At 43.1% G+C, this 130,000-nt stretch overlaps 15 protein-coding genes, 2 long non-coding RNA genes, 1 pseudogene and 1 gene segment (V, D, J or C); 17 read left to right on the top strand and 2 right to left on the bottom strand.

Annotated features, from left to right (window-relative positions):
• Nucleotides 1–1,681, top strand: part of LOC137792608 (uncharacterized) — a 1,756-nt gene extending 75 nt beyond the window's left edge. The window contains exons 2-5 of the mRNA XM_068588348.1: nt 87–758; nt 1,047–1,175; nt 1,422–1,465; nt 1,559–1,681. Coding sequence (XP_068444449.1) covers nt 87–758; nt 1,047–1,175; nt 1,422–1,465; nt 1,559–1,681 — 968 coding nt within the window. The remainder of the gene's footprint in view (nt 1–86; nt 759–1,046; nt 1,176–1,421; nt 1,466–1,558) is intronic.
• A 1,865-nt stretch (nt 1,682–3,546) lies between these two features.
• On the top strand, nt 3,547–4,989 carry LOC137792298 (uncharacterized). The gene is made up of 5 exons (XM_068587918.1): nt 3,547–3,604; nt 3,717–4,418; nt 4,495–4,614; nt 4,699–4,742; nt 4,870–4,989. Exons 1-5 carry the CDS (start codon nt 3,547–3,549, stop codon nt 4,987–4,989), a joined length of 1,044 nt encoding a protein of 347 aa, XP_068444019.1.
• Nucleotides 4,990–12,711: 7,722 nt separating this feature from the next.
• Nucleotides 12,712–13,964, top strand: LOC137792607 (uncharacterized). The gene is made up of 4 exons (XM_068588347.1): nt 12,712–13,396; nt 13,470–13,589; nt 13,674–13,717; nt 13,845–13,964. The coding sequence occupies exons 1-4, from the start codon at nt 12,712–12,714 to the stop codon at nt 13,962–13,964; spliced, it is 969 nt and encodes a 322-aa protein (XP_068444448.1).
• A 2,840-nt stretch (nt 13,965–16,804) lies between these two features.
• Nucleotides 16,805–18,269, bottom strand: LOC137792208 (immunoglobulin kappa light chain-like). The gene is made up of 5 exons (XM_068587762.1): nt 18,214–18,269; nt 17,373–18,080; nt 17,180–17,299; nt 17,052–17,095; nt 16,805–16,924 (listed from the first exon to the last, which is right to left on the bottom strand). Exons 1-5 carry the CDS (start codon nt 18,266–18,268, stop codon nt 16,805–16,807), a joined length of 1,047 nt encoding a protein of 348 aa, XP_068443863.1. The 5' UTR covers nt 18,269.
• Nucleotides 18,270–24,234: 5,965 nt separating this feature from the next.
• On the top strand, nt 24,235–25,762 carry LOC137792260 (uncharacterized). Its single transcript, XM_068587855.1, has 5 exons — nt 24,235–24,292; nt 24,391–25,065; nt 25,139–25,258; nt 25,343–25,386; nt 25,514–25,762. Exons 1-5 carry the CDS (start codon nt 24,238–24,240, stop codon nt 25,631–25,633), a joined length of 1,014 nt encoding a protein of 337 aa, XP_068443956.1. The 5' UTR covers nt 24,235–24,237; the 3' UTR covers nt 25,634–25,762.
• Nucleotides 25,763–27,669: 1,907 nt separating this feature from the next.
• LOC137792204 (uncharacterized) lies at nt 27,670–29,727 on the top strand. Its single transcript, XM_068587756.1, has 5 exons — nt 27,670–27,724; nt 27,823–28,497; nt 28,681–28,803; nt 29,452–29,495; nt 29,611–29,727. Exons 1-5 carry the CDS (start codon nt 27,670–27,672, stop codon nt 29,725–29,727), a joined length of 1,014 nt encoding a protein of 337 aa, XP_068443857.1.
• Nucleotides 29,728–34,449: 4,722 nt separating this feature from the next.
• LOC137792606 (immunoglobulin kappa light chain-like) lies at nt 34,450–36,197 on the bottom strand. The gene is made up of 3 exons (XM_068588346.1): nt 35,525–36,197; nt 34,947–35,083; nt 34,450–34,608 (listed from the first exon to the last, which is right to left on the bottom strand). Exons 1-3 carry the CDS (start codon nt 36,195–36,197, stop codon nt 34,450–34,452), a joined length of 969 nt encoding a protein of 322 aa, XP_068444447.1.
• Nucleotides 36,198–40,029: 3,832 nt separating this feature from the next.
• Nucleotides 40,030–41,768, top strand: LOC137792605 (uncharacterized). The gene is made up of 3 exons (XM_068588344.1): nt 40,030–40,693; nt 41,135–41,271; nt 41,610–41,768. The coding sequence occupies exons 1-3, from the start codon at nt 40,099–40,101 to the stop codon at nt 41,766–41,768; spliced, it is 891 nt and encodes a 296-aa protein (XP_068444445.1). The 5' UTR covers nt 40,030–40,098.
• Nucleotides 41,769–48,179: 6,411 nt separating this feature from the next.
• LOC137792424 (uncharacterized) lies at nt 48,180–50,089 on the top strand. Its single transcript, XM_068588092.1, has 6 exons — nt 48,180–48,225; nt 48,377–48,718; nt 48,826–48,872; nt 48,951–49,059; nt 49,148–49,182; nt 49,828–50,089. Exons 1-6 carry the CDS (start codon nt 48,180–48,182, stop codon nt 49,948–49,950), a joined length of 702 nt encoding a protein of 233 aa, XP_068444193.1. The 3' UTR covers nt 49,951–50,089.
• A 4,242-nt stretch (nt 50,090–54,331) lies between these two features.
• LOC137792433 (uncharacterized) lies at nt 54,332–56,332 on the top strand. Its single transcript, XM_068588103.1, has 5 exons — nt 54,332–54,595; nt 54,747–55,088; nt 55,331–55,441; nt 55,530–55,564; nt 56,210–56,332. The coding sequence occupies exons 1-5, from the start codon at nt 54,550–54,552 to the stop codon at nt 56,330–56,332; spliced, it is 657 nt and encodes a 218-aa protein (XP_068444204.1). The 5' UTR covers nt 54,332–54,549.
• A 5,042-nt stretch (nt 56,333–61,374) lies between these two features.
• Nucleotides 61,375–63,266, top strand: LOC137792336 (uncharacterized). The gene is made up of 5 exons (XM_068587975.1): nt 61,375–61,420; nt 61,572–61,913; nt 62,156–62,266; nt 62,355–62,389; nt 63,035–63,266. The coding sequence occupies exons 1-5, from the start codon at nt 61,375–61,377 to the stop codon at nt 63,155–63,157; spliced, it is 657 nt and encodes a 218-aa protein (XP_068444076.1). The 3' UTR covers nt 63,158–63,266.
• A 3,424-nt stretch (nt 63,267–66,690) lies between these two features.
• LOC137792337 (Ig lambda-1 chain V region S43-like) lies at nt 66,691–67,747 on the top strand. The segment is given in 5 exon segments: nt 66,691–66,736; nt 66,888–67,229; nt 67,338–67,384; nt 67,463–67,556; nt 67,704–67,747. Coding segments are annotated over 5 exon segments (573 nt in total).
• An 8,643-nt stretch (nt 67,748–76,390) lies between these two features.
• LOC137792448 (uncharacterized) lies at nt 76,391–78,102 on the top strand. The gene is made up of 6 exons (XM_068588128.1): nt 76,391–76,436; nt 76,588–76,929; nt 77,038–77,084; nt 77,163–77,271; nt 77,360–77,394; nt 77,980–78,102. The coding sequence occupies exons 1-6, from the start codon at nt 76,391–76,393 to the stop codon at nt 78,100–78,102; spliced, it is 702 nt and encodes a 233-aa protein (XP_068444229.1).
• Nucleotides 78,103–89,484: 11,382 nt separating this feature from the next.
• LOC137792294 (uncharacterized) lies at nt 89,485–92,413 on the top strand. The gene is made up of 6 exons (XM_068587911.1): nt 89,485–89,530; nt 89,682–90,023; nt 90,143–90,189; nt 90,268–90,361; nt 90,509–90,543; nt 92,266–92,413. The coding sequence occupies exons 1-6, from the start codon at nt 89,485–89,487 to the stop codon at nt 92,365–92,367; spliced, it is 666 nt and encodes a 221-aa protein (XP_068444012.1). The 3' UTR covers nt 92,368–92,413.
• A 7,205-nt stretch (nt 92,414–99,618) lies between these two features.
• LOC137792293 (uncharacterized) lies at nt 99,619–101,390 on the top strand (annotated as a pseudogene).
• Nucleotides 101,391–106,148: 4,758 nt separating this feature from the next.
• Nucleotides 106,149–109,148, top strand: LOC137792449 (uncharacterized). Its single transcript, XM_068588129.1, has 5 exons — nt 106,149–106,274; nt 106,426–106,767; nt 106,999–107,094; nt 107,240–107,274; nt 108,998–109,148. The coding sequence occupies exons 1-5, from the start codon at nt 106,229–106,231 to the stop codon at nt 109,097–109,099; spliced, it is 621 nt and encodes a 206-aa protein (XP_068444230.1). The 5' UTR covers nt 106,149–106,228; the 3' UTR covers nt 109,100–109,148.
• Nucleotides 109,149–110,378: 1,230 nt separating this feature from the next.
• Nucleotides 110,379–111,454, top strand: LOC137792683 (uncharacterized). The gene is made up of 3 exons (XR_011078125.1): nt 110,379–110,449; nt 111,032–111,098; nt 111,191–111,454. It is a non-coding gene; the product is annotated as an uncharacterized lncRNA (long non-coding RNA).
• A 685-nt stretch (nt 111,455–112,139) lies between these two features.
• On the top strand, nt 112,140–113,361 carry LOC137792662 (uncharacterized). The gene is made up of 4 exons (XR_011078123.1): nt 112,140–112,235; nt 112,428–112,579; nt 113,125–113,160; nt 113,315–113,361. It is a non-coding gene; the product is annotated as an uncharacterized lncRNA (long non-coding RNA).
• Nucleotides 113,362–116,583: 3,222 nt separating this feature from the next.
• LOC137791968 (myosin heavy chain, clone 203-like) lies at nt 116,584–119,179 on the top strand. Of its 2 annotated transcripts, none has more exons than XM_068587195.1 (2): nt 116,584–118,869; nt 118,978–119,179. In XM_068587195.1, the coding sequence occupies exons 1-2, from the start codon at nt 116,916–116,918 to the stop codon at nt 119,055–119,057; spliced, it is 2,034 nt and encodes a 677-aa protein (XP_068443296.1). In that variant the 5' UTR covers nt 116,584–116,915; the 3' UTR covers nt 119,058–119,179. The 2 variants fall into 2 exon arrangements, with proteins under 2 accessions (XP_068443296.1, XP_068443297.1); XM_068587196.1 differs by having other exon boundaries at nt 116,587–118,761; nt 118,986–119,179.
• The last annotated feature ends 10,821 nt before the right edge of the window (nt 119,180–130,000 follow it).

Raw genomic sequence — 130,000 nt, 5'->3', positions numbered from 1 at the left:
ATGCATTCGTAGCCTCATGCTCTTATATTTCTTTGCCGCTATATCGTTGCGTTAATTATACTCTTTTTGGTGTCTTTTCTGTTCAGCGACTACTGACAGCTTGTCTGTCCGTCAAGACGGTGGTTTAGTGTCGGCTCACGCCGGCGACCGCCTGACGTTACCATGTTTCTGTGGAGGAGACGACTCGTCTATGTTTTTCTGGTACAAGCAAACTCTGGGAAAGAAACCAAAGCTCATCTCCAGCATCTACAAGTATGGTCCGTTCAGATTAAGTGATGAATTTAAAAACAACACACGCTTCACATTGGATACTAATAACAAGAGCTGTCACTTGATAATCTCCGATCTGTGCGTCTCAGACTCAGCTACGTACTTCTGCATGAGTTGCAAAAAATTTACTGTTGAATTTTTGGAGGGCGCCACTGTGAACGTGGAGGGTTCAGGGTTGAAGGTCCCACTTTTGTTCCATCAGTCTGAGAGCATCCAGCCAGGAGGCTCTGTGACTCTGAACTGTACAGTTCACACTGGGACCTGTGATGGTCCACACAGTGTTTACTGGTTCAAAGACTCTGAGGAGTCTCACCCAGGACTCATTTACACCCACGGAGGCAGGAACCACCAGTGTGAGAGGAAACCCAGCACACAAACACACACCTGTGTCTACAACCTGGCGATGAGTCTGTCTCCTGCTGAGACATACTACTGTGCTGTTGCCTCGTGTGGACACATCCTGTTTGGAAACAAGACCACTTTAGCGGGTAAGTGGTGACAAGTTATATCTACATCAATGCAGGGATAACATCCCCGTATCTATGATTAGAGTATGATTTTATCACAAAGATGCCTACTGAACGGGACAAAGTGAACTTGTCAGTGCTCTCTGGTGGACTAACTTTGTAAGAGAGAAACCATTTCTCAAGTTTCTAGACCTAGCTTGGCATCTGCCGACATCGACTCTGATTATTATGCAATAAGTTATGGGCCGATGTCTGGATCGAGCTCGACAGAGAGGCCGGTAGCGTCTCATGATGTCTGGCTCTCTGCAGGCCAGGTGGACCCCTCCGGCTCTCTGGTGCGTTTCCTGAGCGCCGCTCTGGCGTTCACCACCGTCCTGGTTGTTCTTCTGGCGTTCTCAGTGCACAAGACGAGGAAGAGGATCAGCTGCCACTGCACAGGTGAGCAGGGATGGTTTCATCCTGCAGATATTTTATTTAAACCTTTATTTAACCGGGAGAGTCCCATTCAGAGCAAACATCTCTTTTTCCAGGGAGACCTGGCCAAGACAGGCAGCAGAATAATAAAAAAAAACATAGTTATAGACAGAAAACAGAAAACAAGACAAGTCAATTTAGGAAACATTCACCTTTTGGGGAACCTGCCTCTATGCTTTTGAAATAAAGAGCTTTGTTTCTGTTTCACAGCAGAGTCTCAAAGGGTTCCAGCGTCCACCGCGACGCATGCAGAGGTGACTGTTGTCTACTTAAAATAACAGTTCAACGCTTCCACATTTAGCATCGCACCAGTTCATTGATCCCATGCATTGTGTTCATTTTCTCAGCAGAGTCACCAAGATGCAGACGACCTCCACTACGCTGCGTTAAGGGACCACAGAGCCAACGGGCCAAGCAGACAAAGAGAAGACTCACACAGTGAATGTGTGTACTCCAGCGTCAGGCAGTAGAGCCGACATGAGGCTCAAAGGCTTCAGGTCACTCAGACACATGTTCAGTTCCTTCACAGGTTCTCACATAGAAAAGCCTTCATGTGGAAGATCAAGAACAGACCACAGAGTTTCACATGAAAGTTCTCTCTTTCTGGACATTTTGAGAGTCAATGAACCCACAAATGTGAAGCTTCAGATCCTCAACCAGCTCAAAGGAAGAACAGTTTTATAGCTTCTCTCACCAGCAGAGCTGTTTTCAGCTGTGTGACATCACTGCAAAAGGGGCTTCAAGGAATTTTAAGGGTTTTAAAATGACTTTCAAGGGTTTTCTACTCATGCATTAGTCTTCTAAGGCGGTGATCAAACACAATGTACCATCAGAACACTAAATGGGCCTCTATACACTGTGTAGATATTTAATTAAAAACCAGACGTTTCCACCTAGAAAAGTCTTTTACCACGTTAACAATGTAGAGAGTCTATTTATGATTCATTTCATGTTATCTTCACTTAAAAACAAATGCGTTTCTTTGAAAAATAAGGATATTTCTTAGTGACCCCAAACTTTTGATCGGTAGATTCCTGACATCACGTGGTTGAGTGTGAGAGACGGTCCGGGCTTCAGATGGAGGATTTATTCTGACTTCAGCTCCCTGATTTGAACGTTTTCCAGACTCGTTTCCTCACCAGATGAGCCGCCATTACAAATGATCTATATACTTCTTTTTCTTTTGTAAAAACTGTGTCAATAACAAGACAAAATGTTCGATGAATAAACAGTTTTCTTTTCTTTCAACTATTTTGTGTCTTCATGTTTTTTTTTAATCCATCCTTTTCAACCGAATGTCCTGTGGAAGTTCATTGTGTGTGATATGTGAACAATCCTTTAGTCCAATCATGTGACGCATCACGACTCTGAAGCAGTGAGATCACATGATCACGTCGCTGCACTTGAGCGGCTGCACGCGTCGACCTCCGACCTCTACCTGCAAGGTGCGTGTGTGTGCCAACAAACACACCTGGGACGCCGGTGAGGGATGCTGCAGCTTGTTGGATCAGCAGGTTTCTGTGACTGCAGTCGTCACTTGAGGACGGAGAAGATGCCGGAGGCGTCAGTCCAGAATGGTTTTGCTAGTGTTGTTCAGGGGGATTTTATTCAGATCCAATGAGATCCATTTGAAGAGAATTTCCTCATTCAAAGAACATCCCAATAATGTTTAACTGCAGAAATGATTTAGTCCCAAATATATTTAAGTAGCCCGACAGCTGCATTGACGTCTGTATGGAGTCAACTACTGACTTCTAACTGATTTCTAAAGAAAGTTCATTTTAATATCGCAGCAATATTGATTGTCAGTTTTCAATTTTTTTTTCTAATTTTATTTTAAAATTGTTTATCTTAAAATAAAGTGCTATAAATTAATTGAATCGTCTTTGACCAGCAGCTTGAAATTCAGTTAGTTTGAGGTCAAGTGGTTTTTAGCAGGAAGTAAGGGTGTGAGCACCTAAACAAGGATATCTCAGCATCAAAAGACCACTTGAAGCAGATGTTTGAAGCGTAATATTGGACTATATGTATATAATTTACTTAACTTTACCTACAAACAGGTCAACTTTGTTCACAGCTAAACTCATGTCCAACTGGAGGCCCACAGAGTTATTCATGCAGATCGCGTTTGACTTGAATTGACTGTCTGGTTATGGCGCTCAAAGCGTCACATCCTCAATGCCACACATCTAGTGTGTCGCTGTGAACTGGTGTTGCCTCCTTAAATAGGACATGGAGTTCAGTGTCACCTCTTGTGGGCCAATCAAACGTCGTCTCGTCTCCGAAGAGCGGAGGAAGGGTCGACGGTCTTTTCATTGCTCACGGCAAAATGAAGATGATGACATCTCCAGCGCTGGCTCTACACCTGACATGTCTGTTCTGGGCGGAAATGGGTGAGTACAGATGTAATTTAAAAGTGGACCGTCACTCTTTGTGTGTGTGTCGTCTGTTTTATTAGCGCTGAATCCTGCAAAACTTAGTTCTCGTCTCTTTATTTCACTCCAGCTCAGACGACCAGTCCGAACGTCGCCTCATCCGATCGACAAGACAGTCATTTTGTGTCGGTGAAATCGGGGGAGAGCTTGACGCTGCCGTGTTTCTTTGAAGGCATCGTTGCTGCGAGGCTTTACTGGTACAAGCAAAAGCTGGGAGAAAAACCAGAGCTCATCGCGACCTTCTATACATACGACCAAATGAAAAAACTCTGCGGTGAATACAAGAACAATTCACGCATCACGTTGGATACTGAAAATAATCACAATCACCTGACAATCGCAGACGTGCACACTTCAGACTCGGCGACTTACTTCTGCATGAGCTGCTATCTTTACACATTAGAAATTCCAGTGAGCGTGACTGTGAACGTGGAGGGGTTGAAGGTCCCAGCTTTGGTCCGTCAGTCGGCGTCTGAGAGCATCCAGCCAGGAGGCTCTGTGACTCTGAACTGTACAGTTCACACTGGGACCTGTGATGGTCCACACAGTGTTTACTGGTTCAAAGACTCTGAGGAGTCTCACCCAGGACTCATTTACACCCACGGAGGCAGGAACCACCAGTGTGAGAGGAAACCCAGCACACAAACACACACCTGTGTCTACAACCTGCCCATGAAGAGCCTGGATCTGTCTCATGCTGGGACATACTACTGTGCTGTTGCCTCGTGTGGACACATCCTGTTTGGAGACGGGACCACGCTGGACTTTAAAGGTGAGAGACTTTTTAGTAGAGGTTGTTGCATCCCATCGGTGCTTGAAAACAACATGTTTCTGCTGTCTCTCTGCAGATGAGGACTCTCTTGTCTCGTATCTCTCGAGTGCAGCTTTGACGTTCACCAGCATCCTGAGTGTCTTACTGGCTCTCTCAGTGTGCGTGATGAACAAGGGAAACAGCTGCCAGAACACAGGTAACTTCTGCTGTTCACATCTGGCAGCTTCATTTCACTGAACGTGGCTTTTGAATGAAAGAACTTTTCCTCTTTTACAAGCAGAGTCTCAGGCAAGATGTCCAGCTCCCTCCACAGCAAATGCAAAGGTGAATAAACAGCTGTTAGATGAACTGATGAACTCCCATTCACACACTTTGCTTTATTGGACAATGCATTGTTTCCTGGGTATTGTTTAATCTAATAATAATCCACTGATATGTGATCTGTCACCAGGGTCAGCAGCAAGCAGAAATCCTGTATTATGCAGCTTTAAGTGTGCGCCTGCACAACGGATCCAGAAGACAGAAGGATCAGACCTGGAGTGAATGTGTGTACCACAGCGTGAAGCAGTAGAACTGGATGCAGCACATTTCTGCTTTTGAGGGTTTTCTCTTTTAAAGTGTGAAGGAGATTTATATCTCAGGAAATAAGTACGACTGTAGATCTTCTTCTGCAGCCAATATTAAATCTTTCTATCTTTTGCTAGTGTGCATATGTGTGATACTCATGTGCTGTGTGTGTGGTCTGAAGCAGGTTATCTGTAAACCACGTCTTCACCAGAATATTTAGAAGCTCAGATTTACGACCCTGTTAAGAAAATAAACATAATCTAAATGTTGAACACTTTGAGTTTTAAACATGTTGTGTCTTCATGTTCAACTGAGGAGCTTCTTCACATGAACAGAGAATGAGGTTAACCTCAAAGTGGTGAAACTCAATGTTCCAGCACAGGAAGGTGTGTTTTTTATTTTCTTCTTGACCTAAAAACACGAGGCTTTAGTCACTAACACAGAGAAGTTGTCTCTTCTGTCCCACAAGAGGACATTCTCTTCTCAGCATGAACTCTTCATCATGCAAACACATTGTTCCACCTTTAAACTCCAGCAGGTGAAAGCAGTTCATGTTTGCTACGTCACGTACTGGACGAGGTGCTCAAACTGAACATTTCCGACAGAAGGTGAGTACAGGTGTGAGTACAGGTGTACTCAGATGGACAATAAGGGACAAATGAAGTTTGTGTGGAACATTAAAGAACGTTAACATGTTCTAGCAGCAACCAAACACAAGAAAAAGTGTGAAAATGAACACGACACGTCCCCTTTAAATGACCATGAACTCATCTTACTAGTAAAGCTATTAGTTTTTACCTTTACATGCTAATCAATAAACGGATACGGTTTGTCAGTCATGGCTCAGCTTCCATTTTCTCCTCTCACACACTTAATCATCCAGTACACCTGTTGGTCAAACCTCATTATCTCTATTACACTCACCTGCCCACCTTACTGCGCTCACTCCCTTCAGTATGAAAGCCAGAGAGAAGCCAGATCGATCTCCCAGACCATCCAGCGCTTCCCCCCGAGTACAAGGATATGACACCTAGGCCCAACTTCTGACCGTCCTGGGAGACCAGGTCCAGCGGCTCACACACTATGCCGAGTTCAGGACCAAGGCACAGCTGGATTGAGGGAGGTCAAGCTCATAGAGGTACGTCCTGGTTCCCACCTCAGATGCCGAGGCGTCTACGAGCAGTTGCCACTAATTCTTATAAAAACTAAAGCCTTTGGATGCCTTCACTTTTACTGGTACTGTTTCAAGCTTCCTCCTCCGTGAATCGCCACCTTAACGTGGTGGAGGAGTTTGAGTGGCTCAGTGATCCTGGGAGCTATGTTGTCCGGGGCGTCAGCCCCTGGTAGGGTCTCCCAAGGCAAACAGGTTTCGGGGGAGAGCCCAGACTAAGAGCGGTTCAAAAAACCCTGATGGAAAGCAGCACTACGAGCTTAGTCACCTCGCCCGGACAAGGGAAACCGGGGCACCCTCCTGGAGCCAGACCTGGAAGGCGAGCTCGTCGGCGAGCGTCTGGTGGCCGGGCTTTCGCCCATGGGGCCCGGTCGGGCTTAGCCCGAAAGAACAACATGGTGCCGCAGCCACTCCGTGGACCCACCACCCGCGGAGAGGATCATCGGGGTCGGGTGCAATGCAGACCGGGCGGCAGACCAGGCAGAAGACCTGGGCGAGCCGATTGCCGGCAGCATGGACTAGCTCTAGGGACGTGGAACGTCACCTCGCTAGCGGGGAAAGAGCCGGAGCTGGTGCAGGAGGTGGAACGGTACCATCTAGATATAGTTGGGGTCACCTCCACGCACAGCAAGGGCTCTGGAACCAAGCTCCTGGAGAAGGGTTGGACTTTGTCCTTTTCTGGAGTTGCCCAGGGTGAGAGGCGCCGGGCGGGTGTGGGGATACTCACGAGCCCCCGGCTGAGCGCCGCTATGTTGGAGTTTTTTACAGTGAACGAGAGGGTCGCCTCCCTGCGCCTTCGGGTTGCGGGGAGTAAGGCTCTGACTGTTGTTTGTGCTTATGCACCGAACAGCAGCCCGGAGTATCCGGCCTTCTTGGAGTCGGTTGGAGGGGTCCTGGAGAGGGCGCCTCCTGCCGACTCTATAGTTCTCCTGGGAGACTTTAACGGTCACGTGGGTAATGACAGTGAAACTTGGCGGGGGGTGATTGGGAGGAACGGCTTGCCCGATCTGAACCCGAACGGTGTTCTGTTGTTGGACTTCTGTGCTAGCCACGGTTTGGCCATCACAAACACCATGTTTGAGCATAAGGTGGTTCATAAGTGTACTTGGTACCAGAACACCTTAGGCCAAAGATCAATGATCGACTTTGTAATCGTATCATCTGACCTGCGGCCGTATGTCTTGGACACTCGGGTAAAGAGAGGAGCAGAGCTGTCAACTGATCACCACCTGGTGGTGAGTTGGATCAGATGGCGAGGGAGGCGGCTGGAAAGACCTGGCAAGCCCAAACGTGTTGTGAGGGTGAACTGGGAACGTCTAGCTGAGGATCCTGTCCGGAAGGTCTTCAAGTCCCACCTCCGGAAGAACTTTTCACGCATCCTGAGGGAGGTTGGGGACATGGAATCCGAGTGGACCTTGTTCAAAGCCTCTATTGTGGAAGCTGCTGTCAGGAGTTGTGGTCGGAAGGTCGTCGGTGCCTGTCGCGGCGGTAACCCGAGAACCCGGTGGTGGACACCGGGGGTGAGGGAAGCCGTCAAGTTGAAGAAGGAGGCCTTTCGGGCCTGGTTGGCCCAGGGGTCTCCTGAAGCAGCTGATGGGTACCGGCAGGCCAAGAGGGCTGCAGCTGCGGCGGTAGCGGATGCTAAAACTCGGTCATGGGAAGAGTTAGGGGAGGCCATGGAGAAGGACTTTCGGTTGGCCTCAAAGAGGTTCTGGCAAACCATCCGGCGGATCAGAAAGGGAAAGCAGGGCCTACCCCAGGCTGTTCTCAGCGGGGGAGGGGAACTGCTGACTCGGACTGGGGACATCGTCGGACGGTGGAAAGAGCACTTTGAGGAACTCCTAAACCCGGCCAACATGTCCCCTGGGGAGGGGGCAGTGCCTGAAGACCTTGGGGTGGGTGCACCCATATCCCTGGCAGAGGTCACTAAGGTAGTTAAAGAGCTTCTTGGTGGCAAGGCGCCGGGGGTGGATGAAATCCGCCCTGAGATGCTGAAAGCGCTGGACATTGCTGGGCTGTCTTGACTGACACGCCTTTTCAGTGTCGCATGGGGGTCGGGAACAGTGCCCATGGACTGGCAGACCGGGGTGGTGGTTCCCATTTTCAAGAAGGGGGACCGGAGAGTGTGCTCGAACTATCGTGGTATCACACTACTCAGCCTCCCGGGAAAAGCTTATGCCAGGGTGCTGGAAAGGAGGCTCCGACCGCTTGTCGAACCTCGGATTCAAGAGGAGCAGTGCGGATTCCGTCCCGGTCGTGGAACAGTGGACCAGCTCTTTACCCTTGCGGGACTACTGGAGGGGTCTTGGGAGTTTGCCCAACCAGTCTACATGTGCTTTGTGGACTTGGAGAAGGCTTTCGACCGGGTCCCTCGGGGGGTTCTGTGGGGGGTGCTAAAGGAGTACGGGGTGCCGGATACGTTGGCACGGGCTATTCGGTCTCTATACGCCTGCAGTAGGAGTTGTGTCCGTATCCTCGGTATTAAGTCAGACACGTTCCCGGTGGGTGTTGGCCTCCGCCAGGGCTGCCCTTTATCACCGGTCCTGTTTGTGACCGTCATGGACAGGATTTCTAGGCGCAGCCGGGGGGCGGAGGAAATCCGGTTCGGGGGCCTCGGGATCGCCTCCCTGCTGTTTGCAGATGATGTGGTCCTGTTTGCTTCCTCGGAACGTGACCTCCAGCATTCGCTGGGGCGTTTTGCATCCGAGTGTGAAGCGGCAGGGATGAGGGTTAGCACCTCCAAATCCGAGGCCATGGTTCTCTGCCGGAATCCGGTGGATTGCTCCCTTCAGGTGGGGACAACATGCCTGCCCCAAGCGAAGGAGTTCAAGTACCTCTGGGTCTTGTTCACGAGTGAGGGTAAGGTGGAGCGAGAGATCGACAGGCGGATCGGTGCGGCTGCAGCAGTAAAACAGGCGCTGTACCGGTCCGTCTTGGTGAAGAGGGAGCTGAGTCGGAAGGTGAAGCTCTCTATTTACTGGTCGGTCTACGTTCCAACCCTCACATATGGTCACGAACTCTGGGTCGTGACCGAAAGAACGAGGTCGCGGATACAAGCGGCCGAAATGAGCTTCCTCCGTAGGGTGGCCGGGCTCAGCCTTAGAGATAGGGTAAGGAGCTCGGACATCAGGGGGGAGTTTGGAGTCGAGCCGCTGCTCCTTCGTATCGAAAGGAGTCAGCTGAGGTGGTTCGGGCATCTAATTCGGATGCCTCCTGGACGCCTCCCATTAGAGGTTTTCCAGGCACGTCCAACTGGGAAGAGGCCCCGGGGAAGACCCAGGACACGCTGGAGGGATTATATCTCCCGGCTGGCCTGGGAACGTCTCGGGGTCCCCCAGAACAAGCTGGAAAATGTTGCGGGTGAGAGGGAAGCCTGGGTCGGTCTGCTGGGTGTGCTGCCACCGCGACCCGACCCCGGATAAGCGGCGGAAAATGGATGGATGGATGTTTCAAGCTTGCAATCTCTTCCAGCCCCAATATCATCCTCCCTTTCCAGTGACACAGGACTGATCCTGACTACACCCTAAACCCTAAACCCTAACCCTTTGTCCGATCTGTCTTTTCTTTTGTTTCCTTATTTGAAATGTGCAGGTTGCATTCCTTGGCAGTGTTGACAAGTCAACCTCCTTTTACAAGTTTTGCTCATATGTCCCTTATTTAGGCAACCAAAGCAGATGCCTTTTTCCTTCAATAATTGCACCTTCACGTCCCGTGTTTGCATCTTTAACATTTCACATTCATTCAGTGAATATTTTCCTGTGTTGCAAATGCAACAGTTATCATCGCGCACAGTGACGAAACGGTTTTCAGGTTCCTGACTTCTCGCTTTATTTGCAGCTCTATGGTCGCTCATTTCAGTTGCCATTGCAAAGCTGCTACTTTTCCATTTTTGTTTGGTTTGTTTGGAATCTGTTGCTATCTTACTCTTTGGTATTGGTCTTTTGGGCATAGAATCTTGAGTGTCCCCAAAAAGGGGATCTTACAGAATGCTGGCTTGTTTCTCAATAAACGCAACAAGGTCAGGGAATCTGGCTCGCTCATGATTTTAATCCAGAAGCTCATACGCTCTAGTTCTCCACTTTTCTTGAAGCCCATACGGCAGCTTTGATAAGATGAGCTTTAAAGTAGAGACCAGATCCATTTCTCCCAATGCCTTGTAGCTCTCTCATGGCATTGCAACATCCTCCAAGGTAAAAAGCATGTGCATGCAATGCTTTTCCGTCATTAGCCCTCACATCGCTCCAGTTGAGAGCTTTCTCCATGTAGGCATTTGCAATTTTCAATCTATCTCCAAAGTGAATCTTCAGAAGTCTCAATCAGTGCGTTTACATGATGATATTAATTTGAATCTTGCTTTAGTCGGACTATGCTCTCTTTCGGGGCAACTGCTGTTATCCTACTAATCATGGCAGTGAATAAATCGAATCATTGGCCGAATGCATGTCATATCCGATACGATAGATGGCGCTGTTTTCATTACATCTAGTGGTGATACAGCCATCTCCGCTTGACCTCTTCACGCTTCATCATGGAGAGAACCCCGCTAGCTTCGGTGGTTGTCAGGGAGCTAGCGCAGAGCAAACGGGGAACTAGCAGCAGCGCTAGCTGGCTACAGCAGGGAGCTAGCGGACAGCAAACAGGGAACTAGCAGCAGCGCTAGCTGGCTACAGCAGGGAGCTAGCGCACAGCAAACGGGGAACTAGCAGCAGCGCTAGCTGGCTACAACCGGGAGCTAGCGGAGAGCAAACGGGGAACTAGCAGCAGCGCTAACTGGCTACAGCAGGGAGCTAGCGGGGAGCAAACAGGGAACTAGCAGCAGCGCTAGCTGGCTACAGCAGGGAGCTAGCGGGGACACCCACCAACGGTAGTATTAGCTTGTAACCCGACTTTTACGTTAGTTTGTTTTCTGCCGGCCGTGACAACTTATCGTCTCTTTCTACTTCCGGGTCATGTCCTGAGAGGGAGGGAGGGAGGGAAGGAGAAAGGACGAGGGATGGAGGGAAGGAGAAAGGACGATGGATGGAGGGAAGGGGCGGCGGGATCTTGAGCATGCGCATAGTCCAGTTCCTCATCCGATTCACCGTTTACATGCCGGGATGTCCGAATTATCAATCGAGTTGGATGGAGTTATCCAGGGGTGTTGATGGGATCGTAGTCGGACCGCAGTTATTCGAATAAAGGTGTTTACATGAACGGGATAATTCGATTTTAGTCCGACTAAGCCAGTAATTCGAATGCATGTAACCGCACTGAGTGCCTCACCTTAGCCTCTGTTTGATTCCATATGAAAACAGCTCCTCACTAGTTCTCTCGGTTGGCCACTGGTGTACTGTTCAACGTAGTAAAGTCTATCCTCGACATTACTCGTTTTATCTTCAATACCATGCTTAAATGCAGGCATAAATGTTTGAAAACTTAAAGGGTCACCATCAAATACTGGGATTTGTCTGGAGGGAAGTGAAGACCGATTCTGCTGTCTCACTAATAAATCTGCTATTTCGTTTTGTGTCTGGATCATAGTCAGCAGGGCCTATTGTGATTACCAGAGTCTGTTTCCTCAGAACTGTCACCTTTTGGGTGATTTGGCCTTCTGTGATCCTGCTCTGGCGGTCTTCTAGCAGTGGTTACTTTAGGTCCCTGTCGACTCAATAATCCCTGAAAAGTTGTTTTAGGAAAAGCTCCCAATTCTTTGTATTTGACAGGGTTGGATTCCAATTCATCATCACCAGTGCCATCTTGCCTATGACCGTCGAAGTATTCATTCATGCCATCTTTTCCTCGTTTTGGGATTTCACAGGCTTCATCATAACCGTCCAAAACTTTTACTGTGGCTTCAGACGCTGCTATATCCGCCTAACGAGCCTCTGAGGATCTGATTGATCTAAAGCTTCCATTGAAACCTCTTCCCATAAGAATCTATTAAATGTCTCCATTTTGGGCTCATACCAGTCCATTGTCTCATTTTCCTTTTACTTCAGCAGGTAAAAGCAGTTGGACAGCAACATGAGCATCTTTAAATTCATTGTCATCTTAAATTGTTCCACATCACTTAACACCACAAGCAAGCGATGCTTTGAGTTCATTCATTTTACATGTGCAGGCGCACAGTTTTGCTCTTCGCTTTGCGCTAAGAGTTTTTAATTCATTTTCCATTTTAGCACTCTCCTCAGTCATCGCTCGGCAGTTCTGCGCAGTTACAACTGTGGTTAGTTTGTTTCTCACATGCTCAAGGTGAGACTCTTCTCAAGGACCAACAAACTGAACATGTGTTCACCGTTTCCCAAAAAAGGACATCCATTCTGATTGGCCGACCGTCTCTGTGAAGAGTGAAGATCGTACAGAGATGCACTTCATTCGTCACAGCATTTGAAGCACGATGACGCCTCCAAACTTGCCGTTGTATAGCACATGTTTGTTCTTGATAAATATGGGTAAGTTGTGTGTATTTTTTTACTGCCTGTTTACTTTAAACTGTGTTTGCTCGTGACATGTTTTCAAGCATTTTTACATACCAGCATTAAGTTACTTTGCCTCTTCATTTCCTCCTCAGCTCCTATGGCATCTTTGATGGAATCATCTTCACATTTTCAATCGCTTGATGTCGGGGAAAGTGTGACTCTGCCGTGCGTCTGTGATAATGGAGCGATGTTATTCTTCTGGTACAAGCAAACCCTGGGACAGAAGCCAAAGCGCATGTCTTCTTACTATAATTTTGACGATAACGGCACCTTCCTCAATGAATATGAGAACAATCCACGTTTCTCACTGGATACTGGACGTGATAAAAATCACTTGAAGATTTCAGATCTGCAAATTTTAGACTCGGCCACTTACTTTTGCGTTGGGACCAATATGGTTGAAGTAAAATTTTGCGAAAGCACTACTGTGAATGTGAAGGGTTCAGGGTTGAAGGTCCCAGCTTTGGTCCATCAGTCGGCGTCTGAGGGCATCCAGCCAGGAGGCTCTGTGACTCTGAACTGTACAGTTCACACTGGGACCTGTGATGGTCCACACAGTGTTTACTGGTTCAAAGACTCTGAGGAGTCTCACCCAGGACTCATTTACACCCACGGAGGCAGGAACCACCAGTGTGAGAGGAAACCCAGCACACAAACACACACCTGTGTCTACAACCTGCCCATGAAGAGCCTGGATCTGTCTCATGCTGGGACATACTACTGTGCTGTGGCCTCGTGTGGACACATCCTGTTTGGAAACAAGACCACGCTGGACTTTAAAGGTGAGAGACTTTTTAGTAGAGGTTGTTGCATCCCATTGGTGCTTGAAAACATGTTTCTGCTGTCTCTCTGCAGATGAGGACTCTCTTGTCTCGTATCTCTCGAGTGCAGCTTTGACGTTCACCAGCATCCTGAGTGTCTTACTGGCTCTCTCAGTGTGCGTGATGAACAAGGGAAACAGCTGCCAGAACACAGGTAACTTCTGCTGTTCACATCTGGCAGCTTCATTTCACTGAACGTGGCTTTTGAATGAAAGAACTTTTCCTCTTTTACAAGCAGAGTCTCAGGCAAGATGTCCAGCTCCCTCCACAGCAAATGCAAAGGTGAATAAACAGCTGTTAGATGAACTGATGAACTCCCATTCACACACTTTGCTTTATTGGACAATGCATTGTTTCCTGGGTATTGTTTAATCTAATAATAATCCACTGATATGTGATCTGTCACCAGGGTCACCAGCAAGCAGAAATCCTGTATTATGCAGCTTTAAGTGTGCGCCTGCACAACGGATCCAGAAGACAGAAGGATCAGACCTGGAGTGAATGTGTGTACCACAGCGTGAAGCAGTAGAACTGGATGCAGCACATTTCTGCTTTTGAGGGTTTTCTCTTTTAAAGTGTGGAGGAGATTTATATCTCAGGAAATAAGTACGACTGTAGATCTTCTTCTGCAGCCAATATTAAATCTTTCTATCTTTTGCTAGTGTGCATATGTGTGATACTCATGTGTTGTGTGTGTGTGGTCTGAAGCAGGTTATCTGTAAACCACGTCTTCACCAGAATATTTAGAAGCTCAGATTTACGACCCTGTTAAGAAAATAAACATAATCTAAATGTTGAACACTTTGAGCTTGAAACATGTTGTGTCTTCATGTTCAACTGAGGAGCTTCTTCACATGAACAGAGAATGAGGTTAACCTCAAAGTGGTGAAACTCAATGTTCCAGCACAGGAAGGTGTGTTTCCTTCTCGACCTAAAAGCACGAGGCTTTGGTTCATGATCTTAAATTAGTATGCCGTGTTCTGCAAACCCGGTCAGTAGTAGCAAGCTCACATCGTGGCAGCGGCGCCTCATAGAGGCGTGTCCGGTTCTTACCGCTTCAAACTAACACTCGAACACGGCTTCCTCGAGCGCCGCGCAAATACACAGTACAGCAGCTTACAGAGCTATCACAAGTAGTCTGGCGAGTAAACTCACCCAAGTAAGGAGTGCACTCTACTGCATTAAAAATTCCCTTCAAAATAAAAGCACAAACACCCGTGACTCACTGAAAACGGGTCTGACACCAGCGCCAGCGAGACCTCTCTCGACCCAGCTGTGCCTTGGTCCTGAAATAGGCATCGCGTGTGAGCCGCTGGAGCTCGGGCGCATCCCAAGTCTCTAAATGGCATCCCCGTTTCCTTCACTAGCGTCCCTTCCTTGCGTCTTAGTCCCGCCCACCAGGGATGCACGGAGAGACGCGAGGAAACCAAGCGAGGAGAGAGGACGCGAGGAAACATGTTTTATCAGACATGAGACGTCCTTTCCTCTGAAGCGCCGCGTGAAGCGTCGCGTGAAGCGCCGCGTGAAGCGCCGCGTGAAGCGCCGCGTGAAGCGTCGCGTGAAGCGCCGCGTAAAGCGCCGTCGGTTTCTGATGACTGCAGCCGACTGAGTTGTTTTCTGGTCCGGACCGGATTTAGCGGACATTTCAATAAAGATGCACTTAAAATATTGATCCAAATGCATGTTTTCAGTTGATTTAATGGTTTTAAACTACAACTTATACAAATAAAGACACAGCTATCATCAGTGTCACAGTGGAGATGTTTTCCCTGTAGTCTGTTACCTGTTAAACAAACTGCATTGACTATTTATATACTGTGTTGTGTTCAGGGTCTTGCTTATACGTAGGATCGATTACCAGCGGAACGAGTCTTATTTATTAATTATTTACGTCGATATGTTTTGAATTTCTAATTGTGACATTATAAAATAACCATACATGTTGTAAAACGTGTTTCCTCTCTCCAGCGCTCTGATTTTAATTACATACATAATAAAAGTTCTTGAGGGAAACAACAGATGAAATCTTTGAAGAAAATAGTTTGTGGTCCTTTTGTTGTCCAGACCTACAATGAATGAACACATATTTCAACCAGATGGTGAATAAGAAAACACTAAAATATATAACGTTTACTCTGTGATCGTCTTCACTCTGGTGTGAAACTCCAGATCAGTCCGCTCAGCTGCAGCGTCCAATCAGATGACAGGAACAGTGAGGGGGCGTGTCCAGCGTTAAAACACTTCCTGGAAGTCTGCCCTCGGGGCTCCTCGATCATGACTCCTCCGATTTACCTCCTCGATCCTCCGAGCCGAATAAGAGCTTTGGGACGGCCTTCAATATGGCGGCGAAGAACCACTTCCTGTTCAGTCGAGGAGCGAGGAAACGACCATTTAGAGACTTGAGATGCAGCCCTGGTCTCCCAGGACGGTCAGAAGTTGGGCCTAGGTGTCATATCCTTGTGTCTGGGAGGTCGATCGGGCTTCTCTCTGGCTTTCATACTGAAGGGAGTGAGCGCAGTAAGGTGGGCAGGTGAGTGTAATAGAGATAATGAGGTTTGACCAACAGGTGTACTGGATGATTAAGTGTGTGAGAGGAGAAAATGGAAGCTGAGCCATGACTGACAAACCGTATCCGTTTATTGATTAGCATGTAAAGGTAAAAACTAATAGCTTTACTAGTAAGATGAGTTCATGGTCATTTAAAGGGGACGTGTCGTGCTCATTTTCACACTTTTTCTTGTGTTTGGTTGCTGCTAGAACATGTTAACGTTCTTTAATGTTCCACACAAACTTCATTTGTCCCTTATTGTCCATCTGAGTACACCTGTACTCACACCTGTACTCACACCTGTACTCACCTTCTGTCTGAAATGTTCAGTTTGAGCACCTCGTCCAGTACGTGACGTAGCAAACATGAACTGCTTTCACCTGCTGGAGTTTAAAGGTGGAACAATGTGTTTGCATGATGAAGAGTTCATGCTGAGAAGAGAATGTCCTCTTGTGGGACAGAAGAGACAACTTCTCTGTGTTAGTGACTAAAGCCTCGTGTTTTTAGGTCAAGAAGAAAATAAAAAACACACCTTCCTGTGCTGGAACATTGAGTTTCACCACTTTGAGGTTAACCTCATTCTCTGTTCATGTGAAGAAGCTCCTCAGTTGAACATGAAGACACAACATGTTTAAAACTCAAAGTGTTCAACATTTAGATTATGTTTATTTTCTTAACAGGGTCGTAAATCTGAGCTTCTAAATATTCTGGTGAAGACGTGGTTTACAGATAACCTCCTTCAGACCACACACACACAGCACATGAGTATCACACATATGCACACTAGCAAAAGATAGAAAGATTTAATATTGGCTCCAGTTCTACTGCTTCACGCTGTGGTACACACATTCACTCCAGGTCTGATCCTTCTGTCTTCTGGATCCGTTGTGCAGGCGCACACTTAAAGCTGCATAATACAGGATTTCTGCTTGCTGGTGACCCTGGTGACAGATCACATATCAGTGGATTATTATTAGATTAAACAATACCCAGGAAACAATGCATTGTCCAATAAAGCAAAGTGTGTGAATGGGAGTTCATCAGTTCATGTAACAGCTGTTTATTCACCTTTGCATTTGCTGTGGAGGGAGCTGGACATCTTGCCTGAGACTCTGCTTGTAAAAGAGGAAAAGTTCTTTCATTCAAAAGCCACATTCAGTGAAATGAAGCTGCCAGATGTGAACAGCAGAAGTTACCTGTGTTCTGGCAGCTGTTTCCCTTGTTCATCACGCACACTGAGAGAGCCAGTAAGACACTCAGGATGCTGGTGAACGTCAAAGCTGCACTCGAGAGATACGAGACAAGAGAGTCCTCATCTGCAGAGAGACAGCAGAAACATGTTGTCAAGCACCAATGGGATGCAACAACCTCTACTAAAAAGTCTCTCACCTTTAAAGTCCAGCGTGGTCCCGTCTCCAAACAGGATGTGTCCACACGAGGCCACAGCACAGTAGTATGTCCCAGCATGAGACAGATCCAGGCTCTTCATGGGCAGGTTGTAGACACAGGTGTGTGTTTGTGTGCTGGGTTTCCTCTCACACTGGTGGTTCCTGCCTCCGTGGGTGTAAATGAGTCCTGGGAGAGACTCCTCAGAGTCTTTGAACCAGTAAACACTGTGTGGACCATCACAGGTCCCAGTGTGAACTGTACAGTTCAGAGTCACAGAGCCTCCTGGCTGGATGCTCTCAGACGCCGACTGATGGACCAAAGCTGGGACCTTCAACCCTGAACCCTTTACACTGACGACAATGCCCTCGGCAAAAGTCAACACAAATGTGGTGCTACTTCCGCAGTAGTAAGTAGCGGCGTCTGAAATGTGCACATCAAAAACTGTCAAGTGATTTTTACCTTTTTCACTTTCCAGTTTGAAGCGTGAATTGTTCCTGAATTCATTGTAAAAAGTGGCTTTTGTATCATACACATAAACGGTGGCGATCAGCATTGGCTTCTCTCCCAGCATCTGCTTATACCAGTAAAGCCACGCCGGCTCATTGTTGCTGTAGAAACATCGCAAAGTAATTTTGTCTCCAACATCAGCGGATAGAAAACTTCCCTCTTGAACCACAGGAGCAGATAACTTCAGATCAGTTGCATGAGCTGAAAGTGAAATGAGAGACAAAGCAAATACACAATTGATTCAATCTAATGGGCGTCAGCATCATGATTACATTACATGGATAAAAAGATAAGCTTTTCCATGAAAAGTTGCACAAAAAAGAACACAACTCACCCATTTTACACAAGCACAACCACGTCACAACGCAGGTAATCCTCGGAGATGTCATCGTGTTGAAACTCTTGTGTTGAATGAGGAGAATCTTACTTTCTTCACTCTCCAGAGGCGAGGCTGAGTCTGATTGGCTGACCTGACGTGACAGAGCTGCACATCCTACTCTCTGAATAATCTTCTTTTTAGATTTACTAGATCAATAGTTTGGTTAGCTTTAGTAATATTGGTATTAGTTTGTCTTTGTAAGCAGTCCCTTGTTGGATATTTGAGTGGTCTTTGGCTCGATTGGCTACTAATTTCCAAACCAGCGTAAGAGTTGTGTACAAAGGAACAAAACGAGTTGTTTGCTTCCTCCACCGCAGTTTTTTGTCAATGCTTCCTGCTCTCGTCTACTTTCCAGTCGAGGCACAGTTCATCTTCAACGAGCTGATGAGCTGCACCTCGCCTCGAAAGCAGACGAGAGCGGGCGGCGGCGGCGGCAGGAGGCGCTGACAAAAAACTGCGGTCAAGTCGAACAGTTTTCAGCTGCCTTTAAAGGACACACAGGAAGTCACAGGAACAGTGACTTTCTTTCAGATCCGGTCCGTAGGCTATAGTTTACTGACCTCTTTTGGATCTGTTCATATGTGTTTGTGAGTATACATTTATGTAGAAATGTGTGTGTACCTGCATCGATTGTTCTTTTTATGTCTGCCTGTGAAGCACTTTGCTGCTTGTTTTAAATTGTTGCATAAAAAAGTTGTATTATTATCCACCACTCAACCTGAGACTAACAGCCAACAACTATCACAACCACAAACGTGGTGTTTGTTGTAAAATCTAAGAGCAATCAGCTCTCTGGTCTGGCGACAGGTCGGCGTTTCCCATCATGCATTGGGGTGTCGGGCTCTAAAAACTGCGGCCGCCTCGCTCTCGTGAGGTAATCGTGGACCACGTGTGAATGACAGCACAGGAAGTCAGGAACCAGTCAGATAACAAGTCTAACCGCCATCCAGCGGGCGATGCCAGCGATCGACTCTGTGCAGGACTCACTCACACCGAACAAGCCATTCACTCTGCAATCCAGCTTCAAAATAAAAGCTTTCTTTTTGCATTTTCAACTCAACAGAACACTGCTTGCCATAAAACCTCCGAAGACGAGGTGGTGACTGACTGAAGCGAAGATGTACGCGGGAGATTCATTTTATATCGTCTCAGTTCTACCAAATAGAGAGAAAGGAAGGATTTTCCAGAACACCTATTGGGTTACTTACACTCCCACCAAGTTATGCATGTTTCATATTACATTACATGACCTATGAATCATTTTCACATCAAGATAGACAATGTCTCTTTACAGTTGTGTGCTTAAGAAGCCTCTAACAACACAATTACTTCTGCACCAGTTGATGCATTACGTTGAGTTTTCTGAGGCACTCGCCCTTCTGGTTCAGTCTCTTATCTCCCACAGATATTTTCACCCTCCTTACAAGTCTATCTTTACCACTGACAGTCTGTAAAACCCTTGCTAGTCGACATCCACCTTTGGGCAACAGTTCATTCATGTCCATCACTACATCATCCACAGGTTCCTCCTGGTGCGTGCCAGCGCTGCAACATTGCAATGATGTTGTGAAGGTATTCTCGTTTTCAACGACTCCAGAACTGCTCAGCCAGAGTAGAGAAGAGTAGAGTTCGTCGTTGAGTCTTCCATGGGGAAGTGTTCGCTCCTGACAGTCTTTATCTGCCGCTCCCTCGTGCCTGCAAGACTGGAGTGGGACGGACTGCACCCCGAACAGCAATGAAGCATCGCAAGCCGTTGACGAAAGCACCTGTGGACAAGTCCTCCAACGTCTTGATGTGGATGACCCTTAAGCAGAAAGAGATAAAGAGTAACCCGTGTTGTTTCCTTCACTCTGCAGTGGCGAAAGGATCGAAGCAGTCCAGACCACAAGATGTGGAGGGTGGGGAGGACTCCACAGGTAGATCACTCGTTCTTTGGCCCTGGTGATCTCCTAAACCTGCGACAAATCACACACCGTCGAACATATGATGCAACTGCTCGGCTCGTTCCAGGAATCCAATAGCCGTTGGATCCGAGGCCTTTTCCCGGAGGCTTTGTCCTTTCATGGTCGTGGGCTATCCTCAGCCTTGTCACATGACGTTCCTTGGGGATGACAATTAGATGCTTGAGCGAGTCGGCGAGGGACGAGTGGCCGAGTGGCCGAGTCTTCCTCCCATCTTGAGGATACCGTCTGTGTTCAGAAACACATGGAGGTGGTGCGGCTTGATTTCTTTATCGTACGTTCGACTTCGCAGATCTGGGATTATGGCATGTTCAGCACTTTCCGGAAAAGGTCTACCATCATTTGATGCTCCTGAGGTTGTGTGCCTGCGTCTCCATCTTTCCCACACAGGAAGCAGAGGTAGTCGCGGTCCTTTCAGACATGGAACTGGTGAAACATTTTCTCCACATCACACACGAGAGCAATAGGAAGCTGTCTGAAACGTAGGTAAGCGTGGCCGTTGCTTAAAGGGAGGGTCAACCCCACCGACTCAGGACCTGGTGTTGACTCAGCTTGTTCGATCCCGGATGGACCAGAGCAGGTGGAGTTGCGATGGTCTGGTTGTATGATGGTCTGGGCCGGGGGGTCAGCAACCTTTCCTCTACTTCTTCCTTGGAGTCGTTGTGCTTTCTTGCCTCTTGAGTTTCCAGGGATCATAGCTGGGATGTTGTATGTGTACAGATTGTAAAGCCCAACTTACCGCGACCTGTTTCCTCGTCCAAGGGTGTTCAGGCAAAAGACCTCCCCGCGGGCCTGAGCACCCATTTATAGTGCCGGGAAATACCAACTGGAGGAAGCGGGTTGCAGGAAGTTAAGATATGTGTTGTTATGCATTAAGCGCCGTACCATAGGAAAACAATGGTTGTGCTAGCGACGGGTTTTTGAGAGTCACGTCTAGTGTAATTGGACCTTAAATGCGTTTTAATTCTGCAATTCATGGTTAAGTCAGGAAGTTTCTAGTCATTAGTTAAGTATGAGTGAAGTACCTTATCTGAAAGGAGGACTATCTGCTTTACAACACATTTATAAATCACATTGAAAGGCTAGCAGCGCCTGAAAGCTAACAAAAGTCTCAGTTATGGGAAATAGACTCATTCAAGTGATAAAGAACATTAATCTGATGGTGATGGGGCAGTGGCACGAGTGTTGAGTATGTTTCATAGTAATATGCCTTTCACTCAGCAGGTATTCTGGGATATTTTAGCACACAGTACAGTGTTATATATCCCTACTGCAGCTTATTAGTATTTACACAATACTATCAACTATGGATGCTTGGATGGAACTGCACTAAATGTGTTTAAATCATTATGTTCCTCATTTATCTCTAAATATGTCAACCTGTTTGGAAACAAGACCACGCTGGACGTTGAAGGTGAGAGACTTTTTAGTAGAGGTTGTTGCATCCCATTGGTGCTTGAAAACATGTTTCTGCTGTCTCTCTGCAGATGAGGACTCTCTTGTCTCGTATCTCTCGAGTGCAGCTTTGACGTTCACCAGCATCCTGAGTGTCTTACTGGCTCTCTCAGTGTGCGTGATGAACAAGGGAAACAGCTGCCAGAACACAGGTAACTTCTGCTGTTCACATCTGGCAGCTTCATTTCACTGAATGTGGCTTTTGAATGAAAGAACTTTTCCTCTTTTACAAGCAGAGTCTCAGGCAAGATGTCCAGCTCCCTCCACAGCCAATGCAAAGGTGAATAAACAGCTGTTAGATGAACTGATGAACTCCCATTCACACACTTTGCTTTATTGGACAATGCATTGTTTCCTGGGTATTGTTTAATCTAATAATAATCCACTGATATGTGATCTGTCACCAGGGTCACCAGCAAGCAGAAATCCTGTATTATGCAGCTTTAAGTGTGCGCCTGCACAACGGATCCAGAAGACAGAAGGATCAGACCTGGAGTGAATGTGTGTACCACAGCGTGAAGCAGTAGAACTGGAGCCATTATTAAATCTTTCTATCTTTTGCTAGTGTGCATATGTGTGATACTCATGTGCTGTGTGTGTGTGGTCTGAAGCAGGTTATCTGTAAACCACGTCTTCACCAGAATATTTAGAAGCTCAGATTTACGACCCTGTTAAAGTCCCTCAAACGCTTCTCGCTTCAAGATCAGCTTGTGTTGTGTTCATCCTCGTTGTTGTTTATAACAAATCACATGTGGGGTTTTGTTTGTCAATTTCATGCCATCAATGAAATAAAATAAACATAATCGATTGTTGAACACTTGCTCGAAACATGTTGTGTCTTCATGTTCAACTGAGGAGCTTCTTCACATGAACAGAGAATGAGGTTAACCTCAAAGTGGTGAAACTCAATGTTCCAGCACAGGAAGGTGTGTTTTTTATTTTCTTCTTGACCTAAAAACACGAGGCTTTGGTTCATGATCTTAAATCAAGAGTTGGTACTAACACAGAGAAGTTGTCTCTTCTGTCCCACAAGAGGACATTCTCTTCTCAGCATGAACTCTTCATCATGTAAACACATTGTTCCACCTTTAAACTCCAGCAGGTGTTTGCTACGTCATTACTTATATGGAAAGGCGTGTCCGTATCCCATTGCACATCAACTCTTTTTCGACAGACAATAACCACCTACAGCAGGTGGTTATTTTTGTTTTGTTGCACAATTAAGAAAGATTTATTGAATTTTGCCTGAATTTATTTTTTCTGCCTTTTTAAACGTGCGTTTCAGGTGATTGTACTGATAGATGCTCAAGATATTGGTGGCCAATCTATATTTGGTTGATGGGTAAGATCATTTAGTCAGTATTATTGTTTTAATAATGCATTTCAGCCGATAACTAATAAATAAAAGATGGCACAGAGCGGCTGAGAGAGGACTTATCATGAAGAAGGCTCTTGTTCAGTGCTTGTGCCAACACTTGTTGGGGATCTGCAGTGTGAAAGAAGACATCCAGTCAGTTCTTTGTCGGCCTTTTAGATCAGAAAACATGTGATTCAACAAGACATTCAGGTTTGACTCCACTTCCACATGCAGGTTCATTTGAATATATCTGAGTATCTCAACCCGCTGCTGGAGAACTCTGTTTGCAAAGGTGCTGCATCTTCTCCTCATGAGCCAATCAGAGCAGACTTTTCAGGAACAGGACTTTTGCTTATTGTACGAAGAGCAAAGTGAAAACCAGCGTTAAATTCCACGTATATGCAAATTTACATGGTCATTAAAGCTGATTCTATTATTTTAAAAGGTACACTGTGTGGCATTTTGTTGAAATGAAGTGTTTGTGTGGAACATTAAAGAATGTGAACACGTTCTAGTAGAAACCCAGATACAAGAACGACAAAATGTCCCCTTTAAATAACCATTAATGTGTCCAACAGTATGTAAAGGTATTAGTTTTTGTAGCATTACATGCTAATCCATAAACTAATACGGCCTCTCATTACTAAATCTACATGTTACAATAATGAAGTGAGGTTATTAGCAGTTATTTTTTTGTTCTAACGATGGTGTCGGTTCTCTAAATAGGTTATGTGCATAAATGCTATTTCTATTAAGAAGAAACAAAACATATATTTGTTTTTCTTTATGAATCATTGTTTTGCATCACATCTCCCTCTGTGTCCTGACCCTCCTCTTCCTCTCCACAGTTCACCTCGTGGAGAGAAACGGTCATGAAGAGAGGCCGGAACCAAGATTGTGATTTTGTTTGAATTCATTGTACAGGCCTCGATTAATGAAAAGATTTTCATGATTATGATTTAAAAAATGTAGCACATGTAAAGTGTTGTCTATCCCTACTGTAGCTTTAAAAAGAGAGCTGAGTCTATCATTTATCTCCAAATATGTCAACTTGCTAATTTGAGTCTGCAGGCGGCAGTGAGCATGTGATCAAGTTTCCTAAATAGGATGTAGCGTCACTTTCAGTTGGCCAATCAAACAGGCCTGTGAGTGCAAAGTGTTGAAGGGATCTACATTGTTCTCATTCAGCGCGAGAATCTGAAGGCGATGGCATCTCCAAAGTGTGTCTTCTATCTGACGTGTTTGTTCATAGGGGAAATGGGTGAGTTGTGTTTTTTTGTGACTGCTCCTCACATTATTTCTGATGTGATGATTCATGCTAACATGAAGTGTGTTTGTTCATCTCTCCTCTCGCTTCAGTTCAGACGACCCAAAACCGCTTTCTATCAGTTCAAACTGGGGAAAACGTGACGTTGCATTGCTTCTTCAAAGACCTTGTTGCACCAAGGCTTTTCTGGTATAAACAGACTCTGGGACAGAAACCAAAGCACGTCTCTACCTTATACAAGTACAACACAAATGGTTCTTTTCATGCTGAATTCAAGAATCCACGCTTCACATTGGATGCTAGAACGGATCAGAATCACTTGAGGATAACAGATCTGCAAATTTCTGACTCGGCTACGTATTACTGCTTAGGTAGCTTCACAGACAAGTTTGATTTCATGGAGGCCATTGTTGTCAGTGTAGAAGGTTCAGGGTTGAAGGTCCCAGCTTTGGTCCATCAGTCGGCGTCTGAGAGCATCCAGCCAGGAGGCTCTGTGACTCTGAACTGTACAGTTCTCACTGGGACCTGTGATGGTCCACACAGTGTTTACTGGTTCAAAGACTCTGAGGAGTCTCACCCAGGACTCATTTACACCCACGGAGGCAGGAACCACCAGTGTGAGAGGAAACCCAGCACACAAACACACACCTGTGTCTACAACCTGCCCATGAAGAGCCTGGATCTGTCTCATGCTGGGACATACTACTGTGCTGTGGCCTCGTGTGGACACATCCTGTTTGGAGACGGGACCACGCTGGACTTTAAAGGTGAGAGACTTTTTAGTAGAGGTTGTTGCATCCCATTGGTGCTTGAAAACATGTTTCTACTGTTTCTCTGCAGACGAGGACTCTCTTGTCTCGTATCTCTCGAGTGCAGCTTTGACGTTCACCAGCATCCTGAGTGTCTTACTGGCTCTCTCAGTGTGCGTGATGAACAAGGGAAACAGCTGCCAGAACACAGGTAACTTCTGCTGTTCACATCTGGCAGCTTCATTTCACTGAATGTGGCTTTTGAATGAAAGAACTTTTCCTCTTTTACAAGCAGAGTCTCAGGCAAGATGTCCAGCTCCCTCCACAGCAAATGCAAAGGTGAATAAACAGCTGTTAGATGAACTGATGAACTCCCATTCACACACTTTGCTTTATTGGACAATGCATTGTTTCCTGGGTATTGTTTAATCTAATAATAATCCACTGATATGTGATCTGTCACCAGGGTCACCAGCAAGCAGAAATCCTGTATTATGCAGCTTTAAGTGTGCGCCTGCACAACGGATCCAGAAGACAGAAGGATCAGACCTGGAGTGAATGTGTGTACCACAGCGTGAAGCAGTAGAACTGGAGCCAATATTAAATCTTTCTATCTTTTGCTAGTGTGCATATGTGTGATACTCATGTGTTGTGTGTGTGTGGTCTGAAGCAGGTTATCTGTAAACCACGTCTTCACCAGAATATTTAGAAGCTCAGATTTACGACCCTGTTAAAGTCCCTCAAACGCTTCTCGCTTCAAGATCAGCTTGTGTTGTGTTCATCCTCGTTGTTGTTTATAACAAATCACATGTGGGGTTTTGTTTGTCAATTTCATGCCATCAATGAAATAAAATAAACATAATCGATTGTTGAACACTTGCTCGAAACATGTTGTGTCTTCATGTTCAACTGAGGAGCTTCTTCACATGAACAGAGAATGAGGTTAACCTCAAAGTGGTGAAACTCAATGTTCCAGCACAGGAAGGTGTGTTTTTTATTTTCTTCTTGACCTAAAAACACGAGGCTTTGGTTCATGATCTTAAATCAAGAGTTGGTACTAACACGGAGAAGTTGTCTCTTCTGTCCCACAAGAGGACATTCTCTTCTCAGCATGAACTCTTCATCATGTAAACACATTGTTCCACCTTTAAACTCCAGCAGGTGTTTGCTACGTCATTACTTATATGGAAAGGCGTTTCCATATCCCATTGCACATCAACTCTTTTTCGACAGACAATAACCACCTACAGCAGGTGGTTATTTTTGTTTTGTTGCACAATTAAGAAAGATTTATTGAATTTTGCCTGAATTTAGTTTTTCTGCCTTTTTAAACGTGCGTTTCAGGTGATTGTACTGATAGAAGCTCAAGATATTGGTGGCCAATCTATATTTGGTTGATGGGTAAGATCATTTAGTCAGTATTATTGTTTTAATAATGCATTTCAGCCGATAACTAATAAATAAAAGATGGCACAGAGCGGCTGAGAGAGGACTTATCATGAAGAAGGCTCTTGTTCAGTGCTTGTGCCAACACTTGTTGGGGATCTGCAGTGTGAAAGAAGACATCCAGTCAGTTCTTTGTCGGCCTTTTAGATCAGAAAACATGTGATTCAACAAGACATTCAGGTTTGACTCCACTTCCACATGCAGGTTCATTTGAATATATCTGAGTATCTCAACCCGCTGCTGGAGAACTCTGTTTGCAAAGGTGCTGCATCTTCTCCTCATGAGCCAATCAGAGCAGACTTTTCAGGAACAGGACTTTTGCTTATTGTACGAAGAGCAAAGTGAAAACCAGCGTTAAATTCCACGTATATGCAAATTTACATGGTCATTGAAGCTGATTCTATTATTTTAAAAGGTACACTGTGTGGCATTTTGTTGAAATGAAGTGTTTGTGTGGAACATTAAAGAATGAACACGTTCTAGTAGAAACCCAGATACAAGAACGAGAAAATGTCCCCGTTAAATAACCATTAATGTGTCCAACAGTATGTAAAGGTATTAGTTTTTGTAGCATTACATGCTAATCCATAAACTAATACGGCCTCTCATTACTAAATCTACATGTTACAATAATGAAGTGAGGTTATTAGCAGTTATTTTTTTGTTCTAACGATGGTGTCGGTTCTCTAAATAGGTTATGTGCATAAATGCTATTTCTATTAAGAACATAAACAAAACATATATTTGTTTTTCTTTATGAATCATTGTTTTGCATCACATCTCCCTCTGTGTCCTGACCCTCCTCTTCCTCTCCACAGTTCACCTCGTGGAGAGAAACAGTCATGAAGAGAGGCCGGAACCAAGATTGTGATTTTGTTTGAATTCATTGTACAGGCCTAAATTAATGAAAAGATTTTCATGATTATGATTTAAAAAATGTAGCACATGTAAAGTGTTGTCTATCCCTACTGTAGCTTTAAAAAGAGAGCTGAGTCTATCATTTATCTCCAAATATGTCAACTTGCTAATTTGAGTCTGCAGGCGGGAGTGAGCATGTGATCAAGTTTCCTAAATAGGATGTAGCGTCACTTTCAGTTGGCCAATCAAACAGGCCTGTGAGTGCAAAGTGTTGAAGGGATCTACATTGTTCTCATTCAGCGCGAGAATCTGAAGGCGATGGCATCTCCAAAGTGTGTCTTCTATCTGACGTGTTTGTTCATAGGGGAAATGGGTGAGTTGTGTTTTTTTGTGACTGCTCCTCACATTATTTCTGATGTGATGATTCATGCTAACATGAAGTGTGTTTGTTCATCTCTCCTCTCGCTTCAGTTCAGACGACCCAAAACCGCTTTCTATCAGTTCAAACTGGGGAAAACGTGACGTTGCATTGTTTCTTCAAAGACCTTGTTGCACCAAGGCTTTTCTGGTATAAACAGACTCTGGGACAGAAACCAAAGCACGTCTCTACCTTATACAAGTACAACACAAATGGTTCTTTTCATGCTGAATTCAAGAATCCACGCTTCACATTGGATGCTAGAACGGATCAGAATCACTTGAGGATAACAGATCTGCAAATTTCTGACTCGGCTACGTATTACTGCTTAAGTAGCTTCACAGACAAGTTTGATTTCATGGAGGCCATTGTTGTCAATGTGAAGGGTTCAGGGTTGAAGGTCCCAGCTTTGGTCCATCAGTCGGCGTCTGAGAGCATCCAGCCAGGAGGCTCTGTGACTCTGAACTGTACAGTTCACACTGGGACCTGTGATGGTCCACACAGTGTTTACTGGTTCAAAGACTCTGAGGAGTCTCACCCAGGACTCATTTACACCCACGGAGGCAGGAACCACCAGTGTGAGAGGAAACCCAGCACACAAACACACACCTGTGTCTACAACCTGCCCATGAAGAGCCTGGATCTGTCTCATGCTGGGACATACTACTGTGCTGTGGCCTCGTGTGGACACATCCTGTTTGGAGACGGGACCACGCTGGACTTTAAAGGTGAGAGACTTTTTAGTAGATATTTTGTTATTTATTTCAATTCACAGTTAGTATACTACTTCCACCACACATGTAAAATATATACATACTGTCTTATTGTGTGTACTAACTGGTGTAGATGTACGTTGGTTATCATTTAAACCACTTAAACCATAATGTCTCCTGATGTCTGTCTCTCTGCAGATGAGGACTCTCTTGTCTTGGTGTATCTCTTGAGTGCAGCTTTGACGTTCACCACCATCCTCGGTGTCTTACTGGTTTTCTTACTGTGCTTGATGAACAAGGGAAACCACTGCAACTCCACAGGTACTGTAACTACTATTATGTGTTATTTAATAACCAATTAATAGCATAATACAGACAATGTGTCTTTTGATTTGTTGATATTTGACATCAGTGTAAAGCTGGGCCTGTTTGGATGAACTCAGAGCAGAAACACAAAGCTCATCTTACACAGATATGTTGTGGAGAATAGGACCAATGTTGAAATTGCTCTGTTTGCAATAATTGATAACTCCTTGGCGTCAAACAGAAACTGTAGGTTCAGCAAAGTTGTTGCCAGAGGTGCACTTTTAAACAAGTTATTTTGTCTGTGTGTTGCATTTGTGTGTTCATTTCCTTGAGGTGCTGAAGTAGATCCGCCATGTATGCGAGCGTTGCACAGCACTCATCACTTGCGAGCAGCTTTGCTCCATTGCACCTCATCATTTAAAAACACTTGTAGTTCCTCCCGCAGCTCAAAGCTAGCACTGTGCCGCGCAACAACCACCAGACTTCTGTGTGGAAGCACAACATTGCAACCAAATTATTTGCTGCAACTAGATAATATTTTTTTGGACCGATTAAATGAAATTGGAAATTTTCCTGACGACCTCACACTGGTGTGCAGTGACACTGTGGTTGAAAAACACTGCACCATATCACAGTGTCATGGTGCTTTTCTGTCTGTTTCAGAGCCTCATGGAAGATGTTCAGCCCCCTTCACAACAAATGAAGAGGTATTTATTGTGCAGATTAACTACTTAATTACCATGTAAGCAATCAGGCACAGAAATGTTTGAGGCCGCAGTTTGTATGTCAAGTACAACATTGCGGTTTATGTTTTGTTAGCAGGGTGCACAAAATGAAGAAAACATCCATTACGCGGTCGTAAGGGAAAACAAGGTCAACAGATCGAGAAGACAAAGGAGCAACAACGAGACTGAATGCACGTACTCAAGTCAGCAGTAGAAGTGTACACGCTTCTAAGTGCTTCCATCAAGCCCACGGGACAACGAGGTCATCATCATGTCTTTCTTGTGACTGTGGGTTGAAGCCGCCGCTGTTACTTTGTGGCTTTTTTTGGACTTTAGAAGTTTAAAATGTTCTGATCTGAAGATCAAACACAGTCGCCAAAGAGTTAAAGCTTTGTGTTTGTACTTGTATGTAAGAGACAACTGTATGAATGCTCACTGTTCATTAAAGAAAAAGAGGAAACAGAAAGGCAAAGTAAGCGAGAAGGTGAAGAACAATGAGTGAAAGCAATCAAAGCCTCGCCATCGTCTCATTGGCAAAACAATAACGTAAGTAAGTAGGCTAAGCAATGTTTTGGAAAAAAAGGGTCAGGAAAAAGGTTTAGGAAAAATAAATAAATAAGAGTGTTAAAACCAGATTGACAATTACAGGCCAAACATTTCAATAGAAAAAAAAGATAAAAAGTAGGTCATAGATGCGTTCAACCAAACGCTACCAGCCTTCCAGACCAACCCCTTCTCACTCCCAACGTGTCGAGTACCAACGCTTGGTCAGTTTTTTGTAAATGTAAATGATTCTGATGTTAAAATAATCCTGAACATAATGTTAAATTGTATGGAGGAATACGACCAGTTGCTTTAAGTGTGGTGTACAGTGGTAATAAATGCTAACCCGATGAATAAGCAAAACCTTCTGCCTGTGAGTTTTACTATATATACTATTTATATAATACACAAACCCTTCTGGCCTGTCGTCTACTGTATGTGTTGAGAAGAGATGAGATACATTCATAGATTGTATATATAAGAGGTGGATATAGTCACTGTGACGTCACCCAGAGATAGATGCTACTTGTTTGCTAGCTCGCTAGCTAGTAAACTAGTCACATCTAGCTAGCTGTGACTAGTTACTCATAATCAATAATATGTATGTGCCACTACTGTATGTGTTGGGAAGAGATGAGTTACATTCATAGATTGTATATATAAGAGGTGAACGTAGTCATTGTGACGTCACCCAGAAGTAGATGTGAGTTGTTTGCTAGCTCGCTAGCTAGCACACAAGTCACATCTAGCTAGCTGTGACTAGTTACTCATAATCAATAATATTTATGTGCCAGCAGATTATAAAACATACTCAACACTCGTGCCACTGACGGGCATCACCCCATAACCATCATGTTAATGTTCTTTATCACTTTTTGTTGTTATTTCCCTTTTCTGTTGAGAAGTTAAACAAGACTTTTGTGAGCTTCGAGGCACTGCTAGCCTCTCAATATCATTTATTAATGTCTTGTGAAGCAGATAGTCCTCACTTTAGATGAGGTCACACAATATACTTAACTAATACTTAACTAACGACTAGTAACTAGTTAATGTATCATGAATTACAGTGTTAAAACCTGTTATGAAGCACATATTAACCAATAGTGCGTCGTCTATAAGTCCTTAATAATTGGTTTGCAATATATATTACTTAGTTTACAAGTAATATATAAAGTATGAAACCCCAATCATAAAATACATTATAGTCAATCCTTTTAATCAAGTATAAAATTTATTTATTAATGAATTAATTGTTTACTCATGTTTTACTAAAGCTAAATATTGTGTAGTTATTATAAAGTTTTAGCTCTATTTATTTAGTGTGAAGACAAGTTCAAATAAAACATTTAAATAAAACACTATAGTAGCATATAGACTGATATTTACACATTTAAACACAATCTCACATTTGAGCCTTTTATTATGACACCAAAATTATTCAAACAGCCCGAGTGGTTGCAGAGATACACTCTTTTTAGTTCCAGCAGAGCCCTAAAAATAGGTGAGTTTAAGGACCTACATACACTTCATGTCTCCAAAAATGTAAACCAAAGAAACCCTTATTTCCTGTGGTTTCTAGGAGCCAACCTCAATGAAATAGTCCAGCGGCCAGTATCTGAGAGCATCCAGTCAGGAGGCACTGTGACGCTCAACTGCACCGTACACTCAGTGACGGGGCCCTGCGATGGAGAACACAGTGTTTACTGGTTCCGACACGGATCTCGTCAAGGCGTCCTTCAGACAGGCGAGGATCGGTGTGAACGCGTCTCCACGCCGGCGGGGCGTCCTGCGCGCCGCTGCGTCTACCATCTGCAGAAGGTGAACCTGAGCTCCTCAGACGCTGGAACCTACTTCTGCGCCGTGGCCTCCTGCGGGGAGCTGCTGTTCGGGAGAGGAAGCGAGCTGCTCGTCAACGCTGGTGAAGACCAGAGGGCTGAAGTGAGAACCTTGGTCTGGCTCTCCATCACGAGGACTGTGGTTCTCTTGCTCTTTGGGACGGTTTGTCTCCTGGTTTACGTCGGGAAGAGCCGGTGAAGTCTTCAATGCAGAGTTTGCTTTAAACACATTCGGCAAAGGATGTTTGTAACATGCTATCACAGAAAACAAAATCATTTTGTACACGTTACTTTGATGTTTCACTGTCCAATTTTCTCAATAAAAGTGACTTTGACAAAGCGACTGTTTGTAGCTGGAGATTATGCGTTAGGGCGTGTGTGCGTCTCTGCGTCTGTCCACATCATCAGACTAATATTTTTTCTGCTCATTCATATGTTTGCTCAATGACCTCTTGTGGTTGGAACGATTCACAACTTTTAAAAAAATGCATTTTATTGATTACCTATTTAATTGACTATATATTTTATTGCCGTTTTTTTATTGTCATTGACTGCTGACTCCTCTATGGAAGCCCATTTACGCCAAAAAAAAGTCATAATTATGACCAAAAAAACAGAAGTAATATATATGACTTTTTTTTGTGGTGGGAATGGGCTTCCATACTCCTCCCTACTTTTCTTATGACATTTCTTTTCTTGTTATGCTGGTAGGAGGAGAGCTAGCTAGCTGTTAGCAGCCGGTGGGAGTCCCACGGTGTGTTTAGCTAACACAGCTAACGGCTAATGCAACTAAACGCGCAGCCGCTAGCATGAGAACTGCTGCACAGATTTAAAAGAGAGCTCATTTGTTGCGTGCGACGTGCAAGTGGCAATCCAAGAATCCAGCAGTAGTGAAACTACTTTAAATCTATTGTCTTATTAACTTTCAACCTTCGTTTTTCTAACCACAGCGCAACATAACCTTTGTGTTTTTTTAACTTACAAGCAGTGTGGTTACACACAGAGAAACACACTGAACTGCTGCTTCCGAACATTTAGCCTGATCACAAAGATAAGCTCCTGTGATGAATGATCTTTGAAGCTGAGATGTTGAAATTGAACATGAAACAAGACAAAATAAAGACAGAATAATGTTCTCACTGAGTGAATTTACATAATGACATGAGGCTTTCACGCAAACCTGGTTTGAGGTCATGAAAATAAAGATGTTCTGTTATTTTATTATCTTTAGTTGGTGAATAACCAAATGCTCAATATTCTAAACACAATGTTTTGGCTACGGGCAACAGTGTTGCCACTAAAGCTACATGTGTGAGGGATGCAATGCTTTGTTTGTATGGTTGTAGTTCTCGTAACAATACAAAGAATTGTAGTTTTTCTTTATTGTCTAACTTCTAAATTCAAACAACCTCATCAGGATTGTGTGTAAAAGTCATGTTTCTGCTTTATTCCGTCATTTCGTTCATTTGTGTTGCATTTACTAATTTGTCAAACAGGACTACATGATGAGATTATCAATGACAAACTACGACTAATAATACTATTAGATTAAAAAGCTTTTATTAATCCCCAGTGGGGAAACTCATCTGTCCCCAAAGACAACAACAGACTCACAAAAAACACATTACAAAGAACAAACAGCAGAAAATGCCGTATGAAACCAGACACATGACCGACAGAGAGATTTATACGTACATCTAAATCTAAAAACCACAACTAAAGGAACAGGATGTTATTCTGCATATACTGAATAAAACTCTTTTTGTTGTTTCATTGCACATAAAACTGCATATGTACTGTATGGTCATGCAAGGCGAGGCTTTTTGTGTATTGCTTATTGCAAATGTGCACATTTAAAAGACAAATATAAAAATACATCATTTGTAGAATAAGTGAAAAATAACAAATATTCATCACGCAAAGGAGCTCAAACTGCTTGGTTAGCATAAAGTGTGTAAAGGGAATCCATTTTCATTCTCATATTTTGAGGTGAGAGGTCATGTCATCGTCTTGTTTAATACCACTATCTTCAACCTGCCCTCTTAAAGGCCGTCATGTTGAGGGAGATTGTCTGTAAAATGAGAGCAGATAGCCGGACTAACCACACAATAAAAAGACACTTCTGTCGTAGCTGTGCTGAAACAGGAAGGGGAAGAGGTTGGTAAGAAACCACAATCTTTCCCCCTACGTGTCTGTAAAACACTTTTCTGTCTCTGTTCGAGGTCCTCACAGATCCCAACAGAACAGAGGACCATCAGCACCAGCAGCAAGATGCGATATCAGTGAACAAGCAGCCACTTGGAGAGACACAGAGAAGCAGTGATGAAGAGACGTCCTGCCGTTAACCACAGAGACAAAGATATCCTCTCTGCACCGTGAACAGAAAACACATTTGACGTACGCCCGGCTTTGTGGCAGCGTGCACAACAAACAACCTGCGAATACAAGGTCCTGCGGTGGTTTGGTCCTCACTGTGAACGTGATTTCCTGGTTAGACCTGTGGAAACTTTCAGAGGAGACAACACCAGCAGCAGACCTGTGAGTGGAGCTACACAGCATCACGTCTGCGGCCTCACGCTGGAGTACACACACTCATCCAAGGTGTCCTTCCTCTGTCTTCTTGATTTGTTGCCGCCGTGATCCCTTATGGCAGCGTAATGGAGGCTCTCTGCGTCTTGACATAACTGATCAAATATAAAATACATTCTTATTAATCGCTATAAGAAACAATACAGCACGAGAGAGACGTGCAGAAACTGGGAGGCGTCATGGAGAAAATGTTCTATTAATGCTCCTGAACGAATAATTTGATAAGAAAACATATATATGTCAAGTTGTAAATGTAAATTATCTTGATAACTGCATGTTGCACATATGTTATAGCAGCAGCTGACATGTAAAGAATATGAAGACACTGCTGCGTGATTGAAATGAGTTGTACATACCGCTGTATTCTGAGGAGAAGTCTCTGGAAATGTTGCGTTACACTCTGGTTGTGAGACACAAAATGAAAGCTGTCACTGAAATGGGATTTGAAGTCGATACTCGCTGTCACCTTCACAGAGTAACAGTTACCTGCACTTTGTCTTTGCTTCATCTGACGCACGGTGAACGTCAGGAAAAGCACCAGGATGGAGGTGAAAGCCAACGCTCCACTCAAGAAATACACCAAAACCGGAGAGCACTCGTCTCCTGGAGGGAGACAGACGTCAACGTTACAGGGAGTTTAGTTTTCTTTTTTTAATGTTGATTTAAAGCATTACATTTGACCATCTCAAGAATATCTGAACAATAAATCCTGACATGCCCATTTGAACACTGACTTGGTTATTTCTAAAGATATTGCAGTTTAAATAACTGACAAATGCATTGACGATAACGCTTTCCAGGAAATGTAATCTCTCCCAGATTATATTTATTTTTCATGTATAACTAAAATGTATTGATCTAGTAATGTGAACGAATGAATCCGTGCTTTGCATAAAGGTACAATGCCGTAGTTTTATTTCCGTGCAGACCTGTGGCAGAGAGATATTCACACATGCAGCAACTTGACCTGAACTCAGAACGCTGAACCCTCTTTTATCTTCGGCTACATGTTGGATTAATACAATGACTGTAGATTTAGTTTACCTTCAAAGTTCAGCGTGGTCTTGTTTCCAAACAGGATGTGTCCACACGAGGCCACAGCACAGTAGTATGTCCCAGCATGAGACAGATCCAGGCTCTTCATGGGCAGGTTGTAGACACAGGTGTGTGTTTGTGTGCTGGGTTTCCTCTCACACTGGTGGTTCCTGCCTCCGTGGGTGTAAATGAGTCCTGGGTGAGACTCCTCAGAGTCTTTGAACCAGTAAACACTGTGTGGACCATCACAGGTCCCAGTGTGAACTGTACAGTTCAGAGTCACAGAGCCTCCTGGCTGGATGCTCTCAGACGCCGACTGATGGACCTTCAACCCTGAACCCTTCACATTCACAGTAGTGCTTTGGCAAAATTTTAAATCAAACATATTGGTCTCAATGCAGAAGTAAGTGGCCGAGTCTGAAATTTGCAGATCTGAAATCTTCAAGTGATTTTTATCACGTCCAGTATCCAGTGAGAAACGTGAATTGTTCTCATATTCATTGAGGAAGGTGCCGTTATTGCTATAACTATAGTAAGAAGACATGAGCTTTGGCTTCTGTCCCAGGGTTTGCTTGTACCAGAAGAATAACACCGCTCCAATATCACAGACGCATGGCAGAGTCACACTTTCCCCGACATCAAGCAATTGAAAATGTGAAGGTGATTCCATCAAAGATGCCATAGGAGCTGAGGAGGAAATGAAGAGGCAAAGTAACTTCATGCTAGTATGTAAAAATGCTTGAAAACATGTCACGAGCAAACACAGTTTAAAGTAAACAGGCAGTAAAAAAATAAACACAACTTACCCATATTCATCAAGAACAAACATGTGCTATACAACGGCAAGTTTGGAGGCGTCATCGTGCTTCAAATGCTGTGACGAATGAAGTGCATCTCTGTACGATCTTCACTCTTCACAGAGACGGTCGGCCAATCAGAATGGATGTCCTTTTTTGGGAAACGGTGAACACATGTTCAGTTCCCCCTACCTCGGCTTTGTTGGTCCTTGAGAAGAGTCTCACCTTCAGCATGTGTGGAACAAACTAACCACAGTTGTAACTGCGTAGAATTGATGATTTGATGCCACATCTTAAGGACTGTTGTAAGAAACTTTGAGCAACAACTGAAGGTCTTGAGGGTCACATGCAAAGAGAAGTAGACCGCCACAGTTCAATGTAGACATGTGCAGCATGTAGGACGAGAGACGCGAAAGTGCAGAGGAAAGAAGGGACGAATCATTTAAACATCGCTGACGTCAACGTCGCAGATTCAGCCACGTACTTCTGTGGAAGCACACACTCCAACATGGTGGAAATGGGACAGGGAGTCTTCCTCAGCGTCAAAGGTATCGCGCTGTTCTTTTCATTGAATGTCACTTGAGAAAAAAACAAATCATCCATTTAGTTTTCTTTCAGTCACCTCTTGTATTTTCAAAATTGTTTGAATATAGCGTTTAAACGATCGTTAATATGCATCATGCATTATATAACTCTTGATTTTTGTAGTCAAAGAAACTTTACAATCAACACTTTTTGCTGTATTTAGATGTAATAAACACCATAAGTAATGTATAAGTGAAATATATGGTTTGATACATGAGAAAATGCAAATTTTGAATTTTGGAGAAAATGCACATTTTTGGAAATTTTGGAGTTGTTCAAATAATACTTAAACTGAGAAAAAGATGTGCGTTTGGTATCTTATCAATTATCAATCGTTTTCAGTAAAATACAGAAATGTGCAACCCTAATGTTTTGACCAGGTCTTAGGACAGGAAAGAGCGAGACTACTATCCAACTTTGAGTTTGTTTTATTGTATTTATTTGGGGATGTGAGAAGAGCTTCAGATAAACCGACAAAGACAAAATAAAAAACAAAACACCTTTTGATGAAAATGCCATCAAACTCCTTACTTCCCTGCTCAATATATACAAGTGTCTGCTCTAAACTTGTTGTGGAAGTCACAAAAACGTGTGAACATCACCTCCATGGTGTCTGGGTTCATAGTAGTATCCGTAGTCCCACAACAGCCTGAATGAAGCCGCTATCAGCGCTCCTTCTTTTACTTCCGGGTGACCGGCAGCAGTTTGATTCGCTGATTGGCTGATGCAACTATTCCCTCCCTCCGTCGTCATGGGGACGCACCATGACGACGACAAATACGCGCCGCCGGACGGCTCCAGTCCCGCCTGTCATTACATCTTACCCGGATACAAAAGATATATTTTTCTGATTGGCTGTAGCCCATTTCTTTCTTTGATTGGCTGATGAGTGGCTCCTCACGGGAGGGGAGGGGGGGCTCGCGGTGAGGGCAGCGCGCGACCAGGTCATGTTTGCGCGTTGCGGCACATTAAATAACCTGGAGTTTTTTTTCAGCGTGAGGAATACGATGTGTGGCGGAAGGGCGTGATTTAAGGTCGAAATGAGTGACTGTCACGCTCAATGAGTGACACTTGAGAGCCCTGCATACATAGTTTATAAATCAGTTTTCTTTTTTCTTTTACTGGTACTTTTCAGTAATAAGGGTCCCTGTTAGGGACAAACCACTGCTTCTCTGCTGACAGGTATCAGCGGTGGATTTGCGCATGCGCGATTCATGTTCAATCCGGACGCTGAGCTTGCCGCGCGAGCCTCCCGGAAGGTAGACTGAGCGCCTGTGAAGCTTTGTGAGGGGAGCGACTCTGCGACCCTGCAGCTGAGAACAGAAACTACATGACAATACGTGCTTTCACGTCACGAGAACCTTAATACATCGCCTTCAAAGTAAAAGCCCCCCCCCCCCCCCCTTTTTTTTTTTCAAAATTAAAAACGTTTTATTTATTTATTGTAAATAGCCTCTCGCGGCCCACCTGCAGGACCCACTTTGGGAATCACTGCTATACAGCATTGGTTGCAGAACATGCTTTAAAAAAATCCCCTCGGTTCTAATAATAACTTCTTCTAACCAGAAATGTGAGCGGGTGGGTGCAACCTTTCAACTAACCGACTCTGCATTCTCTTGTTGTGACTTCTGTGGTAAATATGGCCTCATCTGCCGTGAACAGGTTTCCGTTGCTGGAAACTTCAGTCCTCGCTCAAACTCAGGAAGACTGACCCAGTCAGGACCTGTCTTAAATGCAAATATAGGAAATGCAAACTCAATAAGTGCAATCTCAAATAGTGTAATGCCTGTTGTGTATTACACCGACTCAAATAGTGTAGTGGTTTCAGACAGTGTTGCATGAGCTTTGAACTGTCAAAGAGTCAGCCTCAGTATGATTTTAAATCACCACGGAAACCACTGCAAACAACTTGCACCTTCACGCGTTTGCCAGTTCATAACCTCTATAAAGAGAAGATGTGCTGAAGCTGCACGCTGCGGGACAAGGAAGCGTTCTGGTTTCCTTTTGTAGTTTTGACCAATCACGTGAGAGCAGACTTTGGCTGAATGTAAAGAGGCGGATCGTATTCATCGTATTCATCGTATTGGCTGAAATGCAAACCTGGTAACCTATCATCATCCGACAATGATTTAGTCAGATTAGTTTATTATTGATCACCCATATTGCACACACTTATTTTTGTGCATCGCTTCAGTCCAATTATATTTTTCATTTGCCGGATTTATTTGGCTGCATGTGTTGCCGAAACAGATACGTATGAATTTATGCAAAGTGTCCTGATACAACGCTATCAAAGGGCTTTGGTTGTTTCTCATGCGTTCTCCTTCGAGTGTCCACTCGCTGTCCCCTGCAGTGCAGAGACGGTTCAGGCCACAAAACCACTCGGTTAGCATTTGGAAAAGATGGTGATTCAGTTCAAAATAAGAATAGTTTACGTATGTGGCGTCATTATCGCAACAAAAGTACGGTATAAGCGATCTCCTCTGGTGAGAGTCCGATGCTTGTTGGACCATCTAGCTCAGAGTGAATTACAGTGTTTTCTGGGATATGGGAATGAGAACAGCGATCTATGTGAACGCACTTTCGCGTCTCTCGTCCTACATGCTGCACATGTCTACATTGAACTGTGGCGGTCTACTTCTCTTTGCATGTGACCCTCAAGACCTTCAGTTGTTGCTCAAAGTTTCTTACAACAGTCCTTAAGATGTGGCATCAAATCATCAATTCTACGCAGTTACAACTGTGGTTAGTTTGTTCCACACATGCTGAAGGTGAGACTCTTCTCAAGGACCAACAAAGCCGAGGTAGGGGGAACTGAACATGTGTTCACCGTTTCCCAAAAAAGGACATCCATTCTGATTGGCCGACCGTCTCTGTGAAGAGTGAAGATCGTACAGAGATGCACTTCATTCGTCACAGCATTTGAAGCACGATGACGCCTCCAAACTTGCCGTTGTATAGCACATGTTTGTTCTTGATAAATATGGGTAAGTTGTGTTTATTTTTTTACTGCCTGTTTACTTTAAACTGTGTTTGCTCGTGACATGTTTTCAAGCATTTTTACATACTAGCATGAAGTTACTTTGCCTCTTCATTTCCTCCTCAGCTCCTATGGCATCTTTGATGGAATCATCTTCACATTTTCAATCGCTTGATGTCGGGGAAAGTGTGACTCTGCCGTGCGTCTGTGATATTGGAGCGATGTTATTCTTCTGGTACAAGCAAACCCTGGGACAGAAGCCAAAGCGCATGTCTTCTTACTATCATTTTGACGATAACGGCAACTTCCTCAATGAATATGAGAACAATCCACGTTTCTCACTGGATACTGGACGTGATAAAAATCACTTGAAGATTTCAGATCTGCAAATTTTAGACTCGGCCACTTACTTTTGCGTTGGGACCAATATGGTTGAAGTAAAATTTTGCGAAAGCACTACTGTGAATGTGAAGGGTTCAGGGTTGAAGGTCCCAGCTTTGGTCCATCAGTCGGCGTCTGAGAGCATCCAGCCAGGAGGCTCTGTGACTCTGAACTGTACAGTTCACACTGGGACCTGTGATGGTCCACACAGTGTTTACTGGTTCAAAGACTCTGAGGAGTCTCACCCAGGACTCATTTACACCCACGGAGGCAGGAACCACCAGTGTGAGAGGAAACCCAGCACACAAACACACACCTGTGTCTACAACCTGCCCATGAAGAGCCTGGATCTGTCTCATGCTGGGACATACTACTGTGCTGTTGCCTCGTGTGGACACATCCTGTTTGGAAACAAGACCACGCTGAACTTTGAAGGTAAACTAAATCTACAGTCATTGTATTAATCCAACATGTAGCCGAAGATAAAAGAGGGTTCAGCGTTCTGAGTTCAGGTCAAGTTGCTGCATGTGTGAATATCTCTCTGCCACAGGTCTGCACGGAAATAAAACTACGGCATTGTACCTTTATGCAAAGCACGGATTCATTCGTTCACATTACTAGATCAATACATTTTAGTTATACATGAAAAATAAATATAATCTGGGAGAGATTACATTTCCTGGAAAGCGTTATCGTCAATGCATTTGTCAGTTATTTAAACTGCAATATCTTTAGAAATAACCAAGTCAGTGTTCAAATGGGCATGTCAGGATTTATTGCTCAGATATTCTTGAGATGGTCAAATGTAATGCTTTAAATCAACATTAAAAAAAGAAAACTAAACTCCCTGTAACGTTGACGTCTGTCTCCCTCCAGGAGACGAGTGCTCTCCGGTTTTGGTGTATTTCTTGAGTGGAGCGTTGGCTTTCACCTCCATCCTGGTGCTTTTCCTGACGTTCACCGTGCGTCAGATGAAGCAAAGACAAAGTGCAGGTAACTGTTACTCTGTGAAGGTGACAGCGAGTATCGACTTCAAATCCCATTTCAGTGACAGCTTTCATTTTGTGTCTCACAACCAGAGTGTAACGCAACATTTCCAGAGACTTCTCCTCAGAATACAGCGGTATGTACAACTCATTTCAATCACGCAGCAGTGTCTTCATATTCTTTACATGTCAGCTGCTGCTATAACATATGTGCAACATGCAGTTATCAAGATAATTTACATTTACAACTTGACATATATATGTTTTCTTATCAAATGATTCGTTCAGGAGCATTAATAGAACATTTTCTCCATGACGCCTCCCAGTTTCTGCACGTCTCTCTCGTGCTGTATTGTTTCTTATAGCGATTAATAAGAATGTATTTTATATTTGATCAGTTATGTCAAGACGCAGAGAGCCTCCATTACGCTGCCATAAGGGATCACGGCGGCAACAAATCAAGAAGACAGAGGAAGGACACCTTGGATGAGTGTGTGTACTCCAGCGTGAGGCCGCAGACGTGATGCTGTGTAGCTCCACTCACAGGTCTGCTGCTGGTGTTGTCTCCTCTGAAAGTTTCCACAGGTCTAACCAGGAAATCACGTTCACAGTGAGGACCAAACCACCGCAGGACCTTGTATTCGCAGGTTGTTTGTTGTGCACGCTGCCACAAAGCCGGGCGTACGTCAAATGTGTTTTCTGTTCACGGTGCAGAGAGGATATCTTTGTCTCTGTGGTTAACGGCAGGACGTCTCTTCATCACTGCTTCTCTGTGTCTCTCCAAGTGGCTGCTTGTTCACTGATATCGCATCTTGCTGCTGGTGCTGATGGTCCTCTGTTCTGTTGGGATCTGTGAGGACCTCGAACAGAGACAGAAAAGTGTTTTACAGACACGTAGGGGGAAAGATTGTGGTTTCTTACCAACCTCTTCCCCTTCCTGTTTCAGCACAGCTACGACAGAAGTGTCTTTTTATTGTGTGGTTAGTCCGGCTATCTGCTCTCATTTTACAGACAATCTCCCTCAACATGACGGCCTTTAAGAGGGCAGGTTGAAGATAGTGGTATTAAACAAGATGATGACATGACCTCTCACCTCAAAATATGAGAATGAAAATGGATTCCCTTTACACACTTTATGCTAACCAAGCAGTTTGAGCTCCTTTGCGTGATGAATATTTGTTATTTTTCACTTATTCTACAAATGATGTATTTTTATATTTGTCTTTTAAATGTGCACATTTGCAATAAGCAATACACAAAAAGCCTCGCCTTGCATGACCATACAGTACATATGCAGTTTTATGTGCAATGAAACAAGAAAAAGAGTTTTATTCAGTATATGCAGAATAACATCCTGTTCCTTTAGTTGTGGTTTTTAGATTTAGATGTACGTATAAATCTCTCTGTCGGTCATGTGTCTGGTTTCATACGGCATTTTCTGCTGTTTGTTCTTTGTAATGTGTTTTTTGTGAGTCTGTTGTTGTCTTTGGGGACAGATGAGTTTCCCCACTGGGGATTAATAAAAGCTTTTTAATCTAATAGAATTATTAGTCGTAGTTTGTCATTGATAATCTCATCATGTAGTCCTGTTTGACAAATTATTAAATGCAACACAAATGAACGACATGACGGAATAAAGCAGAAACATGACTTTTACACACAATCCTGATGAGGTCGTTTGAATTTAGAAGTTAGACAATAAAGAAAAACTACAATTCTTTGTATTGTTACGAGAACTACAACCATACAAACAAAGCATTGCATCCCTCACACATGTAGCTTTAGTGGCAACACTGTTGCCCGTAGCCAAAACATTGTGTTTAGAATATTGAGCATTTGGTTATTCACCAACTAAAGGTAATAAAATAACAGAACATCTTTATTTTCATGACCTCAAACCAGGTTTGCGTGAAAGCCTCATGTCATTATGTAAATTCACTCAGTGAGAACATTATTCTGTCTTTATTTTGTCTTGTTTCATGTTCAATTTCAACATCTCAGCTTCAAAGATCATTCATCACAGGAGCTTATCTTTGTGATCAGACTAAATGTTCGGAAGCAGCAGTTCAGTGTGTTTCTCTGTGTGTAACCACACTGCTTGTAAGTCAAAAAAACACAAAGGTTATGTTGCGCTGTGGTTAGAAAAACGAAGGTTGAAAGTTAATAAGACAATAGATTTAAAGTAGTTTCACTACTGCTGGATTCTTGGATTGCCACTTGCACGTCGCACGCAACAAATGAGCTCTCTTTTAAATCTGTGCAGCAGTTCTCATGCTAGCGGCTGCGCGTTTAGTTGCATTAGCCGTTAGCTCTGTTAGCTAAACACACCGTGGGACTCCCACCGGCTGCTAACAGCTAGCTAGCTCTCCTCCTACCGGCATAACAAGAAAAGAAATGTCATAAGAAAAGTAGGGAGGAGTATGGAAGCCCATTCCCACCACAAAAAAAAGTCATATATATTACTTCTGGTTTTTTTGGTCATAATTATGACTTTTTTTTGGCGTAAATGGGCTTCCATAGAGGAGTCAGCAGTCAATGACAATAAAAAAACGCCAATAAATCATATAGTCAATAAAACGTGTGATCAATAAAATGCATTTTTTTTAAAGTTGTGAATTGTTCCAACCACAAGAGTTATTAGTCTGAGTCATATTAGTCTGATGATGTGGACAGACGCAGAGACGCACACACGCCCTAACGCATAATCTCCAGCTACAAACAGTCGCTTTGTCAAAGTCACTTTTATTGAGAAAATTGGACAGTGAAACATCAAAGTAACGTGTACAAAATGATTTTGTTTTCTGTGATAGCATGTTACAAACATCCTTTGCCGAATGTGTTTAAAGCAAACTCTGCATTGAAGACTTCACCGGCTCTTCCCGACGTAAACCAGGAGACAAACCGTCCCAAAGAGCAAGAGAACCACAGTCCTCGTGATGGAGAGCCAGACCAAGGTTCTCACTTCAGCCCTCTGGTCTTCACCAGCGTTGACGAGCAGCTCGCTTCCTCTCCCGAACAGCAGCTCCCCGCAGGAGGCCACGGCGCAGAAGTAGGTTCCAGCGTCTGAGGAGCTCAGGTTCACCTTCTGCAGATGGTAGACGCAGCGGCGCGCAGGACGCCCCGCCGGCGTGGAGACGCGTTCACACCGATCCTCGCCTGTCTGAAGGACGCCTTGACGAGATCCGTGTCGGAACCAGTAAACACTGTGTTCTCCATCGCAGGGCCCCGTCACTGAGTGTACGGTGCAGTTGAGCGTCACAGTGCCTCCTGACTGGATGCTCTCAGATACTGGCCGCTGGACTATTTCATTGAGGTTGGCTCCTAGAAACCACAGGAAATAAGGGTTTCTTTGGTTTACATTTTTGGAGACATGAAGTGTATGTAGGTCCTTAAACCCACCTATTTTTAGGGCACTGCTGGAACTAAAAAGAGTGTATCTCTGCAACCACTCGGGCTGTTTGAATAATTTTGGTGTCATAATAAAAGGCTCAAATGTGAGATTGTGTTTAAATGTGTAAATATCAGTCTTTATGCTACTGGATGAGAATAAATGAAGATGACACACAACACAAATGAAAAGGTTTCTGGTCCAACTAGAAAAAAATCACTTTCAGGATGGTTATTTGTTTGAAATAATGCAGCTGTAAAGTTCAACAATAACCCAAATCATAACACAATATGTGAACATTCAACATGTGAACATTCTCTCTGCAAAGGTTGACTTTGATAAAGTGAAGCAGAACAAAGTTAGAGAAGGTTTAGAACAAAGAAAATTCAGACGAGGACTCCAAAATTTGCATTTTCTCATGTATCAAACCATATATTTCACTTATACATTACTTATGGTGTTCAATACATCCAAATCCAGCAAAAAGTGCTGATTGGAAAGTTTCTTTGACGACAAATATCAAGAGTTATATAATGCATGATGCATATTTACGATCGTTTAAACGCAATACTCAAACAATTTTGAAAATACAAGAGGTGACTGAAAGAAAACTAAATGGATGATTTGTTTTTTTCTCAAGTGACATTCAATGAAAAGAACAGCGCGATACCTTTGACGCTGAGGAAGACTCCCTGTCCCATTTCCACCATGTTGGAGTGTGTGCTTCCACAGAAGTACGTGGCTGAATCTGCGACGTTGACGTCAGCGATGTTTAAATGATTCGTCCCTTCTTTCCTCTGCACAGAGAAACGAGGGTTCTTCTCCAGCCAGGGGAAGACTTTGGATGGTTCGTCGTACTTGTAAAAGTTGGACATGAGCTCAGGTCCACCTCCTAATGTCTGTCTGTACCAGGAGAAGTGCATTGCCACTTGGGTGTTGTAGAAACAATGAAGAGTCACATTGTCCCCGACGCTGGCGGACACGACCCCGGTGTCCTGTCTCACTGCCGCCGACAGGATCCCCACCGACAGCTGAACTAGGTCACAAACAGACAAAGGTGTTAGAAACATGAGCTCACATGAAGTGTTTTGGCTCATCTAGACACTGAAAACACACTGAAAATGATTTTTTACGAAGAGACTTACATATTCCACAGGCGATCAGATACAAGTGCATCTCAGAGGTCTCAAAAACGAAAAGGTCTGATCGAAAACAGCAGAAAGCGGCTCAGAAACAGGGTTACGTTTGATTGGTCTCTAAGAGGGTCAAACTGTGACACCTGACAACATCCGCCGAGGCGTCAGGGAAAATTAATTAACATATTAGTATTGCAACACATGGCAAATACAGTTTTAAGCTGTTTTTTCAGGGGGTGTAGCTATAGATAAGTGTATCCTGTACTTTAAAGTACTTTTATACACATTTTTATTCCATCTGTATAATTAATATTCTTCTTACTGTTTAATTTTTTATTTTGTTATTCATATTATTTGATTTTTATCATTATTTATTTCTGTAATCCTGTAATTTCCCCACTAAAGGATTAATAAAGGATTAGTTTATGAGAAATTATAACTTCTTCTGAAACCACGTTGGATGATATTGTCGATCATTTCGTCAACAATGTTCATGCAATCTTGTAAAATGTGATAGTTGATCTCAACATCTTCAGGTCGTTATATTCAGATATTGTCATCTTTGACCAGAGGGAACGTCAAAATTCCTCACAATAGCAAAGTTCCTTGTCGTAGCTTCAAATATGAATCTAATGAGCACCAAGCAGCTTCCCTCCTTCAGCAGATGGTTTGAAAACAGCCTCTTGTGTCAAACATCTGCACGTACGACTCACTGCAAGGTGAAGCTCACACATGTGAGGGAACAATAGTCAACCCAGAGCTCAGAGTGTTTACTGCAAGGACAAAGTGCCACCTCGAGGGGACAAGTTGAACTTATGTGGTGAGCTGCAGCCAACTGATTGCGCAAGAGCAGAGAGAAAGGTAGTGAGCCCATGAGCAGCGGCTTCCTCTGATCTCCTGGCGTTCTGTCTGCGGCTGCTCGTCCAACACACCGCTCGCTCGCTGGGATCTGGACTTTGATCAAGCCAACACATTGTGGCTACATCTTCAGCGCCGTACTGCTTACCCATGGTGCAACACCTTCTCTCTCCCAGCTAGTCAAATACCAACGGCTTGGTCCGTGACGCAACACTTCCAACTATGACCCTGTGGTGTCCATTTTGGATGCATCGGACTCCACTCATTAGATGCAGTGTATTTTCAAACTTCTGATGTGCTTTGACTCACTTTTTTAGGTTTGTATATTTAGGATTAGGCAGCAGAAGTATGGTTGTTACGTTACTAACATGCGTGGCATTAGTTAATTGTGTAAGTTACATAAAAAAGTAGCATTGACTTGGCGTCACAGGAGACACAGAGCGCCGTCTCCTTGGTGAAAGTCCTGTGTTTGTTCAACTCAAACATGCACCATCACATTCTCCCAAATTTTTAACTTTTTTGCAGTTGAGCCGGGCGTCTGATAACGGCACAAAAGGGTTCACATTGAAGGTAGTGAAGGTTCGTCTCATACAGTCACTAAAGTGGTTCTCGACCTATGGGGCGCGACCCTCTAGTGGGGCGTGGAGGTATTACTGGTGGGGCGCGGGGGGAGGTTGCAGATTCTTAAATTAATTATTTTTAAACTTGAGAATTATGGGAATTATTCTCTGCATTTTACCCATACCTCAATATGCAAACTATGGGAGAACAGGGATCCAGCTTGTGATCATTCCTTTGCTAAATATTAGGGGGTTTTTTGCACATATATAACTTTATTTGCATTGTTCTAACAAAGTGACATGTTATTAGTGTTGGTCTGATGGAGCAATCTGGTTTACTTGAACGGGATTTACATTTTCTTGAATTTATTAATTGAAAAAGCACCGATGAAGGAGTCACTAAAGTTGGACCATTTTGTTACCATGTTGTTGAACATTGTTCTTCCTCCAAAGTGGAAAAGGTTTGAGAACCACTGCGCTAAAGGATGCCTCAGTGAAACAGTAGCAGACGTCCAGGCCACGTGTCAGTATAGTTGATGAGTTGAGAGGGAGAACAGTTTGACCGGTGGCCCTCAGGGTGGCATGCTAGGCCCAGTGCCTTTTACACCATTAATACATAGCAGACATTCAATCATGTTATTAAATGACACAGAGTGGTAGACTGACTCTTGATGTGGAGAGGACAGAAGAGATGGCAATAGGCAGCAGCGTAATCAAATTAAATAGCCATAACTTTTAATTATAAAAAAAATGTACACAAAAAAAACAAACTTTGTGATTCTGTTTAGGCTTAGCAGGCCCTGACGGGCCAACACTGAATTCATGCCTGTTGGACGATCTCAGTGCATCAAACTGCTCAAAATAGCCTCTGATACAGAATATTTGATGATGAAAGACTTGAGCTTCCTGAACTATTCAAGACCCGCCCCTTTCAAATGAAAGCCCCTCTACAGGGATGTAGAGCGCCCTTGCTGCAGCACGGGTGAATGCACAATGGAGAGATTCAACCTAATAACCGCCTTGCTGCTCAGCAGCCTCAGTAAGTACCAATATTGAAATAGCAAATACTATTTTAACTTCAATGTTACCCAGAAACTACTTTCAAACTGGTGGTATTGATCTCATTTGTATTGTTTCGAGGTTTCATAGCTGAGAAGTAAATCTCTCGTTGTCTCTGCTGTGTGTTTCAGGCTGGATCTCTGTCTCTGTCTCTGAGTCTCAGACTCTGGAGGTCCAGCCGGGTAAAGAAGTCACTCTGACGTGCAACAACATTTCCAACAAACCAACTTACATAGAGTGGTTCAGACTGAGCAACAGGTCCGAGCTCAGCTGCATCTCCTCTATGTTCGGGTTTAAAAGCAGCGCTTCGTTCTGTGATGGATTCCAACATGGATTTGAAATGAGCGCCAACATCTCCAATGTCTTTCTTAAGATCAAGCGAGTGAATTCATCTGACTCTGGACGATATTTCTGTGGATTCTACGGAGACAAACACACAATCTTTACCAATGTAACCAATTTGATCGTTCAAGGTAAGATTGTATTTTTAAGGCTTTTCCTCATATTTACAAACAGAAGGACAAAAGACAAAAAACAATATGTGTGATATGTATCATACATCACCATGTTTTTTTGTTAGGTGATGGTGAATCCGACGGGGAAATTAATTCTGAGATTGAAAGTAAGGTTCTCCTTTTTCACTGTGCAGTCATCACAGCCAGTAATTATATTTTAAACAACTGTCTCATGATTTTTCTTGCAGAGGAACCTGATGGAACAACAAAGCTGATGAGTGTGATGCTGGCCGGTCTGTCTGTGTTCCTCACGATAGTCGTTGTTGTTCTGGCCGTTAAGATCAGGAAACTTCAGACAGGTGCAATATTTTAATACATTCATGTTGTGTTGTTCTATATACATCAGTCATAGTTAACTAATAACACTTTTGTTTTTTTGCTTTTTAGCTGTGAAAGACAAACCGCAGGCAGAAAGAAACAAGGTGAACTAAACCATTACCTTCACTAAACTCTATCTTATTGTTTTAAACACAAATGAGTCTCAAATGATTGAAAAAGTCTCAAATGATTGAGACTTTTTCTGCACGTGTTACCAGTCCTGTGTCCTGATGTCTCCCCTCCAGGCTCTTGTTTCATCCATGATGGCGTCTCATAGCGTTTTTGCGCCGCGTTTAATACACAATAAGAAAATTGAAAAATGTAAAATTGTAACTAGAAGAGCCGACGCACGGCACAAAGGAGGGGGTCGAGAGCGCTGGTGCGATAGAACAAAAATTAATTAAAAATGTTATTTCAAAGTTTTCTGAATCTGCTTTTTTGAATTATTGAATATAATTTTATGGGGGAGACATTGGTAGAGGCATTAAATGTTCAGACAATGTACAAATAATATAACTTATTATATATCGAGAGCACGTTTTGTCTTGAAGCTTTTTGTGTTGTCTCTAAAGTCATAACAACGGTCCAAATTATTATTTTGAATTAAAAACCTTTAATTTTTAAGCTAGAAAGAAGTAGCATGAGACATGTGAAGGAGCATCTAGAAGACTTTACGATGGTTTACACTCATAATAATCTCAACCTCAGATTGTGTGTGTGATTCAGCGTGTGACACTGACTCGTTACAGGATCTGGGATCAGAGGAACTGAACTACGTGGCTCTAAATTTCCAGGCGAAACCAAAGAGAAGCCGGCGGCCTCCACGCGACAGAGAGATGGAGCTGAACGTTGTGTATGCTGCCACCAGATAGACACAACTAATGCTGCATTGTTGTAATCTACTGGTCATGGGCGTAGGTTTGGTCTCAGCATTGGTAGGGACCCTCGCCATATAAAAAAACTTAGTTGATATTATGTCGAACAGGACAACTTTATTAAAAGATATGACCATTTGTGTGACCTTGAACTGATTTGAACATAATAACAGTAATACAACCTTAGGTTAAATACAAAACAGTATTCTGCACCAAATAAATACGAATAATAAAAAGTTTAAAAAAAATAAAAAATGTTTTGCGAAAATGTCAATATACAGTAGCAGAATATTGTATCTCCAAAATATACATTAAAAAAAACTTTTCCCAGTTGTGGAGTGAAAAAGGACAAAATAAATTAAAAGATGTCAAATAAATATAGTTAGCAGCACGTAATAGGCGATACATAAAGTGCTTTCCTTCTTTATGCAATTATAAGCAAGTTGTATTTTCTTTTGATATCTTATTTAAATAAACCAAAATGATATCTCCGTCTGCTGCTGCTCCCTCAACCTGCACTGCATCTTCACTGGATTCCTGAGTTTCCTGAATGCATTTCAAAATAATGCAGGTTTGCACTGTGTGAGCAGTTAGCCTGCTACTAACGTTAGCTAACAACAAGCTAGCTTCTTGATAGCTACTTACGTGGTGAATAAAACGTCAGATATCTCATTTCTTTTTTGGTGGCATTTTCTTATCTACAAAGCACAAAAGGGTCAACAATATCAATGCTGAGACCAAACAAAATACTAATATGAGACTTTATTATTTCCTGGTGTATTTTAGTAGCTTACCGTGTCAGACTACTGTCAGCTCTCTTTCTGCATTTACGACTCAAGTAACTTGTGTGTTTCTGACTCGCCACTTTCTCACTCGCTGTCTCGAGGGCGCATTGGAAAACATGGACATGGATTGAACATAATATTATACTAGGAATGAATAATCCGTTTCAAAGTTTCTATACTATGAAAGACGAGTGAGTATGCAAGTATTTTGTCCAAACTTTGGTCGTGACTAGTCCCTATGGACCCGATGCAAACCTAGGCCCTTGCTACTGGTGTGACTGTGTGGAAGGAGACACTGGCAACAAATACATTCTGAATAAATATTCTGTATTTTCTGGTGTTTCTTTCTATCTCTCAGTCAAAGTGTTGATACTTCTCTCGCTGTTGGAGGGGAAGAATAGTCAATGTGTGATGGAGGAGGAGTCAGAAAGGACTTTGTTGTTGTGGAGGGACGGACATAAACATCTTGTTTGACAGGAAGAGACAGTGCAGTGTGGTTTGATACCACTGAGGTTACAATCATGAAGTCAATGCTCTGTGGAAACCGTGAAGGGAAGCTGAGACAACCAAACCTGCTGCAGCATTCAGACTTGTGATACTTCGAAATGTGCATTAAAATATGTGTATGAAAACGGGGCTATTGTCTGCACCACAGGACGTCTTCAGCAGTGATCATGAACATCAAAATAATGAATTGAACTGACAAGCTTGATTTGGAATAAAAGCCTTTGTATTTTGTCAGAATAGAAGAATAGATCGAATGGATACAAAATAGTATGATTGAAATGTGAAAGTAATTGTAGTATTTTCTTAGACTGTATTTTTCTCAATTTGACTGCATATGCTGACCTTTAAAGATGTTAGACTCTAAACTCTATTGTAAACTGATGAAGTGAATGTGTGTATGAAAAACAAAGAGGAAGCTTTCGTATTTGTTGGTCCTCCCCGCCCCCTCCATTATTTTCCACTGCGGTGAACACTTTGTGTACCAGTGGAAGCCACAGGAAGACTGGTCTTCAGCTCTCTGCAATGAAACCACAAGAAAACAAAAGCGTTCATACTTTCTCGAAAAGATGAACACACTTTTAGAACGAGGCAGAAGCTCAATCTTTTCTTAAACCGTCCCCTTCTTTGCAGACGACACTGACATATATTCTCATGCTCATTTTGCTCGTTCACCTGTACGACATCATCAACATCCTGCTTGAGAAGAAATGCCCTGATCAGCCTCACACTTGCCAGATGACAGCGTCATCCTCATGCAGCTTCACTACTCAACAGATGCAGGTTTGTTGGGTCACCACTTCTAAGCGATAACTCAGCAGTATCTGGTGTCGACACAGAGCCTCACCTGCCATCAACAAGTAAAAAGGCTCTGCCTCATCTGCCTCTGACTGCACCCTGTTGAGCTGACAAATCTGCTACCTCTGAATCCATGTGTTCATGAACTGGCTGCTGCAACTGCAAGTCAAGGATCCCCAAAAATGCCAAGAAGATGGAGCAACAGAAGAACATTTACTCAATTAGAATAGATGTCTTTATGGAATAGCATTATAGTATAAATATATGTGTATGGAAACGAAGCCATTGTCTAGTTTGTGCACCACAAAATGATGCTGCTTCATAAGTTTCCAGTATATATCAACCCATTCAACTCTCCACTCATCACTGATGGACTCAGTAGCCTTCACGAGACATGTCAACGTCTGCTCTCAGTAGAAAGGAACAAACTGGTGTGAATGGCCCAGTGCCGGACCGTGTCTTCGGATCAATGATTCGTTCTTCTGCCGGAGACTCACATCCGGCAGAAGAACGAATCATTGACCCGAAGAGTCGGTTGGCAGAAGAACGAAACTTTGATCCAAAGACGCGTTCACAATTCGTTCATCAGATGAAGGAATCGGCACAGGCTCAGCACTGGCAGCCAGCTAAACAGTAATGATTCGTTCACTTTGACTGGGTCTTCGGTACGGATCTTTGGATCATTTTTCACATGACCTGCGATGGCTCGGAAGAGGAAACAGAAAGTATTTGTTTACCTCGCATTTTTTGTACTTTACTTACAGTGCAGCGTAATTGTTTGCCATGATAATTAAATGGTAGTGTGATAATGAATTACCTTTTTCAAATAATCCAAACTGTCACGATGCATTATTTTATTGCAGGAATTTTATGCCCTCCGCTCCCCGCTCTCTCCCCCCGGACTCTGCCTCCCTCCCCGAAATGAACGAGTGATTCGAAAAAAGATTCGTACATTTTAATGAACGAGATTCAAAGAACCGATTCGGTAAAATGATCCGGTCTTCACATCACTACTGTCAAGAAACGTTAGCTAGAGTACGTGCTAACGTATGTTAGCCAACGTCAAGTAACATTAGCTAGATTACGTAGGTTAGCACACACATTAGCCGCCACGTGCATCTCCGAGTACGTTCGTTAGCCGCATTTTTCTCAGTCGAAAAAGCGAGTGTCAGCTGAGCGCCTCGGCTGGTCCGATATACACCGTCAAGTAACGTTAGCTAGAGTATGTTAGCACGTACTCTAGCTAACGTTACTTGACATTAGCTAATGTACATTAGCACGTACTAGCAGGGACATTAGCACGTAACGTTCCGCCACTTGCGTCTCTGAGTTCAAACCAGCCACCGCTGAAGTAGAGAGACACACTGGCAGAGAAGACTGAAGTCTCAGTGAGTGGAGCCGACAGAGTAATGTCGCTGGCAAAGCAAAAGCATTTGATATTCTTGTCTAACCATTTTGATTTTTTATGTATAACCATTATCTTTTTAACCATTGAAGGAATATATGTATTGTTTGGTCTTTACAGGAACACCAAACAGAGAAAGTGGTTTTCAACCAGCTCTGAACTTAGATTTATTTTCATTTGACTTTTTACACTGAGCACTGTTTCATTGAGTTGAAATTGTTGTCAGTGATTGGAGCGCAAAATAAAAAATCTCAACCTCACGATTGAGTGAGTGACTGACACCAAACAAAGTTCTTCTTCTTTAGAACAATTTAACGCTCTTTCCCTGTCCATCCACCGTGAGATACAGAAGTGACGACTGAATCTACCGAAGAGACTTAAGGGAAGTATCTTTGGGTGAAAACTGTGCAGTGTGAGTATAATGATGAGATGGTGTCAAACAGGCAGAGAGAAGGTGTAGACGATGGACACACTCGCTATACGGGTTGAGATAAGTTACAGCCCACTGTGGGGACCTGACAGCACAGAGCTGTGAAACACCCTCAACAAAACATGCACTTTGATAACGGTCGCAAAAAAAGTGATGACTACTTCCTTAATGTGAATTTTCAGGTTAACGTTTTATCCGTCATTAATATGTTGCTAACTTTGTGAGATTTTATTGTATTTTAGCATGTGCTATATAAATTAGGTTCATTTTTTAATCCTGCCTATTTGAAACAATAGAAATAACATGACTTTATCATTCTTAGTTTGTAATTACTTAATTATATTAAGTTATACTGAAGTTATGTTTTTAAGTTATGCCTACTTATACACAAAATAGTTCCATTAAATCAAAAATTCTTAGTTAAAATTACTCAAAAAGGAAGAACATATTTCAGCAACTTGACATAATTAAGTTAATAGAACTTTTTCTATAACTTTGAGTATACACTACTTAATCTATTGAATTACTTAGGACGTTCGGGTTTACAGTGCAGATTATTTGATGATGAAATATTTGAGCTTCCTGACATGAACTATTCAAGACCCGCCCCTTTCAAATGAAAGCCCCTCTACAGGGATGTAGAGCGCCCTTGCTGCGGCACGGGTGAATGCACAATGGAGAGCTTCAACCTAATAACCGCCTTGCTGCTCAGCAGCCTCAGTAAGTACCAATATTGAAATAGCAAATACTATTTTAACTTCAATGTTACCCAGAAACTACTTTCAAACTGGTGGTATTGATCTCATTTGTATTGTTTTGAGGTTTCATAGCTGAGAAGTAAATCTCTCGTTGTCTCTGCTGTGTGTTTCAGGCTGGATCTCTGTCTCTGTCTCTGAGTCTCAGACTCTGGAGGTCCAGCCGGGTGAAGAAGTCACTCTGACATGCGACAACATTTCCAACAAACCAACTCAGATAGAGTGGTTCAGACTGAGCAACAGGTCCGAGCTCAGCTGCATCTCTTCTATGTACGGGTTTGAAAGCGACGCTTCGTTCTGTGATGGATTCCAACATGGATTTGAAATGAGCGCCAACATCTCCAATGTCTTTCTTAAGATCAAGCGAGTGGATTCATCTGACTCTGGACGATATTTCTGTGGATTCTACGGAGACAAACACACAATCTTTACCGATCTAACCAATTTGATTGTTCAAGGTAAGATTGTATTTAAACCTTTTCCTTATATTTACAGTACATCTCAAATACATTGTTAGGAAAAAGACTAAAAACAATATGTGTGATATGTATCATACATCACCATGTTTTTTTGTTAGGTGATGGTGAATCCGACGGGGAAATTAATTCTGAGATTGAAAGTAAGGTTCTCCTTTTTCACTGTGCAGTCATCACAGCCAGTAATTATATTTTAAACAACTGTCTCATGATTTTTCTTGCAGAGGAACCTGATGGAACAACAGAGCTGATGAGTGTGATGCTGGCCGGTCTGTCTGTGTTCCTCACGATAGTCGTTGTTGTTCTGGCCGTTAAGATCAGGAAACTTCAGACAGGTGCAATATTTTAATACATTCATGTTGTGTTGTTCTATATACATCAGTCATAGTTAACTAATAACACTTTTGTTTTTTTGCTTTTTAGCTGTGAAAGACAAACCGCAGGCAGAAAGAAACAAGGTGAACTAAACCATTACCTTCACTAAACTCTATCTTATTGTTTTAAACACAAATGAGTCTCAAATGATTGAAAAAGTCTCAAATGATTGAGACTTTTTCTGCACGTGTTACCAGTCCTGTGTCCTGATGTCTCCCCTCCAGGCTCTTGTTTCATCCATGATGGCGTCTCATAGCGTTTTTGCGCCGCTTTTAATACACAATAAGAAAATTGAAAAATGTAAAATTGTAAATAGAAGAGCCGACGCACGGCACAAAGGAGGGGGTCGAGAGCGCTGGTGCGATAGAACAAAAATTAATTAAAAATGTTATTTCAAAGTTTTCTGAATCTGCTTTTTTGAATTATTGAATATAATTTTATGGGGGAGACATTGGTAGAGGCATTAAATGTTCAGACAATGTACAAATAATATAACTTATTATTTATCGAGAGCACGTTTTGTCTTGAAGCTTTTTGTGTTGTCTCTAAAGTCATAACAACGTTCCAAATTATTATTTTGAATTAAAAACCTTCAATTTTTAAGCTAGAAAGAAGTAGCATGAGACATGTGAAGGAGCATCTAGAAGACTTTACGATGGTTTACACTCATAATAATCTCAACCTCAGATTGTGTGTGTGATTCAGCGTGTGACACTGACTCGTTACAGGATCTGGGATCAGAGGAACTGAACTACGTGGCTCTAAATTTCCAGGCGAAACCAAAGAGAAGCCGGCGGCCTCCACGCGACAGAGAGATGGAGCTGAACGTTGTGTATGCTGCCACCAGATAGACACAACTAATGCTGCATTGTTGTAATCTACTGGTCATGGGCGTAGGTTTGGTCTCAGCATTGGTAGGGACCCTCGCCATATGAAAAAACTTAGTTGATATTATGTCGAACAGGACAACTTTATTAAAAGATATGACCATTTGTGTGACCTTGAACTGATTTGAACATAATAACAGTAATACAACCTTAGTTTAAATACAAAACAGTATTCTGCACCAAATAAATACGAATAATAAAAAGTTAAATGAATAAAAAACATTCTGAGAAATTGTCAATATAAAGTAACATAATTTTGTATATCCAAAATATATATATTTTAAAACAATTCCCAGTTGTGGAGTGAAAAAAAGACAAAATAAATTAAAAGATGTCAAATAAATATAGTTAGCAGCACGTAATAGGCGATACATAAAGTGCTTTCCTTCTTTATGTAATTATAAGCAAGTTGTATTTTCTTTTGATGTCTTATTTAAATAAACCAAAAAGATATCTCCGTCTGCTGCTGCTCCCTCAACCTGCACTGCATCTTCACTGGATTCCTGAGTTTCCTGAATGCATTTCAAAATAATGCAGGTTTGCACTGTGTGAGCAGTTAGCCTGCTACTAACGTTAGCTAACAACAAGCTAGCTTCTTGATAGCTACTTACGTGGTGAAAAAAACGTCAGATATCTCTTTTCTTTTTTGGTGGCATTTTCTTATCTACAAAGCACAAAAGGGTCAACAATATCAATGTTGAGACCAAACAAAATACTAATATGAGACTTTATTATTTCCTGGTGTATTTTAGTAGCTTACCGTGTCAGACTACTGTCAGCTCTCTTTCTGCATTTATGACTCACGTAACTTGTGTGTTTCTGACTCGCCACTTTCTCACTCGCTGTCTCGAGGGCGCATTGGAAAACATGGACATGGATTGAACATAATATTATAATAGGAATGAATAATCCGTTTCAAAGTTTCTATACTATGAAAGACGAGTGAGCATGCAAGTATTTTGTCCAAACTTTGGTCGTGACTAGTCCCTATGGACCTGATGCAAACCTAGGCCCTTGCTACTGGTGTGACTGTGTGGAAGGAGACACTGGCAACAAATACATTCTGAATAAATATTCTGTATTTTCTGGTGTTTCTTTCTATCTCTCAGTCAAAGTGTTGATACTTCTCTCGCTGTTGGAGGGGAAGAATAGTCAATGTGTGATGGAGGAGGAGTCAGAAAGGACTTTGTTGTTGTGGAGGGACGGACATAAACATCTTGTTTGACAGGAAGAGACAGTGCAGTGTGGTTTGATACCACTGAGGTTACAATCATGAAGTCAATGCTCTGTGGAAACCGTGAGGGGAAGCTGAGACAACCAAACCTGCTGCAGCATTCAGACTTGTGATACTTCAAAATGTGCATTAAAATATGTGTATGAAAACGGGGCTATTGTCTGCACCACAGGACGTCTTCAGCAGTGATCATGAACATCAAAATAATGAATTGAACTGACAAGCTTGATTTGGAATAAAAGCCTTTGTATTTTGTCAGAATAGAAGAATAGATCGAATGGATACAAAATAGTATGATTGAAATGTGAAAGTAATTGTAGTATTTTCTTAGACTGTATTTTTCTCAATTTGACTGCATATGCTGACCTTTAAAGATGTTAGACTCTAAACTCTATTGTAAACTGATGAAGTGAATGTGTGTATGAAAAACAAAGAGGAAGCTTTCGTATTTGTTGGTCCCCCACCGCCCCCTCCATTATTTTCCACTGCGGTGAACACTTTGTGTACCAGTGGAAGCCACAGGAAGACTGGTCTTCAGCTCTCTGCAATGAAACCACAAGAAAACAAAAGCGTTCATACTTTCTCGAAAAGATGAACACACTTTTAGAACGAGGCAGAAGCTCAATCTTTTCTTAAACCGTCCCCTTCTTTGCAGACGACACTGACATATATTCTCATGATCATTTTGCTTGTTCACCTGTACGACATCATCAACATCCTGCTTGAGAAGAAATGCCCTGATCAGCCTCACACTTGCCAGATGACAGCGTCATCCTCATGCAGCTTCACTGCTCAACAGATGCAGGTTTGTTGGGTCACCACTTCTAAGCGATAACTCAGCAGTATCTGGTGTCGACACAGAGCCTCACCTGCCATCAACAAGTAAAAAGGCTCTGCCTCATCTGCCTCTGACTGCACCTTGTTGAGCTGACAAATCTGCTACCTCTGAATCCATGTGTTCATGAACTGGCTGCTGCAACTGCAAGTCAAGGATCCCCAAAAATGCCAAGAAGATGGAGCAACAGAAGAACATTTACTCAATTAGAATAGATGTCTTTATGGAATAGCATTATAGTATAAGAATATATGTATGGAAACGAAGCCATTGTCTAGTTTGTGCACCACAGGACGTCTTCAGCAGTGATCATGATGATGCAACTTCATAAGTTTCCAACATATATATCAACCCATTCAACTCTTTTTACTCGTCCACTCATCACTGATGGACTCAGTAACCTTCACGAGACATGTCAACGTCTGCTCTCAGTAGAAAGGTACAAACTGGTGTGACTGGCCCAGTGCCCTTCACACCATTAATACATAGCAGACAATCAGTCATGTTATTAAATGACAGTAGGAGTGGTGGGATGACTCTCGATGTGGAGAGGACAGAAGAGATGGCAATGAGCAGCAGCGTAATGAAATAAAATAGCTATAACTTTTTATTATAAATATAATTAAAATATAAAACATCGCCGCATCAATAATCAACTGGAATCGCAACGACAAACTTTTTTTTGGTAGTTAAGCACAACTTTTTTATGAGCTAAAGATCGTGTAGATGACTGTGGAGCAGGATGAAACGATAACGGGGTTCACCTTACGGCCTATAGTTGTGTAGCCGAGGGTTTATCTTGCGCCTATACTGTAAAATACAAACACGAGGATCGGTCGTTCAACCAAATCGGCCAGTTCTTTATTCTCGTCTTTTTCCTCTTTGACCACAAACATTTCTCAACATCTCTGCTTCCGTTTCCCCCTTCAAAATAAAACCCCCGAAAACACACTTGAACATAGCTTCCAAATAAAAGCTTACATACCTCGCCTCCTCCTGAAAGAAACGTCCCCGTTTCAAAACACTCGAAATGCAACAAAAAAATGTCCCAAAACGTAGTAACAACTTGTCTTAATAACCCAAGTTGACCAGTAAACCGTTTACATGTCTCCTTCATCCAACTGCACAGCCTCCAGTAAGTATGCCCCGCTAATCCCAACGTACACCAGACATACAGCTGATACACCATAGCGTCAAGGACACACCATACAAGCATGTGCTGCTAATAAAGAAAACATGTATTAATAACACAAAATTGACCAGTAAACATATCCCCACCATGTAACTGTACAGCCTCTCGTAAGTATGCCCCGCTAGTCAACGCACACCAGACATATAGCTGATACGCCATAGCGTTTAGACACACCATACATATAGAGCATGTGCTGCTACAATAAGGAAATCATGTTAACATCGTAGTTACACATTCAATACTCTCATATCAGTAAACAATAAGTGACCAAGTGGTTTCACCACCCTCCCAGAACAAGTAACAGTCGGTTATGGCTCACTGATGCCGATAGCTAAAACAGTTCCTGTGTCGCCAGCGATCCATGGCTCCTCAACCCCACAGTCCCCCTCTGGTGCCCCCTCGTCCTGAAGCAAAGGAGCACAGTGAGCAGAAGCCGGGTGGCTACTTGAAGAACCCATAGGCACAGTATACGGTTTAAAGTCTATCTTCATGAGGAACCTGCTCCGGTCCGTGGAGCTCCAGAGAACTGCAGCTCTCTTCAATTACCCCGTCTGCCAACAGGGCCGCCGCTTGCCGGTCAATTTCTTCTTTATTGCAGAATAGTCGGTTTGCACAGCCTTCAGCAGGCTATCCCGCCAGATAAAACAGTCCTGGTCAGCCGCGTTGGTGATTTCCGTGTCAGATCATTCTCATAGTCACCTCCAAGGCCGCCTTCACACCGTCTGGCCCAGCAGGGGAAGTCCGCCCCTCGACGGCAAATGGCGGCAGCAGGTCGATCCTGGCCTTGCTGGCAGACGATCGCTCTCCGCGTCGCACATTAAAAACGAGCAGTTCGTACTTCCACATTACAGCGTTTTTTTTTCCTCTTGGTTTTCTTCTTTTTCCGTCACTAACATGATGACATTTGAGGTGTCTCCCAGCAGACACAGCATGGAATCTCTGACTTGCACATGGTCCAAATTTCAGCTAAATGCTAGCAGTGGCTAACGTTAGCTCACTAGCTCACTTCAGCAAACTGCCTTTTTCTTAGCGGTGTCTTGATTTTCTCCCGACGGTTTTCTTAGGCGCAAGACAATCCCACCGCTGCCACCAATGTAGCCGAGGGTTTATCTTGTGCCTATACTGTAAAATACAAACACGAGGATCGGTCGTTCAACCAAATCGGCCAGTTCTTTATTCTCGTCTTTTTCCTCTTTGACCACAAACATTTCTCAACATCTCTGCTTCCGTTTCCCCCTTCAAAATAAAACCCCCGAAAACACACTTGAACATAGCTTTCATATAAAAGCTTACAGTTGCATTGTTTACAACAGCAGCCCAACGTATAAATGACAATGTATATATCAGTCTTTTATCATAAATCATTTTGTTTTTACAAAAATATACCGAGAATATCGGTAATATGTGATTAATCATGATTAGTCATGATTAATCCACAGAAACCTGTGATTAATCTGATTAAAATTTTTAATCATTTCAAAGCCCTAATATATATATATATATATATAATTAAACTTTGTGATTCTATTCAGGCAGAGAAGGCTTATCCGGCCCTGACGGCCCGACACTGGATTCCTGCCTGTTGGACCAGCTGAGCGCATCAGACGGCTGAAATTGCCTCTGGTAAAGATTATTTGATGATAAAATATTTGAGCTTCCTGAACTATTCAAGACCCGCCCCTTTCAAATGAAAGCCCCTCTACAGGGATGTAGAGCGCCCTTGCTGCAGCACGGGTGAATGCACAATGGAGAGCTTCAACCTAATAACCGCCTTGCTGCTCAGCAGCCTCAGTAAGTACCAATATTGAAATAGCAAATACTATTTTAACTTCAATGTTACCCAGAAACTACTTTCAAACTGGTGGTATTGATCTCATTTGAAGTGTTTTGAGGTTTCATAGCTGAGAAGTAAATCTCTCGTTGTCTCTGCTGTGTGTTTCAGGCTGGATCTCTGTCTCTGTCTCTGAGTCTCAGACTCTGGAGGTCCAGCCGGGTGAAGAAGTCACTCTGACGTGCAACAACATTTCCAGCAAACCAACTCTGGTAGAGTGGTTCGGACTGAGCAACAGGTCCGAGCTCAGCTGCATCTCCTCTATGTTCGGGTTTAAAAGCGACGCTTTGTTCTGTGTTGGATTCCAACATGGATTTGAAATGAGCGCCAACATCTCCAATGTCTTTCTTAAGATCAAGCGAGTGGATTCATCTGACTCTGGACGATATTTCTGTGGATTCTACATAAAGCAACACACAATCTTTACCAGTGTAACCAATTTGATCGTTCAAGGTAAGACTGTATTTAAACCTTTTCCTTATATTTACAGTACATCTCAACTATATTGTTAAGAAAAAGACTAAAAACAATATGTGTGATATGTATCATACATCACCATGTTTTTTTGTTAGGTGATGGTGAATCCGACGGGGAAATAAATTCTGAGATTGAAAGTAAGGTTCTCCTTCTTCACTGTGCAGTCATCACAGCCAGTAATTATATTTTAAACAACTGTCTCATGACTTTTCTTGCAGAGGAACGTGATGGAACAACAGAGCTGATGAGTGTGATGCTGGCCGGTCTGTCTGTGTTCCTCACGATAGTCGTTGTTGTTCTGGCCGTTAAGATCAGGAAACTTCAGACAGGTGCAATATTTTAATACATTCATGTTGTGTTGTTCTATATACATCAGTCATAGTTAACTAATAACACTTTTGTTTTTTTGCTTTTTAGCTGTGAAAGACAAACCGCAGGCAGAAAGAAACAAGGTGAACTAAACCATTACCTTCACTAAACTCTATCTTATTGTTTTAAACACAAATGAGTCTCAAATGATTGAAAAAGTCTCAAATGATTGAGACTTTTTCTGCACGTCTTACCAGTCCTGTGTCCTGATGTCTCCCCTCCAGGCTCTTGTTTCATCCGTGATGGCGTCTCATAGCGTTTTTGCGCCGCGTTTAATACACAATAAGAAAATTGAAAAATATAAAATTGTAGCTAGAAGAGCCGACGCACGGCACAAAGGAGGGGGTCGAGAGCGCTGGTGCGATAGAACAAAAATTAATTTAAAATGTTATTTCAAAGTTTTCTGAATCTGCTTTTTTGAATTATTGAATATGATTTTATGGGGGAGACATTGGTAGAGGCATTAAATGTTCAGACAATGTACAAATAATATAACTTATTATTTATCGAGAGCACGTTTTGTCTTGAAGCTTTTTGTGTTGTCTCTAAAGTCATAACAACGGTCCAAATTATTATTTTGAATTAAAAACCTTCAATTTTTAAGCTAGAAAGAAGTAGCATGAGACATGTGAAGGAGCATCTTGAAGACTTTACGATGGTTTACACTCATAATAATCTCAACCTCAGATTGTGTGTGTGATTCAGCGTGTGACACTGACTCGTTACAGGATCTGGGATCAGAGGAACTGAACTACGTGGCTCTAAATTTCCAGGCGAAACCAAAGAGAAGCCGGCGGCCTCCACGCGACAGAGAGATGGAGCTGAACGTTGTGTATGCTGCCACCAGATAGACACAACTAATGCTGCATTGTTGTAATCTACTGGTCATGGGCGTAGGTTTGGTCTCAGCATTGGTAGGGACCCTCGCCATATGAAAAACTTAGTTGATATTATGTCGAACAGGACAACTTTATTAAAAGATATGACCATTTGTGTGACCTTGAACTGATTTGAACATAATAACAGTAATACAACCTTAGGTTAAATACAAAACAGTATTCTGCACCAAATAAATACGAATAATAAAAAGTTAAATGAATAAAAAACATTCTGAGAAATTGTCAATATAAAGTAACAGAATTTTGTATATCCAAAATATATATTTTTTAAAACAATTCCCAGTTGTGGAGTGAAAAAAAGACAAAATAAATTAAAAGATGTCAAATAAATATAGTTAGCAGCACGTAATAGGCGATACATAAAGTGCTTTCCTTCTTTATGCAATTATAAGCAAGTTGTATTTTCTTTTGATGTCTTATTTAAATAAACCAAAAAGATATCTCCGTCTGCTGCTGCTCCCTCAACCTGCACTGCATCTTCACTGGATTCCTGAGTTTCCTGAATGCATTTCAAAATAATGCAGGTTTGCACTGTGTGAGCAGTTAGCCTGCTACTAACGTTAGCTAACAACAAGCTAGCTTCTCGATAGCTACTTACGTGGTGAAAAAAACGTCAGATATCTCTTTTCTTTTTTGGTGGCATTTTCTTATCTACAAAGCACAAAAGGGTCAACAATATCAATGCTGAGACCAAACAAAATACTAATATGAGACTTTATTATTTCCTGGTGTATTTTAGTAGCTTACCGTGTCAGACTACTGTCAGCTCTCTTTCTGCATTTACGACTCAAGTAACTTGTGTGTTTCTGACTCGCCACTTTCTCACTCGCTGTCTCGAGGGCGCATTGGAAAACATGGACATGGATTGAACATAATATTATAATAGGAATGAATAATCCGTTTCAAAGTTTCTATACTATTAAAGACGAGTGAGTATGCAAGTATTTTGTCCAAACTTTGGTCGTGACTAGTCCCTATGGACCCGATGCAAACCTAGGCCCTTGCTACTGGTGTGACTGTGTGGAAGGAGACACTGGCAACAAATACATTCTGAATAAATATTCTGTATTTTCTGGTGTTTCTTTCTATCTCTCAGTCAAAGTGTTGATACTTCTCTCGCTGTTGGAGGGGAAGAATAGTCAATGTGTGATGGAGGAGGAGTCAGAAAGGACTTTGTTGTTGTGGAGGGACGGACGTAAACATCTTGTTTGACAGGAAGAGACAGTGCAGTGTGGTTTGATACCACTGAGGTTACAATCATGAAGTCAATGCTCTGTGGAAACCGTGAGGGGAAGCTGAGACAACCAAACCTGCTGCAGCATTCAGACTTGTGATACTTCAAAATGTGCATTAAAATATGTGTATGAAAACGGGGCTACTGTCTGCACCACAGGACGTCTTCAGCAGTGATCATGAACATTAAAATAATGAATTGAACTGACCAGCTTGATTTGGAATAAAAGCCTTTGTATTTTGTCAGAATAGAAGAATAGATCGAATGGATACAAAATAGTATGATTGAAATGTGAAAGTAATTGTAGTATTTTCTTAGACTGTATTTTTCTCAATTTGACTGCATATGCTGACCTTTAAAGATGTTAGACTCTAAACTCTATTGTAAACTGATGAAGTGAATGTGTGTATGAAAAACAAAGAGGAAGCTTTCGTATTTGTTGGTCCCCCACCGCCCCCTCCATTATTTTCCACTGCGGTGAACACTTTGTGTACCAGTGGAAGCCACAGGAAGACTGGTCTTCAGCTCTCTGCAATGAAACCACAAGAAAACAAAAGCGTTCATACTTTCTCGAAAAGATGAACACACTTTTAGAACGAGGCAGAAGCTCAATCTTTTCTCAAACCGTCCCCTTCTTTGCAGACGACACTGACATATATTCTCACGCTCATTTTGCTTGTTCACCTGTACGACATCATCAACATCCTGCTTGAGAAGAAATGCCCTGATCAGCCTCACACTTGCCAGATGACAGCGTCATCCTCATGCAGCTTCACTGCTCAACAGATGCAGGTTTGTTGGGTCACCACTTCTAAGCGATAACTCAGCAGTATCTGGTGTCGACACAGAGCCTCACCTGCCATCAACAAGTAAAAAGGCTCTGCCTCATCTGCCTCTGACTGCACCCTGTTGAGCTGACAAATCTGCTACCTCTGAATCCATGTGTTCATGAACTGGCTGCTGCAACTGCAAGTCAAGGATCCCCAAAAATGCCAAGAAGATGGAGCAACAGAAGAACATTTACTCAATTAGAATAGACGTCTTTATGGAATAGCATCATAGTATAAGAATATATGTATGGAAACGAAGTCATTGTCTAGTCTGTGCACCACAGGACGTCTTCAGCAGTGATCATGATGATGCGACTTCATAAGTTTCCAACATATATATCAACCCATTCAACTCTTTTTGCTAATCCATTCATCACTGATGGACTCAGTAACCTTCACGAGACATGTCAACGTCTGCTCTCAGTAGAAAGGTACAAACTGGTGTGAATGGCCCAGTGCCCTTCACACCATTAATACATAGCAGACAATCAGTCATGTTATTAAATGACAGTAGGAGTGTTGGGATGACTCTCGATGTGGAGAGAACAGAAGAGATGGCAATGAGCAGCAGCGTAATGAAATAAAATAGCTATAACTTTTTATTATGAATATAATTAAAATATAAAACATCGCCGCATCAATAATCAACTGGAATTGCAACGACAAACTTTTTTTTGGTAGTTAAGCACAACTTTTTTATGAGCTAAAGATCGTGTAGATGACTGTGGAGCAGGATGAAACGATAACGGGGTTCACCTTACGGCCTATAGTTGTGTAGCCGAGGGTTTATCTTGCGCCTATACTGTAAAATACAAACACGAGGATCGGTCGTTCAACCAAATCGGCCAGTTCTTTATTCTCGTCTTTTTCCTCTTTGACCACAAACATTTCTCAACATCTCTGCTTCCGTTTCCCCCTTCAAAATAAAACCCCCGAAAACACACTTGAACATAGCTTTCATATAAAAGCTTACAGTTGCATTGTTTACAACAGCAGCCCAACGTAAAAATGACAATGTATATATCAGTCTTTTATCATAAATCATTTTGTTTTTACAAAAATATACCGAGAATATCAGTAATATGTGATTAATCATGATTAGTCATGATTAATCCACAGAAACCTGTGATTAATCTGATTAAAATTTTCAATCATTTCAAAGCCCTAATATATATATATATATAATTAAACTTTGTGATTCTATTCAGGCAGAGAAGGCTTATCCGGCCCTGACGGCCCGACACTGGATTCCTGCCTGTTGGACCAGCTGAGCGCATCAGACGGCTGAAATTGTCTCTGGTACAGATTATTTGATGATGAAATATTTGAGCTTCCTGAACTATTCAAGACCCGCCCCTTTCAAATGAAAGCCCCTCTACAGGGATGTAGAGCGCCCTTGCTGCAGCACGGGTGAATGCACAATGGACAGCTTCAACCTAATAACCGCCTTGCTGCTCAGCAGCCTCAGTAAGTACCAATATTGAAATAGAAAATACTATTTTAACTTCAATGTTACCCAGAAACTACTTTCAAACTGGTGGTATTGATCTCATTTGAAGTGTTTTGAGGTTTCATAGCTGAGAAGTAAATCTCTCGTTGTCTCTGCTGTGTGTTTCAGGCTGGATCTCTGTCTCTGTCTCTGAGTCTCAGACTCTGAAGGTCCAGCCGGGTGAAGAAGTCACTCTGACGTGCAACAACATTTCCAACAAACCAACTTACATAGAGTGGTTCAGACTGAGCAACAGGTCCGAGCTCAGCTGCATCTCCTCTATGTTCGGGTTTGAAAGCAGAGCTTCGTTCTGTGATGGATTCCAACATGGATTTGAAATGAGCGCCAACAACTCCAATGTCTTTCTTAAGATCAAGCGAGTGAATTCATCTGACTCTGGACGATATTTCTGTGGATTCTACGTAGACAAACACACAATCTTTACCAATGTAACCAATTTGATTGTTCAAGGTAAGATTGTATTTTTTAAGGCTTTTCCTCATATTTACAAACAGAAGGACAAAAGACTAAAAACAATATGTGTGATATGTATCATACATCACCATGTTTTTTTGTTAGGTGATGGTGAATCCGACGGGGAAATAAATTCTGAGATTGAAAGTAAGGTTCTCCTTCTTCACTGTGCAGTCATCACAGCCAGTAATTATATTTTAAACAACTGTCTCATGACTTTTCTTGCAGAGGAACCTGATGGAACAACAAAGCTGATGAGTGTGATGCTGGCCGGTCTGTCTGTGTTCCTCACGATAGTCGTCGTAGTCCTGAAACTTCAGACAGGTGCAATAGTTTCATGTTGTGTTGCACACAATGGACACATCCAAAACAAGCTATACACATATAGCAGTATTGATTTATGTTGTGTTGTTCTATACACATATATCAGTAATAGTTAACTAATAAAACTTTTGTGTTTTTGCTTTTTAGCTGTGAAAGACAAACCGCAGCCAGAAGGAAACGAGGTGAACTAAACCATTACCTTCACTAAACTCTATCTTATTGTTTTAAACACATGATCAGTCTGTTTGTCCCAAGCTGCTGCAGATAGCATCAAAAAGAAAATAGTCCTATTTTTTTACCTAAAATTAAAATGATTAAGACTTTTTCTGCATGTCTTACGAGTCCTGTATCCTGATGTCTCCCCTCCAGGCTCTTGTTTCATCGATAATGGCGTTTCATAGCGTTTTTGCGCCGCGTTTCATATGCAATAAGAATTTATTTTTTTTAAATATATATATATATATATATGGCTTGCTCGGCCAGGAACATACACCCACTTGGCGCACGTTCTCGGCAAAACATTCCCGGCCGGACGTGCTCTGCGACCCTTCGGCGCCCTCCAACATCCCGAATAGAGCGAGGACCCGCTCACAGCTGCTAGCAGCTTTAATTACTTCATATATATGCCTGCAGGTCTTTAGATCATCCCTGAACAGAATTGAAGTCAATCGGAATAAAAATTGTTGGAGGAGATACATTTAGAAGAAAGGCAAAAAAAGGCGAAAGATGACAGATTCGCCAAAAATCCCAAATGGCCCGAATTACTGTCGCGCCCCCTATTGTTTGAATTGCACGACTGATTTATTGCATGTTAAGGGATGCAATGTGCACATTCATAAAAGGTTTGGAGTCATTAGTCCATATAGTTTTAATGTTATGAGTCTTAAAACATAAGACACGCCCTTAAGAGGTTAATTGGTCTGAATTTCCTCAACGGAATAAGATATACAAAATCTTTCAACAACGTCTTAAAGTTACAGCTCCATTCATGAAGTACAGAAAGTTTGGTATGAATCGGACCAAGCGTTCTAGGATAAATGTGCAAAAACGTGTTTTTCACAAAATTCAAAATGGCGGAACATTTTGGGAGGCTGACTTCATGGGTCTGAGAGGCTTTTTTGTAGAGCAGGTGGAGCTGGACATGTGTGAATTTTTTCAAGTCAATTGGACAATCTGGGCGAGGGGCGTCGCAAGTCCAACTTCTAGGGGGCGCTAGAGGGACATTTTTTGGTACTTTTTTTTGCGCCTATATCAGATGGCTATTTTCACCAGACCTGACAAACATTCCAAATTTGATGAGTTTTGGATTATGACAAGTCCCCCATAAAGGTGCCCAATGTACAAAAGGAAGGATCATTGGAATAATACTAATAATACCCCTTATAGTTTCAATAGAGTCCTCTCGGACTGACGACGTCACTCATATTAATCTCAACCTCAGATTGTGTGTGTGATTCAGCGTGTGACACTGACTCGTTACAGGATCTGGGATCAGAGGAACTGAGGCCAAAACCAAAGAGAAGCCGGCGGCCTGCACGCGACAGAGAGATGGAGTCGAACGTTGTGTATGCTGCCACCAGATAGACACAACTAATGCTGCATTGTTGTAATCTACTGGTGTGACTGTGTGGAAGGAGACACTGGCAACAAATACAATCTGAATCATTATTCTGTATTTTCTGGTGTTTCTTTCTGTCTCTCAGTCAAAGTGTCGATACTTCTCTTGCTGTCTGAGGGGAAGAATAGTCAATGTGTGATAGAGGAGGAGTCAGAAAGGACTTTGTTGTTGTGGAGGGACGGACATAAACATCTTGTTTGACAGGAAGAGACAGTGCAGTGTGGTTTGATACCACTGAGGTTACAATCATGAAGTCAATGCTCTGTGGAAACCGTGAAGGGAAGCTGAGACAACCAAACCTGCTGCAGCATTTAGACTTGTGATACTTCAAAATGTGCAAAAAATATATGTATGAAAACGGGGCTACTGTCTGCACCACAGGACGTCTTCAGCAGTGATCATGAACATCAAAATAATGAATTTCCACAGAGACGAAGAAGAGCAGTGTTCCTATAAAACATTAAAATCTCTTATAGCGTTAATCACTCCACTCCTCCATCTACACAAACGTCTTCAGCTGCTCTCCGCATGCTGACTTACTCATACGGAGAGCCAGATATGAATCATGGCTTCACAGGAAGAGGCAGCAGAGTGGTCTGAGCACTCGGTCACAAGTCAAAGCTCTGCAGCGACGTATGAAGAGCAGAAAACTACAAACTGACCAGCTTGATTTGGAATAAAAGCCTTTGTATTTGTACAGAATGGAAGAATAAATCAAATAGATGCAAAATAGTATAATTGAAAAGTGAAATGTGAAAGTAATTGTAGTATTTTCTTACTGTCTTTTTCTCAATTTGACTGGATATGCTGACCTTTAAAGATGTTAGACTCTACTCTAAACTCTATTGTAAACTGATGAAGTGAATGTGTGTATGAAAAACAAAGAGGAAGCTTTCGTATTTGTTGGTCCCCCACCGCCCCCTCCATTATTTTCCACTGCGGTGAACACTTTGTGTACCAGTGGAAGCCACAGGAAGACTGGTCTTCAGCTCTCTGCAATGAAACCACAAGCAAACAAAAGCGTTCATACTTTCTCTAAAAGATGAACAGACTTTTAGAACGAGGCAGAATCTCAATCTTTTCTCAAACCGTCCCCTTCTTTGTGCTGCCATCAGCTGACGCTGAGGAAGCAGTGAACACCATCCACTCCACTGTATCTGGACTGCTGAATCATCAGCCTGGTGCCTTTTTGACTATTACTGGTGACTTTAATCACACTGCCCTGGGCAAAGTTCTGCCAACTTTTCAACAATATGTAGACTGCCCCACATGGAATAATAAAACTCTGGACTTTCTGTATGCAATTACTAAGGATGCATACAGCGCCACTGCCCTTCCCCCCCCCTTGGCAGATCTGATCATGACCTGGTCCTGCTGACTCCTAAGTATGTTCCTCTGGTGAAGAGGCTGCCTGTGACCACCAGGACTGTGTGGAGGTGGTCTCCGGAGGCTGATGAAGCCCTCCAGGACTGCTTCGAGTCAACTGACTGGTGCTGTGCGGACCACATGGGGAGGACATCAACAGCATGACAGACTGTGTCACAGAATACATCAAATTCTGTGAACACACCACCATCCCATCCCGAACTGTGCGCTGCTTTCCCAACAACAAGCCCTGGATCACCAAGGACCTGAAGGCTCTTCTTAAGAAGAAAGCTGCTTTCAGGCCTGGAGACAGGCCTAATATATATATATATATTTATTTCTGTATGTATCTGTTATCCCTGTTCTTATTTATGTGTTTAGCTTAGTTTATTTCATTGGATGTCTGTAAGTGTGGGATGCTGCTACTATGACAAAAAAACCTTCTCTTTGGAGATTAATAAAGTACTTTTCATTCATTTCATCCTGCTTGAGAAGAAATGCCCTAATCAGCCTCACACTTGCCAGATGACAGCGTCATCCTCATGCAGCTTCACTGCTCAACAGATGCAGGTTTTCTTCGGAAGACCAGGACCATGGGAGGTTGGACCCAAAATCAGACACGAGAGACCAGGTTGTTTGTTGCGAAAAACAGTCTTTACTCTAAACGTTCGTACCATCAAATGATACACTGGCACAAGACAGAGGGTAGATGCAGACTAAATACACAGGGGAACGAGACACAGGTGGAAACAATGAGGGCGGGGCTTGCAATTACACATGAGGCTGGCACACGAGGGGGTGGAGTCTGAAACGAGAGACACAGTGAGTGACAGCCAACACAACAAACATTGAACACAAACTACCCAGGTCTGGGTGTAACAGTACCCCCCCTTCTAAGGCCGGCACCTGACGGACCAGGTTCCTCAGGGAACCTCTGGTGGAAGTCTCTGATGAGGTCTGGGCACAGAATGTTGCTGGCCTTCTCCCAAGACCTCTCCTCGGGGCCGTACCCCTCCCAATCCACGAGGTACTGTCGGCCGCGGCCCCGGACCTGAACTGCCAAAAGCCGCTTGACCGTGTAGGTTGGGCCGCCATCAATGATCTGGGGCAGTAGTGGAGGTAGGATCCAAAGAGCTCTCCTTGGCTGGCTTTAGCCGGCCCACATGAAACGTTGGGTGGCCCCTCATGGGTCTCGGGAGTTGAAGGGTCATGGCCACCGGGTTAATCACCTTTGAAATAGGGAAGGGACCCACAAACAGAGGCGCCAGCTCGCGGGACTCCACGTGAAGCGGGAGGTCCCGCGTAGACAGCCAGACCTTCTTGCCTACCCGATAGTTGGGGCCCTGAGACCGCCGTCCTCTTGTATCGGGCAGCACTCTTGAGGAGGGTCTGGCGGGCTCGATCCCAGGTGCGTCGGCAACGACGGACCATGGCACTCTAGACTCTCTCTCCAGAGCAGGAAACAGGGGTGGCTGGTAGCCATAGGCGCACTGGAAAGGGGAGAGACCAGTCGATGAGGAGGGGAGAGTGTTGTGCGCATACTCAACCCAAATGAGGTGCCTGCTCCAGGAAGTGGGGTTTTGGGACACAAGGCAACGGAGACCAGTCTCTAGCTCTTGGTTTAGCCGCGCCGTCTGACCATTAGACTGGGGATTGTATCCAGAAGACAGACTGACCGTGGCCCCCAGGAGACTGCAGAATTCCTTCCAGAACTTGGAGATGAACTGGGGGCCCCGGTCCGACACCACATCTGCAGGGAAGCCATGGAGACGGAAAACGAGACAGGACAGCCTCCGCCGTTTCCTTGGCGGAGGGTAACTTGGGCAGGGGAATGAAATGGACCATCTTAGAGAAACGGTCCACCACAGTGAGAACTGTGGTGTTACCCTCTGTCAGGGGAAGCCCATTAACAAAGTCTAGCAATATGTCCGACCAGGGGCGATGCGGAACTGGTATCGGCCGTAGGAGACCAGGCAGCGGGTATCGGGAAACCTTATGCCATGCACACACCTGACAGGCCGCTACATACTCTCCTACTTCCCTCTCCATTGCGGGCCACCAGAACCGCTGCTTAATAACGAACATCGTCCTCTGAACCCCGGGGTGGCAGGAAACTCGAGAAGAGTGGGCCCACTGGATGACCTGAGATCGGAGAGAAGAGGGGACAAACAACCTACTGGAGGGACAACCCTCCGGAACAGAGACATCTGTGGCAGCTTGTCTTACTCTCTCCTCGATGTCCCACGTGACAGCTCCCACCAGGCAAGAAGGGGGCAGTATGCATGAGGGAGAGTTGGGGGAGGCAACAGGGTCAAACAGCCTTGACAGAGAGTCAGGTTTCACAGTCTTAGAGCCCGGGCGATAGGATAAGGAAAAGTTGAACCTACTAAAGAAGAGAGCGGCGGGGTTCCACTGGAATCTCTTGGCAGAGGAGGTTAGTGCATGGAGAGGGGCAGCCACAGAACTAAAATTCCTAATAAACCTCCTATAAAAATTGGCAAACCCCAAAAACCGTTGAACCTCCTTGCGGTTGCAAGGAGTGGGCCAACTTGTGACTGCCTCGACCTTCTCCGGTTCCATCCTCACGTTGCCTTCGGACACAGTAAACCCCAGGAACGAAACAGTGGAGACATGAAACTCACACTTCTCAGCCTTAACAAATAGCTGATGGTCGAGGAGGCGACAGAGGACTTGTCTGACATGATCTCGGTGAGTCTTCTCGTCGGGGGAGAAGACAAGAATATCATCCAAGTACACAAAAACAGAGATGTTAAGCAGGTCCCGGAGAACAACGTTTGCCATGGCCTGAAAAACAGCTGGAGCATTGGTTAGACCAAAGGGCATTACGAGATATTCGTAATGCCCACTAGGGGTGTTGAAAGCAGTCTTCCACTCACCCTCCCTAATTCTGACCAGATGATAGGCATTTCTTAAATCAAGCTTGGTAAAGATCTTAGCACCTTGTAGCAGATCAAATGCCGACGAAATATGAGGGAGGGGGTACCTGTTCTTGATGGTGATGTCGTTTAGACCCCTGTAATCAATACAGGGACGGAGGGTCTTGTCCTTCTTGCTGACAAAAAAAAAAACCCTGCTCCCGCTGGAGAAGAAGAGGGTCTGATCAAACCAGCAGCCAAAGCAGAGGTTACATACTTCTTCATAGCCTGTCTCTCAGGTGCAGACAGGGAATACAGCCTTCCTCTGGGAGGAGAAGAGCCCGGCAGCAGATCAATGGCGCAGTCATACTCCCGATGCGGCGGCAGAGAGGTGGCTCGGGCTTTATTAAATACCTCCCGAAGGTCATGGTAACATGCCGGCACCTTGGAAAGGTCCGGGTAATTGGAATCCAGCGGAGGCATCGGCTGAGACGTGGGTAAGGTCTGGGATGTTCTGGTGGGGAAGCATCTCTCGGAACATTCCTTCGTCCATGCAATAACCGTCCCTGAAGCCCAGTCCATGTGGGGGTTGTGCTGTGTCAACCAGGGATGGCCCAAAATTAGGGGGTGTTGCAGGGACTGGAACAAGTGGAAACAGATGGTCTCGGTGTGGTGGTCTGGAAAGGTTACCCGAACAGGGGTTGTCCGGTGGGTTACCCGGCAGAGTAGACGCCCATCAAGGGCGCTAGCTTCTAGGGGTTTGGAGAGGAGGCGGCCCTCAACCCTAGCCTGCGAGCCAAACCGCAGTCCATTAAGTTTGCGTCAGAACCAGAATCCACCAACACCTCCTGGCTAAGCAAGGCGGTGGAGGAGGCGATAGAAACCCTGTGAAGTACACGAAGGGGACTTACGGACAGGGTAGTACGGATCACCAGTGTCGTCCTCCTCACTGATGAGCCCGGTCTTTTAGTGGGCAGGAGGCAATAAGGTGGCCCCTCTGGCCGCAGTAGATGCACCTGCCCTCCCGTAAGCGGCGCTGGCGCTCCTCACGGGTCAAGCTGGTCCTCCCAATCTGCATGGGTTCCTCTGTCGAGAGGTGGGGATTGGAGAGGCCAGCAGCGGCAGAAACCCCAGCGGCTGGACCGGTAGAAAGGTGGCTGGGGAGTGGGCTCCGGTCGAGGCTTGGGCCGGTTGTCCCGAGGGAAGGGGGGGCTGGCAAGCTGAAAAGGCGACTAGTTCTCTCTCTCCTAAACTGTTCTCTAGTCTGACTGCAAGTGCAATTAAGGCATCAAGACTCTCCGAGTCATCCCTTATTGCTAATTCCTCGCTCACTGGGTTATTTAGTCCCCTGAGAAAAAACCCCTGGAGAGTTATATCAGACCACCCAGACCCCTGTGCTACAGTTCTAAAGTCAATAGAAAACTCTGCCACGCTGCGAGCGCCCTGTCGTAGCGACAGGAGACGGGAGGCAATGTCCTTACCGCTAACGGGGTGATCAAAAACCCTACGCATCTCATCAGAGAAGCTCAGGAATGAGAACAAAGTGGGGGACTGACTATCCCATATGCTAGGGGCCCAGGCTAATGCTCTCCCAGTAAGTAAGCCCATAACAAAAGCGATCCTCGCTCTATCGGTCATATACCTAGAGGGCTGTTGGTCGAACACTAAGGAGCACTGCATCAGAAAAGACCTGCATGTCCCCAGCGTAGCGCTCCGGAGCAACCAACGGCAGGCTGGATAGGCGGCACAGATGGAGCCGGGACCTCTGGAGCTTCCGGGACTGAAAGAGGCATCTGCTTGGACACATGACGGAGCTCCTGTCCAAGCTGATCCACATTAATGGTGAGGGACTTGAGAGCCTCCATCATATCCTTGAGTAGCTGGTCATGATGCCCCACGAGAGCTCCTTGAGAAGCGAGGGCTTGACGAACAGGATCAGAGTCTGCTGGGTCCATCTTAGGCCAGTGTATACTGTTAGGAAGACCAGGACCATGGGAGGTTGGACCCAAAAGCAGACACGAGAGACCAGGTTGTTTGTTACAAACAAAAAAAGTCTTTACTCTAAACGTTCGTAACATCAAATGATACACTGGCACAAGACAGAGAGGGTAGACGCAGACTAAATACACAGGGGAACAAGACACAGGTGGAAACAATGAGGGCGGGGCTTGCAATCACACATGAGGCTGGCACACGAGGGGGTGGAGTCTGAAACGAGAGACACAGTGAGTGACAGCCAACACAACAAACATTGAACACAAACTACCTAGGTCTGGGTGTAACAGTACCCCTGTTGAGCTGACAAATCTGCTACCTCTGAATCCATGTGTTCATGAACTGGCTGCTGCAACTGCAAGTCAAGGATCCCCTAAAATGCCAAGAAGATGGAGCAACAGAAGAACATTTACTCAATTAGAATAGACGTCTTTATGGAATAGCATAGTATAAAAATATATGTATGGAAACGGAGCCATTGTCTAGTTTGTGCACCACAGGACGTCTTCAGCAGCGATCATGATGATGCGACTTCATAAGTTTCCAACATATATATCAACCCATTCAACTTTTTTTGCTAATCCACTCATCACTGATGGACTCAGTAACCTTCACGAGACATGTCAACGTCTGCTCTCATCTGCTCTCAGTAGAAAGGTACAAACTGGTGTGGCAATGAGCAGCAGCGTAATAAAATAGCTATAACTTTTAATTATAAAAAAATGAAACATTTACAAAATTAAAATATATATTTTATACTTTGTGATTCTGTTTAGGCTTATCCGGCCCTGACGGCCCGACACTGGATTCCTGCCTGTTGGACCAGCTGAGCGCATCGGACGGCTGAAATTGTCTCTGGTACAGATTATTTGATGATGAAAGATTTGAGCTTCCTGAACTATTCAAGACCCGCCCCTTTCAAATGAAAGCCCCTCTACAGGGATGTAAAGCGCCCTTGCTGCAGCACGGGTGAATGCACAATGGAGAGCTTCAACCTAATAACCGCCTGCCTGCTCAGCAGCCTCAGTAAGTACCAATATTGAAATAGCAAATACTATTTTAACTTCAATGTTACCCAGAAACTACTTTCAAACTGGTGGTATTAATCTCATTTGAAGTGTTTTGAGGTTTCATAGCTGAGAAGTAAATCTCTCGTTGTCTCTGCTGTGTGTTTCAGGCTGGATCTCTGTCTCTGTCTCTGAGTCTCAGACTCTGAAGGTCCAGCCGGGTAAAGAAGTCACTCTGACGTGCAACAACATTTCCAACGTCCCAACTGACATAGAGTGGTTCAGACTGAGCAACAGGTCCGAGCTCAGCTGCATCTCCTCTATGTACGGGTTTAAAAGCGACGCTTTGTTCTGTGATGGATTCCAACATGGATTTGAAATGAGCGCCAACATCTCCAATGTCTTTCTTAAGATCAAGCGAGTGGATTCATCTGACTCTGGACGATATTTCTGTGGATTCTACGTAGACAAACACACAATCTTTACCAATGTAACCAATTTGATCGTTCAAGGTAAGATTGTATTTTTTAAGCCTTTTCCTCATATTTACAAACAGAAGGACAAAAGACTAAAAACAATATGTGTGATATGTATCATACATCACCATGTTTTTTTGTTAGGTGATGGTGAATCCGACGGGGAAATAAATTCTGAGATTGAAAGTAAGGTTCTCCTTTTTCACTGTGCAGTCATCACAGCCAGTAATTATATTTTAAACAACTGTCTCATGACTTTTCTTGCAGAGGAACCTGATGGAACAACAGAGCTGATGAGTGTGATGCTGGCCGGTCTGTCTGTGTTCCTCACGATAGTCGTTGTTGTTCTGGCCGTTAAGATCAGGAAACTTCAGACAGGTGCAATATTTTAATACATTCATGTTGTGTTGTTCTATATACATCAGTCATAGTTAACTAATAACACTTTTGTTTTTTTGCTTTTTAGCTGTGAAAGACAAACCGCAGCCAGAAAGAAACAAGGTGAACTAAACCATTACCTTCACTAAACTCTATCTTATTGTTTTAAACACAAATGAGTCTCAAATGATTGAGACTTTTTCTGCACGTCTTACCAGTCCTGTGTCCTGATGTCTCCCCTCCAGGCTCTTGTTTCATCCATGATGGCGTCTCATAGCGTTTTTGCGCCGCGTTTAATACACAATAAGAAAATTGAAAAATGTAAAATTGTAAATAGAAGAGCCGACGCACGGCACAAAGGAGGGGGTCGAGAGCGCTGGTGCGATAGAACAAAATTTAATTTAAAATGTTATTTCAAAGTTTTCTGAATCTGCTTTTTTGAATTATTGAATATAATTTTATGGGGGAGACATTGGTAGAGGCATTAAATGTTCAGACAATGTACAAATAATATAACTTATTATTTATCGAGAGCACGTTTTGTCCAAATTATTATTTTGAATTAAAAACCTTCAATTTTTAAGCTAGAAAGAAGTAGCATGAGACATGTGAAGGAGCATCTTGAAGACTTTACGATGGTTTACACTCATAATAATCTCAACCTCAGATTGTGTGTGTGATTCAGCGTGTGACACTGACTCGTTACAGGATCTGGGATCAGAGGAACTGAACTACGTGGCTCTAAATTTCCAGGCGAAACCAAAGAGAAGCCGGCGGCCTCCACGCGACAGAGAGATGGAGCTGAACGTTGTGTATGCTGCCACCAGATAGACACAACTAATGCTGCATTGTTGTAATCTACTGGTCATGGGCGTAGGTTTGGTCTCAGCATTGGTAGGGACCCTCGCCATATGAAAAAACTTAGTTGATATTATGTCGAACAGGACAACTTTATTAAAAGATATGACCATTTGTGTGACCTTGAACTGATTTGAACATAATAACAGTAATACAACCTTAGGTTAAATACAAAACAGTATTCTGCACCAAATAAATACGAATAATAAAAAGTTAAAAAAAATAAAAAATGTTTTGCGAAAATGTCAATATACAGTAGCAGAATATTGTATCTCCAAAATATATTTAAAAAAATACTTTTCCCAGTTGTGGAGTGAAAAAAAGACAAAATAAATTAAAAGATGTCAAATAAATATAGTTAGCAGCACGTAATAGGCGATACATAAAGTGCTTTCCTTCTTTATGCAATTATAAGCAAGTTGTATTTTCTTTTGATGTATTATTTAAATAAACCAAAAAGATATCTCCGTCTGCTGCTGCTCCCTCAACCTGCACTGCATCTTCACTGGATTCCTGAGTTTCCTGAATGCATTTCAAAATAATGCAGGTTTGCACTGTGTGAGCAGTTAGCCTGCTACTAACGTTAGCTAACAACAAGCTAGCTTCTTGATAGCTACTTACGTGGTGAATAAAACGTCAGATATCTCTTTTCTTTTTTGGTGGCATTTTCTTATCTACAAAGCACAAAAGGGTCAACAATATCAATGCTGAGACCAAACAAAATACTAATATGAGACTTTATTATTTCCTGGTGTATTTTAGTAGCTTACCGTGTCAGACTACTGTCAGCTCTCTTTCTGCATTTACGACTCACGTAACTTGTGTGTTTCTGACTCGCCACTTTCTCACTCGCTGTCTCGAGGGCGCATTGGAAAACATGGACATGGATTGAACATGATATTATAATAGGAATGAAAAATCCGTTTCAAAGTTTCTATACTATGAAAGACGAGTGAGTATGCAAGTATTTTGTCCAAACTTTGGTCGTGACTAGTCCCTATGGACCCGATGCAAACCTAGGCCCTTGCTACTGGTGTGACTGTGTGGAAGGAGACACTGGCAACAAATACATTCTGAATAAATATTCTGTATTTTCTGGTGTTTCTTTCTATCTCTCAGTCAAAGTGTTGATACTTCTCTCGCTGTCTGAGGGGAAGAATAGTCAATGTGTGATGGAGGAGGAGTCAGAAAGGACTTTGTTGTTGTGGAGGGACGGACATAAACATCTTGTTTGACAGGAAGAGACAGTGCAGTGTGGTTTGATACCACTGAGGTTACAATCATGAAGTCAATGCTCTGTGGAAACCGTGAAGGGAAGCTGAGACAACCAAACCTGCTGCACCATTCAGACTTGTGATACTTCAAAATGTGCATTAAAATATGTGTATGAAAACGGGGCTACTGTCTGCACCACAGGACGTCTTCAGCAGTGATCATGATCATACAAAATTAATATATATATATTAGAGCTGTGTAAAATAACTAATTGTGATTAAATTACAGGGTTAATGCATTAATTTTTTTATCGCATTTAACGCATGCGCAGAATGATGCCAGACGTAGATGTCAGATGTTCACTCTGCGGGAAGACGTTGTCGTTTCACCAGCACGACCAGCCTTAAGTAACATCTCAACACGGAGCATGTTGGTCGGCGAGGGGCGTTCAAGAGCAATGCGTTGTGATGTCTCGAGAGGCCGGGATCGTGAGGTGTGGCGTTGGTACACAAATTAAGACAGGCGAGGGTTTCTTTAACTTAAAGTTTCTGTATTTAGATAGTTCTTAACAAAAAGGTAAACTTAACTCCCACAAAAGTTGTTGTACGAAACAAAACATCAGTCCTCCAGTCTTCCACCTCACACCAGCTCTCTTCAGGCTCATCAGCCTCATCCCTTTCAGCTGTGCAGCCGCCTTGGCCTGCCTGCACTGCTGAGTGGGAATTGTAGTTTTGTCACTGGGATGTCATGCTGGTTGTAGTCCCTGCTGCAACCAGCGGGAAGGAATGTACCTTCCATTGATGACCATTCCGGGAGGGATTCCCAAACGTCCGGGATTTTGCCTCATTAGATATTTATGTTTCTCTGAGTCTTTCACAAGCTAGTTATTACGCTCTTGCAAGTTATGAAACGGTATCTTACGTTCATCTTCTTGCGCGAGCTCTGACGGTAGAGAGAACTGTCATTGGTCGACCGATCTCAGGGTTGCCAGATGCAGGATAATTATCCTCCAAATACAACCATTGTGAGCCTTTAGTACGATACTTCATCACCAATCTGCAACACTGAGCACCTCGTCACCTCCACTAACGACGAATATCCTGTTACGCTCTGAAGAAACTAGTTCAGCATAAAACATCGCCGCATCAATAATCAACTGGAATTGCAACGACAAACTTTTTTTTGGTAGTTTAGCACGACTTTTTTATGAGCTAAAGATCGTGTAGATGCTCGACTGTGGAGCGATATGAAACCATAACGGTGTTTACCTTACGGCCTGTAGTTGTATTGTTTACAACAGCAGCCCAACGTATAAATGACAATGTATATATCAGTCTTTTATCATAAATCATTTTGTTTTTACAAAAATATACAAAGAATATCGGTAATATGTGATTAATCATGATTCGTCATGATTAATCCACAGAAACCTGTGATTAATCTGATTAAAATGTTTAATTATTTCAAAGCCCTAATATATATATATATATATATATATATATATATATATATACATATATATATATATATATATATATATATATATATATATATATATATATATATATATATATATATATATATATATATATATGTATATATATATATATAAAATTAAACTTTGTGATTCTATTCAGGCAGAGAAGGCTTATCCGGCCCTGACGGCCCGACACTGGATTCCTGCCTGTTGGACCAGCTGAGCGCATCAGACGGCTGAAATTGCCTCTGATACAGATTATTTGATGATGAAATATTTGAGCTTCCTGAACTATTCAAGACCCGCCCCTTTCAAATGAAAGCCCCTCTACAGGGATGTAGAGCGCCCTTGCTGCAGCACGGGTGAATGCACAATGGAGAGCTTCAACCTAATAACCGCCTTGCTGCTCAGCAGCCTCAGTAAGTACCAATATTGAAATAGCAAATACTATTTTAACTTCAATGTTACCCAGAAAATACTTTCAAACTGGTGGTATTGATCTCATTTGAAGTGTTTTGAGGTTTCATAGCTGAGAAGTAAATCTCTCGTTGTCTCTGCTGTGTGTTTCAGGCTGGATCTCTGTCTCTGTCTCTGAGTCTCAGACTCTGGAGGTCCAGCCGGGTGAAGAAGTCACTCTGATATGTGACAACATTTCCGACAAACCAACTCAGATAGAGTGGTTCAGACTGAGCAACAGGTCCGAGCTCAGCTGCATCTCCTCTATGTTCGGGTTTAAAAGCAACGCTTCGTTCTGTGATGGATTCCAACATGGATTTGAAATGAGCGCCAACATCTCCAATGTCTTTCTTAAGATCAAGCGAGTGGATTCATCTGACTCTGGACGATATTTCTGTGGATTCTACGGAGACAAACACACAATCTTTACCAATGTAACCAATTTGATCGTTCAAGGTAAGATTGTGGTCTTTTCCTCATATTTACAGTACAAAAAAACTAAAAGCAATATGTGTGATATGTATCATACATCACCATGTTTTTTTGTTAGTTGATGGTGAATCCGACGGGGAAATAAATTCTGAGATTGAAAGTAAGGTTCTCCTTTTTCACTGTGCAGTCATCACAGCCAGTAATTATATTTTAAACAACTGTCTCATGACTTTTCTTGCAGAGGAACCTGATGGAACAACAAAGCTGATGAGTGTGATGCTGGCCGGTCTGTCTGTGTTCCTCACGATAGTCGTCGTAGTCCTGAAACTTCAGACAGGTGCAATAGATTCATGTTGTGTTGCACACAATGGACACATCCAAAACAAGCTATACACATATAGCAGTATCGATTTATGTTGTGTTGTTCTATACACATATATCAGTAATAGTTAACTAATAAAACTTTTGTGTTTTTGCTTTTTAGCTGTGAAAGACAAACCGCAGCCAGAAGGAAACGAGGTGAACTAAACCATTACCTTCACTAAACTCTATCTTATTGTTTTAAACACATGATCAGTCTGTTTGTCCCGAGCTGCTGCAGATAGCATCAAAAAGAAAATAGTCCTATTTTTTTACCTAAAATTAAAATGATTAAGACTTTTTCTGCATGTCTTACGAGTCCTGTATCCTGATGTCTCCCCTCCAGGCTCTTGTTTCATCGATAATGGCGTTTCATAGCGTTTTTGCGCCGCGTTTCATATGCAATAAGAATTTATTTTTTTTAAATATATATATATATATATGGCTTGCTCGGCCAGGAACATACACCCACTTGGCGCACGTTCTCGGCAAAACATTCCCGGCCGGACGTGCTCTGCGACCCTTCGGCGCCCTCCAACATCCCGAATAGAGCGAGGACCCGCTCACAGCTGCTAGCAGCTTTAATTACTTCATATATATGCCTGCAGGTCTTTAGATCATCCCTGAACAGAATTGAAGTCAATCGGAATAAAAATTCTAGGAGGAGATACATTTAGAAGAAAGGCAAAAAAAGGCGAAAGATGACAGATTCGCCAAAAATCCCAAATGGCCCGAATTACTGTCGCGCCCCCTAATGTTTGAATTGCACGACTGATTTATTGCATGTTAAGGGATGCAATGTGCACATTCATAAAAGGTTTGGAGTCATTAGTCCATATAGTTTTAACGTTATGAGTCTTAAAACATAAGACACGCCCTTAAGAGGTTAATTGGTCTGAATTTCCTCAACGGAATAAGATATACAAAATCTTTCAACAACGTCTTAAAGTTACAGCTCCATTCATGAAGTACAGAAAGTTTGGTATGAATCGGACCAAGCGTTCTAGGATAAATGTGCAAAAACGTGTTTTTCACAAAATTCAAAATGGCGGAACATTTTGGGAGGCTGACTTCATGGGTCTGAGAGGCTTTTTTGTAGAGCAGGTGGAGCTGGACATGTGTGAATTTTTTCAAGTCAATTGGACAATCTGGGCGAGGGGCGTCGCCAGTCAAACTTCTAGGGGGCGCTAGAGGGACATTTTTTGGTACTTTTTTTTGCGCCTATATCAGATGGCTATTTTCACCAGACCTGACAAACATTCCAAATTTGATGAGTTTTGGATTATGACAAGTCCCCCATAAAGGCGCCCAATGTACAAAAGTAAGGATCATTGGAATAATACTAATAATACCCCTTATAGTTTCAATAGAGTCCTCTCGGACTGACGACATCAGTCGCTCACACCCTAAAAATGTAAAACTGTATCTAGAAGAGCCGACGCACGGCACGGAGGAGGAGGGTCGAGAGCGCTGGTGCAATAGAAATTAAAATATTAATTAAAAATGTTATTTTAAAGTTTTCTGAATCTGCTCATTTGATTTCCAGAATATGATTTAATAGAGCAAACATTGCCAGAGGCATTAAATGTTCAAACAACGTGCAAATAATATAACTTATTATTTAACAAGAGCACGTTTTGAAGCTTTTGGGTCGTCTCTAAAGTCATAACAACGGTCCAAATTATTGTTTTGAATTAAAACCCTTACATTTTTAAGATAGAAATAAGTAGCATGAGATTAATGATACGCATGCCAAAATGTGAAGGACGAAAATAAATCATGTTTTTTTTTGTATGTAAAAGACTTTACTATGTTTACACTCATAATAATCTCAACCTCAGATTGTGCGTGTGATTCAGCGTGTGACACTGACTCGTTACAGGATCTGGGATCAGAGGAACTGAGGCCAAAACCAAAGAGAAGCCGGCGGCCTGCACGCGACAGAGAGATGGAGTCGAACGTTGTGTATGCTGCCACCAGATAGACACAACTAATGCTGCATTGTTGTAATCTACTGGTGTGACTGTGTGGAAGGAGACACTGGCAACAAATACAATCTGAATCAATATTCTGTATTTTCTGGTGTTTCTTTCTGTCTCTCAGTCAAAGTGTCGATACTTCTCTCGCTGTCTGAGGGGAAGAATAGTCAATGTGTGATGGAGGAGGAGTCAGAAAGGACTTTGTTGTTGTGGAGGGACGGACATAAACGTCTTGTTTGACAGGAAGAGACAGTGCAGTGTGGTTTGATACCACTGAGGTTACAATCATGAAGTCAATGCTCTGTGGAAACCGTGAGGGGAAGCTGAGACAACCAAACCTGCTGCAGCATTCAGACTTGTGATACTTCGAAATGTGCAAAAAATATATGTATGAAAACGGGGCTACTGTCTGCACCACAGGACGTCTTCAGCAGTGATCATGAACATCAAAATAATGAATTTCTACAGAGACGAAGAAGAGCAGCGTTCCTATAAAACATTAAAATCTCTTATAGCGTTAATCACTCCACTCCTCCATCTACACAAACGTCTTCAGCTGCTCTCCGCATGCTGACTTACTCATACGGAGAGCCAGATATGAATCATGGCTTCACAGGAAGAGGCAGCAGAGTGGTCTGAGCACTCGGTCACAAGTCAAAGCTCTGCAGCGACGTATGAAGAGCAGAAAACTACAAACTGACCAGCTTGATTTGGAATAAAAGCCTTTGTATTTGTACAGAATGGAAGAATAAATCAAATATATGCAAAATAGTATGATTGAAAAGTGAAATGTGAAAGTAATTGTAGTATTTTCTTAGACTGTCTTTTTCTCAATTTGACTGGATGTGCTGACCTTTAAAGATGTTAGACTCTAAACTCTATTGTAAACTGATGAAGTGAATGTGTGTATGAAAAACAAAGAGGAAGCTTTCGTATTTGTTGGTCCCCCACCGCCCCCTCCATTATTTTCCACTGCGGTGAACACTTTGTGTACCAGTGGAAGCCACAGGAAGACTGGTCTTCAGCTCTCTGCAATGAAACCACAAGAAAACAAAAGCGTTCATACTTTCTCTAAAAGATGAACAGACTTTTAGAACGAGGCAGAAGCTCAATCTTTTCTTAAACCGTCCCCTTCTTTGCAGACGATACTGACATATATTCTCATGCTCATTTTGCTTGTTCACCTGTACGACATCATCAACATCCTGCTTGAGAAGAAATGCCCTGATCAGCCTCACACTTGCCAGATGACAGCGTCATCCTCATGCAGCTTCACTGCTCAACAGATGCAGGTTTGTTGGGTCACCACTTCTAAGCGATAACTCAGCAGTATCTGGTGTCGACACAGAGCCTCACCTGCCATCAACAAGTAAAAAGGCTCTGCCTCATCTGCCTCTGACTGCACCCTGTTGAGCTGACAAATCTGCTACCTCTGAATCCATGTGTTTGTAACCCCTCTGCAGCTGTTGCTTCAGAGACAATGCAGAATAGACAGAAGATAGGGGAATTATCTAAATTTTATTCAGGTTCGATGAGGAGATTGGTTAATATGTCACTCGTCTGATGGCTGTACAGACAAGAAAGATCCACCCCGAATTACGCGCACAACATCAGATTTAATTAGACAACAATATGACAACCTATAATACAACAATTGATCATTCAAATAAAAAAAATCCTGAGCTCTCAAATGTCCTACCGCCCCCCCTGTGCACAACAATGTCCCGCGAAATGGACTCCAGGTGAACTGGGATGTTGAGATGAATGGTGATTTCTTCAGGTGAAGGTAGATGGTGGGATGAATGAAGATGGGGTGAGTGATGGCATGCAGGACTGTGGATGGACGACACCTCTGGTTCCAACGAAGAACTATACAAAAAAAAAAACAGCCTATGCACAGGCGCAGGACAATAGTTCATTACTAAGACAACTCATTCAACTGGGCCTGCGACTGCCTGGCTATAAACTTCACACACAATATAGAAACTAATTAGCAAACATACATAACTCAACGCATTCAATTACAATCATTACACCTTCATAAATGTTCTTTGTATCCCGTTCAGATTTATCCTGACTGGTTTTAGTAGAATACAAAATTTACTTCCAACATATCATCAAGCATTCCTGCTAACGAAGCTAACACACGACGGTACAAGCGTTTAACATCAACCAACTCACCAGGATATCAAATATTCAAAATTCTAACTATCTCTGGGCGAAACTGCAGCTCTTCAATGACTCGTCGTAGACATTCAATTTAAATTTACTAACTTTTATCTGTAGGTATCAAACAAATCTTTTCCTCCTCCTAACTCCTACCATACGGAAAAGCAGACGTTAAAAAAAAACAAAGATCCTCTATTAAGAGATGGATGATCACTTCTATCAATCTCTGTGCATGAAGTAACAAAGATTGTATATTACAGAGAAGATTGACTCTCCTGGCTGTTTTCTGTGTACAGAGGAAAACAGCTGTGTGACAACCTGTCGACCTCACTTAAGGGGACAGTAACGTAGTTCAAAACATAATAATTAAGATCCCAGATTAAATTATTCTGGTTACATGTTCATGAACTGGCTGCTGCAACTGCAAGTCAAGGATTCCCAAAAATGCCAAGAAGATGGAGCAACAGAAGAACATTTACTCAATTAGAATAGACGTCTTTATGGAATAGCATCATAGTATAAGAATATATGTATGGAAATGGAGTCATTGTCTAGTCTGTGCACCACAGGACGTCTTCAGCAGTGATCATGATGATGCTGCTTCATAAGTTTCCAACATATATATCAACCCATTCAACTCTTTTTGCTAATCCACTCATCACTGATGGACTCAGTAACCTTCACGAGACATGTCAACGTCTGCTCTGAGTAGAAAGGTACAAACTGGTGTGACTGGCCCAGTGCCCTTCACACCATTAATACATAGCAGACAATCAGTCATGTTATTAAATGACAGTAGGAGTGGTGGGATGACTCTCGATGTGGAGAGAACAGAAGAAATGGCAATGAGCAGCAGCGTAATGAAATAAAATAGCTATAACTTTTTATTATAAATATAATTAAAATATAAAACATCGCCGCATCAATAATCAACTGGAATTGCAACGACAAACTTTTTTTTGGTAGTTAAGCACAACTTTTTTATGAGCTAAAGATCGTGTAGATGACTGTGGAGCAGGATGAAACGATAACGGGGTTCACCTTACGGCCTATAGTTGTGTAGCCGAGGGTTTATCTTGCGCCTATACTGTAAAATACAAACACGAGGATCGGTCGTTCAACCAAATCGGCCAGTTCTTTATTCTCGTCTTTTTCCTCTTTGACCACAAACATTTCTCAACATCTCTGCTTCCGTTTCCCCCTTCAAAATAAAACCCCCGAAAACACACTTGAACATAGCTTCCAAATAAAAGCTTACATACCTCGCCTCCTCCTGAAAGAAACGTCCCCGTTTCAAAACACTCGAAATGCAACAAAAAAATGTCCCAAAACTTAGTAACAACTTGTCTTAATAACTCAAGTTGACCAGTAAACCGTTTACATGTCTCCTTCACCCAACTGCACAGCCTCCAGTAAGTATGCCCCGCTAATCCCAACGTACACCAGACATACAGCTGATACACCATAGCGTCAAGGACACGCCATACAAGCATGTGCTGCTAATAAAGAAAACATGTATTAATAACACAAAATTGACCAGTAAACATATCCCCACCATGTAACTGTACAGCCTCTCGTAAGTATGCCCCGCTAGTCAACGCACACCAGACATATAGCTGATACGCCATAGCGTTTAGACACACCATACATATAGAGCATGTGCTGCTACAATAAGGAAATCATGTTAACATCGTAGTTACACATTCAATACTCTCATATCAGTAAACAATAAGTGACCAAGTGGTTTCACCACCCTCCCAGAACAAGTAACAGTCGGTTATGGCTCACTGATGCCGATAGCTAAAACAGTTCCTGTGTCGCCAGCGATCCATGGCTCCTCAACCCCACAGTCCCCCTCTGGTGCCCCCTCGTCCTGAAGCGAAGGAGCACAGTGAGCAGAAGCCGGGTGGCTACTTGAAGAACCCATAGGCACAGTATACGGTTTAAAGTCTATCTTCATGAGGAACCTGCTCCGGTCCGTGGAGCTCCAGAGAACTGCAGCTCTCTTCAATTACCCCGTCTGCCAACAGGGCCGCCGCTTGCCGGTCAATTTCTTCTTTATTGCAGAATAGTCGGTTTGCACAGCCTTCAGCAGGCTATCCCGCCAGATAAAACAGTCCTGGTCAGCCGCGTTGGTGATTTCCGTGTCAGATCATTCTCATAGTCACCTCCAAGGCCGCCTTCACACCGTCTGGCCCAGCAGGGGAAGTCCGCCCCTCGACGGCAAATGGCGGCAGCAGGTCGATCCTGGCCTTGCTGGCAGACGATCGCTCTCCGCGTCGCACATTAAAAACGAGCAGTTCGTACTTCCACATTACAGCGTTTTTTTTTCCCTCTTGGTTTTCTTCTTTTTCCGTCACTAACGTGATGACATTTGAGGTGTCTCCCAGCAGACACAGCATGGAATCTCTGACTTGCACATGGTCCAAATTTCAGCTAAATGCTAGCAGTGGCTAACGTTAGCTCACTAGCTCACTTCAGCAAACTGCCTTTTTCTTAGCGGTGTCTTGATTTTCTCCCGACGGTTTTCTTAGGCGCAAGACAATCCCACCGCTGCCACCAATGTAGCCGAGGGTTTATCTTGCGCCTATACTGTAAAATACGAACACGAGGATCGGTCGTTCAACCAAATCGGCCAGTTCTTTATTCTCGTCTTTTTCCTCTTTGACCACAAACATTTCTCAACATCTCTGCTTCCGTTTCCCCCTTCAAAATAAAACCCCCGAAAACACACTTGAACATAGCTTTCATATAAAAGCTTACAGTTGCATTGTTTACAACAGCAGCCCAACGTATAAATGACAATGTATATATCAGTCTTTTATCATAAATCATTTTGTTTTTACAAAAATATACCGAGAATATCGGTAATATGTGATTAATCATGATTAGTCATGATTAATCCACAGAAACCTGTGATTAATCTGATTAAAATTTTCAATCATTTCAAAGCCCTAATATATATATATATATATATATATATATATATATATATATATATATATATATATATATATATATATATATATAATTAAACTTTGTGATTCTATTCAGGCAGAGAAGGCTTATCCGGCCCTGACGGCCCGACACTGGATTCCTGCCTGTTGGACCAGCTGAGCGCATCAGACGGCTGAAATTGCCTCTGGTACAGATTATTTGATGATGAAATATTTGAGCTTCCTGAACTATTCAAGACCCGCCCCTTTCAAATGAAAGCCCCTCTACAGGGATGTAGAGCGCCCTTGCTGCAGCACGGGTGAATGCACAATGGAGAGCTTCAACCTAATAACCGCCTTGCTGCTCAGCAGCCTCAGTAAGTACCAATATTGAAATAGCAAATACTATTTTAACTTCAATGTTACCCAGAAACTACTTTCAAACTGGTGGTATTGATCTCATTTGAAGTGTTTTGAGGTTTCATAGCTGAGAAGTAAATCTCTCGTTGTCTCTGCTGTGTGTTTCAGGCTGGATCTCTGTCTCTGTCTCTGAGTCTCAGACTCTGGAGGTCCAGCCGGGTGAAGAAGTCACTCTGACATGCGACAACATTTCCAGCAACCCAACTTTCATAGAGTGGTTCAGACTGAGCAACAGGTCCGAGCTCAGCTGCATCTCTTCTATATACGGGTTTAAAAGCAACGCTTCGTTCTGTGATGGATTCCAACATGGATTTGAAATGAGCGCCAACATCTCCAATGTCTTTCTTAAGATCAAGCGAGTGGATTCATCTGACTCTGGACGATATTTCTGTGGATTCTACGTAGACAAACACACAATCCTTACCGATCTAACCCATTTGATCGTTCAAGGTAAGATTGTATTTAAACCTTTTCCTTATATTTATAGTACATCTCAACTATATTGTTAGGAAAAAGACAAAAAACAACATGTGTGATATGTATCATACATCACCATGTTTTTTTGTTAGGTGATGGTGAATCCGACGGGGAAATGAATTCTGAGATTGAAAGTAAGGTTCTCCTTCTTCACTGTGCAGTCATCACAGCCAGTAATTATATTTTAAACAACTGTCTCATGACTTTTCTTGCAGAGGAACCTGATGGAACAACAGAGCTGATGAGTGTGATGCTGGCCGGTCTGTCTGTGTTCCTCACGATAGTCGTCATAGTCCTGAAACTTCAGACAGGTGCAATAGATTCATGTTGTGTTGCACACAATGGACACATCCAAAACAAGCTATACACATATAGCAGCATCGATTTATGTTGTGTTGTTCTATACACATATATCAGTAATAGTTAACTAATAAAACTTTTGTGTTTTTGCTTTTTAGCTGTGAAAGACAAACCGCAGCCAGAAGGAAACGAGGTGAACTAAACCATTACCTTCACTAAACTCTATCTTATTGTTTTAAACACATGATCAGTCTGTTTGTCCCGAGCTGCTGCAGATAGCATCAAAAAGAAAATAGTCCTATTTTTTTTACCTAAAATTAAAATGATTAAGACTTTTTCTGCATGTCTTACGAGTCCTGTATCCTGATGTCTCCCCTCCAGGCTCTTGTTTCATCGATAATGGCGTTTCATAGCGTTTTTGCGCCGCGTTTCATATGCAATAAGAATTTATTTTTTTTAAATATATATATATATATATGGCTTGCTCGGCCAGGAACATACACCCACTTGGCGCACGTTCTCGGCAAAACATTCCCGGCCGGACGTGCTCTGCGACCCTTCGGCGCCCTCCGACATCCCGAATAGAGCGAGGACCCGCTCACAGCTGCTAGCAGCTTTAATTACTTCATATATATGCCTGCAGGTCTTTAGATCATCCCTGAACAGAATTGAAGTCAATCGGAATAAAAATTGTAGGAGGAGATACATTTAGAAGAAAGGCAAAAAAAGGCGAAAGATGACAGATTCGCCAAAAATCCCAAATGGCCCGAATTACTGTAGCGCCCCCTAATGTTTGAATTGCACGACTGATTTATTGCATGTTAAGGGATGCAATGTGCACATTCATAAAAGGTTTGGAGTCATTAGTCCATATAGTTTTAATGTTATGAGTCTTAAAACATAAGACACGCCCTTAAGAGGTTAATTGGTCTGAATTTCCTCAACGGAATAAGATATACAAAATCTTTCAACAACGTCTTAAAGTTACAGCTCCATTCATGAAGTACAGAAAGTTTGGTATGAATCGGACCAAGCGTTCTAGGATAAAAGTGCAAAAACGTGTTTTTGACAAAATTCAAAATGGCGGAACATTTTGGGAGGCTGACTTCATGGGTCTGAGAGGCTTTTTTGTAGAGCAGGTGGAGCTGGACATGTGTGAATTTTTTCAAGTCAATTGGACAATCTGGGCGAGGGGCGTCGCCAGTCAAACTTCTAGGGGGCGCTAGAGGGACATTTTTTGGTACTTTTTTTTGCGCCTATATCAGATGGCTATTTTCACCAGACCTGACAAACATTCCAAATTTGATGAGTTTTGGATTATGACAAGTCCCCCATAAAGGTGCCCAATGTACAAAAGGAAGGATCATTGGAATAATACTAATAATACCCCTTATAGTTTCAATAGAGTCCTCTCGGACTGACGACATCAGTCGCTCACACCCTAAAAATGTAAAACTGTATCTAGAAGAGCCGACGCACGGCACGGAGGAGGAGGGTCGAGAGCGCTGGTGCAATAGAAATTAAAATATTAATTAAAAATGTTATTTTAAAGTTTTCTGAATCTGCTCATTTGATTTCCAGAATATGATTTAATAGAGCAAACATTGCCAGAGGCATTAAATGTTCAAACAACGTGCAAATAATATAACTTATTATTTAACAAGAGCACGTTTTGAAGCTTTTGGGTTGTCTCTAAAGTCATAACAATGGTCCAAATTATTGTTTTGAATTAAAACCCTTACATTTTTAAGATAGAAATAAGTAGCATGGGATTGCTCATACGCATGGCAAAATGTGAAGGACGAAAATAAATCATGTTTCTTCGTATGTAAAAGACTTTACTATGTTTACACACATATTAATCTCAACCTCAGATTGTGTGTGTGATTCAGCGTGTGACACTGACTCGTTACAGGATCTGGGATCAGAGGAACTGAGGCCAAAACCAAAGAGAAGCCGGCGGCCTGCACGCGACAGAGAGATGGAGTCGAACGTTGTGTATGCTGCCACCAGATAGACACAACTAATGCTGCATTGTTGTAATCTACTGGTGTGACTGTGTGGAAGGAGACACTGGCAACAAATACAATCTGAATCAATATTCTGTATTTTCTGGTGTTTCTTTCTGTCTCTCAGTCAAAGTGTTGATACTTCTCTTGCTGTCTGAGGGGAAGAATAGTCAATGTGTGATGGAGGAGGAGTCAGAAAGGACTTTGTTGTTGTGGAGGGACGGACGTAAACATCTTGTTTGACAGGAAGAGACAGTGCAGTGTGGTTTGATACCACTGAGGTTACAATCATGAAGTCAATGCTCTGTGGAAACCGTGAAGGGAAGCTGAGACAACCAAACCTGCTGCAGCATTCAGACTTGTGATACTTCGAAATGTGCATTAAAATATGTGTATGAAAACGGGGCTACTGTCTGCACCACAGGACGTCTTCAGCAGTGATCATGAACATCAAAATACTGAATTTCCACAGAGACGAAGAAGAGCAGCGTTCCTATAAAACATTAAAATCTCTTATAGCGTTAATCACTCCACTCCTCCATCTACACAAACGTCTTCAGCTGCTCTCCGCATGCTGACTTACTCATACGGAGAGCCAGATATGAATCATGGCTTCACAGGAAGAGGCAGCAGAGTGGTCTGAGCACTCGGTCACAAGTCAAAGCTCTGCAGCGACGTATGAAGAGCAGAAAACTACAAACTGACCAGCTTGATTTGGAATAAAAGCCTTTGTATTTGTACAGAATGGAAGAATAAATCAAATAGATGCAAAATAGTATAATTGAAAAGTGAAATGTGAAAGTAATTGTAGTATTTTCTTAGACTGTCTTTTTCTCAATTTGACTGGATATGCTGACCTTTAAAGATGTTAGACTCTACTCTAAACTCTATTGTAAACTGATGAAGTGAATGTGTGTATGAAAAACAAAGAGGAAGCTTTCGTATTTGTTGGTCCCCCCCTCCATTATTTTCCACTGCGGTGAACACTTTGTGTACCAGTGGAAGCCACAGGAAGACTGGTCTTTAGCTCTCTGCAATGAAACCACAAGCAAACAAAAGCGTTCATACTTTCTCTAAAAGATGAACAGACTTTTAGAACGAGGCAGAATCTCAATCTTTTCTCAAACCGTCCTCTTCTTTGTGCTGCCATCAGCTGACGCTGAGGAAGCAGTGAACACCATCCACTCCACTGTATCTGGACTGCTGAATCATCAGCCTGGTGCCTTTTTGACTATTACTGGTGACTTTAATCACACCGCCCTGGGCAAAGTTCTGCCAACTTTTCAACAATATGTAGACTGCCCCACATGGAATAATAAAACTCTGGACTTTCTGTATGCAATTACTAAGGATGCATACAGCGCCACTGCCCTTCCCCCCCCCTTGGCAGATCTGATCATGACCTGGTCCTGCTGACTCCTAAGTATTTTCCTCTGGTGAAGAGGCTGCCTGTGACCACCAGGACTGTGTGGAGGTGGTCTCCGGAGGCTGATGAAGCCCTCCAGGACTGCTTCGAGTCAACTGACTGGTGCTGTGCGGACCACATGGGGAGGACATCAACAGCATGACAGACTGTGTCACAGAATACATCAAATTCTGTGAACACACCACCATCCCATCCCGAACTGTGCGCTGCTGTCCCAACAACAAGCCCTGGATCACCAAGGACCTGAAGGCTCTTCTTAAGAAGAAAGCTGCTTTCAGGCCTGGAGACAGGCCTAATATATATATATTTCTTATTTTTGTATGTATCTGTTATCCCTGTTCTTATTTATTTTTATTTGTGTGTTCAGCTTAGTTTATTACATTGGATGTCTGTAAGTGTGGGATGCTGCTACTATGACAAAAAAAACCTTCTCTTTGGAGATTAATAAAGTACTTTTCATTCATTTCATCCTGCTTGAGAAGAAATGCCCTAATCAGCCTCACACTTGCCAGATGACAGCGTCATCCTCATGCAGCTTCACTGCTCAACAGATGCAGGTTTTCTTCGGAAGACCAGGACCATGGGAGGTTGGACCCAAAATCAGACACGAGAGACCAGGTTGTTTGTTGCGAAAAACAGTCTTTACTCTAAACGTTCGTACCATCAAATGATACACTGGCACAAGACAGAGGGTAGATGCAGACTAAATACACAGGGGAACGAGACACAGGTGGAAACAATGAGGGCGGGGCTTGCAATTACACATGAGGCTGGCACACGAGGGGGTGGAGTCTGAAACGAGAGACACAGTGAGTGACAGCCAACACAACAAACATTGAACACAAACTACCCAGGTCTGGGTGTAACAGTACCCCCCCTTCTAAGGCCGGCACCTGACGGCCCAGGTTCCTCAGGGAACCTCTGATGAGGTCTGGGCACAGAATGTTGCTGGCCTTCTCCCAAGACCTCTCCTCGGGGCCGTACCCCTCCCAATCCACGAGGTACTGTCGGCCGCGGCCCCGGACTGCCAAAAGCCGCTTGACCGTGTAGGTTGGGCCGCCATCAATGATCTGGGGCAGTAGTGGAGGTCTGGTGGTAGGATCCAAAGAGCTCTCCTTGGCTGGCTTTAGCCAGCCCACATGAAACGTTGGGTGGACCCTCATGGGTCTCGGGAGTTTAAGGGTCATGGCCACCGGGTTAATCACCTTTGAAATAGGGAAGGGACCCACAAACCGAGGAGCCAGCTTGCGGGACTCAACGTGAAGAGGGAGGTCCCGTGTAGACAGCCAGACCTTCTTGCCTACCCGATAGTTGGGGCCCTGAGACCGCCGTCCTCTTGTATCGGGCAGCGCTTTTGAGGAGGGTCTGGCGGGCTCAATCCCATGTGCGTCGGCAACGACGGACCATGGCCAGGGCACTCTAGACTCTCTCCAGAGCAGGAAACAGGGGTGGCTGGTAGCCATAGGCGCACTGGAAAGGGGAGAGACCAGTCGATGAGGAGGGGAGAGTGTTGTGCGCATACTCAACCCAAATGAGGTGCCTGCTCCAGGAAGTGGGGTTTTGGGACACAAGGCAACGGAGACCAGTCTCTAGCTCTTGGTTTAGCCGCTCCGTCTGACCATTAGACTGGGGATTGTATCCAGAAGACAGACTGACCGTGGCCCTCAGGAGACTGCAGAATTCCTTCCAGAACTTGGAGATGAACTGGGGGCCCCGGTCCAACACCACATCTGCAGTGAAGCCATGGAGACGGAAAACGAGACAGGACAGCCTCCGCCGTTTCCTTGGCGGAGGGTAACTTGGGCAGGGGAATGAAATGGACCATCTTAGAGAAACGGTCCACCACAGTGAGAACTGTGGTGTTACCCTCTGTCAGGGGAAGCCCAGTAACAAAGTCTAGCAATATGTCCGACCAGGGGCGATGCGGAACTGGTATCGGCCGTAGGAGACCAGGCAGCGGGCATCGGGAAACCTTATTCCATGCACACACCTGACAGGCCGCTACATACTCTCCTACTTCCCTCTCCATTGCGGGCCACCAGAACCGCTGCTTGATAACGAACATCGTCCTCTGAACCCCGGGGTGGCAGGAAACTCGAGAAGAGTGGGCCCACTGGATGACCTGAGGTCGGAGAGAAGAGGGGACAAACAACCTACTGGAGGGACAACCCTCTGGAACAGAGACATCTGTGGCAGCTTGTCTTACTCTCTCCTCGATGTCCCACGTGACAGCTCCCACCAGGCAAGAAGGGGGCAGTATGCATGAGGGAGAGTTGGGGGAGGCAACAGGGTCAAACAGCCTTGACAGAGAGTCAGGTTTCACATTCTTAGAGCCCGGGCGATAGGATAAGGAAAAGTTGAACCTACTAAAGAAGCGAGCGGCGGGGTTCCACTGGAATCTCTTGGCAGAGGAGGTTAGTGCATGCAGAGGGGCAGCCACAGAACTAAAATTCCTAATAAACCTCGTATAAAAATTGGCAAACCCCAAAAACCGTTGAACCTCCTTGCGGTTGCAAGGAGTGGGCCAACTTGTGACTGCCTCGACCTTCTCCGGTTCCATCCTCACGTTGCCGTCGGACACAGTAAACCCCAGGAACGAAACAGTGGAGACATGAAACTCACACTTCTCAGCCTTAACAAATAGCTGATGGTCGAGGAGGCGACAGAGGACTTGTCTGACGTGATCTCGGTGAGTCTTCTCGTCGGGGGAGAAGACAAGAATATCATCCAAGTACACAAAAACAGAGATGTTAAGCAGGTCCCGGAGAACAACGTTTGCCATGGCCTGAAAAACAGCTGGAGCATTGGTTAGACCAAAGGGCATTACGAGATATTCGTAATGCCCACTAGGGGTGTTGAAAGCAGTCTTCCACTCACCCTCCCTAATTCTGACCAGATGATAGGCATTTCTTAAATCAAGCTTGGTAAAGATCTTAGCACCTTGTAGCAGATCAAATGCCGACGAAATAAGAGGGAGGGGGTACCTGTTCTTGATGGTGATGTCGTTTAGACCCCTGTAATCAATACAGGGACGGAGGGTCTTGTCCTTCTTGCTGACAAAAAAAAAAAAAACCCTGCTCCCGCTGGAGAAGAAGAGGGTCTGATCAAACCAGCAGCCAAAGCAGAGGTCACATACTTCTTCATAGCCTGTCTCTCAGGTGCAGACAGGAAATACAGCCTTCCTCTGGGAGGAGAAGAGCCCGGCAGCAGATCAACGGCGCAGTCATACTCCCGATGCGGCGGCAGAGAGGTGGCTCGGGCTTTATTAAATACCTCCCGAAGGTCATGGTAACATGCCGGCACCTTGGAAAGGTCCGGGTAATTGGAATCCAGCGGAGGCATCGGCTGAGACGTGGGTAAGGTCTGGGATGTTCTGGTGGGGAAGCATCTCTCGGAACATTCCTTCGTCCATGCAATAACCGTCCCTGAAGCCCAGTCCATGTGGGGGTTGTGCTGTGTCAACCAGGGATGGCCCAAAATTAGAATTAGGGGGTGTTGCAGGGACTGGAACAAGTGGAAACAGATGGTCTCGGTGTAGTGGTCTGGAAAGGTTACCCGAACAGGGGTTGTCCGGTGGGTTACCCGGCAGAGTAGACGCCCATCAAGGGCGCTAGCTTCTAGGGGTTTGGAGAGGAGGCGGCCCTCAACCCTAGCCTGCGAGCCAAACCGCAGTCCATTAAGTTTGCGTCAGAACCAGAATCCACCAACACCTCCTGGCTAAGCAAGGCGGTGGAGGAGGCGATAGAAACCCTGTGAAGTACACGAAGGGGACTTACGGACAGGGTAGTACGGATCACCAGTGTCGTCCTCCTCACTGATGAGCCCAGTCTTTTAGTGGGCAGGAGGCAATAAGGTGGCCCCTCTGGCCGCAGTAGATGCACCTGCCCTCCCGTAAGCGGCGCTAGCGCTCCTCACGGGTCAAGCTGGTCCGCCCAATCTGCATGGGTTCCTCTGTCGAGAGGTGGGGACTGGAGAGGCCAGCAGCGGCAGAAACCCCAGCGGCTGGACCGGTAGAAAGGTGGCTGGGGAGTGGGCTCCGGTCGAGGCTTGGGCCGGTTGTCCCGAGGGAAGGGGGGGCTGGCAAGCTGAAAAGGCGACTAGTTCTCTCTCTCCTAAACTGTTCTCTAGTCTGACTGCAAGTGCAATTAAGGCATCAAGACTCTCCGAGTCATCCCTTATTGCTAATTCCTCGCTCACTGGGTTATTTAGTCCCCTGAGAAAAACCCCCTGGAGAGATATATCAGACCACCCAGACCCCTGTGCTACAGTTCTAAAGTCAACAGAAAACTCTGCCACGCTGCGAGCGCCCTGTCGTAGCGACAGGAGGCAATGTCCTTACCGCTAACGGGGTGATCAAAAACCCTACGCATCTCATCAGAGAAGCTCAGGAATGAGAACAAAGTGGGGGACTGACTATCCCATATGCTAGAGGCCCAGGCTAATGCTCTCCCAGTAAGTAAGCCCATAACAAAAGCGATCCTCGCTCTATCGGTCATATACCTAGAGGGCTGTTGGTCGAACACTAAGGAGCACTGCATCAGAAAAGACCTGCATGTCCCCAGCGTAGCGCTCCGGAGCAACCAACGGCAGGCTGGATAGGCGGCACAGATGGAGCCGGGACCTCTGGAGCTTCCGGGACTGAAAGAGGCATCTGCTTGGACACATGACGGAGCTCCTGTCCAAGCTGATCCACATTAATGGTGAGGGACTTGAGAGCCTCCATCATATCCTTGAGTAGCTGGTCATGATGCCCCACGAGAGCTCCTTGAGAAGCGAGGGCTTGACGAACAGGATCAGAGTCTGCTGGGTCCATCTTAGGCCAGTGTATACTGTTAGGAAGACCAGGACCATGGGAGGTTGGACCCAAAAGCAGACACGAGAGACCAGGTTGTTTGTTACAAAAAAAAAAAGTCTTTACTCTAAACGTTCTTAACATCAAATGATACACTGGCACAAGACAGAGAGGGTAGACGCAGACTAAATACACAGGGGAACGAGACACAGGTGGAAACAATGAGGGCGGGGCTTGCAATCACACATGAGGCTGGCACACGAGGGGGTGGAGTCTGAAACGAGAGACACAGTGAGTGACAGCCAACACAACAAACATTGAACACAAACTACCTAGGTCTGGGTGTAACAGTACCCCTGTTGAGCTGACAAATCTGCTACCTCTGAATCCATGTGTTCATGAACTGGCTGCTGCAACTGCAAGTCAAGGATCCCCTAAAATGCCAAGAAGATGGAGCAACAGAAGAACATTTACTCAATTAGAATAGACGTCTTTATGGAATAGCATAGTATAAAAATATATGAATGGAAACGGAGCCATTGTCTAGTTTGTGCACCACAGGACGTCTTCAGCAGCGATCATGATGATGCGACTTCATAAGTTTCCAACATATATATCAACCCATTCAACTTTTTTTGCTAATCCACTCATCACTGATGGACTCAGTAACCTTCACGAGACATGTCAACGTCTGCTCTCATCTGCTCTCAGTAGAAAGGTACAAACTGGTGTGGCAATGAGCAGCAGCGTAATAAAATAGCTATAACTTTTAATTATAAAAAAATGAAACATTTACAAAATTAAAATATATATTTTATACTTTGTGATTCTGTTTAGGCTTATCCGGCCCTGACGGTCCGACACTGGATTCCTGCCTGTTGGACCAGCTGAGCGCATCGGACGGCTGAAATTGTCTCTGGTACAGATTATTTGATGATGAAAGATTTGAGCTTCCTGAACTATTCAAGACCCGCCCCTTTCAAATGAAAGCCCCTCTACAGGGATGTAGAGCGCCCTTGCTGCAGCACGGGTGAATGCACAATGGAGAGCTTCAACCTAATAACCGCCTGGCTGCTCAGCAGCCTCAGTAAGTACCAATATTGAAATAGCAAATACTATTTTAACTTCAATGTTACCCAGAAACTACTTTCAAACTGGTGGTATTGATCTCATTTGAAGTGTTTTGAGGTTTCATAGCTGAGAAGTAAATCTCTCGTTGTCTCTGCTGTGTGTTTCAGGCTGGATCTCTGTCTCTGTCTCTGAGTCTCAGACTCTGGAGGTCCAGCCGGGTGAAGAAGTCACTCTGACGTGCAACAACATTTCCAACGTCCCAACTGACATAGAGTGGTTCAGACTGAGCAACAGGTCCGAGCTCAGCTGCATCTCCTCTATGTACGGGTCTGAAAGCAGCGCTTCGTTCTGTGATGGATTCCAACATGGATTTGAAATGAGCGCCAACATCTCCAATGTCTTTCTTAAGATCAAGCGAGTGGATTCATCTGACTCTGGACGATATTTCTGTGGATTCTACGTAGACAAACACACAATCTTTACCAATGTAACCAATTTGATCGTTCAAGGTAAGATTGTATTTTTTAAGCCTTTTCCTCATATTTACAAACAGAAGGACAAAAGACTAAAAACAATATGTGTGATATGTATCATACATCACCATGTTTTTTTGTTAGGTGATGGTGAATCCGACGGGGAAATGAATTCTGGGATTGAAAGTAAGGTTCTCCTTCTTCACTGTGCAGTCATCACAGCCAGTAATTATATTTTAAACAACTGTCTCATGACTTTTCTTGCAGAGGAACCTGATGGAACAACAGAGCTGATGAGTGTGATGCTGGCCGGTCTGTCTGTGTTCCTCACGATAGTCGTTGTTGTTCTGGCCGTTAAGATCAGGAAACTTCAGACAGGTGCAATATTTTAATACATTCATGTTGTGTTGTTCTATATACATCAGTCATAGTTAACTAATAACACTTTTGTTTTTTTGCTTTTTAGCTGTGAAAGACAAACCACAGCCAGAAAGAAACAAGGTGAACTAAACCATTACCTTCACTAAACTCTATCTTATTGTTTTAAACACAAATGAGTCTCAAATGATTGAAAAAGTCTCAAATGATTGAGACTTTTTCTGCACGTGTTACCAGTCCTGTGTCCTGATGTCTCCCCTCCAGGCTCTTGTTTCATCCATGATGGCGTCTCATAGCGTTTTTGCGCCGCGTTTAATACACAATAAGAAAATTGAAAAATATAAAATTGTAGCTAGAAGAGCCGACACACGGCACAAAGGAGGGGGTCGAGAGCGCTGGTGCGATAGAACAAAATTTAATTAAAAATGTTATTTCAAAGTTTTCTGAATCTGCTTTTTTGAATTATTGAATATAATTTTATGGGGGAGACATTGGTAGAGGCATTAAATGTTCAGACAATGTACAAATAATATAACTTATTTTTTATCGAGAGCGCGTTTTGTCTTGAAGCTTTTTGTGTTGTCTCTAAAGTCATAACCACGGTCCAAATTATTGTTTTGAATTAAAAACCTTTAATTTTTAAGCTAGAAATAAGTAGCATGAGACATGTGAAGGAGCATCTAGAAGACTTTACGATGGTTTACACTCATAATAATCTCAACCTCAGATTGTGTGTGTGATTCAGCGTGTGACACTGACTCGTTACAGGATCTGGGATCAGAGGAACTGAACTACGTGGCTCTAAATTTCCAGGCGAAACCAAAGAGAAGCCGGCGGCCTCCACGCGACAGAGAGATGGAGCTGAACGTTGTGTATGCTGCCACCAGATAGACACAACTAATGCTGCATTGTTGTAATCTACTGGTCATGGGCGTAGGTTTGGTCTCAGCATTGGTAGGGACCCTCGCCATATGAAAAAACTTAGTTGATATTATGTCAAACAGGACAACTTTATTAAAAGATATGACCATTTGTGTGACCTTGAACTGATTTGAACATAATAACAGTAATACAACCTTAGTTTAAATACAAAACAGTATTCTGCACCAAATAAATACGAATAATAAAAAGTTAAAAAAAATAAAAAATGTTTTGCGAAAATGTCAATATACAGTAACAGAATATTGTATCTCCAAAATATATTTAAAAAAATACTTTTCCCAGTTGTGGAGTGAAAAAAAGACAAAATAAATTAAAAGATGTCAAATAAATATAGTTAGCAGCACGTAATAGGCGATACATAAAGTGCTTTCCTTCTTTATGCAATTATAAGCAAGTTGTATTTTCTTTTGATGTCTTATTTAAATAAACCAAAAAGATATCTCCGTCTGCTGCTGCTCCCTCAACCTGCACTGCATCTTCACTGGATTCCTGAGTTTCCTGAATGCATTTCAAAATAATGCAGGTTTGCACTGTGTGAGCAGTTAGCCTGCTACTAACGTTAGCTAACAACAAGCTAGCTTCTTGATAGCTACTTACGTGGTGAAAAAAACGTCAGATATCTCTTTTCTTTTTTGGTGGCATTTTCTTATCTACAAAGCACAAAAGGGTCAACAATATCAATGCTGAGACCAAACAAAATACTAATATGAGACTTTATTATTTCCTGGTGTATTTTAGTAGCTTACCGTGTCAGACTACTGTCAGCTCTCTTTCTGCATTTACGACTCACGTAACTTGTGTGTTTCTGACTCGCCACTTTCTCACTCGCTGTCTCGAGGGCGCATTGGAAAACATGGACATGGATTGAACATGATATTATAATAGGAATGAATAATCCGTTTCAAAGTTTCTATACTATGAAAGACGAGTGAGTATGTAAGTATTTTGTCCAAACTTTGGTCGTGACTAGTCCCTATGGACCCGATGCAAACCTAGGCCCTTGCTACTGGTGTGACTGTGTGGAAGGAGACACTGGCAACAAATACATTCTGAATAAATATTCTGTATTTTCTGGTGTTTCTTTCTATCTCTGAGTCAAAGTGTTGATACTTCTCTCGCTGTTGGAGGGGAAGAATAGTCAATGTGTGATGGAGGAGGAGTCAGAAAGGACTTTGTTGTTGTGGAGGGACGGACATAAACATCTTGTTTGACAGGAAGAGACAGTGCAGTGTGGTTTGATACCACTGAGGTTACAATCATGAAGTCAATGCTCTGTGGAAACCGTGAAGGGAAGCTGAGACAACCAAACCTGCTGCAGCATTCAGACTTGTGATACTTCAAAATGTGCAAAAAATATATGTATGAAAACGGGGCTATTGTCTGCACCACAGGACGTCTTCAGCAGTGATCATGAACATCAAAATAATGAATTTCCACAGAGACGAAGAAGAGCAGCGTTCCTATAAAACATTAAAATCTCTTAGAGCGTTAATCACTCCACTCCTCCATCTACACAAACGTCTTCAGCTGCTCTCCGCATGCTGACTTACTCATACGGAGAGCCAGATATGAATCATGGCTTCACAGGAAGAGGCAGCAGAGTGGTCTGAGCACTCGGTCACAAGTCAAAGCTCTGCAGCGACGTATGAAGAGCAGAAAACTACAAACTGACCAGCTTGATTTGGAATAAAAGCCTTTGTATTTGTACAGAATGGAAGAATAAATCAAATAGATGCAAAATAGTATAATTGAAAAGTGAAATGTGAAAGTAATTGTAGTACTTTCTTAGACTGTCTTTTTCTCAATTTGACTGGATATGCTGACCTTTAAAGATGTTAGACTCTAAACTCTATTGTAAACTGATGAAGTGAATGTGTGTATGAAAAACAAAGAGGAAGCTTTCGTATTTGTTGGTCCCCCACCGCCCCCTCCATTATTTTCCACTGCGGTGAACACTTTGTGTACCAGTGGAAGCCACAGGAAGACTGGTCTTCAGCTCTCTGCAATGAAACCACAAGAAAACAAAAGCGTTCATACTTTCTCTAAAAGATGAACACACTTTTAGAACGAGGCAGAAGCTCAATCTTTTCTTAAACCGCCCCCTTCTTTGCAGACGATACTGACATATATTCTCACGCTCATTTTGCTTGTTCACCTGTACGACATCATCAACATCCTGCTTGAGAAGAAATGCCCTGATCAGCCTCACACTTGCCAGATGACAGCGTCATCCTCATGCAGCTTCACTGCTCAACAGATGCAGGTTTGTTGGGTCACCACTTCTAAGCGATAACTCAGCAGTATCTGGTGTCGACACAGAGCCTCACCTGCCATCAACAAGTAAAAAGGCTCTGCCTCATCTGCCTCTGACTGCACCCTGTTGAGCTGACAAATCTGCTACCTCTGAATCCATGTGTTCATGAACTGGCTGCTGCAACTGCAAGTCAAGGATCCCCAAAAATGCCAAGAAGATGGAGCAACAGAAGAACATTTACTCAATTAGAATAGATGTCTTTATGGAATAGCATCATAGTATAAAAATATATGTATGGAAACGAAGCCATTGTCTAGTTTGTGCACCACAAAATGATGCTGCTTCATAAGTTTCCAGTATATATCAACCCATTCAACTCTTCACTCATCACTGATGGACTCAGTAACCTTCACGAGACATGTCAACATCTGCTCTCAGTAGAAAGGTACAAACTGGTGTGAATGGCCCAGTGCCGGACCGTGTCTTCGGATCAATGATTCGTTCTTCTGCCGGAGACTCACATCCGGCAGAAGAACGAATCATTGACCCGAAGAGTCGGTTGGCAGAAGAACGAAACTTTGATCCAAAGACGCGTTCACAATTCGTTCATCAGATGAAGGAATCGGCACAGGCTCAGCACTGGCAGCCAGCTAAACAGTAATGATTCGTTCACTTTGACTGGGTCTTCGGTACGGATCTTTGGATCATTTTTCACATGACCTGCGATGGCTCGGAAGAGGAAACAGAAAGTATTTGTTTACCTCGCATTTTTTGTACTTTACTTACAGTTCAGCGTAGTCGTTTGCCATGATAATTAAATTGTAGTGTGATAATGAATTACCTTTTTCAAATAATCCAAACTGTCACGATGCATTATTTTATTGCAGGAATTTTATGCCCTCCGCTCCCCGCTCTCTCCCCCCGGACTCTGCCTCCCTCCCCGAAATGAACGAGTGATTCGAAAAAAGATTCGTTCATTTTAATGAACGAGATTCAAAGAACCGATTCGGTAAAATGATCCGGTCTTCACATCACTACTGTCAAGTAACGTTAGCTAGAGTACGTGCTAACGTACGTTAGCCAACGTCAAGTAACATTAGCTAGATTACGTAGGTTAGCACACACATTAGCCGCCACGTGCATCTCCGAGTACGTTCGTTAGCCGCATTTTTCTCAGTCAAAAAAGCGAGTGTCAGCTGAGCGCCTCGGCTGGTCCGATATACACCGTCAAGTAACGTTAGCTAGAGTATGTTAGCACGTACTCTAGCTAACGTTACTTGACATTAGCTAATGTACATTAGCACGTACTAGCAGGGACATTAGCACGTAACGTTCCGCCACTTGCGTCTCTGAGTTCAAACCAGCCACCGCTGAAGTAGAGAGACACACTGGCAGAGAAGACTGAAGTCTCAGTGAGTGGAGCCGACAGAGTAATGTCGCTGGCAAAGCAAAAGCATTTGATATTCTTGTCTAACCATTTTGATTTTTTATGTATAACCATTATCTTTTTAACCATTGAAGGAATATATGTATTGTTTGGTCTTTACAGGAACACCAAACAGAGAAAGTGGTTTTCAACCAGCTCTGAACTTAGATTTATTTTCATTTGACTTTTTTCACTGAGCACTGTTTCATTGAGTTGAAATTGTTGTCAGTGATTGGAGCGCAAAATAAAAAATCTCAACCTCACGATTGAGTGAGTGACTGACACCAAACAAAGTTCTTCTTCTTTAGAACAATTTAACGCTCTTTCCCTGTCCATCCACCGTGAGATACAGAAGTGACGACTGAATCTACCGAAGAGACTTAAGGGAAGTATCTTTGGGTGAAAACTGTGCAGTGTGAGTATAATGATGAGATGGTGTCAAACAGGCAGAGAGAAGGTGTAGACGATGCACACACTCGCTATACGGGTTGAGATAAGTTACAGCCCACTGTGGGGACCTGACAGCACAGAGCTGTGAAACACCCTCAACAAAACATCCACTTTGATAACGGTCGCAAAAAAAAGTGATGACTACTTCCTTAATGTGAATTTTCAGGTTAACGTTTTATCCGTCATTAATATGTTGCTAACTTTGTGAGATTTTATTGTATTTTAGCATGTGCTATATAAATTAGGTTCATTTTTTAATCCTGCCTATTTGAAACAATAGAAATAACATGACTTTATCATTCTTATTATGTAATTACTTAATTATATTAAGTTGTACTGAAGTTATGTTTTTAAGTTATGCCTACTTATACACAAAATAGTTCCATTAAATCAAAAATTCTTAGTTAAAATTACTCAAAAAGGAAGAACATATTTCAGCAACTTGACATAATTAAGTTAATAGAACTTTTTCTATAACTTTGAGTATACACTACTTAATCTATTGAATTACTTAGGACGTTCGGGTTACAGTGCAGATTATTTGATGATGAAATATTTGAGCTTCCTGACATGAACTATTCAAGACCCGCCCCTTTCAAATGAAAGCCCCTCTACAGGGATGTAGAGCGCCCTTGCTGCAGCACGGGTGAATGCACAATGGAGAGCTTCAACCTAATAACCGCCTTGCTGCTCAGCAGCCTCAGTAAGTACCAATATTGAAATAGCAAATACTATTTTAACTTCAATGTTCCCCAGAAAATACTTTCAAACTGGTGGTATTGATCTCATTTGAAGTGTTTTGAGGTTTCATAGCTGAGAAGTAAATCTCTCGTTGTCTCTGCTGTGTGTTTCAGGCTGGATCTCTGTCTCTGTCTCTGAGTCTCAGACTCTGGAGGTCCAGCCGGGTAAAGAAGTCACTCTGACATGCGACAACATTTCCAACAAACCAACTCAGATAGAGTGGTTCAGACTGAGCAACAGGTCCGAGCTCAGCTGCATCTCCTCTATGTACGGGTCTGAAAGCAGCGCTTCGTTCTGTGATGGATTCCAACATGGATTTGAAATGAGCGCCAACATCTCCAATGTCTTTCTTAAGATCAAGCGAGTGAATTCATCTGACTCTGGACGATATTTCTGTGGATTCTACGGAGACAAACACACAATCTTTACCAGTGTAACCAATTTGATTGTTCAAGGTAAGATTGTATTTTTTAAGCCTTTTCCTCATATTTACAAACAGAAGGACAAAAGACTAAAAACAATATGTGTGATATGTATCATACATCACCATGTTTTTTTGTTAGGTGATGGTGAATCCGACGGGGAAATGAATTCTGAGATTGAAAGTAAAGTTGTCCTTTTTCACTGTGCAGTCATCACAGCCAGTAATTATATTTTAAACAACTGTCTCATGACTTTTCTTGCAGAGGAACCTGATGGAACAACAAAGCTGATGAGTGTGATGCTGGCCGGTCTGTCTGTGTTCCTCACGATAGTCGTCATAGTCCTGAAACTTCAGACAGGTGCAATAGATTCATGTTGTGTTGCACACAATGGACACATCCAAAACAAGCTATACACATATAGCAGTATCGATTTATGTTGTGTTGTTCTATACACATATATCAGTAATAGTTAACTAATAACATTTGTTTTTTTGCTTTTTAGCTGTGAAAGACAAACCGCAGCCAGAAGGAAACGAGGTGAACTAAACCATTACCTTCACTAAACTCTATCTTATTGTTTTAAACACATGATCAGTCTGTTTGTCCCGAGCTGCTGCAGATAGCATCAAACAGAAAATAGTCCTATTTTTTACCTAAAATTAAAATGATTAAGACTTTTTCTGCATGTCTTACGAGTCCTGTATCCTGATGTCTCCCCTGCAGGCTCTTGTTTCATCGACAATGGCGTTTCATAGCGTTTTTGCGCCGCGTTTCATATGCAATAAGAATTTATTTTTTTTAAATATATATATATATATATATATGGCTTGCTCGGCCAGGAACATACACCCACTTGGTGCACGTTCTCGGCAAAACATTCCCGGCCGGACGTGCTCTGCGACCCTTCGGCGCCCTCCAACATCCCGAATAGAGCGAGGACCCGCTCACAGCTGCTAGCAGCTTTAATTACTTCATATATATGCCCGCAGGTCTTTAGATCATCCCTGAACAGAATTGAAGTCAATCGGAATAAAAATTGTAGGAGGAGATACATTTAGAAGAAAGGCGAAAAAAGGCGAAAGATGACAGATTCGCCAAAAATCCCAAATGGCCCGAATTACTGTAGCGCCCCCTAATGTTTGAATTGCATGACTGATTTATTGCATGTTAAGGGATGCAATGTGCACATTCATAAAAGGTTTGGAGTCATTAGTCCATATAGTTTTAACGTTATGAGTCTTAAAACATAAGACACGCCCTTAAGAGGTTAATTGGTCTGAATTTCCTCAACGGAATAAGATATACAAAATCTTTCAACAACGTCTTAAAGTTACAGCTCCATTCATGAAGTACAGAAAGTTTGGTATGAATCGGACCAAGCGTTCTAGGATAAAAGTGCAAAAACGTGTTTTTCACAAAATTCAAAATGGCGGAACATTTTGGGAGGCTGACTTCATGGGTCTGAGAGGCTTTTTTGTAGAGCAGGTGGAGCTGGACATGTGTGAATTTTTTCAAGTCAATTGGACAATCTGGGCGAGGGGCGTCGCCAGTCAAACTTCTAGGGGGCGCTAGAGGGACATTTTTTGGTACTTTTTTTTGCGCCTATATCAGATGGCTATTTTCACCAGACCTGACAAACATTCCAAATTTGATGAGTTTTGGATTATGACAAGTCCCCCATAAAGGTGCCCAATGTACAAAAGTAAGGATCATTGGAATAATACTAATAATACCCCTTATAGTTTCAATAGAGTCCTCTCGGACTGACGACATCAGTCGCTCACACCCTAAAAATGTAAAACTGTATCTAGAAGAGCCGACGCACGGCACGGAGGAGGAGGGTCGAGAGCGCTGGTGCAATAGAAATTAAAATATTAATTAAAAATGTTATTTTAAAGTTTTCTGAATCTGCTCATTTGATTTCCAGAATATGATTTAATAGAGCAAACATTGCCAGAGGCATTAAATGTTCAAACAACGTGCAAATAATATAACTTATTATTTAACAAGAGCACGTTTTGAAGCTTTTGGGTCGTCTCTAAAGTCATAGCAACGGTCCAAATTATTGTTTTGAATTAAAACCCTTACATTTTTAAGATAGAAATAAGTAGCATGAGATTACTGATACACAGGCAAAATATGAAGGAGGAAAATGAATCACGTTTTTTAGCATTTAGAAGACTTTACTATGTTTTCACTCATATTAATTCCAACCTCAGATTGTGTGTGTGATTCAGCGTGTGACACTGACTCGTTACAGGATCTGGGATCAGAGGAACTGAGGCCAAAACCAAAGAGAAGCCGGCGGCCTGCACGCGACAGAGAGATGGAGTCGAACGTTGTGTATGCTGCCACCAGATAGACACAACTAATGCTGCATTGTTGTAATCTACTGGTGTGACTGTGTGGAAGGAGACACTGGCAACAAATACAATCTGAATCAATATTCTGTATTTTCTGGTGTTTCTTTCTGTCTCTCAGTCAAAGTGTTGATACTTCTCTTGCTGTCTGAGGGGAAGAATAGTCAATGTGTGATGGAGGAGGAGTCAGAAAGGACTTTGTTGTTGTGGAGGGACGGACGTAAACGTCTTGTTTGACAGGAAGAGACAGTGCAGTGTGGTTTGATACCACTGAGGTTACAATCATGAAGTCAATGCTCTGTGGAAACCGTGAAGGGAAGCTGAGACAACCAAACCTGCTGCAGCATTTAGACTTGTGATACTTCAAAATGTGCATTAAAATATGTGTATGGAAACGGGGCTATTGTCTGCACCACAGGACGTCTTCAGCAGTGATCATGAACATCAAAATAATGAATTTCCACAGAGACAAAGAAGAGCAGCATTCCTATAAAACATTAAAATCTCTTATAGCGTTAATCACTCCACTCCTCCATCTACACAAACGTCTTCAGCTGCTCTCCGCATGCTGACTTACTCATACGGAGAGCCAGATATGAATCATGGCTTCACAGGAAGAGGCAGCAGAGTGGTCTGAGCACTCGGTCACAAGTCAAAGCTCTGCAGCGACGTATGAAGAGCAGAAAACTACAAACTGACCAGCTTGATTTGGAATAAAAGCCTTTGTATTTGTACAGAATGGAAGAATAAATCAAATAGATGCAAAATAGTATGATAGAAAATGTGAAAGTAATTGTAGTATTTCCTTCGAATGTATTTTTCTCAATTTGACTGACTTTTAAAGATGTTAAATTATATTGTAAACTATTGTAAACTGACAAAGTGAATGGCTGTGTGTACTACTGGACACTTTCAGTGTTTAGGGCGCCACACTGACAAAACCAGCAGAATTCAGTGCACTCAAAGTACCCGGATGGCGCACTGCAAACGGTCAAAAAGTGTAAAACGACACCACTCGCACTAAACGGGCGCCATCTTGGCGACGTAGAGGAAGAGGAGGAGCCATTTCCGCCCGCTTTTTATTTATTTATTTATATCCTCTTGCCTCGATTGTGGTGGTGTCGCAGTTTCCACACGGGGTGGAGAAAGAAGTAAACAAGGGACAAAAATAGGGCAAGAAGTGCGTTCATTTTGTCAGTTTTAGTTTCGCGGGTATCGCGAGCAGATTTGCGGACGTCACTTCCGGTTTAATTTCGCGGGTGTTGCGAGCAGATTTGCGGACGTCACTTCCGGCTTAATTTCGCGGGTGCCGCGAGCAGATTTGCGGACGTCACTTCCGCCAATTGGTTAACGTAAGTGTTTCATTTGATACAGAGCTTATCAGGACTGAGTGCACTACAGATGTTAGTGCTCTGTATTGCAGTGTACTTTGTAAGGTGTTCGGTAATAGACACAGACAATGTGTATATGACATACAAAGAGGAAGCTTTTTTATTTGTTGATCCCCCACCGCCCCCTCCATTATTTTCCACTGCGGTGAACACTTTGTGTACCAGTGGAAGCCACAGGAAGACTGGTCTTCAGCTCTCTGCAATGAAACCACAAGATGAACAGACTTTTAGAACGAGGCAGAAGATCTTTTCTCTCAAACCGTCCCCTTCTCTGCCGACGACACGACATATTTTCTCACGCTCATTTTGCTTGTTCACCTGTACGACATCATCAACATCCTCATGCAGCTTCACTGCTCAACAGATGCAGGTTTGCTGGGAGGCATTTTGTGGTCGGTCTCCTCACGCACACACGTGTCCATCATGACTTGTTGGGGGAAGAAATATCGGTTTCCATTGCAGTATTTGTGAATAATCCTGAGTAACTTTGTTTTGGATACAAACCTCGTCTATGAAACTCTCTCCTTTTCTTTTGGAGTGAAGGAGTGAGTGAGGTCTACGTCACATGTTTGACAGAAAGAAGAGGAAGAGGTGTCTGAACAAGACTGAGGTGAAAATGAAATGAGATCTGTAAGTTTAAAGAGAGAAAATAAACATTTGTCATGAAGGGGAAATAAAATACGTGCGGCTCGATGTTTGCAGATGGGAACCAGCACCAGTGAAGTCTCAACCACAGGAAGACTTTCAGGCATAACCACACACACCAAAGGCAGTTTTTAGACATAAGAATGATGCTATATGTTTCCAACATATATATCAACCCATTCAACTCTTTTCACTCCTCACTGATGGTCTCAGTAACCTTCACGAGACATGTCAACGTCTGCTCTTAGAGGTACAAACTCCCTCAGAGTCGCATCACAGGTGCATGCTGGTTACTGGTGGACAACATTAACATACATATTAGCTAGCGATCATTTCATGTCAGTATATGACCAAAAAAACCCAAAGTAAACCAAATTAATTTATTTGAATCTCCAATTGTTCATTTCCAGTGTTTTACTTTGTTTAGAATATGTATAACATTTTGTTATAGATTGCTACTGACTGTGTTACCCCAAAAATACCAAAACATACCAGAACAACAAACAAAACCACACTTTAGATGTAGACTGCTGTATAATATATCATCATATGGCACCTATAGTTCATCGATCATCCATGGCTAAGTAAGCGAGGGACTTTCAACAAACACCTGCATCCAAACGCAGCATCCGTAGCATCCTCTCCACAAGGTGTGGCAGCTCCTTTCAGGGCCTCGGGTGGACGTGACAACACAGCTTCCAGCTTGACGTTCATCACAACATGAGCCATATGAACACTGCCAGGCATTAACATGTTAACTCAGTGTGAAGATAATATGAAGCGTTACGCTTAATGATATTCATGATGTCAGGGTTTTTTGTGAAGGATAACTTTGTCTCTGCGTTTGGGTCTACACTAATTTCCTAAAATGGTTCAGTAACGTGGTCAGTTTGAGAAGCAGGAGGGAAAACTAAAACAACACGTCCCGCCTCCTCACGGTGAGAGCAGCCTCTCTGAACAGAGTTCAGCTGTGGACGCTGCAGAGCTTCAGTCGCCATGAAGAACTTCACCATGAAGAACTTCACCATGAAGAACTTCACCATGAAGAACTTCACCATGAAGACCTTCACCTTCATCGCAGCTTTAAGTCTCTGCAGCTTCGGTGAGTACTGCATCAACCCACCGGATTTTAAAATGTTCACTTCCTATGTTTAAAGGAAATGTTCATGGTCCTTTTGTTTAACGGAGAGTCTACCCCCTGTTGTGTGTGTGTGTGTGTGTGTGTGTGTGTGTGTGTGTGTGTGTGTGTGTGTGTGTGTGTGTGTGTGTGTGTGTGTGTGTGTGTGTGTTGCAGGCTGGGTGTGTGTCTCAGGTTCAGATGGTCAGCTTGTGGAGGTCCAGGTCGGTGGAGAGGTCACACTGCTGTGCTCCAACACCTCACCGTATGATTCTATGACTTTCTGGTTCAGAGTGGACAGATCCAAAGCCAGCTGCATCTCCTTTATGGTAAACTCTGTTCAAGGTCACGCTTCGTACTGTCCGGGATTTCAAAATGGAAATTATGAAATGAGGACCAACATCAGCACACTGTTTCTCACAATCAAAAAGGTGGATCTATCTGACTCTGGACTGTACATCTGTGGAATTTATACTGGCAGTTTGTATTATACTTTCACTGTGATACGTTTAAACATTGAAGGTAAGGTTTTAAAAGTCTCGTTTTTTGCGTCTTTTCCTGCTTATGTTGCAAAATATGATATAATAAGTGACTATATTGATCGTGTACGCAACACAATCACAATTTTGATATAAACCTTTCAAAATATATATATTTTGTGCCTTATTTATTCATTTTTACCTTGTATCTCTTGTATGTCACTGCACAGTTGCGTATTTTACCTTAAGTTTATTGTAATTCTGTGTTCGGAGGACTGAGCAAAATAAGCGTTTCCTTGTATAGAATAACTGTTATCTGTGCGTATGACAGTAAAAACATCTTGAATCTTGAAACCGGCCAAAGTTTGAGACTGATCTCTTGTCTCCATTGCAAGGTGAGCCACGTGATGACGGGGACAGCGAGTGCAACGGTAAGATTCCCCAAAAGAGTTTCATCATTGTGCCGATCATCAAACGTTTGAAGGTGAAAGAGTTGAGCTGAAGTCAGTTCGGCCCGGTTGGATCGTGACCATGTTTAAAGTCTTTAAGGGGAAGTAGAGTCTAACTGGATGATCTCTGTTGAAGCGTGTAACAGGACATTTACGCTGGCGAGTGTGATCCCGTCCGTCCTGAGCGTTCTGCTGGCCGTGGTCATCGTGGGTCTGGTTGTGAGGAACAGGAAGCTTCAGACAGGTACAGCTGTGATGTTGTGTGTCCTGTGTCCATACGCTGCAGTAATCCTAAACTCTTTGTGGACCAATGAAAAATAAAATGAGATGTTTTGTTTCTGTTTGTAGCTCATGAGGAAGAACCGCATCCAGAGCAAAGAGAGGTGAATACTGTACTTTATATTACTGTTTAAGATAAAATAATCCTTTATTAGTCCCTCAGTGGGGAAATTACAGGATAACAGCAGCATTGCTCACAAGTAAATAAAGGTAAAAAAAAAAAATCAATACAAATAAACAGCACAGTTATAAAAAAAATTAAACAGTAAGAAGAATATTAAATATACATATGGAATAAAAATGTGTATAAAAATACTTAAACATACTTAAATGTAATGGATATTTTCAAAAGAACCTGATTGATGCTAATATTAGCTTGTCCCTAAAATAATGGTGTATAGTTGTTGACAAGAAGTGGCATTGTAGAAATGCTAGAATTATATTTAAGCATATTATTAACTCCTTTATATAGTTTGTGATAGGACCAAGTAATGTAGTCCTACGTTCATATCATACATATTGTTGTTTAAATAAAAGATTTAAGGGAGTCTAATCCTGTTTTCATTAGTGAATATTGTCCAAATATCAAAATGTGTATTGGCCTGAAATGTCCAGCATCTTTGGGCTGAATGGTGGAAATTAAAACCACGTCAATCACCACATTGAGATGCTCTTCTCACAGGATCTGGGCTCTGATGAACTGAACTACGCTGCAGTGGCTTTTCGACCAAAAGCAAAAAGAAGAGAGCCGGAGCCGCATGTCGTTTATGCCGCCACCAGATAAAACTCTGGAGGCGGGTGGACCCGGTGGATCACATGAATATACTTGTGTTTGCATGGCTTGCTGGTGAGAGGAAGACCACCCATTCTGCAATAAAGAGCACGTTCACTCATTCACAGAAGCATCTCTCCATGTGTTTGCTGGAGCAGGAGCGTGTCCTGAGCCTCTTAGAGCGGTAGAGTCAGATGGAGGTCTGCAACAGTAAAGGAGGGGGTGAGGTGTGCATCACTTGTTGCTGACAGAAATAAAATCGACCTTCGACCTGCAGTCGAAAGCTCCAGAACGAACAATGAGTTTTATTCTTTTCAGTTGTGACATTTTACTTGCCCCGCCCACGCCACGAATCGTAGTAACAGTAGCAGTAGCAGTAGTAGTAGCAGTAGTAGCAGCAGTAATAGTAGCTACTACTACTGCTAACAGTAGTATTAGTAGCAGCAGTAGTTGTATTAGTAGCAGCAGTAGTTGTAGTAGCAGCAGTAGCAGCAGTAGTAGTAGTAGTAGTAGTAGTAGCAGTAGCAGCAGTAACAGTAGAAGCAGTAGTAGTAGTTGTAGTAGTAGCAGCAGTAGCAGTAGTAATAGCAGTAGTAGTAGTAGCAGTAGCAGCAGTAGCAGAAGCAGACGTAGCAGTGGTAGTAGCAGTAGTAGTTTACTACTACTACTACTTCTACTACTGCTACTACTACGGCTACTACTACTATAATATACTATAGTAGTAGTAGCTCTAGCCGTAGCAGTAGCAGTAGTAGCAGTAGTAGTAGCAGTAGTAGTAGTAGTCGTAGTAATAGTAGTAACAGTAGCAGTAGCAGTAGTAGCAGTAATAGTAGCTACTACTACTGCTAACAGTAGCAGCAGTAGCAGCAGTAGTAGTAGTAGTAGTAGTAGCAGCAGTAACAGTAGACGCAGTAGTAGTAGTTGTAGTAGTAGCAGCAGTAGCAGTAGTAATAGCAGTAGTAGTAGTAGCAGTAGCAGCAGTAGCTGAAGCAGACGTAGCAGTAGTAGTAGCAGTAGTAGTTTACTACTACTACTACTACTACTTCTACTACTACTACGGCTACTACTACTATAATATACTATAGTAGTAGTAGCCCTAGCCGTAGCAGTAGCAGTAGTAGCAGTAGTAGTAGTAGTAGTCGTAGTAATAGCAGTAGCAGTAGCAGTAGTAGTAGTAGTAGCAGTAGTAGTAGCAGCAGTAGCAGTAGTAGTAGTAGCAGTAGTAGTAGTAGTCGTAGTAATAGCAGTAGCAGTAGTAGTAGTAGTAGCAGTAGTAGTAGCAGCAGTAGTAGCAGCAGTAGCAGTAGTAGCAGTAGTAGTAGTAGTAGTAGCAGCAGAAGCAGTAGTAGCAGCAGTAGCAGTAGTAGTAGCAGTAGCAGCAGTAGTAGCAGTAGTAGCAGCAGCAGTAGTAGCAGCAGCAGTAGCACTAGTAGTAGTAGTTGTATACATGTATTAAACTGCCTGTAGTCTCTACTGTTGCTAACTTAACCAGGTGTATTTATTCATATTTAATAATTAATCTTCTTCTAACGTTACTCTGCGATGTGTTTGCATCATATAAGACTGTAAATGAGAATTAAAAGACCGTAAATAATAATACATATTACTGGCTTTTATTTTGACATGAAAATAATCGTCTCTCTTTTCTCGTTTTTGGTTTCAGACGCCAAAAACGAGAAAACGGAAGTAGTTTTCCGTTTTCCCGTTTTTGGTTTGAAACGGAAAACGAAGAAACGGCCGTTTTTCCGTATTTCCGTATTCTCGAATGAACGGAAAAACAAACGAACAAAACGTACACGGACCACGGAGGTATCGGCTCTCGAGTCTCACGCGTTAAACGTGACTGTCACTCATCGTCTTAAGTCCCGCCCTCCCGCCACACAGCTGTTCGGCCGCGCGTATTTCTCGTCGAGGTTTTTTGAAAAGTTGGCAGCTCTGCCGTTACGTTTTATGAGGAAGCCATGAGCCCGTTAAAGAGAAGAAAGGTCGTCCCCTCCGCTGCTGGGAGCACTGGGAACACTGGGAGTGAGGAAACGAAGAGCTTTCCTCTCTCTGCTCCGTGGATAGAAAGGATTCCAGCTGGAGGACTTGTTCAGGTAAGAAGGACACGCACAGGAAGGACGTTTATCATTTTATAATGCTAATTTATTAGTCCGAATACTAATATTAATGTATTCTCAATAACCGTAATAATATTCAAATGAGAATGTAATAGTAATAATTAAAAAAACACATTCAAATGTATATATATATATATATATATATATATATATATATATATATATATACATACATACATACATACATACATACATACATACATACACAGTTTCCTCTGCTTTGGACGCCATCTTGTTTTTTTGTGATTATTGTTTCCATGGGGATGGAATGCCCCGCCCACTTTGGCTTCAAAGGCACAACTCTTTCCTAAACTCATTTGTACAACTGCTCCAAGCAATTCCTGACTCTTCGCTCATGCTTGCATGCAGTACGACAGGATCTACGTCTGAGAACACAAAAAGGAGATTTATTTTACTTTTCAAGACCAGCAAAGTGTTTCACTGTGAAGTCATTATTAATAGACCACGATCATCTTCATAAAGACGCCCCACAATCGTCTTTAAGAGGCGCGCCACGAGTATCTTTACGACACATTTATATTGATATTTCCCCATCTTTGCTTCAAATGTATCAAGGGGATACCCAGAGACACGAGGCTCAGCCTCAAGATGGTCCAAAAAAAGAAGCACAGGTTGAAGTAAAAGAAATTTCTGCTCAAAATGAGATGAAGGATCTCAGGGCGCCGATCCCGGAGAAGGAAAAAGCAATCCTGGATCTTACCGAGAAGCTCAATCTTGAGATCAAGCTGCGGTCCGAGAGCGAGTCCAACGCAAAGGTTCTTTATTCAGAGAGGGAACATCTAAAGAACAAGGTTGAGGGCCTCGCCATCAACCTGGAAACTCAGACCAAGCTGGTCCGCGAAAGCGGCGAGGCCTGGCACCTCCGATTTTCCGCTCTGGAGGAGAGCAACGAGAAAGAAAAGGCGTCTGGATGGAATCTCAGGGCGACGATCCAGGAGAAGGAAGAAGCAATCCTGGATCTTACCGAGAAGCTAAATCTTGAGATCAAGCTGCGGTCCAAGAGCGAGTCCAACGCAAAGGTTCTTTATTCAGAGAGGGAATATCTAAAGAACAAGGTTGAGGGCCTCGCTATCAACCTGGAAGCTCAGACCAAGCTGGGCTGCGACAGCGGCGAGGCCTGGCACCTCCGATTTTCCGCTCTGGAGGAGAGCAACAATAAAGAAAAGGAGTCTGGATCGAATCTCAGGGCGACGATCCAGGAGAAGGAAGAAGCAATCCTGGATCTTACCAAGAAGCTCAATCTTGAGATCAAGCTGCGGTCCGATAGCGAGTCCAACGCAAACATTCTTTATTCAGAGAGGGAATATCTAAAGAACAAGGTTGAGGGCCTCGCCATAAACCTGGAAGCTCAGACCAAGCTGGGTTGCGATAGCGGCGAGGCTTGGCAGTCCCGATTTTCCGCTCTGGAGGAGGAGAGCTACAATAAAGAAAAGGCGTCTGAATCGCATTTCAGGGCGACGATCCAGGAGAAGGAAGAAGCAATCCTGGATCTTACCGAGAAGCTAAATCTTGAGATCAAGCTGCGGTCCGAGAGCGAGTCCAACGCAAAGGCTCTTTATTCAGAGAGGGAACATCTAGAGGACGAGGTCAAGAGCCTCACCAACAACCTGGAAGTTCAGACCAATCTGGCCCGCTACTACGACAATGCCTGGCAGTCCCGATTTTCCGCTCTGGAGGAGGAGAGCCACAATAAAGAAAAGGCATCTGAATTGAGCTTAAAGGCTCTTCTTACAGAGTGTCACGATATGGAAAATAAGATCCAGAGCCTCTCCGAGGACTTAAAGGCTCAGACCAAGCTGGTCAGCGACAACGACAAGGCCTGGAAGGATCAAATTAGTACTCTGAAGCGGGAGCACGTGCTGAAAGAAAAGACTATCCAAACGGCTGCTCACGTGGAGCGCGAAGTTCTTTTGCAAAAGTTGAAGGAGCAGTCCTGCAAGATGCACTCGTTGCAAGTCAAATATCAGGGTGAACAAAATGACAATGAGGAAGAGTTCTGGAGGCTGAGGCGCCAGATAGTGAACCTGGAGGACATCTGCCTCAGGCAGAAGAAGAAAAACCTGGGCTTCTTTGGCCGGCGGATGGAGGACAGGGAGGTCGAGTTGGAGAGGATGAAGCGCAAGGTGCCGGCCAGGGAACCTTTCGACCGTCCTGCACCTGTCCGCTGTCCTCCACCTGTCTACTGTCCTTCACCTGTCTACTGTCCTTCACCTGTCCAGTGTCCTCCGCCAGTCCAGTGTCCTCCGCCTGTCCAGTGTCCTTCACCTGTCGACCCTACTCCACCTGTCCAGTGTCCTCCGCCTGTCCAGTGTCCTTCACCTGTCGACCCTACTCCACCTGTCCAGTGTCCTCCGCCTGTCCAGTGTCCTTCACCTGTCGACCCTACTCCACCTGTCCACTGTCCTTCACCTGTCGACCCTACTCCACCTGTCCAGTGTCCTTCACCTGTCGACCCTACTCCACCTGTCCACTGTCCTTCACCTGTCGACCCTACTCCACCTGTCCAGTGTCCTCCACCTGTCCAGTGTCCTTCACCTGTCGACCCTACTCCACCTGTCCAGTGTCCTCCACCTGTCCAGTGTCCTTCACCTGTCGACCCTACTCCACCTGTCCACCTGTCCGACCCTCCTACCTCTAGCTCCACCCCTAGTATCGCCAAGGCGCTCTGTCTTGTCCGGCTGCCGTAGCTGAGCCTGTTGCAGGAATGTGGTCCTGATGGGAGGAGCCTCCGTGATGGGAGCTCCTCCCATTAGGACCTGTGTTCATGTGTGTTCATTTGTGTGAACGTGTGTTCATATGTGTGTGTTCATGTGTGTGAACGTGTGTTCATATGTATGTGTAATTGTGTGTTCATGTGTGTGAACGTGTGTTCATATGTGTGTTCATGTGTGTGAACGTGTGTTCATATGCGTGTTCATGTGTGTTCATGTGTGTGAACGTGTGTTCATATGCGTGTTCATGTGTGTGTGTAAATGTGTGTTCATGTGTGTGAACGTGTGTTCATATGCATGTTCATGTGTGTGTGTAAATGTGTGTTCATGTGTGTGAACGTGTGTTCATATGCGTGTTCATGTGTGTGTGTAAATGTGTGTTCATGTGTGTGAACGTGTGTTCATATGTGTGTTCATGTGTGTGTGTAAATGTGTGTTCATGTGTGTGAACGTGTGTTCATATGTGTGTTCATGTGTGTGTGTAAATGTGTGTTCATGTGTGTGAACGTGTGTTCATATGTGTGTTCATGTGTGTGTGTAAATGTGTGTTCATGTGTGTGAACGTGTGTTCATATGTGTGTTCCGTTGTGTGTGTAAATGTGTGTTCATGTGTGTGAACGTGTGTTCATGTGTGTGTTTAAATGTGTGAACGTGTGTTCATATGCGTGTTTGTGTGTATGAAGAAGAAGTTGTGTTTAAGTTGTGACTTTAACAATAAACAATGTTTAAATGGTGTTTTAGCTTAACGAACGTTATTCTGTAATATTTATATTCTATAATACAAACAATAATGTATAATATATACATACATATATACATGTATATATATACAAATATAATAATAATATATATATAATGAATAATATATATCCATATATAATATAATATATATATATATATAATGTATAAATATATATATATATACACATATATATACATATATATACATATATTTATAAATATATATACATATATATACATAAATATACACATATATATATAAATATATATATATACACATATATATATATACATATATATGTATATATATATGTATATATACATATATGTATATATACACATATATACATATATATACATATATGTATATATATGTATATATACATATATATATGTATATATATGTATATATATGTATATATACATATATGTATATATACATATATATATATATATATATGTAGATATATATGTATATATACATATATATATATACATGTATATATATACATATATATATACATATATATATAAATATACATATATATATAAATATACATATATATACACATATATATATATATTTATATACATATATATACATACATATATATATACATATACATACATATATATATACATACATATATATACATAAATATATATATATATATATATATGCATACATACATACATATATATATATATATATATATATATATATATACATACATATATATATAAAGATATATATATACACATTTATATATATACATATACATATATAATAATATATATAATGTATAATTATATATATTATTATACATTTATGTATATACGTACATACATATAAATATATATATAAATATATATATACATATATACATATGTATAGATCGATAGATACTGTCGATCTATCTCCCCCTCCCTCCCTCCCTCCCTCCATCGGTGATCACGTGCTCGTGGAGGTTTAGGCGTCGCTGCCGAAGTTCAAACTGACGCTGGTGCGACTGGAGCCGGAGCCCGGGCGGCAGCCGGAGCCGGTCTCTGCCGCGACCCGGCAGCCGCGGGGTCAAAGGAGGCCCGACGGCCTGGTGTACGTGCTGCACACATCGGGAACGACCGGGTTCCCGAAGATCGTGAGGGTGCCGCACAAGTGCATCCTCCCCAACATCCTGCACCTGAGGTGAGCGCCGCCGCCATCGGCCTCCGAGACGTCTCGCGCTCGTTTGTGTCGATGTGTGTTAGTGAACCGCTCGGCGCTCAGGTCTCTGTTCCAGATGAGCGAGGACGACGTGGTCCTCCTGGCCTCGCCCCTGACCTTCGACCCCTCGGTGGTGGACGTGTTCCTGGCCCTGTCCTCCGGCGCTCAGCTCCTTGTCATCCCGACCGCCGTCGAGAAGACGCCGAGCCGGCTGGCTGGGCTTCTGTTCAGGGTCAACCGGACCGCCGTCCTGCAGGCGAGTGACCTAGGACTAGGAACCTAGGACTAGGACTAGGATAAGTAAGATTGGACTGGTAATAGTAACATATGACGAGTAACCTTTGACTAGGAACCTATGACTAGGACTAGGATAAGTAAGATTGGACTAGTAACAGTAACCTATAACGAGTAACCTATGACTTGGAACATAGGACTAGGATTAGTAACCTAAGGCAAATGAAAAAAAAGGTTAATTCATTAAATGTTGCAGCTCTAATATATAAATATAATATAGAGTTTAAATCAATAAAAGAGTTTGGAAACTGGAAATATAGATTTAAGATTTTTTTGATCAAGTGTTTAAAAAGTGTATAAAGTTAATTGCATTTCCTCTTTTTTTTAAAAAAAAAAAAGCAAAACGTTTCTCTTGGCGTCAATTTTATTTATTTATTTATCAAATTTATTTATCTGGGTTTGTTTTTTCAACTTTATTTCACTTTCATGGGATGTTTATTAATGAGGAGACATTCAGACATGTTCCAGACTAAGATCTTCTTTGTTGTAAAGAGTTGTTTTAAACAATAAAAGCTCATGTTCCAGTCAGACATGATGATCCAGTGTTGTGTAATATAACGAGTCCGTTACAGAGCCACCAACTCTCACGCTTTCACCGCGTGACACTCGCTTTTTCATGTTTTCACACGCTCACACGCCACACAACCAATATCTCACAGCAACAAAAATAAATCAGAGGCGCGGTCGTTACTTTTCAAACTCCCCGACGATAGATGGCGCTAAGGAGCGCATCTGTAAACGGTCCGTGTACGTTTTGTTCGTTTGTTTTATCGTTCATTCCAAAATACGGAAATACGGAAAAACGGCCGTTTCTTCGTTTTCCGTTTCAAACCAAAAACGGGAAAACGGAAAACTACTTCCGTTTTCTCGTTTTTGGCGTCTGAAACCAAAAACGAGAAAAGAGAGACGATTATTTTCATGTCAAAATAAAAGCCAGTAATATGTATTATTATTTATGGTCTTTTAATTCTCATTTACATTCTTATATGATGCAAACACATCGCAGAGTAACGTTAGAAGAACATAAAGTAATAAATATGAATAAATACACCTGGTTAAGTTAGCAACAGTAGAGACTACAGGCAGTTTAATACATGTATATACGTACACAGCAAGAATCAACTGTTCAATTAATCGCTGCATTTTTTTAATGCAACACAGTTCGTAATATAGTTTAATCAAGTAATTTGTGTGTTTAGAGTTGATCATATTTAATTGTTTTATCGTATTGTGCCGTTTCTTGAGTGAACACAGAGCAGAGCCTGTATGAGACCACAGTAAAGGTTTACCTTTCTACCAGCAGGTGGCGCTATTTCATGTATTTACTTGTTATATGCGATCTTCTCTGTAGCTACTTGATGAGAAACCTTCAACTGAAAGTTGTTCTCTGAATACTACTGTTGTTGAGTCACACAATGTCATTTTAGGACTTTTTCAGGCGGGAAGTTAGTTGTTTAAGCAGCAAATCTGTGGTCTGTTTGTCAAGAATCAGCCGATTTAACCTTTTCAATACGGAGCTTGTCGCCAGCGACATAAAGTCAAACGCAAACTCGACGCAAAGCTAATTTGACCGTAACTCCTTATTTACTTACGCCATCGACGTAAATCCAACTGATTCTGAACGCTAAGAAGGTCCATTACGGTAATGGTGAAAAAAAAACAGCAACAAACATGTCTGTGGGGGTGGAAGTGAGCAGCTGTAGAGAATCAGGGGAGACACTTTGACTGGCATTTCACTCTTTGGAAATAATATGTTGGCATTGTAAATAATAGTATTATAGTTTATGAGAGTTCTGCCACTTGCTGGCCCACCTAAACCCCTTAATAAAGGCCATTTTCATGTCCCCACAAATATACAGGACAGTTGGAATTGACAGCTGTAGGGATGCAGACCGTCAGGCTGGACTTGGGTTGGGAACCAATGTATTCTGCCCTTGCTTCTGTAGGTTGGCTTAGCAGATAGCTAACAGTAGATCCAGGAAATAAAGAACCAGAAATCCAGGCTGGCATTTAGGGTTTTTACTTGAATCTTTGTTTTTGTAAAACTGTAGAAACAGAACATGACATTAGCTTACAGATGTGTCATAAACGCACAGAAGAATACCAAGCTCAGAATAAACATACAATCAATATGCTGGAAAAGCCAAGTATTCATTAACACCAGACTTCCTGGACTAATTAGAGTTTAAGCTAACTTTAACGTTGTCAACATATTAATGCAGAAGGGACATGTCAATATAAAAATGCTAATCGCGATTAGCATCGCGGATAGCATCGCGGTTAGCATCACAGTTAGCATCGCGATTAGCATCCACACAACACAACTGAAACGGTAAACAGACAGAGAATATATCGGAAAATATATTTACATGCACATACAGACGTACTTACAGACTTAGGTCTTTAAAGGCTAGCAGACAATAAGTGAGACAAATAGCTGCAGCATGTCTTCTCAGCTGAATCGGAACAAACTACGGCAAGAGAGGAGGGCTAAACAAAGATGCAATTACACTCTGCACCACTTGGTGTCTGTGTGAATGTGAGGCAGAACACTCCCCACTTGGTATTTTATAATACCACTACTAAGTCCCCTCGCTGAGGAGCAGCACAAGTTCTGAAACGGGTCTTGAATACATCTTAGGGGTGTCTTCTTTAATGATCCGGACATTAACTTTCCGAACCCTACCATCGCGGCTGGGAATGGTTTCAACAATAACTCCCGTCGGCCAATCATTTCTCTTAACTTGAGTGTCTTTGAGGAGTACCACATCTCCAACTTGCAGATTTGGTCTTTCTGACTGCCACTTCTTTCGAGACTGAAGGGTCACCAAGTATTCTTGCTTCCAGCGTCTCCAGAAGGTCTCAGCAAGACATTGAACTTGCCTCCACTGCTTTTTGTAGAGATCTTTGAGATCCATCTTCCCTGACGGGGCCGATAACGCGTCAGTCTTCTGAGTAAGCAGCATTGCGGGCGTGAAAACCGCTGGCATCTCGGGATCAGAAGTCACTGGAACTAGAGGTCTCGAGTTCATGATTGCCATGACTTCAGCCATTAGTGTCGCAAGTACTTCATGTGATAGGCGACAGTTCTCCTTCAACAACATGGCATCTAAAATGCGGCGTGCAACACCGATCATCCTTTCCCACACACCCCCCATGTGAGAAGAGTGTGGTGGATTAAATATCCAGGTGCAGCCTTTATCTCCAAGGTGAGCTTTCAACTCTAGATCTTCTGAGTTAATGTGCAGTTCTTTACAAGCTCCAATGAAGTTTGTTCCCCTATCCGAACGTAATAGTCTCACAGGACCTCTGATAGCAGTAAATCTCCTCAAGGCGTTAATGAAGCTGGAAGTTGTCATACTATCAATGACCTCAATGTGCACCGCACGTGTACTCAGACAGGTGAACATGACTGCCCATCGTTTGGCTTCTGCATGGCCACCTCTGGTCCTACGCGCTGAGATGGTCCATGGTCCGAAAACGTCAAGTCCAACATGAGTAAATGGGGGGTCCAAGGTAAGTCTATCTTCAGGTAACTCAGACATTTTTTGTTCTTCGACCTTTCCTCTCATTCGTTTGCAGGTGACACATTTGTGTACTACACTTGACACCAATCCCTTGCTTCCTGTTATCCACAGTCCGGCTGTTCGAATAGCTCCTTCAGTGAAGTGCCGACCTTGATGAACAACTTGTTCGTGGTAGTGTCTTACCAGCAGGGTAGAAACATGATGGCTCCTGGGAAGGATGATCGGGTGCCTTTCTTCCCAGGATATGTCTGCCAATGATGTTCGGCCTCCAACTCTCAGTAAACCACTGTCATCAATAATGGGGTCCAAACGAATGAGTGGACTGCGCATTGAGACTTGGCCCCCCTTTGAGATGTTTTTGATTTCTTCTTTGAAGAAGTCTTGTTGTACACTTTTCATAATTATGAGTCTTGCCTGAAGGAGTTCATCCTTTTTCTGACTACATTGAAGTGACGTTCTGGAGAAGGCTCTGGCTTTCTGGACGAGCCTAGCTATTGCACGAGTAAGGGATCTCCAGCTGGAAAATCTTCCAAATCGTTGGGAGCCGAGAAATCCACTTGTAGCTTTTGTAGCATAGGTTGAGACTTGGGGGCGCACCTCTACATCAGTCTCTGGCTGAAGAAGGTCAAATATCTCTGGATGTGGAACTTCATCTTTTTCAGGTCTGGTCAGAAAAGCTGGACCTGAAAACCAATTGGTGTCTTTCAGAAGATCCGCAGGGACAGACCTAGATCCATGATCTGCAGGGTTATGGTTGGTTCGGATGTAGTGCCACTGGCATGGGTGAGAGGACTTCCTGATTCTTGTTACTCTGTTGGCCACATAGACGTAGAAGTTCCTGGTTGCATTGTGAATGTAGCCCAGTACAATCTTGCTGTCTGTGTAGAATTTGACTGTTTGGATCTCCAAATCAATTTCATCCATTATCAGGTCTGCGATCTCTGTTGCTAAGACAGCTGCACACAGCTCCAAACGAGGAATAGTGTGAGCAGGTCGTGGAGCCAGCTTGGATTTCCCCATGATGAACCCCACATGGCTTGTCCTTCTGCATCAACTGCCCTGAGGTAAGCTACAGCTGATATAGCCATCGTTGATGCATCTGAGAAAACACAAATTTCTCTGTGTGATGTAGCGAGCAGAGAAACAGGAATGTAGGTCCTCTGAATCTGAAGCTGCTTGAGTTCCATTAGAGAATCTTTCCAGGCATCCCACCGGATATCTTTCTCTGCTGGGAGTTGTGCGTCCCAATCATACTCTTCTTTCGAGAGGTCTCTGACAATTGCCTTCCCTTGAATCGTGATTGGTGCTACGAACCCCAAGGGATCGTAGAGACTGTTGACCGTTGATAAGACGCCTCTCTTGGTGAACGGTAAGAGCCACAAGTGTGTTTTATATTAATTAAAATATCAGAAGTATTTAGAGTTTAGGATGTAGAATTATGCTCACTGCGGTGGAACTTTATTTTTGTATTTTATTTAAAGATGTTTATGTTAATGACAGACGCTCGCACCAGGTGTTTTAAATGACGTCATAAAGGCATCAGGTGAAGTGGAAAGAGCCGCATTAGGGTTGAGAGCAGACAGTTTTTTTTTACCGTGTGATCAATTAACCGTATATTGTTTTTGAACGTTTATTATTTTGTATATTTTGGTTAAGAAATAAAGGACAAAGAAACGGAATCGGACGGTCTGATTTACACGCGTGCGAGAAAACTCAGTGCCCGCTGCTCTTTAGCTGCGTTAAGAAAAATGCAGACGGAACGCCGCTACAATTAGTAAAAAAACTCGCTCCAAGGAGTCGACAAGTGGATCTGGGATGCCAGCTGAAACCTGCGGAAAGGACCTAAAAGCCCTGAGCGCTGCGCCGCGGGGCTTCTGACCGAACGAAAGCATCGGACAAGGTAAAAGACCGGAAACCCGTTTAAGGTGTCGGACTTGTGGGAGGACTGTCAGTTTCTCTAACATTAATGGAGACGTTATTATGGCAAGGACGCTGTTTCGTTAAGGATTTCTCACGCAAACCAGACAGCGCACCTCATTAAAGCCGCTGAAGGCTCTGCATGCTTCAGAAGTTGTGATGCTCATGTTTAATGAGAAAGTTGAAAATACGTTTTGAACATTTGCACGCAATTTGCGCATTGCTTTATTATTATGATGGCTGAAGATAAGGAGGTAATTAATGCTGAAAGAATGGAAGCTAAGAGAACCAGAAAGTTAACGGAGAAAGCACTGGAGGAGAAGCTGAGCAGGCTCATTGGAACCAGAAGAGGAGTATTAGCTCGGATAACTGGAAAAAGAAAAGAAATTGAAAGTTTAATGAACAGGGCTGGCAATCCGCAAAAAGTACAAACGTTAATAGATGATGATTTAAACCCTCTTGTCAGTGAACTTAAAAGGATCAGTGGACTAGTGGGGGATCTTCTGTCTGAAGAAGAAAAAGATGCAGATGTAAATAACTGGTTGGGGCCAAAGCTGATGACTCTGAGACAGTTTGCAGTAGAAGCTGAACAGTGGATGTGTGCTGTGAGTGAGAAGGAAATGAGCAATAAAAGTACAGCTGCTATTGATGAGGATATAGACGCTGAACAAGATGAGGATAAAGATGATGTGAAACCTGGAGATAGTGCTTCTCAAGTGACAAGTGCATCTGCCCGGTCCGGCGTGTCATCAGTTTGTGCGTCTGAAGAAGCAAAGTTAGCCGTCCTGCTGGAACGCGCCGCAGCTTTACAGAGCAAGCAGGAGCTTGAGTTGGAGGAAGCGCTTATTAAAGCTAAGATGGAAAGACTGACTTTGAATGCAGCGATAACTGAAAAAAGAGCTCAAGTAAAAGTATTAAAAGGCTATGAGAAAGTAGAGGATGGCATGAACAGCTATCTTTACTCGCAATTTGAAGCGCAAAAGGAGGAGCAAAGACTTTTCTCACACTCTAATTCGGCTGCACTCGGAGGTACAGTTCAAATCAAACAGCAGCATACACAGCCACAAGCTGTGAGGCCAAGACAGACAGACAACTCTGACAGACAACAGCGTGACAGATTCAGCAATGAAATTCTTGAAGTAATGCAAAAACAAAACTTGATCACGGAAATGATGGTTAAACATCAGAAACAAGCTCAGCTACCAATGAAAGAAGTTACAGTTTTCAGGGGTGATCCACTCACTTACAGATCCTTTATCAGAGCTTTTGAGCCAGCTGTGAGCACATGCCAGCAAGCAGAGGTTTCAGGGAAGCGAAGCGACTGCTCCAGAAGAACTATGGAGATGAGCTAATGATAGCAAGCGCTTACATTGAAAAGGCCTTGAAGTGGCCACAAATCAAGTCTGAAGATGCGAAAGCCTTGAACACTTATGCTATTTTTCTGACTGGATGCCGTAACACCATGGAAGATGTGGAGTTCATGGAGGAGATGGATAACCCCACAAATATGAGAATTGTGGTATCCAAACTGCCATATAAAATGAGAGAGAGATGGCGCAATGTAGCATTTGACCTCAAGGAGAGTAGAGGTCACAGAGCAAGATTTGCTGATCTTGTTAACTTTATTGACCGTCAAGCAAAAATAGCCATGGATCCTCTCTTTGGAGATTTCCAAGACAGACGCGCATCTACAGTCAACAAAAGTAAGGAAAAGGAGAAGCTTTTCAAAGTTGGAATAAAAGGAAGCAGCTTCGCAACAAATGTGTCGATGGAGAGGAAAAGGCCGGATACAACACGGCAGGCCAACCCAGGTAAGGCAGCTAACGCCTTCGAGCCGCCATGTCTTTTCTGTCAAAAGAACCACACATCGGAGGCATGCAGCAAGATAAAAGGACTAGCACACAAGGATCGTATTGAATTCCTGAAAGCAAAGGGAATATGCTTCGGATGTTTGACACGAGGACATCTTAGCAAAACGTGCAAGAAGAGGATGGTGTGTACACAGTGCTCACAGAAACACCCAGACATCCTTCACATAGCGAAAGAAGCCAACACTAATATTTCACATAAAGTGACGAGTGAACAAACCTTTTTGAATGAAGAAATCACAGGAGTCCAGAACACAGTTAAACAGGAAATAGTTGGCTATGCTGGGACAGGAAACACAGAATGCATGTTATCGATTGTGCGAGTGAAAGTGAGATCCTGTAAAGGTGGAAGGTGTATAGAGACATATGCGTTTATGGATCCGGGAAGTACGGCTACGTTCTGTACAGACGAGCTTAGAAAGAGACTGAACATTAAGGGAAAACCGACTCAGATCTTATTGAGCACTATGGCTCAAGATAAACCTGGTGAGCAGAAGCTAATCAACAGTCATATGCTCTCAGAACTGGAAGTGTGCGGCCTTGAAGACACAAGGTATATCCAGTTACCCAAAGTCTTCACACACAGCAGTATCCCGGTTCAAAAGGAAAACATTCCGATTCAAGAACATCTGCAAAAGTGGCCGTATATGCATGAAGTAAACGTACCACACTGCTGGTGTAGGACTTCTCATTGGAGCTAACAACCCAAAGGCAATGGAGCCGTGGCAGATAATTAACAGTCAGGATGATGGGCCCTATGCTGTGAAGACTGTCTTGGGATGGATGGTGTGTGGACCCGCAAAGAATGAGACTGATTCAAAGATTGAGTCAGCTCATTACAGCGTTAACCGAATTTCAGTGTTGGAACTAGAACAGCTAATGGTTCAGCAGTACAACACAGACTTTCCAGAACGGCGCTATGATGACAAGGAGGAGATGTCGCAAGAGGACAAGCAGTTTATGCATTCAGTGCAACAGACAACGAAGTTTGAGGATGGACATTACTGCATAGGACTTCCATTAAAACATGATGCAGCTAACATGCCAAGTAATCGTTGTATGGCAGTACTGCGAGCTGCTAGTTTGAAGAGAAAACTGAAGAAGAATGATGTCTTTCTTGACGACTATAAACACTTCATGAAAAGCATATTGGATAAAGGCTACGCCATTGAAGTTCCTGAGAAGCAGCTTGACCGTGATGACTACAGGGTGTGGTACGTTCCTCACCATGGGGTGTACCACCCGAAGAAGAAGAAAATTCGCGTCGTCTTTGACTGCACTGCTTCTTTTCAGGATGTATCATTGAATGGACAATTATTGCAGGGACCTGACCTCACCAACACCCTCATCGGTGCCTTACTAAGATTC

The sequence above is a fragment of the Clinocottus analis genome, unplaced genomic scaffold (genome assembly GCF_023055335.1).
Source record: "Clinocottus analis isolate CAN_PGR_092001 unplaced genomic scaffold, fCliAna1.0.p SCAF_21, whole genome shotgun sequence".
Lineage (NCBI taxonomy): Eukaryota > Metazoa > Chordata > Actinopteri > Perciformes > Cottidae > Clinocottus > Clinocottus analis.
Note: the sequence above shows the minus strand (reverse complement) of the source record. Positions and strands in the feature narration are given on the sequence as shown.

Excerpts from the sequence above, each read along its gene's own strand:
- LOC137792298 (XM_068587918.1), top strand. The coding sequence starts at position 3,547 with ATGATGACATCTCCAGCGCTGGCTCTACACCTGACATGTCTGTTCTGG. Across the intron at positions 3,605-3,716 it reads TCTGTTCTGGGCGGAAATGG|CTCAGACGACCAGTCCGAAC; the intron begins GTGAGTACAGAT and ends ATTTCACTCCAG. Across the intron at positions 4,419-4,494 it reads GACCACGCTGGACTTTAAAG|ATGAGGACTCTCTTGTCTCG; the intron begins GTGAGAGACTTT and ends GTCTCTCTGCAG.
- LOC137792449 (XM_068588129.1), top strand. The coding sequence starts at position 106,229 with ATGGAGAGCTTCAACCTAATAACCGCCTTGCTGCTCAGCAGCCTCA. Across the intron at positions 106,275-106,425 it reads CTTGCTGCTCAGCAGCCTCA|GCTGGATCTCTGTCTCTGTC; the intron begins GTAAGTACCAAT and ends TGTGTGTTTCAG. Across the intron at positions 107,095-107,239 it reads AGTCCTGAAACTTCAGACAG|CTGTGAAAGACAAACCGCAG; the intron begins GTGCAATAGATT and ends TTTGCTTTTTAG.
- LOC137792294 (XM_068587911.1), top strand. The coding sequence starts at position 89,485 with ATGGAGAGCTTCAACCTAATAACCGCCTTGCTGCTCAGCAGCCTCA. Across the intron at positions 90,362-90,508 it reads AGTCCTGAAACTTCAGACAG|CTGTGAAAGACAAACCGCAG; the intron begins GTGCAATAGATT and ends TTTGCTTTTTAG. Across the intron at positions 90,544-92,265 it reads CGCAGCCAGAAGGAAACGAG|GATCTGGGATCAGAGGAACT; the intron begins GTGAACTAAACC and ends GACTCGTTACAG.
- LOC137792208 (XM_068587762.1), bottom strand. The coding sequence starts at position 18,268 with ATGACATCTCCGAGGATTACCTGCGTTGTGACGTGGTTGTGCTTGTGT. Across the intron at positions 17,300-17,372 it reads GACCACGCTGGACTTTAAAG|ATGAGGACTCTCTTGTCTCG; the intron begins GTGAGAGACTTT and ends GTCTCTCTGCAG. Across the intron at positions 17,096-17,179 it reads AAACAGCTGCCAGAACACAG|AGTCTCAGGCAAGATGTCCA; the intron begins GTAACTTCTGCT and ends TTTTACAAGCAG.
- LOC137792605 (XM_068588344.1), top strand. The coding sequence starts at position 40,099 with ATGTTATTCTTCTGGTACAAGCAAACCCTGGGACAGAAGCCAAAGCGC. Across the intron at positions 40,694-41,134 it reads GACCACGCTGAACTTTGAAG|GAGACGAGTGCTCTCCGGTT; the intron begins GTAAACTAAATC and ends GTCTCCCTCCAG. Across the intron at positions 41,272-41,609 it reads GTAACTGTTACTCTGTGAAG|CGATTAATAAGAATGTATTT; the intron begins GTGACAGCGAGT and ends TGTTTCTTATAG.
- LOC137792448 (XM_068588128.1), top strand. The coding sequence starts at position 76,391 with ATGGAGAGCTTCAACCTAATAACCGCCTGCCTGCTCAGCAGCCTCA. Across the intron at positions 77,085-77,162 it reads ATTCTGAGATTGAAAGTAAG|GAACCTGATGGAACAACAGA; the intron begins GTTCTCCTTTTT and ends TTTCTTGCAGAG. Across the intron at positions 77,395-77,979 it reads CGCAGCCAGAAAGAAACAAG|GATCTGGGATCAGAGGAACT; the intron begins GTGAACTAAACC and ends GACTCGTTACAG.
- LOC137792204 (XM_068587756.1), top strand. The coding sequence starts at position 27,670 with ATGGCATCTCCAAAGTGTGTCTTCTATCTGACGTGTTTGTTCATAGGG. Across the intron at positions 28,498-28,680 it reads GACCACGCTGGACTTTAAAG|ATGAGGACTCTCTTGTCTTG; the intron begins GTGAGAGACTTT and ends GTCTCTCTGCAG. Across the intron at positions 28,804-29,451 it reads AAACCACTGCAACTCCACAG|AGCCTCATGGAAGATGTTCA; the intron begins GTACTGTAACTA and ends TGTCTGTTTCAG.
- LOC137792433 (XM_068588103.1), top strand. The coding sequence starts at position 54,550 with ATGGAGAGCTTCAACCTAATAACCGCCTTGCTGCTCAGCAGCCTCA. Across the intron at positions 55,089-55,330 it reads AACCAATTTGATTGTTCAAG|AGGAACCTGATGGAACAACA; the intron begins GTAAGATTGTAT and ends TTTTTCTTGCAG. Across the intron at positions 55,442-55,529 it reads GATCAGGAAACTTCAGACAG|CTGTGAAAGACAAACCGCAG; the intron begins GTGCAATATTTT and ends TTTGCTTTTTAG.
- LOC137792424 (XM_068588092.1), top strand. The coding sequence starts at position 48,180 with ATGGAGAGATTCAACCTAATAACCGCCTTGCTGCTCAGCAGCCTCA. Across the intron at positions 48,719-48,825 it reads AACCAATTTGATCGTTCAAG|GTGATGGTGAATCCGACGGG; the intron begins GTAAGATTGTAT and ends TTTTTTTGTTAG. Across the intron at positions 49,060-49,147 it reads GATCAGGAAACTTCAGACAG|CTGTGAAAGACAAACCGCAG; the intron begins GTGCAATATTTT and ends TTTGCTTTTTAG.
- LOC137792606 (XM_068588346.1), bottom strand. The coding sequence starts at position 36,197 with ATGGCATCTTTGATGGAATCACCTTCACATTTTCAATTGCTTGATGTC. Across the intron at positions 35,084-35,524 it reads GACCACGCTGAACTTTGAAG|GAGACGAGTGCTCTCCGGTT; the intron begins GTAAACTAAATC and ends GTCTCCCTCCAG. Across the intron at positions 34,609-34,946 it reads GTAACTGTTACTCTGTGAAG|CGATTAATAAGAATGTATTT; the intron begins GTGACAGCGAGT and ends TGTTTCTTATAG.
- LOC137792607 (XM_068588347.1), top strand. The coding sequence starts at position 12,712 with ATGGCATCTTTGATGGAATCATCTTCACATTTTCAATCGCTTGATGTC. Across the intron at positions 13,397-13,469 it reads GACCACGCTGGACTTTAAAG|ATGAGGACTCTCTTGTCTCG; the intron begins GTGAGAGACTTT and ends GTCTCTCTGCAG. Across the intron at positions 13,718-13,844 it reads CCTCCACAGCAAATGCAAAG|GGTCACCAGCAAGCAGAAAT; the intron begins GTGAATAAACAG and ends ATCTGTCACCAG.
- LOC137792260 (XM_068587855.1), top strand. The coding sequence starts at position 24,238 with ATGGCATCTCCAAAGTGTGTCTTCTATCTGACGTGTTTGTTCATAGGG. Across the intron at positions 24,293-24,390 it reads TTTGTTCATAGGGGAAATGG|TTCAGACGACCCAAAACCGC; the intron begins GTGAGTTGTGTT and ends CTCTCGCTTCAG. Across the intron at positions 25,066-25,138 it reads GACCACGCTGGACTTTAAAG|ACGAGGACTCTCTTGTCTCG; the intron begins GTGAGAGACTTT and ends GTTTCTCTGCAG.
- LOC137792336 (XM_068587975.1), top strand. The coding sequence starts at position 61,375 with ATGGAGAGCTTCAACCTAATAACCGCCTTGCTGCTCAGCAGCCTCA. Across the intron at positions 61,421-61,571 it reads CTTGCTGCTCAGCAGCCTCA|GCTGGATCTCTGTCTCTGTC; the intron begins GTAAGTACCAAT and ends TGTGTGTTTCAG. Across the intron at positions 61,914-62,155 it reads AACCAATTTGATCGTTCAAG|AGGAACGTGATGGAACAACA; the intron begins GTAAGACTGTAT and ends CTTTTCTTGCAG.
- LOC137791968 (XM_068587195.1), top strand. The coding sequence starts at position 116,916 with ATGTATCAAGGGGATACCCAGAGACACGAGGCTCAGCCTCAAGATGGT. Across the intron at positions 118,870-118,977 it reads ACCTGTCGACCCTACTCCAC|CTGTCCACCTGTCCGACCCT; the intron begins CTGTCCAGTGTC and ends ACCCTACTCCAC.